The sequence below is a fragment of the Phaenicophaeus curvirostris genome, chromosome 18 (assembly GCF_032191515.1).
Source record: "Phaenicophaeus curvirostris isolate KB17595 chromosome 18, BPBGC_Pcur_1.0, whole genome shotgun sequence".
Lineage (NCBI taxonomy): Eukaryota > Metazoa > Chordata > Aves > Cuculiformes > Cuculidae > Phaenicophaeus > Phaenicophaeus curvirostris.
In genome coordinates this window covers 8,901,509-9,009,429 of record NC_091409.1, presented here as the reverse complement: position 1 = coordinate 9,009,429, position 107,921 = coordinate 8,901,509, and the positions used below count along the sequence as shown (strand labels likewise).

The window sequence follows — 107,921 nt, the reverse complement described above, 5'->3', positions numbered from 1 at the left end:
GCCCTCCTGCGCTCGCTGGGCCGAGCCCCGCACTTCCCGAGCAGCGGCTCCAACTGGGACAAGAAGCAACTGAGAACATTTTCCCCCTCCTCTTTCCTGCCAAAGTTAATGGCTGTCATCACAAAACAGCGCGCGGCTCCAGTGAGCCCAGCCTTGCCTAATTTAGAGAGATTTGCATGCTGCCAGCATTCGTGTTTTATCTCCCAGAAAAACACATTGTCAGGGAAGCTTCAAGGCTTCCTTCAACCCTGACTGCGCGGGCCCTGCTGGCCGGGTGTGATCGGACGCCGTTGTTTGGGGATCAGCATGGGAGTCATGGTTTTGGCAGCCACAAAAAGCTGCAGAAAAGCATCTTTGGTGCCGAACTTGTTTGAATCCCTCATTTCTTTCTTCTGTTTTCAACCCACTGCCTTAAAGGTGTTCTTTTGCCTTGATCTTTAGGATAAATGGTCAGACTCAATGATCTGGTGGGTCTCTTCCAACCTGGTGCTTCTATGATTTTGTGTGTTTGGTTTTTTGCTTTCCTTGAGCCTGGGAATCGTTCGCTGTCCGTGGCACAGGCGGCAGGGCTGCAGGCAGAGCTGGGCCCTGGTTTTCCTGCTGGAGGATGAGCTGTTGTTCGCTCTCTGACAGCCCTGGGGTGGGTTTGGGGCAGGGTGTGGGGCTCATGCTCCCGGTGCTGGGCTGGGCTGCGGCACAGAGGAGAGATACTGATCCTCGTGCCTCTCATTGTGTCGTGTTTTCTTGTCTCTGATTGTAAACAGATTTGACTAAGGAGGTAAATTAGAAGTTAATTAGAGGGAACATGATTGATGAGGTGCCCTGCTGCTGGGGAGGGAGGAAACTTGCATCCAGGCAGAGGAGAGGGGAGTGTGTTCTGCAGCAGGAGCGTCGCCCTTCGCCCCCACACCCACCTTCTCCTCGCAGCAGCACCCAAGGACACGGTGGACACGGTGTCTGGGGCTCTGATCCCCAGGACAGCCTCACAGTTTGGCCAGCGGGGAGCAGTGGGTGTGAGCCCATCACCCAGGCATCTGGGCTGACTCCAGAGCCACATGCTGGTCCTGAGGGGATCCCTTTGCCAGGGCACCGGATTGGTAGCAGGTGCATGAGGCTGCAGAGCCCTTGGCTTCCTCCGTGCCCAAGCGGGTGTGAGGTTTGGCCAGGGATCATAGAATCATAGAATCACCAGGTTGGAAAAGACCCACTGGATCATCGAGTCCAACCATTCCTATCAAACACTAAACCATGTCCCTCAGCGCCTCGTCCACCCGTCCCTTAAACCCCTCCAGGGTGTTTAACTGATGTTCCACCGGCCCCACAGCAGGTGCTGGGCTGGGACCTGGTGCCGGTGGCCGATGGATCCCAGCTGTGGAAGCACTGGGTTCCTCTCGCCGGAGCAGCAGGAGCCGATGCACTTCCCAACGGCCACAGGGGACCAACACTGTCCCCGCCACGAGGCTGAATCCATCGGCAGCTCTGCTCTAAATGGGGAGAAATGAGTGCAAATCAGGGCTGAGGAATCTCTCTCGACATCCCAGGAGAGAGACCTGGGCTGCACTAAATACGAGGAGACACCCTCTCTTGAAAAACAAATAGGGAAAACAAACCTTTGGTGGCACAGAGGAGTCACTGGAACTACTCATTCTTTTTCTTAATTTTTTTTTTCTTTTAAGCTGGGTTTCTGGGATGGTGTTTCTCGTGGCAGTCGATAACCTGGGGTGGGGAGAGAGGGCTGTTGTGGGGCTTTGCTTCTGGTTTTATTTGATATCTTTCATCCTTAAACTGATGGTTCAGGAAGAGGGAGCTGCAGCCCCAGTGACCGACAGCCACGACAGCGCTGGGAACCTGATGGTGGGGCCTGGGAGGAGGTAGAAATTATGCACTGGGAGAGGCTGGAATTGTTCTCTGAGTAAAGAATCCTATTTGAGTCCTGGCATGGAGCAGGGGGGTTCTTGAGCTGGGCAGGAGGACAGAGCTGATGCTTTTCCCTGCCCCAGGGATGCTGTCCCTGTCCCCGGGGTGCTGGTGCCACCAGGGAGGGTCAAGCACTAGTGGCACGCGGAGCCCGTGGTGGTGCTGGGTGTGCATCCAGCCGCTGGTGTGTCTCCCCGGAGCCCCGTCCTGGCCTCCCTGCTCGGTTTAGGGCTCCGTATCCTTTGTTGTGTTGGTGCAGCGGGGTCATGTCCACTCACCCCAGCTCTGTCTCTGCTGTTTCACCTCAGTGTGATCACCTCACCTGTTGCCACGGCTCCTCACGCTGATTTGTGGAGGAGAAGGATGCGCCGCTGGATGCCAGCAGCGCCGTTTTCCTGCAGCGCACGCAGACCTTTGCAAATAATCTAATAACACAGGAATGTCAGACTTCAGCTGCGGAAGGAAATCCTTTTATACAGGGATTGTCAAGTCTCTAAACAAGTATCAGGAATGAGCCCGGATCACTGTGGAGGGTGTTTATTCTGCCCGTCAGGGAGATGAACAACCCAATCCGCTCTCCCCGGCGTCTGCGGATCCGAGCGTTGGCTCGTGGGCCTGGGGAGCAGCTCAGGGGAGTGGCGAGGGGCACTGAGCCCAGGGGTGCTGAGCCCGGGCCCCCGCACCACCCCTTGAAAAGGTGAATTTCAGAATAAAGCAGGAGGCATTGCTCAGTGCTTCGGTACCCGGGGGTGTTTTGTTTGATTTTTCTCCCCTGCCTCCAGCTGCAGGTGCAGCCGCTGCGCAGCTCTGCGATCAAAGCAAACACGGGGCTCAGGCTGAGTCTGAACTGATTGGAACTCAGTTGCCCTGTGGGGAGGACGGACCCCGTCTCAGTGTGGCTCTGGGTGTCCTAGGGAGTGCCGGGACGGGGCTGTATCCCAGGGCTGCTCCCTGCGCCCTGGCCACGGTGAGTGGATCCTCCCAGGGCCCCAGTCTGGGTGATCCCCCAGGAGGATCTGCTGATGGAGCTGCATCCTCCCCACCCTTCTAACCTCTCATCCCACTCTTCAGAGCAGCCTCCAGCTCCACAGGCTCCCCTTTGCTGCCCAGTGGCCACGCGGCCCAGGGAAAATGCACACCTGAGCCTCCCAGGAGCTCGAGCTGTGACCAGGGTGGACACGGTGCCACCGAGATCTTTGCGGTGTCTCCACATGGAAGTGGCCACTGGATCCCCCCATCTTAGAATCACAGAATCACCAGGTTGGAAAAGACCCACTGGATCATCGAGTCCAACCATTCCTATCAAACCCTAAACCATGTCCCTCAGCGCCTCATCCACCCGTCCCTTAAACACCTCCAGGGAAAGAAGCCCACCCTGAGCAGAACTGACGGCACATGCAAAATTAAACAGGAGGCAGAAAACCTGGCACTGACGGAGATAAGAAGCGTTTCATCCTCGAGAGCGAGTCCCTGGGCACGCTCGGCTGGAACAGGAGCCCCGCCAGGGAGGCGCAGCTATTGCAGAGCAGCAGCGAGCGTGCAGATAAGGGACCTCGTTATGCAGCGAGCGCCGGCGTCGTCTCTGCTCCAGGTGCCGCTGGCTCTGCTCGCGCTTCCGCGTGCGGGTGACCTTCCCTCCTATCCCTGTCAGGCACACGGGGGTTCATCAGGCCTGCAACCACAGAGAGCATCTGCTCCGGGCCTTTTCACTGATTAATTGAAATTGAGGAGGAAAATGAGCCCTTCCAAACCTGCCTGGCTCGTCCCCATCTGCTGGGCCCTGCACAGCCCCCATCCGTCCTACTGCTGTGGTGGAGGGAAATCAGCTGGAAATGGGGCTCGATTGAGGCTCTGCTTCTGGAGGCGCTCCCAGCTCCAGGGGGGATTGGTGCTCCCCGTGCTCCCCCTGTGTGATTTCAGTCCCTCTGATCCGAGGGGGCACCGTGTGCCGATGCAGTGGGACCATGGGCTCATTCCAGCCCCATCGCCGGGCGGTGGCAGAGGAGGGTCTCGCTCATGCTTGGCCTTGGCTGCCTTGGCTTTGCCGCCCTGTACACTGGGGTGTGTGCTTTGCCTCCACACGTGGCTCGTGCTTTCTCTCGCTTTGCTCAGATCCAGCCCGGAGCTGCTTCCCAGCTCCCAGGCTGCGCTCCACCATCCCAGGTGGGTTTCCTTGCCCAAGGATGGGGTCTCTGCTTTGAGCTCGGAGCCTGTCCCTGGGCCCAGGTGGCCGTTGACTCCCGAGCTGCTCCAGCATCCTCCTCCATCCCCTTCTCCCAGGGCCCTTTGCCGCTGCTGCCCCAATGTGGGACCCTCTGCACCCAAGCTGCGGGCACCCAGCTCATCCCTCCTTCCCCAGCTTTTGGCTCCAGAGGGAAAAACGGACTAGGGTCAAGCCCAATGCTTGCAGCTCTGCTCCCGTGGGAGGTTTGTTCCAACATGCAGGGACACCGCAGCAGGCGGGACAGTTTTGGGACTCCGAGTTGGTAACCAGGGCTGAGGCAGGTGGCTGCGGGCTCTCAGCCTCGCCGGGGGCCCGGAAAACGCTCCTGCTCTTTCTGCTGGAGGAGCCCTGCTGAGGGAAAGGCGAGGAAATGCCGATTATGTTTTCAAGTCCAACGTAAAAGGATCTTTTTGTAGCGAGCATCTGTCATCTCATGGCACAAACCACCTGAAATGGTCTGATTTTTACAGTGTACCTCGAGAGCAAATTCATCCTCCAGGTCGCGCACAGATGCTGGTGGGTGAGCGAAATCTGTCTGCGCCCTCTTTCTGGTGACACGGACCGGGGTCTGGGTGGCGACGTGCCTCCCTGGGGCCCTCTCTGCGTGCTCAGGTGAGGAAACGGTGCCTGATGCCGCCCCCCGCACCGCACCTGAGCCAGCACCGCACCTGAGCCGGTGGGGCTTGGGGGTACTTCCCGGGTAGGGGTGTCAAATGGGAGTCTCTGCAATGAGGGGTCCCTGCAGGGTGCGGGATGTGGGATCCCTGCGGTGCGAGATGCAGGGTCCCTGCAGGATGCGGGGTCCCTGTGGTGTGGGATGTGGGGTCTCTGTGGGATGTGGGGTCCCTGAGGGGTCCCTGCGGGATGTGGGATCCCTGTGGGATGCAGGATCCCTGTGGTGCAGGATGCGGGGTGCGAGATGCGGGGTCCCTGTGGGATGTGGGTTCTCTGTGGGATGTGGGGTCCCTGCAGGGTCCCTGCAGGATGCGGGATCCCTGTGGTGCAGGATGCGGGCTCCCTGCGGGATGCGGGGTGTGAGATGCGGGGTCCCTGTGGGATGCGGGGTCCCTGTGGGATGCGGGGTCCCTGCGGGGTGCGGGGTGCAGGGTGCAGGATGTGGGGTGGCTGTGGTGAGAGGTGCGGGGTCCCTGCGGGGTGCAGGATGCGGGGTCCCTGAGGTGTGGGATGTGGGGTGCATGGCGCGGGGTGCAGGATGCAGGGTCGGTGCGGGATGCAGGGTGCCTGCGGAGTGCGAGGTGCGGTGTCCCTGAGGTGCGGGATGCGGGGTGCACGGGGCGGGGTGCAGGATGCAGGGTCGTTGCGGGATGCGGGGTCTCTGTGCTGCGGGATGCAGGGTTGGTGCGGGATGCGGGGTCGGTGCGGGATGCGGGTTCTCTGCGGTGCGAGGTACGGGGTCCCTGTGGGGTGCGGGGTGCGGGGTCCCTGCGGTGCAGGATGCAGGGTCGGTGCGGGATGTGGGGTGCGAGATGCGGGGTCCCTGTGGGATGCGGGGTCCCTGCGGGGTGCGGGATGCGGGGTCCCTGCGGTGCGAGATGCGGGGTCCCTGTGGGATGCGGGTCCCTTGCGGGGTGCGGGGCGGCTGGGGGTCGTCGCGCGCCCCCCCCCCCCCCGCGGGTCCCGGTGGGAGCGTCGCGCGCGGCCCCGCCCCGCGCACTTTAAGAATGAACCGTGGGAAAAAACTTTGCGGGCGCGCGCGCGGGGCCGGGATCCCTCCGCCGGGCGGGGGAGGCTCCGGGCGAGCCGCGGCACCGCCTCGGCGGCGCGGCGCCCTCCGCGCGAGGGAAGAGCTCCGCAGCGCGGCGGCGCCGGGACCGCGGCGCAGCCCGGGGACAAGGGCTCGGCCCCGCGGCGCCGCCGGCCCCGGGACGGGCGCGCCCTCGCCACCATGGGCGCCCTGGCCCTGGCGCTGGGCGTCCTGCGGTACCTGGGGCTGTACCTGCAGCTCGGCGCCGCCTCCCGGCACCCCCCGTGGGACGCCCCGGCGGCGGGCAGCGGTGAGCGGGGCAAGGGCGGAGGGTACCGGGGGGGAGGGGGGTGGGGGGCTCGGCCGGGCGGGGCGGACCGCGCCCGGGCGGCGGGACGGGACCGGGGGGGCCGCTCGGGCAGCACCGGGGAGCGGGAGGCGAACCGGGGGGGGCGGCCTCTGCCTTCCCCGCGGGGCTGCGAGCTCGGTGGCTTCGCGCGGGGCGTCGCTGTGCACATCCCCGTGCAAGCGGGCGTCCCGGTGTGCATCCCGGTGTGCATCCCTGTGCAAGCATCCATCCCGGTGTGCATCCCGGTGTGCATCCCTGTGCAAGCATCCATCCCGGTGTGCATCCCCGTGCAAGCGTGCATCCCGGTGTGCATCCCGGTGTGCATCCCCATGCAAGCATCCATCCCGGTGTGCATCCCGGTGTGCATCCCCGTACAAGCATCCATCCCTCTGTCCATCCCGGTGTGCATCCCCGTACAAGCATCCATCCCGGTGTGCATCCCGGTGTGCATCCCCGTACAAGCATCCATCCCTCTGTCCATCCCGGTGCAAGCATCCATCCCGGTGTGCATCCCCATGCAAGCATCCATCCCGGTGTGCATCCCTGTGCAAGCATCCATCCCGGTGTGCATCCCGGTGTGCTTCCCCGTGCAAGCATCCATCCCTCTGTCCATCCCTGTGTGGGTCCCCGTGCAAGCGTGCATCTTCCTGCACATCCCCATGCCCCCCCGTGCACACTGCCATCCACGCTGCCATGCAAGTGTGCGTCCCTGTGAGCACCGTCGTGCTTCCCCGTGTACGCGTGCATCACTGCGTGCATCCCCATGCAAGTGTGCATCCCTATGCACGCTGCCGTGCATCTTTGTGCGCTGCCACGCGCCTCTCCCAGCTGGAGCGACTCTCCCAGCGAGGGCAGTGAGGTTCACCTCCCATCTGCCGTTCCCGGTGTGTGCCGGGGCGGTGGTTGTTGGTGCTGCCAAGCCTTGTTGGGGTCCAGCCGGGGCTGGGAAGGGGGACCCTCTTTCCACACCCCTTGCGGGAGAGCGCCGAGCCTGCCGTGCTCTCTGCGGGGTGACACAGGTGGGTTTCAATGTGAGCGCGAGGAGTGACCAGGAGGTTCCTGTGCCGGGTGCCCGGATCGCAGCCGTCCCCCTCGCGTGGCTCCGGAGCTCCCAGCACGCGGTGCCTCCTGCACCCTGCCCGGAGGAGCCTGCAGGCATGGGCAGCGTCGCGGGGCATCGTGGGGCGTGAGCCGGGGTTACCTCTACCTGCCGGAGCGGGTGAGCTACCTTGGAGTTTCTGGATGTGCTAGAAGGAGCCGTGGGCGAGGAGCCTCCATTAGCCGCTGCTCCCCTCGGAAACTTGGCAATAGGCAAATAAATAGTGAAATGGTCGCTGCGAGAGAGAAGAAATATTCGGGGAGGGCGAGCGCACTTGGGAGCCACATTACGGCTCACGACTCCGAGCAGTTCTGCAGCAACTCACTTAATCACAACAGAAACCTTTATTAACGGTACTGAAAAGCAGTGAGTAAGTGGGTCATGTATAATAAGCCGTTTGTGTTCCGTAGGTGAATACCAATTTGATAAAAGCTGTGTGCGCTGAAATCCGGTATGAATTGCTGTTTAGCACATCGGAGATTGATCATTTCATTACTCGCTGGCACAGCGTTCCCTTCGCTCTGCGAGAGCCTGGTGGGTCAGGGGCACGGAGCGGGGCCATGCGACGGCTTCGGCCGTGGCCGACGGGGTGAGCAGCTCCTGCCAGGCTCGGCACACGGCGCCCGGAGCTCTCTGCCATCTCGGCACGGTGCAGGCGGCCTGCGGGAGCCTCTGCTGCTCCCTGAGGCTCTGGCTCAGCCCCGGAGAACATTCCCTGTTTCCATTAAATTGTCCTCAGGGATGCAGCGAGGGAGCTGAACGGGAGCAGGGCTGTGAACCCCTTTCGGGCGAGGGGGCTCCCCAGCTGGTGGCCGGCAGGAAGGCGCCTCCATGCACATGGCAGCCAGGACCATGGGGACAGAAGGGTCTCCATTGAAGTTCTTCCCCTGCCCCCACAGCAAAGGCTCTGCCGGGAGCGAGGATGGAGTGAGGATCAGCTCCATCTGCCCTGCTGCCCCAGGAGAGCGCCCGAGCCGCAGAATCCCTCCCCGCCATCCCTCCTCCTCTCTTCTCGGGCTGGCGCCTTCAATTATTCATGCCCCCCATTGCAGACAGCGTGTGCTCGCTGGGCTGGGGCCATCAGCCTTTCAAACCCGTGCTGGCTGGGCAGCTCCAGCCGCCTTCCCAGCCTGGGCAGGGCAGGGAGAGCCGTTCAGAGAGCTGCTTGTGTTCCCGAGGAGGAGAAGCCCAAGCCCAGCTCCTTCCCCACATGGTTCACAGGCGATGGTTCTCACTGCCAGAGCTGCCGGGGGCGGAGGGAGCGATGCCCCAGCTCCCCAGGGTGCTGCCCTGCTCCTGCCTCGCACACCCCGCTGATTATTCTATCAATTACTTTCATAAACACTTTGCATTCCACCGGATTTTTTCACGCTTCCTGATGGGAATTCTCCACCCGATGTGTTTTTCCTGCTGCTGTTCGTGCAGTCATTCAACGCAATTACTTCTGACACCTCTCCTCATCAAATGTCTGCGCTCGCTTTTCCCTTGAAGAAGCTGACAGACGATGGGCCAGATACCGGGAATTATTACGTTAGGACAGTGACAGCTAATTTTAATCATAACGTTCCCTGTGAATGAGGCAGCAAATCAAAGGAGCAGCCGGTGCGGCTGCGCGTGGCCCGGGAGCCTTGGGCAGCGCGGTGGTGCCGGGGAGCAGGGACCCAGAGGGGGTCGGAGGTGCCGATCCGGTGGGTGCCTGCCCTGTCCTGGGTGCTCTGGGATTTTGGTTTGTGGTACAAGAAGGACTCGTGCACCTTGGGACAGCCAGCCCTTGCCAGCCCCGTCCGCCACCGGCTCTGGCGGTGCCTGGGCTCCTCGTCTCCATCACCGTTTTCCTTGGCTGGGGGGTTTCCTCCCGCCTGGCTCCAGCTCCGGCTGCGGTGGGTGTGGGGTTGGGCACCAGGGCCCTGAGCTGGGTGCGTTGATGTCTTGCACCAGCATGGAGCTGGTCTGGGATGAACCCACTGGCTGTGGCACGGGAAGAGCCGTGCAGGATGGTACCATGTCCGTGCACACCGGGCGCTGCTGGCTCTGCAGGGTGGGTACCGCGTGGCGTGGGCAGCTCTCCCCGCAGCAGCTGCCAGCGCCCGCGCCTTGTGTCCTGGGCGTGAGACCGGGAGGGCTGATCTCCAGCGGAGCAGAGCTGCTGTCTGCCCCATCCTGGCTCCTGCCCACTGCCAGCTTCTCCTCTGCCCACTGGGGAATCGTCCCCTGGCAGGCACCAGCCTGAAGCGAGTGGCAGCTGAAGGACAGCTGCGCGGCACTGCCACGATCCCACTGGGAGCCGTCGCGACTGGACATTGTGGGGGTTCTCTGCTTATACTCTCAAATAACAGCTGCTCCTCATTCCCCTTTGCGAGGGAATCATCCAAGGAAGCCGGCTGGCAGCAGCCAGTCCCCTTGCCTGCAGAAGCTCCTTGCAGCCGGGGCAGGGGAGGATTCTCACCGCTGGTGTCTCCTCTGCCGCGGTGGAAAATCGCGGGCAGCGGGATTGCTGCTGGGGAGGTAGGAGCTGAGGCAGCCTGGCCACAATGGTTCACTCTTAGAAACACTTGAAGGGTTCAAGGTTAATTCTTGCTCCCTGGCAAGGTGAGCTTCAGTCTGACCACGATTGCCGAATTAGCTAGGGTTTTTTTTGTTTTTAATTTGTGCTGCAAATTCGAGCTAATTCTGCTGCTAATGTGACAGTAAATAGGAACAGAGAAATGGCTCCTGTCCCCAGCGTGCGGCAGGAGCCCGCCTGTCCCTGCCAGCATCTGCGGCGCTCCAGCCTGGGGCTTCCCTTGGAAAGGGCAATGGCAGGATTCCCGGTGGAGAGCCGAGCTCCCAGGTCTAGGCTGCGAGTGGCTCGGCGTCACCGGGGCAGCTCAGCCAGGAGCTGCCTGAGTGGGTCTGTGGGATCTGTCCTGGGCTGCAGCCCTGGCCCCTCTCCCTGGCTCCCATCCCATCCCATCCCATCCCATCCCATCCCATCCCATCCCATCCCATCCCATCCCATCCCATCCCATCCCATCCCATCCCAGTGGCTGGATCCATCCTGGGCTCCATCCTAGCCCCCATCCCATCCTTGCAGCCGATCCATTCCTGTCCCCCATCCCTGTTCCCCCTCCTGTCCCTGTGGCTGCTTGCTGTGAAGCCGCTTTCCCTGGCGCAGCCGCTGGAGCCAGAGCTGCTGTGCTGCTTTCACCGGTGACACCGGCCATCGCACCGTGGTGTTCATGCACCAGTTTGTAGCCGCGATGTGTTTTTGGTGACCTGGGGTCGGCATCCCCGCTCGCAGCCTTGTCAGGAGGAGTCACTCACGGGTGTTAACGGGTGGGTAGGAAGAGGAGGGCGGCTTTAGCCTGGGCAGCCCAGCACGTGCCAGCGCCCTGTGGCCCTGCTGTGGTTCAGCCTGGGAGCCATCCGCGGGCTCCTGCTCCCAGCGGAGCCTCCAGCCTTGCCAAGGTGACTCCTCAGCCCACGCAGAGGGGTCGGGGGTCGCGTGGCACCGAGGTTCCACTGCTCCCAGTGCAAGTGCCAGGATGCCACCTGCGCTGCCGGCTGGAGATGGGTGCAGCCGAGCCTGTCCCTCTCCATTAGTGGCGGGTGCGGAAGGTGCCTTGGGCTGCAGTTGCTGTCAGGCGCGTTGGCTTTTCCTGCAGTGGTGCAGCACAGACCCAGCTGGTTGAGGAGCCAGCCCCGTGCCGGGGTTTGCGTGGCCTCGCTGGCAGGCAGGACCAGGATCAGGCCTCAGGGAGGGCTGGGTGCTGCCTGCAGCCCCGGTGCGGAGCTGGGGGACGAGGGACACGGCTGTCTGGGCAGCTCTGCAGGGTGCTCTGTGGGGCATCTCCACGCAGACGCATGGTGGCCAGCAAAGAGGGAGCGGCTCCTCTCTCTGGGCAGTGCCAGCTGCTTTCTCCTGCCTCTCCCTTTGCCCAGTGGTGGTGGGGGGACCCTGGTGACAGGGAGCCGGGGTGGGAGCGGAGCACACCTGGGGCAGGTGGCTGCGACTCTGGGTAGGATCGTCTCGCTGGGATGCAGCTGGGGGGATGAGGTGCTGGCAGGTTGTGCTGCTAACATTGTTTGGGACCAGGGTCTGTCAGAGGGGCTAAGGACACGCTCTCAGCTGGGGCTGAGGGTGCCAGGGTCCGAGGGACGCAGTGGCCACGTCCAAAGCTGGTCCCCTTCCCCCTGTGTCTGCAGGCACAGTCTTGCTGCAGGGTGTGGGGAGGGGGCGGCGGGGGGAGCAGCTGACTGGAGCGTCAGGCTGAGCTGGCAATTAGTCCTCCGAGTGTCTTGACGCACCCAACCATAATAAACCATTAATTATGACTGGGAGCTTCGCGAAGGGAGGGATAAGCCACACTTGATCGCAGCCTGTGGTGTAACAGCAGCAGAGGCTGCTCTGGTGGTGCCATCCTGCCTGGTGCTGGGGGCTTCCCTGACTCCCCAGCCCCTGTCCCTGCCTGGTGCAGGATGGAGCCAGCGGCTTCTGCTCGATTAAGCTGAGAAAGAGGCGTCGGATTGACCGGTGCTGGGATGGGTCAGTGGGGTACATAACTCACAGAGCCAGCATGAGCACTGACCGGGTGATGGACGCATCCAGCACACATTTAATCACCTCCAATACCGGTGCACACAAACACCATCCCGAGTGCGTGTGCCCACGTCGCTGTTCAAGCAGCCGGCGCTTGGTGCCTTCTGTGGGGCATTGAGGGGGGACTGCAGGGACCCTAGAGCTGCGAGCAGGGTGCCAGGGGCTGCGTGGTTGTGTGTGCTCCACGGGGCAGGGATCCGTGGGGATGCACAACCCAGCCTCGGTGCTGGCGTGGCGTGTGCCCCCCATTCCCCACCAGCTGCCGCAGCCCTGGTGCCCGTGCCGAGCGGGTGATGAATCCTGCCCGCCGCGGGGAGGGACGCGGCAGCCTGTATATCTCCGGTTTATGAGAGCACCAAGCTGTCCCAGCAGGCGTTTTCAATTCCGTTTATCTGTGTTTCCCCATTGAGTTCATTTTATTTCCCCTGATTTTTGTTTCCTGGAAGATTTATTGATCCTGATTTTCTCAGTTTATGACAGGTAGCAGGCCATAAAGCACGCGGAGCAGCCAGCCCGTCACCCACCCCCTCCCTCGCGCTGTGAGGACGAGGCACCAGCGTCAGCAGTGGGGAGTGACAGTGATGGGTGCTGGAAGGGTCTGGGGTGGCTCTGGGAGCTCTGCTGTCCCCTGTCCCCGCCGGCGGTGTCGGTGTGAGCAGAATCTTGGCTCAGTTGTACTGGTGCAGGATCTGTGCCCCGGCGTGGGGCTGCTCGAGGCTGGGGGTGGCACAGGGGTCCTGGATCTCCTCTGCCCTGACCCTGGTGCTGGGGTCCTGGACCCCCTCCCTGCACTGAGACGTGCGGTGGGAAGCTAGGATGGAGGGTTGGGATGTGTGGGGAGGGCTATGGGGGGATGCAGTGGGTCTGTGGGATGAGGGGGCTCCCAGGGCAGGGGCTGGCGCAGGCTGGTGGGTCCCCAGCAGGGACCTGCCTTCGTTTGGATGCACTTTGAGGCGGCTGAGCCCTGGGGTTAATTAATACATGCGCTTCCCAATTAAAATCTGAAAGAAAGAAGGCTCCTGATTCAATCAGGCCCTTTCTCCGCTCATCTGCCAAATTCCCCGCCTGTGGGAGTGGATTTTAATTGTGTTTGGAGTCATTTTGACACGGCTGGAGCATTCAGGCCATCGCCTGCGCCTCTGCTCCGTGTGTCCGGCCAGGACAGTGTCCCGGGGGCTCTGCGGGACCCTCTGGCTCCGACCATCCCTCCCGCAGTCAGGAATCCTGTGGAGCACACGCCTGATCCTGGGAGCACGGCGCTGTGGGTGTTGGATAAGGCTGGATGCAGTGTCAGGAGCGCGGATGCTCCCTTTGCCACCCGCCGAGGAGCAGCCAGGGCTGGGCAGTGCGGGACCCTCCTGCTCCTCCTGCAGCCCTCGATCACGGCTCCCGGGCTCTGGGTTCCTCTCCAGCATGGAGCCCACGCGGTGCCAGCGCCCAAACGTGGGTGCGGGAGCCCCGCGGGGACCCCCGGGCTCGATAAACCCCATACGCTGGGTGTTTCCCTCAGTTCTGTTAAGATGGATTAGAGGAAAGAGATAAGTATTTGGGATTTCCGTGCATCCGGAGGGACAGGGACACATTAAAGGTATTAACTTTTCCGTCTGGGCTGGTAATCGTTCCTTTTTCAGAGGGGATCAAGGCTTGGCGAGGAGCTCCAGGGAGCCGATGTGCATCCCAGGGGCTCTGGCAGCACCAGAAGGACCCGCGTGGTGGCTGTGAGGTGGCAGTGTGGGTGTCACAAGGTGCCCAGCAAAGACGAGAGGGCACAGGGACAGCGGACCCTGACCCAGCCTCCATCACCAGCCTGGGCGCTGCAGCTCGTGGCAGGATAGGGACAGGGGGGGACCAGGTTCACCCCGGTGCTGTCACTGGCCCCGAAGCGATGCTCTCAGGTGGTGGGGACAAGGCTGGTGGCCCCACAGCCCCCACCCTCAGCCCCTGCCCCTGTCGCTGCCCTCCTGGGTGGCTGGGATGGTGGCAGAGCAGAGGGGGGAGGCCAACGGTCCCCATCCCATTGTGGGGCTCAGCCCCCCGTCCCCGTGCCGTGCCGGGGAGAAGCTGCTGCAGATTGTGACAATAACATTTGCTGGTGACCTGCACGCTGGGGCCGTCTTTACAGAGGAACAATCATCTCTCCAGAGGAGATGAAAAGAATTCTAATTACATCTCCGAACAATATTTGTTTTGAGCGAGGAAAGCAAACCATATGGCATGTGGGAGACTGTTTGGGGGCCGCATTAAACAAGGATTTGTTTTTTCATTTCTGCGCTGGTATAAGCGGAGATGCGATCATGCTTTATGTATTTAGTACATCTCAGAGGCACAGGGTCCTGTGCCCGCGCTGGGGCTGGGGTCCCGAGGGCAGCGCCGGAGAGGGGGAGCCCAGAGGCTCCTACTCCCTCCCTTTCCTCCCGCTGCTCTTTGCAAAGTGAGGTGCTGGGTGGCTCTGGAGTGGAGCGGGGGGCAGGCAGTGACGGGAGGGTCCACCGGTGGGGCAGGAGCCTGTCCCCTCCACCGAGGGTGCCAGGGAAGGGGCTGGGCACTCCTGGTGCCCCTGCTTGGGTGGCTGATGGCACCATCCCTGCGTGCCTGCAACCCTGGCTCTGTCTCCCACAGCCCTCTTCACCGAGACGCCCCATGACATGACGGCACAGGCGGGCGAGGACGTGGAGATGGCGTGCTCCTTCCGAGGCAGCGGCTCCCCCTCCTACTCCCTCGAGATCCAGTGGTGGTACGTCCGCAACCACAAGGACTGGACGGACAAACAGACGTGGGCTTCCAACCAGGTAATGCCCCTTGTCCTCCTGCTCTGGCAGCAGCATCAGGAGGCAGAGCCCTTCCCCGCGCTCGCCTTTGGGGTTCGCTTGCAGCAGCTTTTGGGGCTCAGGTGGACCCCGTCCTGCCTCAGCATCCCCCATGCTGGCCCAGCCCGCAGAACAGGGTCTCGCCCTGCGACGAGGAGCCTGGAGGTCCCACAGCACAGGACCCTGGGGCGCACGGAATTGGGCTGTGCCAAGGATGCTTGGGGATGTAGCGAGGGATGTTGTGTCGTCCTGTCCATCCTTCTCCATTAGCCCATCCTCTGGGACTGAGCCCAGGCAGGGGCTTTGTCTTTGTGCTCATGCCTTCTCCCACCTCATCACAAACTCGTCCCCTTCCATCCATCCCTGCATCCTCCAACCCCTCTGCCCTCCCTTGTTTTCCCCATTTCCGTGTGTATCGGTCTCTCGGCAAACAGCTGTCTCTTTATTTCTCTTTCTGTTCACACAGAGATAAGGGCCAAATAATGGGCAGGCAGCTTTAGGTATTTTAATGAGCCTTTATTATTCTGTCTTTGGCAGAGCTGCTCCGGCATTACCATAAATTGAGAAGGGCACTGGGAAAGCGGGTGCTGGGGGGTCGGGGCCACCGGTGAGGGGCAGCGGGATACCCAGGGTGGGGAGGGGGCTTGGGAGGGTCTGGGTGTCCCAGTGGGGACCCCAGATGCCTGCGCTACTGCTGGAGGGGATGCAGGGGGCTGGCTGCGAGGGGATGGGGGTCACTGCTGCAGAGATGATGCTGTGGTGAGCACTGTCTCCAGCCCCAGGTCACAGGGAACACCCATGGGCGAGCCCCGTGGTCCCAGGCTGCTGCAGAGCTGCTGCTCCTTTCCCCTTCCCGGCTGCCCAGGGCTGCAGCTCCCGTCTGCTCGGGGGGCCCAGGTTTGCTGGGGCTAAGCAACCCCCCTCCTCCTTGTTTGGAGCTGCCATCCCACCCCTGAGCCATCCCACGTCAGCCCCAGCTGCTCCCAGGGGTGGGCAGGGGCTGGGGGGGTCCTGCCTCCCCCCAAGCCGAGCTGATGATTTCTCATCCCTCTCTGTCTCCCTCCCCATCCCGCTTTTCCCCACAGCTGAAAGCTTCGCTGCAGGAGGAGCCTGGGAAGGATGCGACAAAAATAAGCGTGAGTTTGGTTCATGGTTCTCACGGGCTCTGGGCGAGGGCTTGGCTGGAGCATTTCCCAGCGATGCCGGAGCTGGGGTAGGAGGGGAGGAGGCTTCCCTGGGTTTGTGCTCCTGCTCAAGGCCGCGTGCCCTGGCCGAGGCATCCCGGGAGGTGCTGGGTGTGGGTCGCGCTGGTGCTGCTGCGCTGCGACACCAGGGTGAGTGGGCTGGATCCACCCCAGCCTCGGCACTGGGAGCAGCCAGGGTGAGGGGCGGCTTCCCAGTTCCCCCCCTCAGCACTGAGGGTCCCAGTGTGGCCCTTGAGCCCCGTCCGGCTCCTGTCAGCATCCGAGGGACACGTTTGCACTGAGAAAATAATCTAATTTACTCACCGGATTAGCATCCCAAAGCCATTTAGGCTCACGTGAACAGAATGAGGAGACACTAATCAGTTTAATGAAATAACTGCGCTCAGCCACCCGCTGTCAGGCACATTCCCTCCCCCCTTGCCCTCCCGCCCTTCCCATCTCGGGGGGCTCCACCTTCAGGGGTGCCACGCGAACACAGCAATATTGGGAAGCACTTCCCACCATTGCCTCTGCCCTGGCAGCCTCTTCTGGCTCCTTTGTTTTTTCCTCCCTGAGTGAACGAGGTGGGCTGGGGCTCATGCCCCAAGGGTCCCCCAGAATCCATCCCTGTGCCCAGTGCTCATCCCTGAAAATGAGAGGGACGTGTGGCAGGGAGTGCCAGAAGGCTTCCTGACAGAGGGCATCACTGCTTGTCTGCTGTCCGTGTGCATTCTCTTGCTGTTAGTTTATCCATGTATCCTTTTGATCTGTTTGCATCGTGGTTCCCAAGGTTTCAGCCCCATTTTTCACCGCTCCGTGGTGAACACCCCGATGCGCCCATGTCCAGAGCCCAGAAGGTGCCTTTAGAATCCGTCCCTTGCTGGATGCTGCGCTCAGCATCCCATGATCAACATCCCATGATCAGCCAAGCACTGGGGCTGCAGCCGGAATGGCCAGAGCCCGGCACTGCCAGCCTGAGGAGCCTCCTGCCTCCTCCAGAAGCTGGCAGGAAGCTTTGGAAAACACTGCTTGTGTGGCTCAGGATTGCTGCTGCTCTTTGGCCTGAGTACCCCAGCCCTGCTCCCAGGGCTCTGGTCCCCTCGGTGAGGATGCTGGGATCCCAGTGCTGACTGGGAGCTCTGGGCGCTCTGCAGCTGATGCTGGGGACCGAATCCTGCACCGGGCAGGACCATGTGGCTGGGAGCTGGTGCTGGGAGGGGAGGCAAATGGTCCAGCAGCACCAGCACAGCCGCACGGAGCCTGGCTGGGGCGGCAGGAGGGGCTGAGGCGGGTGCTGGGGCTGCGCAGCCATCCTGGGGCTGCCCTTCAGCTCGGCCGTTGCGTTTTGCAGCATAATTAGGCAGTTAATTGCACACCGGAATGTAATCGATGCGCGATGTGTAACCAGGATTCATTTTGAGGTGCTCGTTGTGCGAAGCTCCTGCCACCTCCTCCAGACCCAGCCAGCAGGGAGAGGCTTCAGCTTCAACTCCTGTTTTTTGTTGTTTTAAATGTCCTTGATTATTAAGTGTTTACACCCGGAGGAGATGAATGAGCGCGGGCAGACACCCCCACGAGCGGTGCTGGTACAGCGTGCGCTCCAGCCACGGCAGCAATTGCCTGGGAACAAACGGCGGCATCAAACAATGCGAGACGATGTAAATCACACACTGAAACCACCGCCTCAGCCACCTCCTTGGCTGTTTTTTATCTGCCCTAACACACTCAGTGCTGGAGGTGCCGTCTCTGCCTGCAGCCCCTGCGCTCGGCATGGATGTGGAGAGGGAAACCGTGGGCACCCGTTGCCGTGCGGTAGCCAAGCCGAAAGGGCTGCGTTTATTTTTGTTCCCTCATTTCACAAACCCCAGTGTTTGGCTGCTGGGCAGGCGCATCGCTGGGCTGGGCACCGCCGTGGCCGTCTGTCCGTCCTGGCCCAGGCAGGGGTCTCACCCCAATCCTGTGGGGCCATGATAGCTCAGAGTGTTGTGAGCGGTTAGAAAATTATCTCTCCCACTCCTAACGGAGCTGCGGGCTGAGGCTCGTGACCTGCCGGGCAGCGGCTCCATGGCCACCGGCGGCAGCAGAAAATTGAAGGTTTCTTTTATTAGTTCTAAATTTCCCAGCCATTAATTCCGGTAAGTGCTCCTTGCTCTTCGACACAAAGGGGGGTTTTGAAGCTCCTTTCCCATGATGGGCTGAGTCCCCAGGTGCCCTCACACCTCTTGTCCCACCTTGGGGGCAGCTTGGACCTGCCCTTAGAGAATGAGCCCAGCTGCAGGACCAGCCCCCCTGGACCCCACTGTGGCGCTGCAGGATCGGTGCTGATGGCTGCACGTGGGCTCTGAGCTGCTCTTTGGGGTGGCCTTGGCCACGATTTGCAGCAGGGGGTGTGCAGGGCAGCTGGATGCAGCTACTCACATGTGCTGGTGCTGGTCGCCCCGGGGCTCAGCCGGCAGAGGGGCTGGCAAGGGTTCCCGTTCCCGTGCCGCCACCTGCATTTCGGTGCTGCCAACTTTGCTGTTTGGGTCGGGAGTTTGCAGCTCCTCGGTTGCGGCTCCCAGACCCATTTCTAAACACCATAAAATCCTCAGCTAACAAATGCAGTGGCAAGTAGAAAAATGGCCTTTGCCATCCAGTGTGATTATAGGGAACAGAGCCAGGGGCCTCGGGGCGGGTGATAAATCTGATTTATTGACCCAGCCCAACAGCAGCCGCAGCTCTGGCTAGTGAGTAAGTCTTAAATTTCATTGGGTGATAAATACTGAGAGCGAATCAATTTGGTAGAAAAGCTAATTAGCCAGCGTGGCTCTGCATTGATCTCAGCCCCGCGTGGCTGGGTGTGCACCGGCGACTCCATCGTCCCGTGGTCCAGGGCTGGGGTCCGACTGCCTGGATTCACCCACCTTCGCCGTGTCCCCAGCACGTGGCCAGGTCGTAGTGTGCGGCATGTGGCCAGGGGTGACCCTGACCCTGGAGTGTGGGGTCCCAGGGGCTGCCTGACCCCCTTCTGCTCTGCTGCAGGTGGTCAAGGTGGTCGGCAGCAACATTTCCCACAAGCTGCGGCTGTCGAGGGTGAAGCCATCAGATGAGGGGACGTACGAGTGCCGGGTGATCGACTCCAGCGACGGCAAAGCGCGGCATCACAAGGTGAAGGCGTACCTGCGGGTGGAGGCGGCGGGGGGCGCGGGGCACCCCCAGGACACCCAGCTGCGGGGCGCCCCGCTGCCGGACCCCGCCGTGCCAGCGCACGCACAGCACCACCACCACCACCACAAAGCCGGGAAGGAGCTGAAGAAGCGCTCGGCAGACGATTCCTGCGTGCTGTAGGTGCTGGGGGGACGCCGGAGGAGCCCCCCGCCGCCCCGGACTCAGCGGAGCGGACCAGAGACTGGCCCCATCGCCCCATCTCACCGCCAGCCCCACCACCCCTGCGCCCGCCAGCCACCGCCAGCTCGGTTCGGTCCCCAGCCCTGCGACGTGGCAGTGTTGGGGCTCGGTGCGGGAGCAGGACGGCATCTGTGCCAGGGAGCATTGCTGGGAGCGTGCCCGGGGCCCGGGGCGTTCGGAGTCCCTGCCACCCCCTGCTTGCTGCCACCTGCGGTGCCACGGGCCGTGTTGCACCCCAGCCTTGGGTGCCCAGCAGAGGCTCTTCTGCCCGTGGGACCCTCCCTGCCCTCCTTTGTGCTTTGCAGAACCAACGCCTGCTCCCGTAGGAGGCCCCATTTAGTTGCTCTGTTCCAGCCCCGCAGCGCATATCTAAGTTCCAGCACCCATCCCAGAGCACGTTTCGCCTCCTCCTGCCCCTGCCTGCCCAAACGCCGCCCCAGCACATCCAGACAGGAGGAAGGACGGCATGGCAAGCTCCCGGCACACTCCTGGCACGCTCCTGGCACGCTCCCAGCACGCTCACCAGCACAGCCGTGGTGCTTTGGGTTGTGCCGGGCAGCCTGCCCAGGTCCCTGTGTGCCAGGGGAGCGGTGCCATCGGAGCTGGCTCTCTCCCACCCATTGCTTCTCCCGGCCTTTTGCATTTCACGGAGGAAGAGTGGCTCGGCTCTCAGCCCCGGCTGCCCTCGCTCCATCCCTGCTGCCCGTGCTGGTGTGGCTCTGGCCCCCTGCTCCCAGCCGAGCCCCCTTTCCTCTGGTGCCGCAGCATCGCCCCACACAGGGTCCGGCTCCCGGGCTCCCTCAGCACGGCACGAGTGGCAGAGCCCAGCCTGGGAGCCCCTGTAGGCAACACCGCCGTGGGGACAGAGAGGGGGTCCCAAGTCTCCCCGTCCAGGTGCCGGGCACTGCTCCCCTGCAACCGCTCCCCCACACCACCACGCCTGCCACCACCAGACCTGCTGCAGCTAATAAAGCTCTTTAAACGAAGGTCTGCGGGTCTGCGGTCTTTATCCCTGCAAGGGGACATGGCTTTGGGACTGTCTTGGCTAAAAATGGACCCAGCTGGGTCTGCCCGGGGGGCTGCTGGGCTGCAGCCGGTGGGGACGGGCATCATCACCCACAGCTGAGCGCTTGGAGCATTTAAAAGCTGCAGCTGGGGAGCTCCCACCCTGCCTGGGAGCAGGGGCGATGCTGATGGTGGGTGCAGGATATAGCTGGGTCCCAGGTGAGCAGGGGCTGCTCGGCACCATGGGGCGCTGGGTGGGCTGCGGGGGATCCTGACCCTCTCAATGCAGCCAGGTGCCAGCCCTGACCCCTACCTGGGCTCCTGGACCAAAAGCCTCGTCTCTGGCCAGGTGGGAGGTCAGGGTCCCCACAGCAGGGTGCTGGCTGCCCCCACACTGGGCTGTGCCTCACCGGCGGTGCCAGGCTCGGCCCCAGCTGCCAGGAGACCCGGCTGTTTGCAGCTTATTAATCCCTGGAGCTCTGTAGCACTCACCTCTCGCTTTGCTGATATGAAGCGATTTGTCATCTGTTAGAAAAACAAAACCAAAAGCTGCTGGCCTGGTGTCAGCCAGCGCCGGCGGCAGAGAAGGGCACAGCACGGCTGGTGACCACTCGATGTGGTGAGAGCCACGCTCCCCTCTGCTCCCGCTGGGGGTTTCACCTGCAGAGCCCTGGTTGCTGGGGAGCAAATGGCACAGAAGCCGTGAACATGCAGGGTGCTTTGTCGGGAGGAGAACAAGGAGCAGCTGCAGGATGAGGGGCTGATGTTGGGAGCGCCGCTTTGCCATGCACCTCGAATCCTGTGTTCAGTTCTGGGCCCCTCACCACAAGAAGGATGTTGAGGCTCTGGAGTGAGTCCAGAGAAGAGCAAGAAAGCTGGTGAGGGGCTGGAGAACAGGCCTTATGAGGAGCGGCTGAGAGAGCTGGGGGTGTTTAGCCTGGAGAAGAGGAGGCTGAGGGGAGACCTCATTGCTCTCTCCAACTACCTGAAAGGAGGTTGTGGAGAGGAGGGAGCTGGGTTCTTCTCCCCAGTGACAGGGGACAGGACGAGAGGGAATGGCCTCAAGCTCTGCCAGGGGAGGTTCAGGCTGGACATTAGGAAAAAATTCTTCATGGAAAGGGTCATTGGGCACTGGCAGAGGCTGCCCAGGGAGGGGGTTGAGTCACCTTCCCTGGAGGGGTTTAAGGGATGTGTGGACGAGGTGCTGAGGGACATGGTTTAGTGTTTGATGGGAATGGTTGGACTCGATGATCCGGTGGGTCTTTTCCAACCTGGTGATTCTATGACAAACGGTTGTATCTCTCCTTGGCGTAGCCTGTGCTGCGCTTCCTGTGGAACCATATCACTGGGGGCATCAGGCACCAGTGCCATAAAAACCAGTCTAAGAGGAGGAAAACACAGAGCAGGAGCTGCTTTGCAGAGGGCGATGGCTGCAAATCACCTCCAATGGCGAGTAAACAAATTGCTGTGCAGGGTGGTGATTTGCAAAACCTAGAGGCGAGCTTTAAAAACAACCGGTTTTATTAGAAGAGATTAATTTTACTCAGTTGATATGAAATCTCAGGAGTGGGAGGTGGAGGAGAGGACCCTGTGGGGGCTGTGTGTGGGATCCAGCAGCACTCGGTCACGGGGTGCACGTGGGGCTCAGCCCCCAGCCTGGTGTGAGGTCCCACATTCCTGGTGGGGAGGAGGCATCTGGTGAGGGTTTCTGTGCTCCCTGGGCAGGTGGCAGCCCCCTCACTAGGCTGAAGGTGCCCCATGGGTGGGAGCTGCACCCTTCTCACCCTGGGGTGCTGCCTGTGCCCCCACAGGTCGGGGGTCTGCGCGGGGAGCTGGATGCGGGCAGGGTGGTGGAGAAGCCCCTGCTCTCCCTTGTGAACTGAGCTTAACATGCAAGTCACTGCTGGGGAGGAACCCGCCTCATGAAAATGCCATTTCCACGCTGTCACTCTTCTGGCCATTATCCTGCCTCAGACAAAAGCAATTTACTCTGCCTGTAATAAAGCTGGGGTGATAACGAAGCTGCAGAAAGCTGTGACAGGCGGCTGCGAGACGGAGGCAGGCCAGCCTCTCCGACCCGCCGCCTGGGCACAGCAGTGGGGACCAGCTCTGGGAAAGCCGGGGAGCACCGGGAGAAGGGGTGCTGGGACAGCATAGGTGCTTTGGCACTGCTGGTCGTGCCGGAGGCTGAGGGAATACGGAGGGTTCCTGGTCATCGAGGCACAAAGCAGCGCACTGTGCTTTGCACCAAACCTGTCCTGGGCAAGGCAAGAGGGCTCTGGGGAGCGGGTGCCAGCCCTGCCTGCTGGGATCATAGAATTGTAGAATCACCAGGTTGGAAAAGACCCACCGGATCATTGAGTCCAACCAAATGCAACACAGGACAGGGCTGTCACAGGCAGCACAGAGTACGGGTCTTGCACCGTGCCCTTGGCAGGTTGTGGTAGTGCTCGCCATGGGGCAATGTATGGCAGCAGCCTGAGACCCAGCAGCATCTCTGAGCGCGGCTTCTCACACAGCCGGTGCTGCCTGGCTCTGTGGTGAGGGCTCCGTTAGCTGCAAAGCCAGAGGGCTGCTGCCTTGTCGCAGCTGCGGGGAATCCAGCATGGCTGGGCAATTCCTGCTTCCCAGAGGTGACTGACTCCATGCAAACCCCTCTTCTGCCCGTGCGCAGCGGTGGCACCGGGCACAGGAGGGGTGTGGCATGCTGGGCTGGTTTGGGGGACAGGGCCAAGCTGCAGGAAGATGGCACAGGCTCCCCATGGCAATGTTCCACTTGTACCCCCTTGGCAAGAGGTGCATCCCGCGAGGAGCTAGCGACAGCCCCGTGCTGCAGGGAGAGGCAGGGGGTGCAGAGCAGAACAGATGGCTCGGGCAGGAGCACCAGCGCGGAGCTGCTTCGTCACGTGCGTGCTCCAGCCGGCGCTGAAGGCGAGGCAGAGATGGGCTGGAGGCAGCATGGGCACCTGATGGATGAGTTTTATCAAGTGCTACCGCAATCCAGAAAATTCCGCACCAGCCCCAAGAGTGCTCTGCAGACCAAAGGCAGCCTCTCACCTTTCTGCTCACCTGTCTCCCCTGCAGACCAGCTCTGAGGGCTCCTTTGTACAAAATCCAGACCAATGGTAAGCTCTGGATATGTATGAAAAAAAGCATGAAAAGGTAAAAGCTGAACTGCATCCTTGCTCTACCTGGTAAAGAAAACCTGACTCATTTTTTTTTCCTGGAGAAATGCTTGAACCAAACCACGGAGACAAGGGGAGGCAATGCCAGCTGGGGTGTGTGGGGATGAGCAGCAGCCCCCGTGGTCCCCAAGAGCTGAGGCACATTTTGGGCCCACAGTGATGCACAGAGCCTGTTCCATGTAACAACCACTTTATTGCTTTGGGTTTTGCACTTCTAAGCTTGCTTCCAAATGTACAGCTGAGATCCGTCCTTTCTCTTTACCAGCACAAAACTCTCTCAAGTGCCTGTTGGGAGGCAGCTGCCAGCAGTGGCTCTAGGTGAAGGTCACCAATCCTGAGACAGCATGGTCTGGAAGCAGCACCTGCAGTCACCAGGATGGAGCCTTGGGAGCTGGAGCACACAACAGCCCTTCCAGGTGAGTGGTGAGCCAGAGCCGGGCTCTGGAGGGGAAGCCCTGTGGCAGGGGCAGCAAGCAGACCCCAAAAACTACTTGTTCTGTCTGTTCTCCCTCCTCATTGCACCACACCTGCTAGAGCAAACCCTGGCACTGCTGGGGTCTCTGTGGCATGGGTAGATGCTCCATCCAGGTCTGCTTGGGGTGGGTGTTAAAAATCAGAGAGGTCTAAGAAACTGTGCGTGAGAATGGCGGATGATCTCGAACGAGGAGTCCTAAATCACTCCCAAGCTGTAAATCCAGGCTGGCTGTTTTTCTAAAGAACCTCTCTCACTCAGTGGTGAGAATGAGGGAGCAGAACGTGCTGGGTGGCCTCAGCAGGCAGTGTCAGTGCTGTGAGGAGCAGCTGGCGGTCTCCAAGAGGACAGGTTGCTCTCACCAGTAACAGAGGGATCTATTGAAAGTGCATTTTACCTTCTTCTGATATGAGCTGGTTTTAAAAAGAAAAGGTTTTTACACTCCAAACCAGATTCTCTCCCTGGGAAGGGTTAAGGCCAGAAAAGGTGTTTGTTTTGAGCTGTCAGTCCTTCTCCAGCTGAGAACAGGAGGGAATATCAGGGCTGTGGAGGTCAGAGGGTGTGCGGGTGCTGAAGGGGCACCACCCAAGGACCATGTATTGGGAGTAATTTCTGGAGAAAGACCCTGTGCCTACTGAAGAACTTGAAACACCTGCGCTGCGAACCTTGGAATTCTCTCCAGCACCATATGCAGATAAGTACAAGTCTGCAAGAATGGGGCAATGTGCCCACCTCATCCTCAAACGCCATTTAAACTTCTGCCCACAGGGAAGGTGTCTTGGCCAGTGCACCAGACCGGGCAGCCCTTCCCCTGCCCTGAGAATGATCCAGGGCCCAAATGATGGGCTTGCTCCAGGTGAGCACTCTCCTGCTGGTTCCTCTTTCCCTTCCCACCTGCTACGTAGCTCTGTCAAGGAGGAGATGCCTCTCTGGTACCGGCCCGAGGCGTCGCGCTCTCCCGCTGCTGCAGCCTCTCCAGCAGGAGCAGCACGTTGTCGGTGAACTCATTGCGCTGCCTCCCCATCCCGCTCAGCTTCACGGGCCGCAGGCTGGTGTGGGGGGGGTTGTACTGGTGTGGGCAGCAGACCTCGTTCAGGAGGAGCCAGGTGCTGTCAGGGTCCATGTGCATTAAGTGGAAGAAAACACTTTGGAAAACAGTGGGAAGAAAGGAAGGAAAAGTAAGGAGAAGGCCTTTTGATTGGCATCCAACAGGGTCATTAACAGAGAGCTGTGGAGAGCTTTGATGCTGTCTGCAGCCTCTGGCAGCTGAAGAGACTTGGACGCTCATTAGAGAGAGCCATTAAAATGGCTCCTGTGCCCAAGAAAAGACAGTTCAGTGGCTTCACTGCTCTGAGAAGGGGAGAAAAACAGTTATTATGCTGCACAGTAAGTTATTGACATCAGACAAGCCACTGGCGAGTAACTGACCTGGGCTTTGGTCCCTGCACCATGTGGTGCTGCTGCAGGAGCCTCTCAGCTGGTCCCCAGTGCTGGAGCAGGGCCTGGGGAGCACCGCACGTGCCTATGTCTGGGATGTGCAGGACAGCAGAGCTCCAAAAGGAAGTTGTGTATGTTCACCACCTGCTCTGGATTTTGGGGCATGAGGATTAGCTTCTCTGGACATCCAAATGCCATAGTGAGGGCTTCTTGCTTATGTGGGGTCTCATCTCATCCCAAGCCTCATCAGCTGCTCTAGATTTTCTTCCTTCTGCACAGCACCTTTCCCAAAGTAGGATCTGCTTTTTAAAAGAATCCCAAACCTCCATTTACAATGAAATAGAGAAGAGAGGAAGGGCAGCTGCCCCTAATGCTGCACTGCTGTGCTGATGCCTTCACAGTGAATCCCCCAGGTAAGACGGGGGATTCACTTGTGTACGTGCTCCACGTGATCCCAGCTGTGAGCTAGGACTCTGCAGACAGTCCTGCTGGAGAGCAGAAAGCAAGCAGCTGATTTGCAGGATCTACCCTTCCTCATTTCTCCCTGCCAGCCCTCGCTGTGGGTAACCTTTGGGCTTGGTCAGGTCTGTGCCAGGGTCTGATGTACTGGGCTGAACTAGTGTGAAGTCCTCTGGCTGCGCTGTGTACAGAATTAAACTAGAATTTGCAGGCTGCCCTGACAGCCCTGCAAAGCTCTTCTGCATGGCAACTGGGTACTCTGGGCTCTCATAGAGACTACGAACACCAAAGGTACTTGGCACTTGCCAGACTTGTGGGTCAGCTTTCCAAGACCTCAGTAAATACCCAGCAACACATTTTCAGGTCTTCTGATTTCTGCTGTGAGGAGAGTGACAGGTGAGGAAACGGAAGAGAAACCAGAAGGCGGGTCTGGCTCTGTTCCCCCAGGCAGCACAGGACAGAAGTCCCCTCTCTCAGAGCAAAGATGACCTGCTACAAAAGCCACAAAAAATCCAGAGCTGATTGCTGTCAAAACTTCTCCCTGAGGAACTTTCATCCCTAAAGTGAGCTTACTTCCTCTGTAGAGCAGGGAGCTACCCTTGGGAGGGGAATGTAGTGCACAGGTAAGCTGGAAAAGCACAAAAACGAGATGGAGGCACTGGAAAAGCCTCCTCATCTCTTCAATGATCTTGTGGTTGGGTGACTCGCTTCTCCAGGAGCAGACAAAGCTTTTGCCTGTCTGCCGTTACCCACTTGTATCTCCGTGCAGGTCTCTGAACAGCAGCGGGGGAAGATGTTGCCTCTGCAAGCTGTCGCAGCGTCCCCTTGGGAAGGTGCTCGCGGTGCCTATCTGTCTGCTCTGGAGCGATAGCCGTGCTTGGCAGTGACTGCACCACCAGAGCACACGGGACTCCTCTGCCTTTGTGACTGGGAACAGGAGGAGCGGCCGGACCTGTGTGCCAGCCTGAGTAAGTGCCGGTGTGGTCTCCAGCCTGTGCCTCGGATGCCCCCAGCCCTACAGCGGCTCCCCCAGGGCTCTCCTGGCACTCGCTTGGCTGCATCAGTGTGAGCAGTCCCAGTGGTTTCCCCCAGTTTATGGGGGGCTGCAGCTGCACAGAAATAATCCCAGCTCCTTATGGCTGGGGGTGGGTTGGACTAGGCAAGGAAGTAAATGCTGCCTTCTGCTTCTTCAGCACAGGCACAACTTTACCTCTCATGCTCACAGCAAAGATATCCTCCTCTCCAACCTCTTCCTGCTCAGCTGTGCTGGAGAGAGCGACCCTCAGGAGATTAGCAGGGCCCTGGAGAACTGCCCTGCCTCTCCGGCTGTGTGGCCTGAGGGATGCGATTATCTCCTGATAACCTGGAGCGCTGGGCAGCTTAAAGAGCAACTTGACTCTTACATTTTCAAACTAACTCTGGGGTAGTTTCTAAGCAACCCGTTTCCATGGCAAAGAAACCTGGGGTTAATCCAGGTCTGTTTTCTGTTGTTGCCTTTTTTTTTTTAACTTAAATATAGTTTTATTGAATCTTGCTTTGTGCAGGTGGCTGTTTCAGCGTATTTTAGCCCAGCTTGGAATGGCAGCTGTCAATAAGTATCCAATAAACCACACAAACCAGAAGGCATGCTGTGAAATCAACTTTGGTATCTAAAAAGGGCCAAAAATAGCTCATATTTGTTCCAGTTGTGCTAAACAACTTATTGCACCAGCTCAGAGCACAGTTTGGCTGTTCTGTTGCCTTGTGTTTTCCCAAGCTTTAAGCAAAGCCACGGCACAGTGAACAGGCTGGCAGAAGGACAAATCTTTCTGGCTCTGGCATCTCTGCATGTTTAACTCAATACAGTTCACCAGACTTCAGTAAGTTCTGGGGAAATTATTCCTGTATCCTAGGAAAACACTATTCCTATTCAAACTGGTGCCTGAAAGGTTGGATGCTAAACTGGACTGGCGTAACTGTGCGCTAGGAGTTGAGTGTGAGTTTCAAAGCAGTCCCTTCAAATCGAAGAAATGCAGGACTCTTTGTGAAGTGCTGGCATAACCTGATGACAATTTCTTAATTGTGTTTTTCTTCCCCAAAGTGAAAAGCTTGTCAGGGACGATGCAACTTTATAACCTGATGAGAGGTGCAGATTTTACACGCTGTGACTTTTGGTTTACAGCACCTTCCTCCAGCCCTGCTCCCAGTGCTCAGCCCCAGGCCATGCCTGGCCGCTCCAGTGTTCCTGTTCCCTCTGCCCACAGCTATGCTGGCTTTTCTTCAGTGAAAGCAAGGATGCATGCTGTGTTCCCCACCCTCGCCAAATGCCTCTTCGGTTTTTCTTTTCCCCTCCAAGCTTTGGATAATATTTCTCTTCTGGAATACTCCCAGCAGGCATCTTAGACTAAAGCCTATTGTCCCATTTTCTCCTCAGATATGCTGGAGTTCTTTTTTTCCAGCATCTATTTTGGCCCATTGAGCATAGAATGAAGCTGCAGTTACAAAATTCACTTACTCCCACTGGTTCCCCCAATAAAACTACAGGGTCCCATAAATGGGATTAAGCAGCCTCCCCGGGGCATAATAACATCCCTAGGAGATAGCTGAAACTCCCTTTTCTTTTTGTGTTTTTGTGGCTCTGGTGCCTTGGCCAAAAATTCCTGCTTAGCCCTTTGCATGCGTACAGCATCTTTGCTCAGTGTGGGGAGGTACTGGAGTTGCAGTGGCTTCTGTGAAACCTGACCTTGCTCTTGGCAGGTCACAACTCATGAGCTGAGTGAGGATTCAAGCAGCTGAGCAAAGGCCAGTCGGTATAAATCAATATGGCAAGCTGATTCCGAGCATCTTCTCACCTTGTACGATTTCTGCAGTGATAAAGCTGAGTTATGTGACGTATGCAGGCACTCATGCTGTGGCTGAGATCAGTTCTGCCCTGTCTGCTTTTAGAAGCATTTAAAATGCAGCATGTTTCATGTACCAGGCTGATAACATTGCCCTTGCTGAGATGCAACGCACCCTGGCTATGACAACCTGTGTCAGTTTGCAGGATTGTTTTCAGGTACCCAGAGAGCAAGGAAAAAGACTGGAACATGTGGGAATCTGGTGGTTAAGCAGCTGGAGAAGGAAACGGAAGCGTGGCTGAGAAGAGATTCTTATCCTGGCTCTAGAGCTGATTCTTATGGTGAATATTTTGACTTTTACAAGCTGAAACCTTCTATTGTGTCCTGCAGTTAAGTGATATGTTTAAGTTAAGTGATATGTTTAACTCTGACCCATCCAGGTTTCAAGATCAGGGATCAGACAGGACTAAACCAGCAGCCTTTCAGCACGGCTGTGTGCACAGGTAAGGTTGGGCCAGACACAATGTGTGCCTCAACATGCACGTGTCTAGCCAACAGAGCTGTATGAGAGAGCCATTCACAGACCTTGCTTCCTTCAGTGAAATGTGTAAAGTTTGGTGCATCAAATGCACGGAGGAAGCAGCGTAGTGTGGCATTTTTCCCTTAAAATAGAATAAAAATAATATGCAGAAGAAAACCGTCACCTGTCCTGAACTTTGCAACCCTTTTTCTCCAATAGCGGTGAGTTTGCTTCACAAAAAAGCTTCTAAAAACCCTATCGCATCATAGGGACAATTCAGTATTGCCCCCACCCCCCTGGTGGGGGGACACTGCACGGCTTTTCAGGCTGCTTTGTTAATGATTCAAAAGCTTAAGATTCCAAATATCTGGATAAATCCTGGTGTTCTGCTTTCCCTTCCAACATTGCTTACACAGACGAAGCTTTTGTTGTGATAAGGGTATGCAAGCCCACAGCGAAGAACCCCTCTGCGGAACAATCGCTGCCGAAGCCTGCTGCGGTGCAAGAAAAGCCATGAAGGTAAAAATAAATCCACTCTCGCCAGCGCAGGAACACAAACAAAGGCACGGCCACAGCTTGAGCGTGCTCTCCCTCTCAAGTGCTGCCCAGCGGCACAAAAGCCCTGTGCAGCGTGCACCCCCCGCGGCTTCTGCTCAGGTGAAAGGGAACCGCCAGCTCTTCCCTCTCCTACAGCCTGTCCTTGAAACACCAGACCTGCCCGCGGCCAGGGAGGGAAGGGAAGGGCTGCCCACACAGAAAGAGGGGGCTTCTACCCTGCTCCCCAGCAGAGGTGAGTGGTGTTCTTACGTCCCACGTTCTGTTCCTGGGCTCGTTTTGCCTGCCGCAATCCCTGGCCGTGTTTCCAGGTGACAACATATGACAACAACGATTTCTCATCCTGACAGCAGGAACGTGCTAAGCAGGATTCCGTACAGCGAGCACCAAAGTCTGTCTGTCAACATCTCATAGAGCTGATGTGTGTTCACCTCAACCGCTTGTGCTCTTTTAACCTTTCCCAGCCTTCTCAGAGCAAGGCTGGTGCCAAGACTGACAGCTTCCCAAACAAACTCCAGTCCACCTGGCAGAGCCTGGGCTGACACGATCACAGGAGCCCAGGGAAAAAGGAAGGATAATAGAAGTAAATCCCTCGGCTTGCAGAAGGTATTAAGTGATAAAACACCCAGGAACACCTGGCACATCCTCATGCATGCCTTCCCCTCTGCAGTTTTATGCCACCAGTGGGCCGAGAGCCTGAAGCATTCCAGCACAGGAGGTGGCTAGCGAAAAGCAAGGAGGACGTCTTCCCCCTCTGTCCCCAAGTGCTCTGAGAGGCAAAGTCAACTGTAACTTGTGAGCAAGCTGATCTCCCTTGGGCAGTAAGCAACACATCACCAGAGACAAGGACTGCCTTTTAGCAGACTCTGCTGTATGGAACCTGAACGTGCTGGAGCAAGGAATGGGAAAGGCGCAAACGGAAAGGGGTTACTGTGCTCCCTCTGTCCCACACTATTTGTACACCTGCTAGCCCTGCATTTAAGAGACATTACCTCTGGGCAGCTTCTTGCAGTTTCAGGGGTTGCTTGGCACTGAGGTACATCAGGCAGGCATCTGCCACTTTATCCAGGTCGCTCTCGCCTGCAGAAATGGAACAGAAAAGAAGCACAGGAGGTAACCTGAGCAGCTGCCACCTAGCAGGATCAACTCTAAATTGGCAGCAAGAGGCTTCTGAGCCTTTGAACTGTCTGACCCAGAGCTCTCCTGACCTCGCCTCTTAAGCTTCTTGCTGCAAAGCTAGGAAAGCAATCAAGGGCATTGAGAGAGGAAGAGAGGGATGAGCCAGCAAACTCGCTCCTCATCAAAGTCAGCTGCACAAATTTAACCCAGGAGAACTCCAGAGTTCCATTTAGCAGAAGAATGTGATGTGCTGCATTTGAAGGGTTACCCAGAGAGATGCCCCAACATGGAACCAGTTGAGTCAGCAAGAAGTCTTAGCTGGGCTCCACTTCTTGAGTTAATTAAGAACAAGGCACAGCCCAACAGGCACAACTGCAGCAACCCAGGCACTGTACTTCAAACCCACTACTCATGCACAAGCGAGATGAGCAGTCAGATTCTCCAAGTGGCTGATAATCTGCCCTCCCATTTTCTCTTGTGGGTAAAAAGTGACCAGCTCCTCTGTACAGCACCCTCAAAGAGGAGAGATTAAGGCCCCGCAGGACCTGAACGGGCTGAGGCTGGAGAAAATCAATCCCATGGAGCAGCAGAAGGGCGAGAAGCAATTGCAGGCCTGGGCAGCTGAGATGAAAGGAGAAGAGGTAAGGGATCCCGCACAACTTACACCTTCCCTGGTACTCACCCATGTCCAGCTTCTCACACAGAGAGCCCAGACCCTGCAACACGGCCAGCTGCAACTTGAAGGCCAGCGTGTGGTTGTACACGGGCCCGGCTCTGGCACTGGCTGGGGCCTGGCTGAGAAGGGAACTGGTCAGCTTGGGCAGGACATCCTTGGAGAATCTCTGCCTCAGAAAGTCCCCGCAGTTTTGGGCCAGGGTACACAACACCTAAAGAGAAACATGAGTTACTGAGGATACGTGCACGTACAGGTCTGGGAGGAGCCCAGCAGCATCACCAGATCTGGGATGAGGCACTCCTCCTCCCTTGGTCACTTTTTGCTGTTGAGAGCAAAGTGACCACAGCTGCCCTAGAAGGGGAACACTCGATGGAAAGGCTGAGGCCTCCACCCTGCTCTTCAGGTTCATGTGGCCCTGGGTCTGCCCAGCTCTCAGGAGCGCAGGAGAGGTAAGAGAAGCTTGTGAAGCCTTGGTCACAATTGCTGGAGGAGCTGTTGGTGGGAGGTGCCATCAAAATCCAAACCACCTTTGTGTTGGGAACAGTGTCTTCATAAGTGTGCCAGGAATAGAGAGGCCAATGGACCACAGGGCACCCGGAACTACTGGTGTATGCCCAGGATAAAACCACATGGGCATCGAATGGCCTTAAGTCCATGTCAGAATGAGGAGGGGGGAATCCCTGGGGCAGCCCACATGGCCAGAACACGGCACTCTCTTGAACTCCACTAGGCTCCTGGTCTTGCTGTACAAGGAGATGCTGGTTGTGTTGTGTTCGGCTGGCACAGATACTGTTGGCCCTCCCAAGATTCAGGAAGGAAGACATGCCTGCAGGATGCTAATTGTAACACTCCCTTGCACTTTCCAGAGTCAATTAGCTCTTGTGCAGCATTCCCTCCCCTCCTAGCGCAGGCACACGTGAGGTACAGCTCCTCTGAAATTCTAGTACATGGCTTCTGGAATCGGAACCCTCCTTTGTTCACAGTGAAGGATTCTAAAGTGAACCTCATTCTGCATGGCACCAGAAGCCCTGAGAGACCCTGGCAACCTCTGGAAACACACTTTACTGTCCAACATGAGACAGGATGAGAAGCGACTCAGACGGCCAGGAGCTCTTTAATAGCGTTTTATGAGGCTAAGCCTTTGCTTAACCTTTCCACTCCCCTGCCAATGCCTCCATTGCAAACAATTCCTTCTCTTCAAAAGCTTCCAAAGGGGGTGCCGAGACTGTGGCTCCAGCGAGGGCAAGCTGCACTGCACGGCGCCTCTGACAGCTGCTTAGGCTGTAAAAGAACCGCTTTCCTCCTCCCTGTGCTAACCACTACTGTTGCCATCTCCCCTCAGTGCAGGGTCAAAGCGTTATCTGAGGATGAGCTGTGGGGGCAGCATTACAAGCCCACCTACCTATAAGGTGCTGACCCTGTGTTCCAAACCACATTTTAGAACCGCTCCACAAGCTCTGTGCACAGAGATACCCAAGCTGCTTGCCTTCCAAGCACCAGCCTGCAGGCTGTTGGCAGAGATTCTTGCTGTACCTTGAAGGCTCTAAGCACTGCCAGGGGGTCATCGCTAATCAGCCGGGTGACGAGAGGCGGCCAGACACGGTGAGCCATGGGAAGCAGGTGGTTTCCATGAGGATGCAGCACGGTGACACAGAGCTCCAGCACATCCAGGACCTGGGAGGAGGGGCAGGTAAAGGATTTTCAAAGCGCTGCGGTGCCAGCAGCACCAGGCATTCAGGTGGGTCCCCAGCATCACACTGGGGAGCCAAGAGAAAGAGGGGGTTTAAGATGAAAAGATATGGTTTTACCGCAGCGTGAACTGGGATAACTGAAGAGGACACTGACAGCAAGCCTCTTTGGAGAGGGACAAGTAGCACAGTGACATAACTGGTGATGGAGTGGGGCTGGAACCAGGGCCTGATTCCCGGCCTCATCCTGCACGCTGAGCTGTGCACTAGGATCCTCCTGCTTCTGTGCAACGGCAGCAGGATCACCTGGTAGGGCTGGGGCCTCTGTGCTAAAAATCTGGGTTATGCCTCACTGCTGCGTTTTCTGTCTCGCTTTGCAGTTTGAAAGGAGGCCACCTTCAAAGGATTTTCATAATTAAGCACCCCAGGCTTTTAGCCCTGCTTATCATCACCCCAGCAACTTCAGAAATGTTCATCAGTCTGCACAGTGCAGTCTGAACAGGGGGGTGGAAGGCCTAGATGGCAGAGAGATGCTCCTGCTTCCCCCGCCAAAGGCCGAGGCATGAGACTGGACACCTGCATCAAGGGAAGGTGTGTGGTATGAAGCTGCCATTGAGATTCTCTTCACCCTGGCTGCCATTCCTAAACTAGATGACTCCCAGAAAGCTGTCTCCCTGACTCCTGCTGGCTGTGGAGTGTTAGTCCAGAAGGAACGTGGGGCAGCACTACCCTCCTTACAGCAGGAAGCCCAGCATGCTCTGCACACATTGATGCACTACCAGCCCCTCCAAGCTGGTGGTCACCAACCTTCAGCCGAACGCGGAGGTTCCCGTCGGACAGCAGGTGGATGCACCTCTCCATCACATCTTTGGCCAGCTGAGCATGGCTTGGCAGTGGAGTTTCTCCGTCTGGGTCAGAGCCATTTGGCTGCAGCTCGGCAAGGGGGGGATCCTCATCTGGAAGACAAAACCACTACTGAAGCTATGGAAATGACTAGGGAGTTCTGGGAGATCACAATCCCACCCACAACTACTCTGCAAATTTCCCAGGGGAGGCATTTAGATACAGTCTAACGTATTTAGATACAGTCAAGTCTGCATCTGAGTTCTGTGTGTTCAGTGCCAGATTCAGCCAAGGGGAGGTGACAGGGGAGGTTTGCTTTCTTTACTAGATGACATGGCTGTCTCGCATTTGCACTTTCCCCTTGCCATGGCCTTATTTCCCATTGATTTTTATTAAAAATTAAAAGCCTCGGTATTCAAAGAAGAAGTATTTAAAGGTTAGGATTGCAGCACAGCCCAGTAAAGACTCAGGAGTTCCCTATATGAATGTCTGCAAGACCTGCCAAGGCCAAGGGAGCAGAGCCAGGAGAAATGGCACACAGATTCACAAGGGAGGCTGAGGAAAATGCAGTAGGATCCTAGAAAGAGGGAACTTTGAGTCCTGAAACTAAATAGCTCATGATGAGATAAGGAAAAATGTAGTGTGGTTGTGTCTTAGAGCAGACCCAAGCCTGTTGGGAGCACACCAGGTTTTCAGCCAGACCCCACATTCCCCATTGAACCACAGGGAACCTCAGAGCCTGCTGTCTCCCAGCCGAGCATCCCCAGTCATGCACAGTACTGACCTGCCTCCTCATCTCCGGTGTCGGGAAGATTGCCCTCTGCAATCTGCTTCTGTTGGATGTAGTCGAGGAAGAATTGCTCCACTTCGTGCGCTGTCACCACCTGCTGCCCCTGGGACAAAGCCCTGCTCCGCCACTCGGCAGCTGGACTCTCCTGGTGCTCCTCCCCACGGGGCAAGCAGAACCACTGCACTGCAAGGAAGGAACTGATGTCAGGAAGCAATCCTGATCTCTCCTGGAGGTCAGCAAGGCACCTCAGATTCCATGAGAGACACACGGCTCTCAGGAGGCTGAACTACAGAGCTACCTCCCTGATGACATCAGAACATTAAACCCCGGCTACAGAATGGAACATATGCCATGTGCTTAACAGAACACTGACAAGAGCAGCAAATCCATCCCTTCTTGCTATGGGCTGCTTTCCTGCAAGTCTGCAGGACAGAGAACTGGGGAGAGAGGAATGTATTGGTGATCTTTGTGAGTGCTGGTGCAGAGAGAGAGGAAGGTACTGGCAATCTTTGTGAGCGCTGGCCCACCCAGCAAAGCCAAGCTGCCACTGCACTGCAGAGCCTCAGCTAGGTGAAAGCTCCCGTGGCAAGCGGAAAGGCCAAAGACAAGTGTCCTTAGTTACAGCAAGGCTGGATTATGCACAGTAAACCTCATTCAGGTACCTAAAGCTGTCATTACTGAGTGGAGGACCCTGAGGAAAGTGGAAGCCTGGTTACTGTAAGACTGATCTAGCGTAGACAGGACATCTTGGATAACATCTTCTACCAGGGGCAGCAAGCTGGCATCTGAATGCCTCAGCATAGTGTCCAGGACCTGGGAAGCATGTGCCTGATGTGCCAGCTGGCGCAAATTCAGGGAAATCCCATTCACCAGGTAGTCAGAATTCTCATTAATCAAATGCTGCACTGAGTCATAACCGCAGGCCTCACACATGTCGACCAGAGTCCCCAGTGCCGTCTCACTGATGAGCAGAGTGTCATCACCAGCCTTCTCCAACACAGGGTAGAGTGTCGAGAGCAGCAGCAACCGGAACTCCTTCCCAAGGATAGCAGTGAAGCAGCTGACACCTTCCAGCTGGATGCAGATCTGCCAGATGTTGCTGTTCATGGTGCGGGTTGTGAGCTGAGGCTCTGGTGATGGAAGGAGAACGCTGCTGCACACGCCTCCTGTGTGGGCAGCACGTCCTGGACGTTGCACGGTGTGCTCGTGGCTGATTTCCTCTGCATCAATGCTAGTAATCAAATACCAGTTCGACTGGTCCGTGTACTCATCCAGAATGGAAGTTATGGACCCTTTGAGATCATCCACATCCAGTGAAACCTCCCTTTTGCGAAGGACATCCACTCCCAGCCCAGCAGCTCCTGCCATCAGCTCATTGAGGACCATCGCTGCCTGCTTTCGGTACAGCCCTGACTCACCGTACAGCCCCAGGAAATGATCCACGAGCAGATAAAGGTTCCCATAGTAGCCAAGAACACGGCAAACCTGCTGAAGGAGCTGGAAAACTTTCTCCTCTGTGAAGAAGCGGAAGTATTTCTTCTGGTCCCTGCCCTTCGACTGGCCATGCTGCAAGGAGCCTGCCGGGCCACAGCGCCTGTCCTCCACGATCTTCACATCGGTCACGTCCAGCTCCAGCACCTGCATCAGCGCTTTAGACAGGCGGTGGAGGTGGGACGCAGAGTTCAGGACGATGTTAATCTTTGGGCCCAGCAGCTTCAGGTAACCGAGCAACAAGCTCAATGTGGAGACCTTGCCCGCATCATCCTGAGAGTTCATCAGGCGAGGAAGAGTTGTGGCAAGGGCATGGAGGTTCTCGGAGAGGATGTCAGCCAGAGCCCTGTTCTGCACGACAATCCTCTGCTCTGCAATGCCCCGCAGAACCTCGTTACACCTGCTCTGGACATCGCTGTTTTCATCGTTCACCAGCCCAACCAAGGCCGTTAGCAGATGGCTGAACGAGCCCACCAGGGACTGGCTGCAGCTCCTCAGCAAGTGCTGGACCAGCTCCACCAGCTCCAGTCGCACCTTCCAGTGTGGGTGAACCGAGGAAAACTCAACCACTTTCTGCAGGAGGATGGAAAGTTTCTCAGCAGTGCTTCTGCTCCAGTCAGGCCCTCGATGGACCATTAGCTCTCGTATTTGGCTTCGTTCCGCTGGTGGCTTTTCTTTATTCTTGGTGACTCTGGCTAGCTGTGCATCAGCCATTACTGAGCCAACCACCAGATAAAAAAGTCTGATGGCAGAAATGGTGGCTTTGTGGCCTTGTTTGATGTCTCCTGTAATAACCTGCGACAGTGTAATGGAGATCCCAGGCAGAAAAGAAGCAAACAAGTCCCCACATTGCTGCATCTCACCCTCGTCAAGGGGCCGATGCTCCTGGCAGTCGCACTGCAGAACCAGGACCTGCAAGCACTGCAAAGCTGAGATCTTGATATGCTTTGCCTTTTCTTGGTCTGCCAGGCCCAGAAGCAGAGATACTGCAAATCCTAAGAGAGGAAGGGTGGAAGGCTGGTACAGAGATAGGATGACATCTTCACAAGCCGAATGCATCAGCGCGTGGAGTGCCTGGATTACAGCCAGCTTTAGCTCCTCTGAGGCTGAGGCCTTTTTGCTTGAACCCGAGAGTGGGGAGAGGCACGTGCAGAGCTCGGAAAACAGCTCCTGCAGGAGCTCCTGCTTCTTGACGCGCGTTGTGGCGAGGACGGCGGTGATGCACTGCACCACGCTCTGCACCAGCCGCTCCTGCTTGGGCCCGGGCACCTTCAGGGCGAAGCGCAGCGGGAAGAGGACATACTCCTGCAGCTCCTGCAGGGCCGGGGCGCTGACTGCCGCCAGGCCGGCCTGCAGCCGCGCCACGTTCTCCAACGTCTGCGCCTTCGTCAGCTGCACGCAGACGGGGCGCAGCGCCGCGAAGGCCTCCTGCGGGGTGTCCAGCACGGCCATGCTCGGGGGCAGCCCCGGGGGACCGCAGCCTACTCGTCTCCCACCCGCAGCGGCCCCGAAGCCCCGCGCCCCGACCCGCTCCCGCAGCGCGGCGGCCACGTGCCGGAAGCGGCCGTGCCGGAAGTGGCCGTACCGGAAGCGGAGCTGTCAGCGCGACTAAAGGGTCCAGGGGGGAGCGGCGGCGTGAGAAAAGTAATGGACGCACGTAATGCGCATGCGCCCCGCGGCGGGCGGCGTGGCGCATGCGCCGTGCCTCTCCCTGCCCCCGGAAGCGTGGCCCCTCCGGCGCTCCGTAGGGCCGCGCGCGGTGAGGCCGCGCCGCCATCTTGGTCTGGCGGCCGCGGAGGGTGAGGCGGCGGCGGGGCCTCCCGCAGCCCCGCCATGTCCTCCTTCTCGGAGTCGGCGCTGGAGAAGAAGCTGTCGGAGCTGAGTAACTCGCAGCAGAGCGTGCAGACGCTGTCGCTGTGGCTCATCCACCACCGCAAGCACGCGGGGCCTATCGTGTCCGTCTGGCACCGCGAGCTCCGCAAAGGTGCGAGGGGGGCGGGGGCAGCGCCGGGCCCGGGGATCACGGAGACACGGAGCGGTTCGGGCCTGAAGGGACTGCAAAGCCCAGCCCGTTCCGCGGCGAGGAGCCTCGCACTGGATCTGGTTCTCCACACCCCATCCAACCTGGCCTTGAACACCTCCAGGGATGGGGCAGCCACCACTGCTCTGGGCAACAACCTGGGCCGGGGCCTCCCCACCCTCACTGAAAAGTTTCTGCCTAAGATGTCATCTCAGTGTCCCCTCTTTCAGCTGAAAACCGTTCCCCTCGTCGTGTGCCTGCACTCCCAGATCAAGAGTCTCTCCCCGGCCCCTTTCAGTACTGGAAGCTGCTCTGAGGTCTCCCCACAGCCTTTTTTATATCAGGCTTAATAACCCCACCACTCTCAGCCCGTCCTCTTACAGGAGGTGCTCCAGCCCATTCTATGCTCCTCTTTTGGACTCAGTCCATCTATGTTTTTCTTGCTTTGGGGATTCCAGTAGTGGACACAGGACTCCAGGTTGGGTCTTGGAGCAGAGCAAAGGAGCAGAATCCCTTCTCTGGCCCTACTGCTCTGGATGCAGCCCAGGATATGGTTGGTTTCTGGGCTGTGAGCACACATTGCTGGTTCATGTTGAGCTTCTCAACCCCCAGTGCTCCAAGTCTGTCTCCTCAGGGCAGCTCCAAATGCATTCTTCACCCAGCCTTTGTTGATACCAAGGTTTGTCCCAACCCTACCGTTAGCCTTGTTGAACCTCCTGAGATTCACACAGCCCCACTTCTCCAGCCTGTCCAGGTCCCTCTGGATGCCATCTTTTCCTTCTGGCATCACAACTGCACTACTCAGCTTGGTGTCATCTGCAAACTTGCTGAAGGTCTGTGCAAAATCACTGTCTGTATTATTAACGAAAATATAAACCAGTGCTGGTCCTAGTATGGAGGGGCTGGGGCCGGAGGCCTTCAGAGGCCTTTTGGAGACCTGGTGCCCAGCCCTTCCCACTGCGCTGCTCGGGCTTCAAATCTTGCTGGTCCGTCTGGGTTCGGTCCTGGGTTCACAGCACTTACTTGCTTTGGAGTTGCAGCAAGAGCCTTAGAGTGAAGCAAAGTAAACATAAACTGATGGTCCAAGATGGGAAGAGCAATGGTGTGTGGGAAATGCAGTGCTGCTTTGGCACAGCATTGTCTGGAAAAATAGTTGAGTCTCCACGTGCGCTTCCTCCTGCAGTTGCCCTCTGTTCTCAATTACATGGCTCTATACCAGTTTGTTTTCTGAAGTTAATTAATGAAAAATAAGGCTGTTGTGTTATTAATTTGCTGGTGCATTAGAACAGCTCGGTTTAATCACGTGGTTAAAGTTTTCTTATCCAGGTTTTCCTCAGATTTGAGGTGTCAATGAGCACAAACCCTTCAGCTCTGCTTTTTTTTTCTAACTGTTTTAGAAATCAGTTAGAAAAGCACCTGAGTAGGAGGGAGCCAAGAGCTGCTCCACCAGAAGGCACCAATTTGCCTGGGTAGCGAGGACATGTTTTGAACTTCCCATTTAGACTGAAAAGCTGGCAGCAGCCTTGACAGTGATGTTAATGATTCCAGGTGAAAGACATGAGAAATAAAAGCAAACTCTCTCTCTTTTTTTTCCTTTCCTTCTTATTTTTCCCTTTCCCAGCAAAATCGAGTCGGAAGCTGACTTTCCTATACTTAGCAAATGATGTCATCCAGAACAGTAAGAGGAAAGGTCCAGAGTTCACCAGGGAATTTGAATCCGTTCTTGTGGATGCTTTTTCTCATGTTGCCAGGTACGTTGTTCTGTTATGTATTCCTTCACCTTTTCTCTGTAGAGATTTGCATTCTTGTTATAGAACCTTTAATTCAATTGAGGTTTGGGGCTTTGGGGTTGGCTTTAAGTCTCGGGAATGCTTGTGCCCTTACTTCATTGGAGATTGAATTCTGGCTATGTTGCAGCCCAGAGCTGTTCAGCGTTAATATTTCACTTTGGGGAAGCCTGTTCATGTGCGCATCAGCCCTTGCAGCTTCACAGGTTTGTTCTCTGCATGCAACTCCTGTTACCTGAAGAGCTTGTGGATCTGTTCATGGGCTGTGAAACCAAACAGTTGCTGATGTGTGTTAAAGCCTTGTAACACATGGCTCTTCCCCGTTGTCAGGAGCCTTTCAGAGAGCTGATATTTTGGGTCCCTCTCATCTTCTGGTCTGAGCAGGGTTCCTGGCTGTGTTGCTGCTTGTGACAGTATCCGATTGTTCCTCTCCTTGCTAGAGGAATGAAGGATTCGATATGTAAAGGGAAACAGAGATGCAGCCGCCATCCCGTCAGAAATGGGCTAGCATTTCATTAAGATTTCCTCTCAATAGCCTGATAATTGCCATTATCTCAGCTAACTGACGGCTGGAAGGCTTTCAATGTGCTGTACGGAGTACATTCGAGTGCCTAATGATCCAAACAACCTGCTTTTTAATTGGGATGTTACTGACTGAAACAACCATTTGAAGTTAATGCTTGGGATTGTAAACATGCCAAATTGGGGGGATTTTATAACTTCTCTTACAAACTCTGAATGATAGCAAGGTTCTTCTTTCAACACTTGTGTTTTCACTTCAGGGTGGGAATGTGGAGCACTTTCAGGCAATCTCTGGTGCCAATAAAGGGGAAAATTGGCCACGAATGTGTTTCACACAGTTTGACTCAGCTGATATGGGAAAGATTCCTTCCAAACGTGCAAATATGCCATAAATTGCAGTAGCTGGTTTGGAAGATGCTCTCTTAAAACATAAGCTGTTTGTCAGCTGAATTGTAATAATTTTCCTGTCTTTGAACAGAGAAGCAGATGAGGGCTGCAAAAAGCCCTTGGAACGATTACTTAACATCTGGCAAGAAAGGAGTGTGTATGGCAGCGAGTTCATACAGCAGCTCAAACTCTCGATGGAGGACTCCAGTAGCCCCCAGTCAAAAGGTAAAGGTGCATCACTCTTGGTGGGTGCTTTGCTTTGGATTTTAGACTGGTACGTATTTCACTGAAAGAACTGTGAGGGGCTGAGCTTGGGGCTCCTGTGGCTGAGTTGTTGCCAGAGCCGAGGTTCTTCGGGATTGTCTTGGGAGCAGTCTGATTTTCATTCAGCTTGCAGCTCTGCTTTGGAACTGTGTTGCTTCATGGCTTGGGGCTGACAGAAGCTAAACGTGAGGTGCTTTCCGCATCTGCTCATTCACCAGGGCTGCGTTTTGATGTGAAGACAAGCAAGCAGGGTGGAGGGAGCTATTGTGTCCACCCTGAGAGTTAGAATTGTTCCACTCTACATCTCTCAGAGTGGGCAGCTAGGTTGTTACAACGCTTTATTCAGTATTGTTGGTGCTTTCATTCTCATGTTAGTTTTTTTATTTTGTGTAGTTACCATGTTTTATTATGACTTTTAATAATCGAAGGCTGGAAAATATGTCCAGGATCTTGTCTCTTTTTTTCTTGTACCAGCTGATGTCATTAGGGGAAAACATTAACTTAGTATCATTTGTTGCTAGAACATCACTGTTATAAACCTGTTGCGTGAGACAGATAGAGAAACTGATTATAAGCTTCTTGCATTCACTGTGCATGGCAATATAGCTGGTATAGCTGGTGTGTTCTTGTAATTTCTTTTTAAGAAGCAGCTGGGGGAAGTGCTGGAATGTTGCTCTGATGTAGGAGGGTTGCGCTGTAACACAGAACTGAACTGCTGCCCATTGCTGTGATCGTGATTGTGTTGCAAAGTCTGACACGGGAAGTCAGAACCCTGTCAGAATACAGCGAGCAGAGCAGGCTGGGACGCTGCCAAGGATAACAAAGAAAGGCACCTGGGGCTGCACTAGGTGTAATTTTGGAGCAGATCAGCTCCAGCTGTGCTTGACCTGTGAGGGGCTACTAGCCAGTGTATGTTGTAATGAGAATTAGAGTCATGAATGATTGGCCCTCAGAGAAACAAAGGGCTGGGAGCAGCTGGAGGGTGCACTGGACCATCAGGTTTCTCTTGTCCTTCAGTGTCTTCTGGTGTTCTATATTGGTTTTCTGTTTTCTTTAGGAGAGCTGTACATGTGGTGGTGTTGTTATATGCAATGTTTTGTGCTATATCAGTTTTTTATACCTTACTCCCTTCGTGTTTGTGTTCACGTCTGTATGCACTACAGTCATGCTTTCTACTGTTGATTATCTCATGTTTATCCTTTGTTGGCTAATTATGTCATGGTAAGTACACACAGGTGCTAATTATCGATGGCACATTGTACTGGACTGTGTAACTTTAACTGCTCTCCTTGGCCATTTGTTGTCAGCACTTTTCCTGTTCAGCTAAGTCAAGTCTGTCACAGAGCTCAGCGGGCAGCAGCCGTTTTTCTTGTTGTTGTGTTACCCCACTTGCCTGGAGTCACATTTCGAAGTGCTGTATTCCGTCTGTTGTCTATAAAGATGCAGAGTGTCCCTTTTTCTAGTTTGAGTAGCTTTTCTCTAGCATGCTTCAAAAATTCAGGGTGAGGATTTTCTTGTGCTTCCTTGCGTTCCATTGAGTAAATCTGTTCTCTGACAGAGTTGTGTTTGTGTCTGCCTCCTGAAGGTCATTCAGCTGTCTGCATACAATGTATGACACCTCTGACTTTGTCTTCAGTAAGATAGAGGTTTTCAGACAGATGTCCCAGCTGACAGGGCAGGCAAAACTGCATCGAAGGACAGACCTTTCTGTTTGCTTCTTCATTAGAGCTGAGCAGGTGTATTTCATTTTAAATCAAGAGTGGTCTTGGGTTTTCCTGTGAATCAAAGCATGTACAGGCTCTTTCCCTTGAACTCCATGGTTATCTCAGCAAAACCTGACTCCCCTGAAGAGAGGTTCTTGAGACTCTGTCCAGAGCTTACTTACAAATTACCTGGCCTCTTAGGAATTTTGATGGCATGTGTGAAGAATGATCTGCCTTCTTCTGAAGGCTCTGTAGCTGGATCAAAGGCTGCATTAGGACTTCTGGCTCATTAAATAAGTTCTCTCTTCTCTTTCAAGCTAAGGTACGCCACACTAAAGTTCATGTAGTCAATGCTGCCTTGCTTTATGAAGGATGAAGCTTTGAGCATCCTGATCCAGTGGGAGGTGTCACTGCCCATGGCAGAGAGGTTGGAACTGGGTGGGCTTTGAAGTCCTTTCCAACCCAAACCATTCCATGATTCTATGAAATCCTTATTGCTGAAGCATTATAAGTCACATGCTTGAAGATCAGTTTGTGCTCTGCCCGTGGCTGTTGTTGCTGTCATGTCATAGAGTTTTCATTTCACAGAGCTGTCCTAAGTCACTATTTTGCTGGAAGAGTGAAACATTGAACTACTAGCAGTTATTTAGATGATTGTGGGACCATAGTGAGCATATACTTGCTGCAAAATAGAGCTTGCAATCTTCTGTCCATATGTATCCTAACATCAGCATTTCATTCCTACTGGTAGAAACCCTTACCTGTATACGTGGTATTAAACAGAGAAGCTGAACAGGGCTGGAAACTGGCTGATTGTTGCCTAGCAGGGCATTACTTGCCGTTCCTTCTTCCAGTGTTGGACATGCAACATAACTGCTGATATGAAGACTGTGTCTGTGTGCTTGCATGCACAGAGATACTCCTGTGGGCAAAATGAGCATTTTGTTACCGTTTTGCATTTGAGTATTGGGAGTGTGCTGCCAACATCAGAGTCCAACCGTGTTTGTCCAGCTCTGTAGAGAGCTTCATCACCAGAGCATCTGGTGCATGTCTTTTGAAGCAGAGATAGTTGAGGTGGGCAGATCTGGCATCCAAATGAGCTGCTTGTGTGTCTTCAGTTGCAGAGGAGAAGAAGTCATTGAAGCGGACTTTTCAGCAAATACAAGAGGAGGAAGATGATGATTACCCTGGGAGCTACTCGCCCCAAGACCCAAGTGCTGGGCCACTGCTGGTAGGTGGGATGGGTGGTGAGCGGGAGAGGTCCCAAAGGCCACCTCCTGTGTGGTGCAGCCACGAGGTGGAGCTGCCACCAGCGAAATGCTCCTAATGGAGACATTCTGTTGGGGGTTGAGAAGTCCATGTGGAATAGAACAGTCCTTTTCCATCCCAGCACGCTGTGCTGCTCCTGAGTGATTCCAAGTGGTCTAAACCATGGGCTGAGAAGTATCATCAGGGCAGGATACCAAAGAACTGCCAGAAGAGCAGCCTGCGTTTTAAATTCTGTCTAAGGTCAGTGTGTGTCTCTCAAACCCAGAGGCGTAACACAGATAAAATGTAAGCTTTTGTAGGATGTCTCTCTCCATGTGTGTGTTCAAAAGCTTAACCTCTGGTAGATTTGTGTGGAGTTGGTTGTTAAAACCAGCTCTGAAGACTTTATTTTGGGGCTGACACGTTAGTGATGTGGAAATAGAAATGAAATAGAGGGTCAGTCTGACCATGTAAGGTTGCATAATGAACATATGTTAAGCCCTTGTCTATTTGAAAAGGATAAAGAAGCCCCGCCATCCATCTGGTAGAGTGTAAACATGAAAAATAAAGATAAATCACAGTTGTCAAGGAAATGAGTGAGATTTTTCTGTTGTTTCTTCCCCTAGATGCCTTACAGCTTGTGGGTTCTTTTGGTAATAAGCATTGAGTTTGTTACTGTTGGGAAATGCTGGCAAAGAAGCAGTAAATATTGGATAATGGACCTCTTTTTTTTTCAGGTTAAAATAATATTTATTTGAAATGTTTCAGTGTTTTTATTAGTTTTCAAACTATTGAAACATACTTTAATCCCCAGTGATGTTCACAGGGCTCGTGTCCAGTTTCAAAACCCGCCCATTAAAAGCTCAGTGTTACTTGAAACAAAGAAGCATCAATTTTATATATTTCTCTTTTGTTAATGGTTCTAAGCAGGGAGGCAGTGTGGTGTGTCAAGGCCTCTGTCCTCACCCACCACCTTCTTAAGCTGGTAGATGTTCTGAACGTGTTCATTTCAGTTGACCTGTTTGTCCTCGAGGCACTGAAAGCGGCTGAGATGAAGCTGAAGGGACACGATGAGGTCCTGCTTAACTGCAGATTGCAGTGTGCTTCCAGGGAGCTGGTTGAGCTGACCGAGGAGAGCAGTGACGCTGCTAAATCAGAGCAGTAGTTTGCTTGAGCAGGATTAGGAAATACCAGGATGGAAGGGATGTCGGGGTTCACCTGGTCTAGCCTTTCTTGGCAAAGGCACGCCCTAGACAAGCCGGTCCAGCCTCTTGTCCAGCTGAGTCTTGACTAAGTGTCCCATGATGGGAATGCACCCCTTGTAGTTTCTCGGTTGTTTGTGAGGAGTGGCCTTCATTGTCATCAAAATTCATGGTGGATAACCAGTTACGAAATTTTAATGCTTGTAAAGATGGAAATCTGGCATAGTTTTGTTTGGACAAGTACAAGTTTGGGTTAGTTTCGGTGGGTTTTTGCTGTGTCAGGATGTACCTTTGGACTAGAACAGAGGTGCATGTGCACTGGTCTAAGAGGAAATGTCAAGAGTGCTCAGCTGGAAGACAAGTCCCAGTTTGATGCAGTGCAAAGGGCTGAAGCCTAAATCAAGCTGGTATATGCATTTACTTCTCAGCTTTGACTTAAATCATTGCTCCTTTTAATTGGAATGAGTAGTTTTCCACTGCAGAGCCTTGAAAAAGAGGATCTTGCTGTAATTATGCCCAAGTTCCAAGGCATAACTGTATGCTCAGTGAATGCTTTCTGTGTCAGGAAGCAACAGTTTGAAAAGTACTTGAAGAAAGTATTCCGGAAGCGGTTGCTTTTTCAGACGTAGGTGACCTCAGGCAGCGGCCACAGACGCAAGAGATGTTACGGAAGTTACCATGAAAGGTTTAACATTGGCTAACTTGTCTTGTAGACCGAGGACTTGATCAAAGCCCTGCAAGACCTGGAAAATGCAGCATCAGGAGATGCCACAGTACGGCAAAAGATCGCCTCCCTGCCTCAGGAGGTGCAAGATGTTTCATTACTGGAGAAGATTACAGGTATGAGTCTGGGAGGTGAATGGATGTGTGTCCAAAGGGTAACTTAGAAATCAAAAGGGTTTTTCTTTAAATAATTACAGTGTATGATGGAGTGAATTCCTGCTTCCGTGCCCTCGTTATGTAGCTCTTGGGTAATTCACGGATGGCAGCCCTACCAAAGGTATTGGGAGTGAAACTTGCATTGTTTCTGCTGGTTTTCTTTTGGCTTGCACCGAGACTTTTGTACTTGGAGAGCATTAGCAGTGTTTTGCAAGAATGTGGAGTTAACAGGAGTTCTGAAGCAGGTGTGGGTGGTTGTGAACACCCAGACAGGGAAGTATTTCTTCATCTTGTTACTGTGCTGAGTACACACGCAGTCTGTGATTAATATGGAAACCAAAACTCGCTGCCCCCATCAGCCTGTTAGTCTTTTGCAGTTGTATTTAAAAAGTAATCATAATAGAAGCACGTAAAGGTGGAGCTGATGTGGCTTTTGTTCGTGTAAGTCATTTTGATTTAGGGCTTATTATCAACTGTCACTTATTCAGTCCTTTATAATGTACTCTCACAGTGTCCAACTGTGAAGGCTGGTGTGCAATTTACGTTTGCTTTTATTGATGCTTTAGGAGTTATTCAGAGAAAAGAGGAGTTAAAAAGCACCCACCGTGTTTACATGTGAAACCTGCCCGATTTGTTTTAATGAATTCTGAAAGCACAGCCTAAACTTCTAGTTTAATTAACCTGTTTGTGGAGGCTGAGTTCATAGCTGTATCCCACCCGCAGTCATGGACATCTCTGCCAGGGTGAAATGCAGGCACTCCTGCCATTGTCTAAACGCACCATTCCCGAGTTGTTAGTCCTTACCGTTCCTTTCAGCTCATATTTTCCTGTCAAGCCAGAAGTTATTTATGAATGAGGTGTTAACGTACACGTGTCTGATTAATTGCAGCTCTCCTGTCAAAGATGAAATTTATAAACTTTGTCCTCTAAATTACCCAACGCTTTTGTGTGCAGACAAAGAGGCAGCCGAGCGTCTTTCGAAGACGGTGGATGAAGCGTGCCTGCTACTGGCTGAGTACAACGGCCGGCTGGCAGCGGAGCTGGAGGACCGGCGCCAGCTGGCACGCATGCTGATTGAATACACCCAGAACCAGAAGGATGTCCTGATGGAGAAAGAGAAGAAGCTAGAAGTGAGTACTGATGAAGCTGGTGCTGGCAAGCTAGTTGTCTCCCTAAACACTCCCTCTTGACTCCTGACCTGTGTGTTTCTCTCATGGGAGGTGATTTGAGCCATTTTACATTTGGAGTGAAATGGGTAAGAAAGTGGTGTAAAAAGTCTGAAGAAGGCAGAATCGTTCTGATGTTTGGTCCTGTTTGTTCTAATATGGGTGGACATGAAGGGCCCAGCACTCAATACTTTTTAAAGGAAAACAGGCTCACTTAACAAAGTTTCTTCTGGTTTACTCTGTTTTGTATCAAATCCCCATTTCCTCCCTTTGCTGTAACTGTGTTATAGTTGCACATGGTGTAATTGCCACAGCTGGGGGTTTATTGGTTGTGTTCTATAGTTCCTTTCTGTAATGTTTGGGTACCCCTCCTGCCTTTCCCACCCATGCCTGATGAGGACATGTGGTTGAACTGAAATCTTCTGGTATCCATCCTTTAACAGCCTTTCTTACCTCTGGTGTCTGTGCTGGGGTGTAAACCTGGATGATACAGAAAGATGATTCCTTACGTGTGCTGCCATAGCTCCCTTGAACGTGGAGGGCAGGACACTGCGGAGTGTGACTGCGCTGCCTGGACTGAGCGCTGCCGCGTGTCCTGGAGCATGTGCTGGGGATGCGGCAGCCAGGTTCTTCCTCCACACCCTGGGGCTCGTGGAAGTCTAATTAACGGTGGTGGCTGTGTCACCGCCATCTGTTAAACTGCCCTGGGCAGCACGCAAAGGGCTTCCTCTGCGCCTACTCTGGTGATGGTGAACGGCTGCTGGGGGTGGGACCCCAGCTGCTGCAGAGGACAAAATCCTCAAGAAGGAAACTGTGTTGCAGCCATCACAGCCTTGTTTGCTTCCCTGACAGAGCTGATCTCACAGCTCGGCAGCATCTTTGTGAGGCAAATGTCCTGTTGAGTGTTTACTTTGCCGTGGATGTTTGTACCAGAGCTTCCAGTGTCTTGTGACTCCGAATGTGTTGTCTTTCCAGAACTTTGCTTGTTCTGTGTCAGCCAGACAAGTGCTGGTGCTGTGTTCAGGGTTAGGGTGGGTGGTTAATGATTCCATTAGCTTGTTTAGCTTGAATTTCTCCAAGCAGAGTGTCTGTCTGATGCCTGAGCCATTAAAAGGCACTTTCAGACATGGATCCCGAAGGTGTCACACAACTAAATCCTGTTCGGTGCCTGATGGATTTGCTGAATGCCAGTGGAAGTCTGCGCTTTTTTCCCTTGCTGAGAAGAGGGCACCAGCCTGTCGGGAACACATATGTATGTGTTTGTGTATGCATAAAAATAGCTACATGAGAGGTGTTTACTTCTTTACAAAAAGGCAAGAAATGGATAGCAAAATGCTGCACTGCAATGTTGAGCAAAGGCCAGAACATAAATTTGAGTCAGTTTGAGACTGAAATTAGGAAATTCACAATGACAACATTAGATTAAAATCTCTAATACACTAGCTGAAGTGTTGTGACAATTGTACTGGGTTTTGTTTTGTGAAATATCCTTTTGGGAAGAAATGTTACTTGAAAATTGTATCTCTGGCAGAGGCAGGGATGTAATCCTGAGAGTTAAGCTGTTCACTCGCTGAGCTGCTTTGTTAGTGGGAGTAATCCTGTTGATAGCAACGGGCAGGCTGTGCACCCGCTGTTCAGGGTAAATGCGCTCTTTAATATATTGGAAGCTAAACAGTGATCTTATTAAAGCTCTGTCTAGGTTGGTATCTTTGTCATTCTGCCAAAAGCAGGCGGCCTCGGTGCTGTCGAAGTCTGGAAGGAGTTGCCACTCGTCAACTGAACATGAAGGCGCAATTCGTGTTGCTGTTAAACCTCAGATCTGTGCTGAGGGAGAGGGCCTGATAAAAGCGTTCCATTGTTCGTGAGTCTTGGAGGGTTAATAAACAGTGGGAGATGTTGGTTACAGATATGGCAGCCCTTATCTGCTCATCAGTTCTGTTTGAGCCTTTGATGTGCTCACAGTAACATTATCGATGAGCCGGGGTTTTCTTTGTAGCGCTAATCAGCATTGTTCTAGAAGGAGCTGAAACCCTTGTAGCAATTAAGAATGTATTAAAACAAAACATTCACTCAAGCAAAGGCTGAAATAATAAAATAACTTAAACCAATCTGATTTTACATATCCTCTCATTGTGTGCTGTGCTCTCTCTAGGTATCTTTTCCAGATCTTTGCTGCTATTGACTGAGTTTTCTCTCCTGTACAATGAGTTTCCTGACTCGCAGATGAGGTGGCACTTTTAGATGGAGGATGGATTGTCTCCATTGCTGCCCTAACCTCACCAAGGCTGCTGGTTGGAGAAAAGGGCTTCTGGTAGTGATACAACTCAGGGCTTTAGTTTAAGACATGGAAGCATCTGATTTGGAAATCACTATTTCTTTTATCTTATTTACAGAGCACAGTCTTTACTGTGATAGCAGTGAAAGAGCTAATCTGCATCTTGAGAAGCAGCTTTTGCCATCTGAAGAGCTACAGTTGTTTACTAATCCTGTTAATACTAGTGAAACACAGCAAATCCACAAAACATGACAGAAACTCAGTGTATTTGCGTCTCGGGGACTGATGCTCAGGGAAGTTGGCAATGGCAGAACCCTGTGACACTGAGTTCTCGTCATCAGTTGCAGAAAAGCTGTGTAATTTGGGGCCCTTATGCTGAGAAAGGTGTCCTTGGGCAGTGCCTCAGGTTGCAGCGGGTCAGAACTGACATGGACTGGCTGCTCTTCCCGTTTGCTCTATAAATCCTCATTAATGCTTGACGACGTTTTTGAGTAGGTGCTATTGCTGTGATGACTTGCAGCATGTTCCTGCTTGACCCAGCACAGGAGTGAAAGTGTCCAGTGCCAATTCTGAGCTGAAATAAAACAAAGCCTGTGCTGTGTAGCTCACAAGGTGAGCTGAGCCGTGCAGCATCCTCCGGTGGATCTCCCGCCATGTCGGTTAGAGGCAGTTTTACGGTGTTCAGGCAAGGCTGCTTTTGAGCGAAACACTTCTGTCGGATTTTTTCAGTGGGGTTTAATTCTGACACTGCATTTGTTTCAAGGACTGAGTGTCTCATTCAGAGTCTAATTCACTTGGCCGCTGTGGTGCGTAATTCTGCAAACGGAAAGGGAATGTTGATCAGCGAAAGGATTTGTGTGGCACAGTGCCAGCCTTTTCTGTATCATCCTGAAACTCCTGCTTACAGGAAATACCTCATTATTTTGCCTCAAAAAACCAAATAGCATCCCAATACCATTAATCTTAATGAAAGACTGTATGCAACGAGGCAATTAGCTCAGCACACGGAGCACAAATGGAGACCTTGGGAAGCAGCAGTTTCTTTTAAGTGCTCTTCATATTTTTTAAGGTTTATAGAACGGAGGGTTCCTGCAAGATGCAGTTTCAAAGCATGCCGTGGGCTCTGTGGAAAACATGGTTTCCCATAAACCTGTGTCCAGATTCCCGTGCCGCAGAACATGGCCTTGGTGTGTGGGAAGAGAGGAGCTCCTGGGCCTGGAAGGGGGTCACACGCCTCTGCTTCCACATGTTCCTGAGTGGGGCTGAGGGGATTTCCTGAGCAGCACAACTGGCAAACACAACCCTGCCTTGTGCTTCATGTGAGGGATTGCGTCTCCCTGGAAGGTGCTGCTTCCGTGTTGCAGCAGGACTGCAGGACTCTCCACTTGCAGGAGTGGCTGCCCAGAAGTTGGGGGCTGCCTCTGGGCTCTGTGCTTGCTGCCCTGGCTTTGGATCCTTGCCTTGTTCTTGGTGTAGGGTGCGGTGAGCCTGCTGGGTGCTCTGGGCAGTCGTCAGCGCTCTCTGTCTCATCTTTGGCATCCCACCTCTCCAGCTCTTTATGGCTCTGTCACACATCAACACAGCATTGTGGTCCCAGAGCAGGTGGAAAGCATTTATCAGGCGGGAGTCTGTGGTGTGTGGTGAATCTGTCCAGCAAGTATTACTTTGTTCTAGGAAAGCTTTGTTCCTGGACTGTTCCCTTTCCATTCCTGAGTTCAGTGATGTTTTCTGAGCCAGAGTTTTTAATGGTTTGGGGGCTTTCGCTGCTTTATCCTTGCAAGGCTTATTTTTCTCTCTCTTGCTCCTTTTTTTTTTAATGTATGCGAACCGAAGCCTTTGGTTGTGATGTACATTAACTCACTGAGCCTCATAGAAGGATTTCAGTTTGAAACAGACTGTTAAAGGTAGTTCTTACTTGGTGCTGGCAGGAAATTTATGGAAATTTCTATAGCTGTTCCAGGCATGGGAGCATTCTGAGTGGTTGCAATCAGCTGCTGCTCTCACTATTCTTATTCAAAGTAATGAAACACAGAGAGTGTAAACTCATTGCTGGTAACCCTGCAGGAATGGCTCTGCTTTGATATTTGGAGAAGGTGAAGAGAATTTCCTTCATAGAGGGGGTTGGAAAGACTGGATTGAAGTTGTAAACTCTCCAGAAAGATGTTTTGATTAAATGTGTGCCTGGTTTTATTTGATCTTCAAAGATAAACTTCTGTTCCTTGGTAAACCGTTTTCTTTGCCAAGTAATTAAGAAATGAAAAGCGAGTATCACAGCTGCATACGTGGAATACTGTGCTGCGCTTGTTCTCTTAAGCTCATTCTTTCCTGCATTCTGGAGATGCCACAAAAAATATGCCTGGAATGGCTGGGTAGAGGCTGGTGTGTTCCAGAAGAAATGACGTGATGCTGTGATTTTGTTACTTGCACAGCCGTGACTGTTACATAAATGCTTGGGATCACAAAACTCTGAAAATCACATAAACATCGATTGTTGATAGTGCTGTTGGGTAACTTGGATGTGTGTTGTCTGTTCTTAAATGGCCTCCGAGCATGATTTAACAAGGCATGGTTCCTTCCGTCATTTTTAGGATCCGATCTTTGCCTCTGTCCCCTCACGTTGAAACACGAGGCACCGTTACCTCTGATACCATGGGGGTTTCTGAGGATGGACAGATATTTCTGACTGGAGTTTAATGCTCAGCCCAGAGCCATTTGTGGAGAAACTACCTGGAAGTTCCCTCCTCAGGGACTTTTTTTTTTTAAGTACTTTCTTTCTCCCTTTATAATAAAACCCTGAATATTTGAGTGTCCTTTTGCCTGGTTCCCAGCTGGAGGGGCTGTGTCTGTGTCTGGTGTACATTTAGTGACCGCACACATGTTTCTGTGCTTGCTGGCGTGCCAGCCCAGTGCTGCGGCCACTGTGGTTGTTCACACCTCATAGAGGGGACCCTGTTTCACAGCCAAAACTTGGGTGTGATTTCATGACTTGAAAGGGAAAATTGGATTATCTGAATATCCAAAATGGGTCAAGCTTGGGAAAAAGAGCATTTTAGCAGCATGGTAGTAGCTGTGATGTCCCTCAGGCGGCTGCCCTGTCAGCAGGGCTGTAGGAGGAGTGCTGGCAGTGTCCCTCCTCGGCCACACATGGCAGTCAGGAGCCTGGGAGAGTGCAAGAAGGGAGCAGCTATGTAACAGCGCTTTGCTCGAGTGCTCCACCAGGCCCCAGTGGGTACAGGTTTGGGGCTGTTTTGCAGAGCTCCTGTTCAAGTAGCACAGGGCAGGATTAGTGGTTAAAGGAAGCTGAAGCCTGTGGGCAGGCGGTGAGCTTGGGTGCAGGTGGCAGGATCTGCTGCCATGTCGGCAGTTGCTCGGAGCACCAGTCCCTTACTTGCCTTCCCTCAGGATCCTCACCTGGAAAATACTCCTGGCTTTACCAAAAGCACTATTCCTTAACCTGTGCTTAATCACCGTTCTCTTGTCTCTCTCCCTCAGGAATATAAACAGAAGCTTGCTCGGGTAACCCAGGTCCGCAAGGAGCTGAAATCCCACATCCAGAGCCTTCCAGACCTGTCACTGCTGCCCAATGTCACGGGAGGTCTGGCACCTCTACCGTCTGCTGGGGACCTGTTTTCCACAGACTAGAACCAGCGGGGTCCCCTGGTTCCATTAGTACCAGCAGGAGTAAGAAGACTCTGGTGTGACTGGAAACCCAGTCTTCTGAGATCTACAGTAGGAAGGAAGCGTGCAGACCCTGCTTTCGACTTCTTGGCTGCTCGTGCTCACCTTCTCCCTGTGTACTCTGACTCGTGCTGAGGGGAGGAAGAAGAGCAAGTGTTTGTGAGCTCTGAAGGGAGCTGGGATCGTCTGTATAAGCAAACTTCTCTCATATTTTTCCATACTCTTTAGTTGCTCTTCGCTCTTAGCACTTGCTACCCCACAACAGTCATGAATCATGTGCATACCTCCCTGCAGTGTCTTCAAAGGAAGGTTGACTATGGAACACTTTCCCCTCTGTAAAATATGTGTCATTTCTCAATGAGCTTTGGTCTTTGGTTGGGTTCCTGAGCCTCCTCTCTGAGAGCAGGGGAGCGACTGGTGGGCGGTGCAGGGCTGTGTGTGGGCATAATGATCCTGGACCACGTCAGCCTGCGAAGAAGGCGTCTGCTGAGCACTGGTACGGAGAAATACTTCTCTTAAGCCTGCAGTCCTTGCTCTGCTGCGGCACTGAGGCGAAAATGGCTCTTCTTTAGCGTGTGCATCAATTGGACTCGCCACAGGCAGTAAAAATAAGCGGCTTTGCTTTGTGAATTTGAGATCACTTCCTAATTCTTACTCTGGTGAGCAACGCAGGGCTGATTGTTACTGAAGGGAGGGTGGAAGTACGCTTTGTTTCAGCTACCTTGGATTTGTACTACATTTTTTCCTGTCCATTACACGAAATGAGGTGGTCACAGCAGCTTTGATTTAACAACCGAGGGGTTGGAATGGTGCGTTGCAGCTGGAGATACCCAGGGACAGGTCTGTCTGATCTGCTCTGAGGGTGGTTATGTTGAAGATACAATTCTGTGAATTCTCTTGTAGATTTAGTGAAGTTATTGATGACCGGAAGTTAAATGTGGTATAAATATTTATTTATATAGAAAACAGACCCATCTATATGCACAAGTCCTGTCTGCACACGTCCTGTGTCCACGCATGTAGATATTAGAAGGATGTGCTTGATTTTGTGTCACAGATTATTGTGAGTTGATTTTTATAATTGAGAAAAGGGGGAGAAAAAGGAAGAGAAGGCAAATTTAAGATACTCTTAACCCCATAATGTTGCTGGCTAAGGTTTTAGCTGCCACGGGTGTAATTACATGCAGCTTGTGTATTAGGTGTAACAAGCTGGACTCTGATTGCTGAAAACCATTCCGATTTGGATAACAATTCTGTTTAAATTTAGCACCTCTCCCTGTAAAATGTTTCTGATGATGCAGGTCTGCAGGAGAGGCTGAAATGAGTGCTGGGTTGCATTTGTGCCTCCCCATAGGCTTAAGCTGCTGGTATCAAAGACGTAAGAGAAAACCTACGGAATGCAAAGCTTGTTCTGCATCCTCATTTATTTATTTCCAGGGTATTCAGAGCCTGTTCAGTTAAAGCCAATACTATAGCATGTTTGGGTCATTAACTTGAGAGGCTCATATCCTTTTCTTACTGACTGTGCTGTCCTGTTGCAGAAGCTCCCTATGCCCGTCCTGCACAGCCAGGAGTCCTGGTTTTCTGTTTAGTCCACAGGGAATCCTGCGGGGGCAGAGCTGTTCTTCCTGTTATTGGCTGGGTCGCACAGCCTGTATGGTCCGGCTGTTCCTGAGATAACACACAGGACACGCTCTCTGTTTTTGCCAAAAATGAAACCCGGAGCCACCCTAGTGACCCTCGAGCACCCAGAACAGCGGGCCTGGTCCTGCCCTGTCCCACCTGATGGAGTTTCCCGTAGCCTGGAATTATCCTGACCACTGATTGATCCGTTACCGGACAAGAGCAGCTCTGCAGGTAGATGTGTGGCCACCTCATGCTGTTGGGGCGGGCCTGGGAGGGAGTTGTATGGCTTTGACTTCATTTTTAATTGAAATGTTTTGATTTTTTTTTTCCCCAAAATACATGTGTGTGGTTTATTTTGCTTAATTTAAACAAAGTCTTGTGGTTTGTAATTTTATTTGTTTTCCTTTTTTGGGCAAAGGGCGTCTGGTGAGTGGATGACGTTCTTTCCAGGTTAAACAGCTTTTCCCAAGTGTGTCTTTTTTATCAAAAGCTTCAACCTGTATATTAATTGATTTAGGAGTTAATTCAGATGCATAGGCTGCCATTTGCGGCTGCAGTATATTCTGAAATGTCTCATAGATCTCTATTTTTGAATAAAGAGGGTGTCATTGACTTACCAGTGGCTTCACTCCTTTCTGCAGTGCAGGAGTTGCTCTGGCATACAGGGGCTTGGGGGTTTTGCCCTGTGAAATCTGAGGCTGTGGCTGCTGGAAGGGGCTTATGCCAGGGTTTGTGGATGTGGCGTGTCCCGTTCACAGCCCTGTTTCCTGGATCAAACAAAAGTGGAACATGCTGACCTCTGCCTGGAGGGTCACTGAGTGCAGAAGACTAGCTCCTTCATCTTGAGCTCATTTAGGGTCTTGGAGGACATTTGAAGAATGACTCTAATTAGAGCGGAACAAACAAAAGCCAGACCTGGAAACCAAGAGACTGGCTTTGCTGTGAGCAGCAAGAGCTGCTGTTCCAGCAGGGTGTTCGATTCCATGTAACCGAAGCCTTTCTGCTTTAGAGGTGGGGAACCTTCCCCCTTTTTTTGGTGTTGATGCTTTTGGAGGTGTGGGGGGACTGAGGGTTCTTAGCCCCAGTTCACTGACCTGCAGCAGTCCCTGTGGGCAAACCTGCTCCTTGTTCCCTGCGCCTTGGGGAGTATCTCTGGAGCTGCTTATGGTTTTACACCAATTATTTGGTTCTGCTTCCATGAGGGGCTCGCAGCAGTGCAATACTCTGCTTCCCAGGCATAGAAGGGCATCTGACATGGTCCCTCCCAGTGTAGAGCTGCCTTTGTCATGTTGGTGGGGTCCAGAGTGAGGTTTCCAAATCTGTAAAAGTGTGGCTGAGTGGTCCTGAGTGTCCTTTCTTGCCTTTGAGAATCTCCTCCAGCGCGCCCTTATGTGCTCCTTTCCCCTGCCTGCATGAAGGATCAGTGCTGCCAAACGCCTCTGGGGAAAGCGAGGACTTGCTCCCACTGATGAGCACTGAAGTCTGTGAGAGGACAGGTTGTAGTGGTGATAAGAAAGCAAGGCTGGGGTTGCTGCAGCTCCTGAAAAAAGGAGGCTGTGGTGAGTTGGGTGGTGGGCTTTTCTCCCAAGTAATAAGTGATAGGGTGAATGGAAATGGCCTTAGGTGGTGCTAGAGGAGGATTAGACTGGGCATTTGGAACAATTTCTTTGCAGAAAGGGTTCTGAGGCACTGGCAGATGCTGCCCAGGGCAGTGGTGGAGCCCCCATCCCTGAAGGGGTTTAAAAGATGGGCAGATGAGGTGCTCAGGGATGGTTTAGTAGTGGACAGGGATGGCTGGACTCGATCTCAAAGGTGTTTTCCAACCAAACGATTCTAGGATTCACTGGGTTCAGGTGTCAATGTGTTCCTGGCCAGTTTGAAACTTCATGTATGTTTCTCTTTAAGCTTAGAAAAGGTATGAAACACACCTCGTGCCATCTAAACAAAAATGACCTTGGGAAACATGAAGGCAACTTCGCCATAGATGTCTCAGGGGTCTGTCAGTGGAGTGGGGCTGGGACACGGGTTTACCAGGGTTTTTGCTTGTGTTCAGAGATGTGCCACAAACATCTGCTGCCTTTTCCCTGTTTGAGCTCTGCTATGGGTTGTGAGGTTGTATTTTGGAGATATTTAGATAAACAAACAAGGAAAATGGGCCAGAAGAGCTGGGAACCTTTGAAAGCCTTGGAGGCTTAGTACTGCTGCCATACAAAAAGGTTTTGCCATTAGCACTGAAATAATCATTTTTGTACCATCTTAAAAAGTGAATTCTCTCCATAGCCAAGTAAAATGAGAGAGCAGTTTGAGTCAGTAGTTTATAGAGCAGAAGGATAAAATGTTCCTGTTAAAATATGCGAAGCAGGGTCTGGGGCTGAAAGGAGGAAATACCAGGGGTGGTTTCGCAGGGCAGGAGGTGTTTGGGGACAGTGGGGAGGGCTGGGGGTGGAGGGAGGTGGTGTGGTTGAGCAGCACTTGATTGGAGAGGAAGAGTTGATGTCTTAGGTTTCACATACCTGCAAGCTTGGGGTTTGTGGCTTCCTGCTTGAAGGGAGAGGATGCAGGAATGCAGGGATGGCTCCATGCCAGCAGTGTGTGAAGTCCTGAAGTCCTCGAGAGGTCCCACTAGGGGCTTCTCCAGCGAGGCCAAGGAGCATATAAGCTTCCTTAAGAGGTTATGATCCAACGGGTCTTTTCCAACCTGGTGATTCTATGATTCTATATTGTGAAGAGCAAGGTCTTGCAGAAAGAGGATTGAAAGGAGATGGGTGTGAATTGCAACGTAAATTCCTTCATGTCTTCTCAAGAGCTGCTGCGGCCTTTCCCTTCTCCTCCCTTCTCCTTTCCCACTTGCAAAGCCTGCTGGAAAGCACTGGCAGGTGGAAAATTGTTTCTTTATTTGTATTTTCAGTAAGGGCTTCCCATGGCGCTGTTTGGCAGGAAATTCAGTAAAGGCTCATGCCCTGCCGAGCCTCCACATATGCTGGAGCAGAGGGAGCTCGATGGCTCCGCTGGTCCGGAATGCAGGCGGCTTTAATGCAGGAGCACCCGAGGCCCATGCTCGGGCTGTAAAACGCCCTGCGAGGGGTGGGAGAGAGACCTGGAGGCAGCGCTGGAAAAATCCCCCGAATCCCGTGCTTGGCATCCCCTTGTCCTTGTCATTAAACTGCTCGGCTTCTGGAGCGTCAGTTGATGGTGCAGCCGTTCCAGGGAGATGATGGGACATCTGCCACTCATCACCACAGCAGATGATGCTCATCCGCTCTGCAGCAGGTCCGGGCTTGGAGAGATTCCGTGTGTCGTTTAGGGAGCGGAGGCTAAAATGTGTACTAATGGAGGGCACCCACTGTGTTCTCCGTGCATCTGTCTCGTGTGTTCTCTGGCACTGAGGTAACTGTGAAGCATTTCTCTTTGCCCAAACCAGTTTAAGATTCTTCTCATAATGTTTCTGATGCTCTGGGGGGAGGGAATCTTCATGTTTGTATTGGGAGATTGGGTAGTTTTGGACAGATCTTCTGGTTTGTTCCTAGAGCCAGTAAGAGCCAGTGGGAGTGGGCAGCGTCTCTTCCCGATGTCTCCTGCACCCTCTGTGGTCTTGGAGAAGGGGGATGGCTTCCCATGTCTCTTCGTGGTGTCTCCTGCACCCTCTGTGGTCTTGGAGAAGGGGGATGGCTTCCCATGTCTCTTCGTGGTGTCTCCTGCACCCTCTGTGGTCTTGGAGAAGGGGCATGACTTCCCACAGGAGCTCTGCCCATCTGGGGTTTGTTGGGTGTCTTTCTCTCTCTGCTTGCCCGTGCCCCAGGTGTCCCATGGATTGAGGGAACATAAAAACACATCCAAGTTTGCAGAGAGGAGTCAGAGCTGGGGGGAGGCGTCGGGATTTGAAGATCCCACAGAATTGTGCTGTGTGTGCTCTGATTTATGATATTTTTTTCTCATCTCGATTCATCAATGAAGGTAAGTTAAAGGTCCTCAAGTCTAAAATGAGTTTGCAGTCCCTTCTTGGCAAGTCAGCACCGCTGGCGAGCTGAGGTGCATTAATAACCTCTCTGCACATAAACAGCCTTGTGTTGCTTTGGCGCTTTGGCTAATGCTGAATTGCAGATTCCTCCACACGATGGATGGTGTAAATATTTAACTTGGAATTTATTCCTTGCGTGGCAGGAGTCTGATAGGTACGGCACAGGGGTGTGTGCAGGGAAGCTGTCCCCAAGCTACGGCAGCCCAGGGAAAGGCACTGAGGTGGCTGTGGGACAGGTCACGCTGTTCTCATGGTCCTCAAAGGACGAGGAAGGAGGTGTGCAGGGCAAACACCTGTGGGCTCAGCAGCCGTGCCGTAAGTAATGTGTGAGGCTCTGCAGTCTGGGAGTGGGGGCATGCTGGATAAAGGGGTTGAAACAATCCCCATCCTGGGCCAAACCGTAAATGCAGCATTTGGAGTCTCTTATGAGCTCATTTCTCGTCAAAGCAGCCTTGCTCTGTCGAGCCTCAGATGGATGGGAGTGACCTTCAGAAATAGCTATGCTAATGTTTATTTTATCAGGACCCAGCTTCGAACCAGTGGAGCTGCCGGTTATTTTTAAACCAGGCATTGAACAGCTTGAAGCTTGGCTCAGCAAAGCTGTGTGTAACAAATGCTCTTTAAAGTCAGGCTGTGCATCATTGCTGGCTCTGAGGAATGTTCCTGACAAGGGAAGGCAGCGCCGGGCTCGTGTTGTTAACTCCTTCGGCCGCCGCTGCTCCTCTTGGGCTCTCGGTGCTCTCAGGACCTGTGTCCTGGGGTTGATGCTGCCAGAGCTGGGGGCTGATGTGGTCCTTGCTGCTCACCTTCCTGGCTGCAGGAGGACAGAATCCCCATCCCCACATCTGCAGGAGCTCCTGTCCTGGTCCCAGGCCCCAGGATGGGCACTGTCCCTCAGGAGCAGAGCTCCTGGCAGCTCCTCAGCCCTGCAGGGCTGGATCTTTCCTCCCTGCCTGCCCAGTGAGCAGCCCCTCGCCCCAGCCCAGCTGTGTTTTCTGGTCACATTCAAGAAATGAGAGATGGAGGGATGTCGTGGTTAAACTTCCACAGGGTAAGGGGTGAAGGATCGTGGGGCCATCCTGCAGGGTTGTCTGGAAAGGTTTTAGCAGCCAAGTAACCCACACACGAAGCTTGTGCCCAGCAGAACCCACCCAGCCCGTGCAGCTCCTGCCCCTCTTCCCTGGGGCGCGCAGAGCCGGGGTGCTGAGCCGCTGGCCGTGAGCCCCCGCCAGCCCTGGGAGAGGCGAGTGGCTCTGTCTGGAATGCTGCACATGGGGATTTTATCTCATCCTAAAGATAAACAGAAAGTGAAGCTGGAGCACACGTTGTCCTGGGCAGGAGGTGCTCCTGGCTCCCCAGCCATCCCAGATCATGGCTGAGATGGGAGACCTGGAGAGCCGCCGGCGGTGTTGGGATGGCTGGGAGCAGCCGGGTGCGGGATCACCGAGCAGGGTCCCTCACACTATGGACACTCCCCTGGTTTGGTGGTTGGCACCAGGCTGGGTAAAGCTCGTGCCAGCGTGGCCGCGGCCCCTCTGCCGGGGCTGCTGCGGGGGTGGGAGAACGCAGCCGCAGGCATCCAGTTCTGTCTGGGTCATCCTGGTGTTTGCTTAACCCCCATGATGTCTGTGGAGAGAAAGCTCTGGGGTTGCGTTCTGGCGTGGGAAGTACTTGTCTTCGGCAGCACCCTGACCTCTGTTCCAGGCCTGAGACTAATCCCCAGCTCCTCCCGCATCCCTGTGCTCAGTCACCCCTTTTCCATCGCTCTCGGACACACACCAGGAGTTCAGGGCATCTGCATCGGAGGCTGGGGTAGGTCTACCCTGTGCTGTGGGTGCTGCCCAGTGATGCTGTGGGAGCACAGCTCCTGGTGGGTACAACCCCTGAGCTGCAGAGCACCCCAGGAACGCTGGGCTGTGCCGGCTCTGCAGCTCGGGGTGGAGGGAGGTGGCTGGAGCGGAGCTAGCAGTGTGGCTTTAGTGTGGCAAACACCATCCCCTGAAATGAAGCCCAGCAGCGCTCAGCGGGGCGTGAACTGGCCCCCCACCTGCTCAGGTGCTGGCAGGGAGCTGCTGGGTGCCTCGGTTTGGAAGGGACGCTCAAGAAGAGCCAGCATGGCTTTAGAAGTGAAAAATAGAGTTTTTATTCAGTGCTTGCATAGTTAATTCATGTGAAGGGAATATCCCACCCTCACTGCACAGTGTTTGCAGTGGCAGAAGAGGTGTTGAAGCGAAGCCCTGCTTTGCTGTAGGGCTGTAGGCAGTGTGGAGTTATCTAGCCATAAATAGATTTGTTCTATACGTATATAGCCTATAAACAGCTCTGTGCTCATAGTATACAATCTTTCCTCTACCAAATTGCATTCAGAGAAGTGTTGGAGCAGCAGGAGCAGGGCTGAGGTGCAGTCAGTGCTGGGGAAGGTTGTTCTCTTTGGTTTGAGCTCTTTGCGGTGGCAGGGGCTGCCAGCGCTGCAGAGCCCTGCTGGGTCAGGGTCCCCTTTCCACCCTGCAGGGTGAGGGGAAGGTGCTGAAGCAAGCAGCTGCCACAGGGAGCCCCAGACACCCCCAGTCCCTCTCTGCTGTCCCTGGTCCCATTGCTTCTCTCCCCACTGCACTGAGTGCTGCTGGATAGGAATGTGGCAGCTGCGTTGGGTTGGGTTTCAGCCATCGTCCTTCCGTGCCCACTAGGATCGGCTTGGGCTAAAGCGAGCTGGGGTCTGGCGAGCCCCGGAGCAGGAGGGGAGGCAGGGTCTCTGCAGCAGAGGGGCCGCGGCGGCCACTCACTTGGGCTGGGGTGCGATGATGACGTTGCGGTAGCCCTTCACCCCCCTCAGCTTGTCGCTCTCGAAATCCACCACCAGCTTGCGCAGCCCCGACAGGCGCGGCACGAAATCCAGCCGGACCTTGGCCTCTGCCTGCGGCTCCACGGGCTCCTCGCTGGAGAGGACAGGGGGTCAGTGGGGCGGCCCCGCTCCTTCCTACCCCCCCGTCCCCCTCCCCGTGCCCACCGGGACCTGGGAAGCAGGGACTTCCCGTGGTGTGGCCGTGATGCTCCGAGCCCCTGCGCCCACTGTGCCCGCAGCAGGGCCAGGCCATGGGGGGCTCTGGGCATGAAAATCCACCCCTGCCCCGTTCCCAACAACCTGGCGGAGTGAAGGGAGGAAAAGCTCTTACAGCTCCTTGATCTGCTGCCCATCGGTGAGGCCGGCGCCCTCCACTACGAAGACGCAGTTGAGCAGGGGCGCTGCGAGGGGGTTCACCAGGCTGATCTCCGCCACCAGCTTCCGCTGCTGCATTGGTTCCCCTAAAATCTGCAAGCAGGAGGGGGTCAGACCCCCAGCACCGCCCTGCTTGGGGGCCTCAGGGCTCCCCCTGCCCCAGCCTGGTGGGGCTGAGGCAGGTCCCTGGGGATGCAGACCTTCTGCCCAAGCCTGGTTGTAGTGGGATTGCCCCAGGGCTGCTCCCAGTGACCCAAACCCATCCGGATGATGGTAGTAACCCCCTATGAATGGGAATTGTCCCCCCCCACGCCCCAACCAGGAGAAAGTGCTGAGCCCTTACCCTGATCTTGATCTCTGGATTCTGGATGTAGACATCCCTCATGGCCACGATGACATCGTCGGTTTCGTGCTCAGTAAGGAGAGCCATGACCTTGATGATGTTGTCCTGGGTCAGGTTCTCCCCATAGTTCTCATACAGGATACGCAGGGGCTCACTTTTCTCTGGAAGAGGAAACAGAGCATGGTCAGAGTGCTCCCTCCCCAACCCAGCGCCCACGGGGCCCCGTGCTGCCCCCCATCTGCTCTGGGCTCCCCAGGAGCTTCTCCAGGCACCTTGCAAGGATGGGGAATTCTTGGGGGAGCTGGGCTGTCTTGTGCCTGCAGGGTGAAGGAGGCTGAAGGCAACCAGCTGTGGTAGAGAAGGGCCACAGAGAGGCCATGACTGCTAGGAGAGAAGCCCAGCATTCCTGGGGCAGGACAAAAAGGGCTGGAGCAACAGCTGAGGCTGTGGGGAGAAGAATGCGCCTGGCACTGCTCTGGCTGGGCTCCCTGCGCCGGCACGGAGAGCTGGGGCTCCTCAAGGCTGTGGTCTGGGGAGTCCCGGGGTCTGTATTCACAGGCAGGAGCCGAGAGAAGCTGCAGGAGCTCATAATTATAAGTCTCTGAGAGAATGATGTTGGATTAACTTGTGGATGGGAATGTTGAAGACCCTAAAGGCCAGTGGGGCTCCTCCACCACGCAGCCCCCGCTGCCCTATCCAGCCCTGCAGAAGGGTCCTGAGCAGCTCTCCAGGAGCTCGTGGATGCTGGTAGGTGCCAGGGCTGGAAGGGTTGCAGTTGTGAGCAAAGGCAGCTCCCTCTTCCCTTCCACAACCTGAGCCCCCTGATCCAGTGGGAGGTGTCCCTGCCCACGGCAGGGGATAGAACTGGATAGGCCTTAAGGTCCCTTCCAGGCCAAAGCATCCTGTGACCCGAGGACAGCAAATAGCAGAGCCACGTGCTGCGTTTGCAGATCTTGGCTTAGATTAAAAATCAGGCTGTTCCAGAGCAGCAGATGTGTTGCATTTCCAAGCAATGTGGAAAAACTGACATAAATCAAATCTCTTGTTTAATTACCAGGCAGCGATGCTAATTTGTGACAAAGGCAAAGGAAGGTCCAGCAAGCTACACCAGGACAGCTCCTTGGCAGAACACTGAGCGAGGTTGTGCTCGCCCACGGAGGAGACACGGAGAGCTTCGGCGCTGCTGTGACCAGCCTGGTTCACACCCCCCAGCACGGGCTGCTTCCCCGCAGCCTGGGACCGAGCTATCGGAGCTGCCCTGGGGTCAGTTCTGCTCTCCTTGCCTGTGGGAAAATCCCACCAGAGAGCAGCTAAGTGCAGCTCTGCTTGCGGAACGGAGGCACAGGGAAGAGCAAGGGAGAGGAGCGCAGCCAAGTGCCCTGGGACAGAGCCCTGTGCCGCGCACAGCCTGCTCCCTCCGTGCGATGGATGTGCCAGCAGGAACTTTTGTCCTCTCTAACTGCATTTCCAGCCCCTTGCCTGAGCAGCATTCCTCATCCTTTCAGCAAGATTAAAAATCCACAGCGGCAGACAAATAAGGACAAGGCCCTGGAGGAGGCATCGCTCGCTGTTGCTGGTGAATGGCACTGATGTGGCACAAGGCCAGGGGATGGACAAAGGCCCTGGCACCAGCTCTGGGTGCTGGCTTCCCTGCTGCCCCCGTTTTCACACTGCTGTTATCCCACAGGACTGAACAGAACTCTCTGACTGCTGCCCCACATCAGCCCGGTGCGTGCCGACCTGATGATCAGCGGTACAACCAGAGAGGGTACATGCAGAGGGGATACAATCACCCCTGCAGTGCTGGTGGTTCTCCTGCCAGGCTGGAGCAGCAAGGAGAGGAAGGATGACAGTGAATCCCAGCCCTTGGCTCACACCTTGCTTTCGGGGAGGTTGGTGCTGAACCCCGGCTCTGAGCAGGGCTGCGGGGCTCCATGCACTGAGCCCAGATGAGACGTGCCCAGCTCTTATTGCTGCTCAGCCACTGCGTGTGCAGAGCTGGTGGCCGTGACCATGGCTGCATCTCTTGGAAAGGAGTCAGTGCAGGCTCTGCAGTCATGACTCCCTCCCACCGGCTGCAAGGGCTGGCCCTGCTGGCTCATGGTTGGGCACACAGCGCTCTCCTGGGGGACCCATCCCCACCCCACGGCCTCACTGTGGACCCCAGAGCTGCAGCTGAACCCAGGGCAATCACTGCCCTGACCCCAGCCCTCACCAAAGCATCCTCAAGCATCCTCGCCACCAGCAGCTGTCTCTTACCCGCCCAGGGCTCGAGGGTGACGTTCAGCAGGTCCTTCATGCCACACTGGGGCCCGATGGTGCCGTTGTAGCTGGCGGTTCGAGCACACAGCCTGAGCCTGCAGGCTCGCTCTGTGTCTGTGTTGTTGTTGATGACGGCAAAGACATCGAAGTCGCAGCCGTTGTTTGCACCCTCCGACAGCTTGATCTTGAGGTGCAGCCCCTCGTCCTCCTCCCGGAGAGAGCTCTTCTCATGCTCTGCCTTCTCAAACACTTCTCTCTCCTTTTCGGACCCTGCGGTGCATGGGAAACCATGGTTCCCAGGGGAATACAGGAAGGACACGGTCTGGGCTGCTTTGCCCTCATCCCTGGAGCTCTCCTGCTGCAGTTATTGTGTTACCAGATCGTTTCCCCCCTCTGTTTCCCACCAGCCACCCACCCCAGCGTCACTGCCCCAGCTGCCGCCCCGTACCCTCTGGATACTTGTAGGTGTGGGTAATGTCCTCCCTCTTGTCCCTGCCCACGCTCTTGGTGCTGATCTTCTTCCCCACCACCGAGGAGTGGATGCTCTTCTTCTCCGACCCGTCGGGCCGCACCACCCAGTAGACGACGTCGGCGTTCACCTCCGCGAAGATGAAGGGGATGTCGTACTTCAGCTGCAGGTCGCCCTCCTTGACGGCTTGGACGGGGGCTGGCCCGCAGCAGAAAACCCCTGCCAGGAGGGAGCTGCCGTCACTGCGGGGGGTTCGGCCACCACAGGCGCCAGACACAGCGGGGGAGATGCTGCCACGCCAGGGGCGCAGGACGGAGCATCCATGTGCTGCTCGCCGTACCTTCGCTCTTCTCCTGGGGTGTCGGGTCCAGCACCTGCCACCCATCGTAGCCAGGGTCCAGGTCTGGACGCGCCATCCAGGACTCCACCCAGCAGTGGAAGTTCCTGCAAGGGGAGCCAGGATGTAGGTACCTCAGCCTCCCCCAGCACCTGCTGGGCTCCGGGAAGAACTGAGGAAGGGGGAAACACTGCCCCGGGGGCGGGTGGGCTGGGGTCCTGCTTTGCTGCTCACCAGATCATGTCCTTGGAGCGCTGTTCCACCTCCCCTGCCTCACTGAGGTAGCGGTCGATGACCAGGTTGCCATTGGTGTCGTGGGCTGAGTTGTAGTTGGTCACCACCCGGCTGGGGACCCCCAGGCATCGCATGACTGTGGGGAGGCAGCGCAGGGTGAGATGGGGTCCCAGCACCCGGGGGGGCAGCTTTGTACAGCTCCCATCCCACAGCACCCCGGGTTGGCACAGCTCCCATCTCACAGAACCCCAGGTTGGCACAGCTCCTGTCCCACAGAACCCCAGGTTGGCACAGCTCCTGTCCCACAGAACCCCAGGTTGGCACAGCTCCCATCCCACAGAACTCCAGGTTTGCACAGCTCCCATCCCACAGAACCCCAGGTTTGCACAGCTCCCATCCCACAGAACCCCAGGTTGGCACAGCTCCTGTCCCACAGAACCCCAGGTTTGCACAGCTCCTGTCCCACAGAGTCCCACGTTTGCACAGCTCCAATCTCATGGAGCCCCAGGTTTGCACGGCTCCTGCCCTTCCCTTCCCCACAAAGGGGTGCCCAGGGACAGATCCCCAGGTCAAGCTGGATCCTGCTGTTGCCATCGTGCCACGGGCGAGATGGTGGTGTGCAGCACTGACAGCCAGTCAGGTTTTGATTTTGCAGCAGACAAAAGGCACAAAAGAGGCTGCGAGTGCTTTGGAGGGAGTGCACAGGCAGCAGCACGCTGCAACCGCTTATTTAATCTCCCAGCTGCCTTTTACTGCGAGAGGGGCTCCCTGGGGAACAGCGAGGTAGTTATAATGCTTCAAAGGAAGGCCATAAACTTCTGCAAGTCATGGAAAATCCACTTTAGTTTTCTGCTATTTCTCTCCTCTAAAAAGGCTCTCATATATCTGTGGCACAGAAACACACGGGTGCTCACAGAGCGAGCCAGGCAGTTTCCTCAGGGGGGTGGGGGTGTGTCTGTGTCTCTGTCTGTGTCTCTGTCTGTGTGTGCTCAGCAGAAGCGAACCTGGAATATTTCTTCTCTTTTGCCCCAGCTCGGCTGCCCTGGTGGCACCGAAATAATTTTGCTCTCAGTGGATTCATTACTTCATTGCAAACTTGACCTTAAAGCCACTTTCCTTCTCCTGTGAGTCCAGCCCCTCCTGCTCTGCCCGGCTGCAGAGGCAGCACTAATTGAAAAGCCAAAGCCCTTTTCTATCCTTATTTTCCTCTGTTTTCTGATAAATTAAAATAACGGCAAGCTTAATTGCTAAGCAATCATTGTGGGCTGATTGTAATCAGTTCCCTCCTGCTGCAGCACAGGGAGTGGGCGGAGGGCAGGGGTGGGAGATGGGGTGGGGGGACACGAGTGACCCTGCCCTGCGGTGGAGGGGCGATGGGAGATGTCTCACCAGTACACGCCACGGCAGCGAAGACCCAGCACTGCCCATACTTGACTGGCTGGCATCCTAAGTTCTTCCACCTCTTGAGAATGTCCACGCTCCCGATCCAGGCCATTGGGCTCATCCCATCTTCGTATTGGTTGTCCCACCGCCCTGCCAGCACCCCACGGTCCTCATCGTTACAATTTACCTGCAGCACGACAAGAGGGGCTGTGATGGGAGAGCCTTGGTTGGAAAGAGGATGTGAAACACCCCAGGGAAGGAAACTGGTATAACTTGGGGTGGGGAGGAAGAAGGACAAATGCCACCTCTCTGCCACAGTTGAGAAGAATTTTCAACCCAGTTGGACTTGAGCTGATGGAAAATTATCAGTTGTACTTGAAAGCTGTTTAGCTGGGGGACACAAGATGCTTGGGATACTGTGCTGGGTGCACTGGTGGCCAGAGAGCCACGAGACTCACCATGGCGCTCACCACCCTGCCGATGTACACGGGGTCGTTGCGGCGGGAGCAATCCTGGTCCTGATCCCTCAGGAATTTGGGGTTTGTGTCCAGCAATTGGAGGCAGATGGACAGGATGTTGTCCTCAAACTGGTGCAAAGCGGGGAGGAAAGGTCTGTGAGGTCCCTGCAGCGCACAGGGCTCTCGCACCTCTCTGCTCGCTCCTGGATCACCAGGATGCCCGGCATCGGAGGCTGCCGTGCACATGGGGGTCACGTAGAACCGGGGTTCCCTCCCTGAGCCAGCACTCGCTCGGCAACAACCCTCGGTTGTGCCACCACACGGAGGCTCAGCCAGAGAAGCCCATGCATGAGCTCCAACCCTTGCACCGCATCCTGCTTCCTGCGGGGTCAGGCACGGAGCTGACCTCTGGCAAAATCCACCCATTTCCCATCGCTGAGTGAGTCACAGCCCGTCCCTGAACTGAGGCTTGGATCCTGCTGGGGTATCAGGCGCCCCAGCTCCCGCGGCCCTCCTGGGGCTCGGGGAGGGTGGCTGGGCTCCCCCAGCACCGCGTGGCCGTGGCTGCACCTCATGGTGCAGACGCTGCGTTATCGGCGCTGCCGGCGTGGTGCCGGGAGCGTTATCGGGCACTGGCTCCTGGCGCAGCGTGGCCGCTCCGATTAGGCGGCCCCTGGGGAGCCGTGCAAGAATGTTCCCCTCGCTCTGCTGCGCTTGGAAGTCAGCGTGTTCCCGGCTCAGAAACCAGATCTTGCTTTAGAACCATAGAATCATCAGGTTGGAAAAGACCCATCAGATCATCGAGTCCAACCATTCCCATCAATCACTAATCCATGTCCCTCAGCGCCTCGTCCACCCATCCCTTAAACCCCTTCAGGCAAGGCGACTCAACCCCCTCCCTGGGCAGCCTTTGTTCGCGCCAAGGCTGCGTGGCGGGGCCGGATCCTTCCCAAGGTGCTGGCTGCCTTTGGGGTGCACGTTCGAGGGACACGCGTGGCACCAGCGCCCATGCCCTGCAGCACTGGTGCTTGTCCAGGGGTCCCAGAGGTCTCAGGTGTCCCATGGGCCACTCCTGCTCACCTGGCCGAAGTTCCAGGGTGTGGAGGTGATGTAGTCGCAGGAGCCCTGGTAGATGAGCCCCTCCTGGGACAGCACGTACTCGCAGCGCTCGTCCTCATCTCTGAGGAAAACCGCGTCCTCTGCAGGGAAAGCAAGGATTAGGATGGGGATGGAGGCTCTGCCCTGCACTCCAAGCCCTGCTCGGGGTCCCCCTTCCTGCTGGGAAGAACCTGGTGGGAAATGAGGCAGCAGGGCTGGAGCTGCTCCCATCTGAAAAAGCTGCTGGAGAATTTTCAACCCAGTTGGTCTTGAACTGATGAGAAATTATCAGCAGGCTTGTGGTTTGCTTTTCCATTGTTTCTCATTTTGCACTCTTTCCTCCCTTTTGTTTTAAGGAGTCAAGCCTTTTCCCAGGAGGGGAAGCTGCCCTGGAGGGAGAAGCGAGCGGTGGGAACCAGAAGCGCTGGCTGAGATAGCGCTGAAGCGGTTTTGATCACACGGCAGCTCCTGCTGGAAAACTCCCTGCTTACTGGAAATGTTTGCAGAGAAAACCCAGCCCGTACAGCCCTAGCATGAAGGCTCAGGAACAGCCCTGAGCGAGCAAAGCTTCCTGAAGCCCCTGATCTTGGCAGAGCCAGGGCCGAGTGTTTGGGATTCAGGAAACCGGCCACTTCAGCCCAGGTCAGGCCAGAGGGAGCAGGGCAGCTCGGGGCAGCGAAGGACGGGGACAGATGGAAATCCTGGCTGTTGTTTGCCCAACATCACCCAACCCTGCAGCGTTGATTGTCACCAGGCACTGACACCCCCAGAGCAGCCGAGGGCGGGTGGGGGTAGGCAGGGCTGGGCCAGGTGGGGGCAATTAATTAGAGGCAATTAATTAGGGGCAATGAGGGTCTTTCCCTTTGCCTGGCTGGGAGCTGCTGCTCAGGGTTTCACACTGGCTCAGCAGAGGTGAGCTCCCGTGGGGTGCTGTGCGGTGGGGGCTGTCCTGAGGGGGCAGGGGGTGTTTGGGGCACTGGCAAAGGGGTTGTATGTGTCTAGGGTGAGGCCCTGGTGAGACCGCTCCTCAAATCCTGTGTTCAGTTCTGGGCCCCTCACCACAAGAAGGATGTTGAGGCTCTGGAGCGAGTCCAGAGAAGAGCAACAAAGCTGGTGAGGGGCTGGAGAACAGGCCTTATGAGGAACGGCTGAGGGAGCTGGGGGTGTTTAGCCTGGAGAAGAGGAGGCTGAGGGGAGACCTCATTGCTCTCTCCAACTACCTGAAAGGAGGTTGTGGAGAGGAGGGAGCTGGGCTCTTCTCCCAAGTGACAGGGGACAGGACGTGAGGGAATGGCCTCAAGCTCCGCCAGGGGAGGTTCAGGCTGGACATTAGGAAAAAAATTTTCATGGAAAGGGTCATTGGGCACTGGCAGAGGCTGCCCAGGGAGGGGGTTGATTCACCTTCCCTGGAGGTGTTTAAGGGATGGGTGGACGAGGTGCTGAGGGACATGGTTTAGTGTTTGATGGGAATGGTTGGACTCGACGATCTGATGGGTCTTTTCCAACCAGCTGATTCTATGACAGTGCTTGTGGCTCCAGCCTACTGTGGGGAGCATGTGAAGGTGGAAGCCAAGTGGTGACTTCTGCTTAGGCCTGAGCTCAGGACAGGGCTTGGGGCACCTGGGGTCTGCAGTGGCATGAGACCCATGGGCATGCACCACCCTAGCAGAGCTGGGGGGCAGCTTGTGCTCCCCATACCTGGGAAACCCCGCTCTTGGGAAGCGAAAGCCTCACCTGGGTGCCAGGCATTAAAGAGAAGAATGAAGTGTCCAATGTGGTAGCTGCTGCCCTCGTAGCCGGTGGAGGTCTCCAGCGTCAGGCTGTAGCGGCCGACACAGGCGCTGGTGGGGGAGCAGAGCGAGATGCTGAGGGAGTTCCCGTCCTGCTGCTGGACCACAGCGCTCCAGCCCGATTCCTCCGGGAAGTCCGTCACGGCAAAGTGGAACCTGGTTCCCGATGCCTCGATGGGGCAGGGTCCTGCCAAGAAGGAGGATGTTGGCTCTCCTGGTGCTCCGGGGGCGCGAGGGCTGCACCAGGGGGTGCTGCCCCCCAAGAGCCCCATGGAGCTTCCATCCTTTCTGGCCTGCGTGCCTGCTTGGACACTGGCTCTTGCAACCCAGGGCTGTTTGCTGTTTGGTTTGTCGGGTACCAGGGGTGCGAGGCAGCCGAGCCATGGGAAGCTCGGCCGCGTCCCTGGCCCTTTCGGAAGAGGCAGGATGGAGGGACTCATCCCACAGGCATCCCAGGGCCAGGAAAGCGGAGGGGATGCTCAGCCTGGTGCCCACCCCAGGGCCATGGATCCTGCCCTCAGCTGCAGCCACTCCCGCTCCTTTCAGAGCAGAGCAACCAAGTCCCTGTGCCTATGCAGCGTGATCTTGCCATAGCGTGGGGGCTCCGGCAGAGCTCAGATGCCAACAGCGGAGCCCCCATCACTGGGTGCTGGCAGCAGGAGCCCCATTACATCTGTGTGGCCACAGGCGTTGCTGCAAACATCCCACAATTAGCGATTACATCAGTGGCTACAGCGCTGGAGCCGAGGACAGTGTGATCCCGGATGCCCCTCCAAGCACACAGCTGTATCCAAGCCACCTGCCCCGAGTTGGCTCCAAACACGGCTCCTCTGGGGTGCGGTGCTGCCCAGCCCCGGCTCAGTGTGGTGATGCCCACGCGGCGCTGACCGCAGCCGGTGCAGCGGTGATGCTGTGGGCCACTCGCCAGCCCTCACCCGCAGCGTGGGCAGGGCGCCAGGCGAGTCACCAAAAATACCCATGAACTCATGAGAGTGACACAGTTTCTCCTCTGTGTCCTTTCGGGGAGGCCAGGCTGAGCTAATAGTGTCCTTTTTGCAAGTGGCAGCCTGCTGCTGCCGTGGGGATGGGCAGCCACAAGAGCCTGCTGCTGCCTCCTCCTCCTCCTCCTCTTCTTCCTCCTCCTTGCCTGCAAAGCCTCCAGCATCCCCCCCCCCGAGACCCAAGCAGGGCTCTTCAACCATAGCTGCCTTAAAAATATGGGCTGTATTTTAGCATGGAGCCGTTCCAATCTTTCCTGTGGGAGGTGGCCCATGGCCTCGGTGGCTTTGCTCTCCCAGGGGAGCCTCTGCCCAGATGGGGCTGTGAGTCTGGTCCTGGTGAGGAATGTGCCAGGGCCACCTCGGTGAGGTGGTGCAACTGTGAGCTTTTGCAAGAGCCAAAGCACCTCTGCCCCTTTTCCATAAGTGGTTGAGCCACCTTCCCTGGAGGTGTTTAAGGGACAGATGGATGAGGCACTGAGATACATGGTTTAGTATTTGATAGGAATGGTTGGACTCGATGATCCAGTGGGTCTTTTCCAACCTGGTAATTCTATGATTCCAAGTGCCAGCCCAATGGCTGCTGCTGCCAGCCTGTGCCTTTGCCCTGAGAGGCTGCGCCGTGGGGCTTCTTTGCTTGGAAAACCAGCCTGGGATTGCCTGGGATGCAGTGCGACCTCATCAAGCCTGGTGGGCATGGGCGGTGGGCAGGCAGACCCCCTGCCACAGCTACCTTGGGAGAGGGGGTGATGGGGGAGCCGCTGGCTTAGCGTGAAGGCAGGGGATGCTTGGTTCGTGTTTGTCAGCCCATGGTGGGATTGGAGCTTTTCAGGGGAAAGAAAAAGAGCGTTTTACACTGTGAGGAATCCGGGTGCAGTTTTACTTTAAATTCTGGACTGGCTGACTCAGCAGGATGTTACACCCCCAAAATAACTCTTGCCTAGGGAAGAGTTTCCTCTCCCTTTGCACAGAGCTGGCGGAGGCTGAGTCCCTGCTTGGCGGCTGCACTCAACTCTAGCCACGGGAGCAATGTCCCAATCCCTGCTGCTCTCAGCAGGCTCTCTCCAGGGCTACAGCAGCAGGAGAAGCCACGGGGCTGGATACTGTGCCTGGCTCCTGTGTACCAGCACCTCTCGAGGAGGCTGCAGTGGGGCTATGTGATGGGGAGGTACAGGGACACTTCCTTCCTCCAGGGTTTGTCTTTCCTGAGCAAACAGCGCTCCGGGGATGTTTGAGCGATGGGGCACGGGTAGCTGGGTAAAGAGACCAGCAGCCGAAGCGGTGTGAAACCCTCTGACCAGAATGACTCGCTTTTGCTGCTGTTTGTCAGAAGGGCAGGAGACTTGGGTGGGTTCCCTGGTTGCAGCCAAGGCGCTTCCCGGTGAGCTGGCAGCTTTGGTGTGGCTGCGTCTGGCTCAGCCACGGAAGCAGGAGGAGGAGGCAGTGGCTTTCTGTTTTATTTCTTTATCGCTTCCCTTCATGTCTCCTTACGGAACTGGGTTTCTACCTTTCTTCTTTAGCTTGGTATGAAAGCTGTGCACAGCACCAGCTTCTGCTGGGGGGAAACGGAGGCTGTGTGGGATGGGGCAGGCGGCTCGGCTCAGCAACCCCGCGAGACCTCGGGCAGAGGGCAGGCAGCTCACTCGTGACACTCACCTGTCTCAACGTTGAAGGCGAGTTTGTCCACCCCCTCCTCGTAGCCCCTGCCGGAGAAGTGCAGGGTGATGGTGAAGGGCTGCCCCCGCCGCACCACCAGCTGCTGACAGCCCATGTCTGCCGTTCGGTGCTCCTGGCCGTTGCGCTCGCACTGTAGGTCCCATGTCTCCAGCACCAGATCTACAAAGGCAGCAGCACGTACAGCATTCCTTGGCACAGCCGTGCCCCGCGCACGCAGCCCCCGCCGTGGGGCAGCAGAGCTGCTATCACCCCACCCTGAGCCCTGGGTATCGGACCTTGGTGCTGGCGTTTGGCCTCCTCCCCTGGTGTGCCTGGCACAGTCCTGGGCGCCGTGGCCGTGCCAGGCGCTGAGCATCCCTCCTTGAGGGCTCTGCAGGCTGAGCTGGCATCGCGAGCTCCCAGCAAAGCGCTGCCCTCCTGACCGAGCCCTGCACCTTATTTCTTGTGCTGCTCATCACGGTCCCACTGTGGAGGAGGGGCACCGTGTGCTTCCAGAGCCGTGCCAGGTCTGTGGCTCATGGCATCCAGCGCTGGAGCAAAGCCCAGCACACATCTCTGCGCTCTGGGAGGCGTGGGGCCATCGGCTGGGGTTTGCTGTCTGTGTGTCCCCACCCCAAACTAGCACTGCTGAGCCCAGAGAACGCGAGTGGTGGTTCTGTGCCTCAGCCAGGCTGAGAGCAGCTCTCTGGGCAGCTTTACTGCTCTGGGACTGCTGATATATTGGAGAGACCGATTGTGAATTCGGTGACACAGAGGGTGTCTCGTTCCCTGGCCTTGGGGCTCCGCTGATGCAGGCTGGGCTGCACGCTCGAGCAGCCGGTGTCCACATCCTCGCCGCCCCAGGCATCGCACTGGAGCAATGTGATGTCGTTCATCATCGCTCAAGGCCAGTGACCCTTGAACACTCCACTAGCAGAGGCACAGGCTGCCAGAATAAGCAAAGGCACTTGGTGCAGGAGAGGATGCAGAGAGCTCAGCGCCAGCCAGGGAGTGGGGCGGCTCGTGAGGGGCGATGCTCGGCTTGCTGCCCGTGTGCCGCAGCTCTCCTCCTGGTGCTTGCAGCCAGCAGCAGCCGTCAGCGAGCCCTTTTGGGCCAGGGCCAGATGGAAACAGCTGACCCCGAGTTCACCATTCCCTGGAAACCCTGCTTCTGGCTCTCCAGGCATGGGGACCCTGCAGTGTGCATCTGGGGAGGGCAGTCGGGCTCATCAGCTGTCCCCACTGCACGGCGAGAGCTGCTGGGACTGTCCATAACTAAGGACATGGTCCCTCCAGCTGGTCCATTGGGACCCTGGAGCAGGGACAGAGCACAGAAAGTTCCTTCCCCTCACCACCTCTCCCTCTGTAGCTAGAAGCATGGCTCCATACTACAGCACCAGATTTGAGTGCGAACCTCTCTGACCAAGCCAAATTGTGGCAAGTAAGCGTGTTAAGAGAGGAGGGCTGGAGCTCTTTCTTGTCTCAGTCTCCCTGGGCTTATCATCCTCAGTGGGTTTAGCAAAACATGGATTTTTGAAAGCACATGCCAAGAGAGGAGAGGGGGCTGCGGTGCCGCTAGGGTGTGCAGATGGCAGCGGGGACCCAGGCATGGCCACACAGGAGAAAGGGCTGCCTGCGTGCAGCTCGGCTCTGTGCCAGGAGCTGGTGGTGCCTGGTCAGTGCTCAACCTGAGGGACCCGCGGTGGTGTCCGCACGGGGAGCCTGGGGAGCCGGGCCAGCCCGTGGCACCGCTGGGCTGGTACCGGGGTGATGCTGTCCCGCCAAGGGCCACGTGCCCATCGGCATCGCACAGTCCTGTTCCCTGGGGTTTGGAGATGGCTCTTTGGGAGGCAGGGGGTTGTCTCTGGAGGGATTTCTGCAAGCCCGAAGCGCTGCTCCTGATGGAGCCTCTGGAAATCCTCCTTAAACCAGGGTGGGACAGTGGCACATGTTCCTAGCTGTCAACACTCGAATAGCACCAAAAGCTTTAAATAGCACCAAACTTTATCCTGCAAACACTGGCGTCGCTCAGGCCAGCGGCGAGCACTGTAGCTGGGAGGGAGGGATGGAGCAGAACGTGCGTGAAACCACACATCTCTTGTCGCTACCGTCTGCGGGTTTGGTCTTTCCCATTCCCTCTCACCCTTTAGCTGTTGAGCGCAGGGACCCAACTCCAGCGCCAGCTCACAGGGAAGCAAGAGAGCGAGCATCGCTGAGCCCCGGCTGCGGGAACGCTTCACCCATGGGTGCCCGGAGCAGCTGCTGGGATGGAGCGGGGGGGATCCTGGATGGAAGGGGGGGGTCATCCTGCAGCCTTACCTTCGGCCATGGGGTTCTGCGGTGCTTGGGATGGTGCTGGTCCTGCTCCAGGTGCTTCTCTCCGTCCCGATCCTGGTCCAGGTGCTTGTCCTGGTGCTCGTGCCGGTCCCTGCCTCAGTGCCGGTCCCGGTCCTTGTCCCGGTCCCCCCGCCCCCTCGCCGCTCCCCCTTTATGGGCGCTGCCCCCTCCTCCCCCCGCGCCGGGGATGGCGGAGGGAAAGAGGGAAAACAAAGTTTCCTGGAAACGGAGTGGCTTCGGTCCCACCTAGTTAAAACAACAACTCCGAGGGAATAACCCCCCTCCCCGGGCTGGGCTGCCGCCGCCGGGGCAGGACGGGGCTGCGCTGCCCGCCGCGAGGTGCCAGCAGCTTGGGGAATGTTTTCTCCTTATAAAGTTTTCTTCCCCCCTTCTCCCGGTGCCTTATCTCCATACCAGCCTTTTTCTGGCACGGCCCCAGCCGCTCAGGATTGCAGCCGCCCCCTTCCCGTAAATGCATCCCTGAGACATGGGGCGGCCGGAGTGAAACGGAGCTGGAAGCTTTGCTGTTGGAGCGGAAAACGCGCTGGAAAATTTGTTCTTTGCTCCGGGGCATGGTGCCACGGGCTGCAGAGCAGGAGCTGGGACCGGAGATTTCCCGCAACCCCTCGCCCTGCCGGCTGTCCCTGTCCTGGAGACCCCACAGCATCACGGGGTCTTGGGTCTAGGAGCGCCCTCGGTACCTGGGAGCCGTGTGGCTTGTGATGGATAAGGTCTGGTGAACCTCGTGAAGGTCGACAAAGCCAAGGGCAGAGTCCTGCACCTGAGTCAGGGCAATCTCAGACATAGGCTGGGTGGAGAATGCAGTGGGAGCCGCCCTGAGGCAAAGGACTTGGGGTGCTGGGGGTTGAGAAGCTCAATGTGAGCTGGAAAAGGCACTTGCAGCCCAGAAACCAACCATGTCCTGGGCTGCATCCAAAGCTGTGGGGCCAGCAGGGCGAGGGAGGGCATTTTGCCCCTCTGCTCTGCTCTGGTGACACCCACCTGGAGCCCTGTGTCCAGTTCTGGAGTCCTCAGCACTCCAGAACCCAGGAGGTTTGGTGCTTGGTGTGTTGCTGCTGCAGGTGACAAGGACCTTCTTGTGGGTGGCAGAGCCCTGACAGCGGTTGGGGTCCATTCCTCGGGGTCAGTTGGTCACTCAGGTTGGTGTGTACTCAGGGTTGCTGTGCAGGGGTCATGCATGGGCTGTGCCCAAGCAAAGCCCCCGCTGTCCTGGGCTCTCCTCGTGTCCTCGCGTGCCCTGTCCCAGTGGTGTGACTGGATCTTCTCCCCCAGCGCTCGGGGCAGTCCTGGTGAGGGGCCCTGGCTGCAGGCGATGTGTTCTGCTCAGGCGAGCCACGGCACCGCACTGAGAGGGCTTGTAGCAAGACATGCAACCTCTTCGTGCCCCACAAAGGACCTTTTGATACTGAGGGTGTCAAAGCAAGGGGCTGCACACCAAGAACAGATACCCCAGAGAATTCCCATGAGCTGGGGCTATGGGTGGTTGTGCTGCAGTGCTGCCCCAGCTCCCCACACAGAAGAGGGGCCTGGGGAGGCAGAGCCTCCAGGGAAGGAGCTGAGCCATGGCTGGGAGAGCCTCTTCTTTCATCGCCATCTGCGAGGGAGGTCGAGAGGGAGATTAAAGAGAGCTCAGCAAATCCTTGCTGAGAGAAAGCTCAGGGCAGCTGGTTTTAATGAAACTGTGCATGCAGAGGCTGGGGTGCAGGTGGTGGGGGTGCCCTTGTCAGGCATGCTGATGCTGTCGGTGCTGCCCCTTGTGCTCCTGCAGCCACTGTCCCTGGAGCAGGGACAAACCGTGCAGGTGCAGCTGCCCCATTGGTGCAGCCCTGTCGTTAACCCCCTGGGGTCCTGCTCATACTTGGGAGGAACCTCTGAAAACATCACCCTCTTCCCAGAGCCTTTGGTGCTGGCAGAGTGGGGTTCCATCCCTATGGATGCAGGGAGGGATTGCTAGGGGTAGGGGGCTAGAAGGCTGCATCCAGGGTGCAGGAATCCCCTCCCTCACCAAGGTGCTGTGCGGCTGAGGGGGGCTGGTGGCAGCAGGGGCTCACAACCCTGCTGGCAGCTGGTTTCACCTGCCCTGAGCTGGCCCCACTCTCAAGAAAGACTGCTTGAGAGCCATCACCATGGGTGGGGACACGTACGTGTGTTTGGACACACAGGGGTGCGTGCAGGGTCCATCTCTGCCTGTACGAGCCAGCTCTTCCTCTCTTACTGTAGGTGAACTTTGGATGCACTCCGCAGCCTGAGGTCCTGCACTTGGGATGTGTTTAATTTCCTCTGGGTAATGCGTGACAAGGGGCCCGTGATGGTGCGATTGGCTGCAGAGCAGTCAGAAACCACTCTGCTACCTCCACGCAGGGGCACAGTCCTTGCTGCGAGGGCTGTTGTATTTGGGGTAAGCTGGAGCTCTCAGCGTTGCTCTGGGACCACCACAATTGCTGATTAGTTTTGTGGCCAAGCACAGCACAGGGAAGCCTGACAGTGTCTGTCCCTGCTTGGGCACCTCAGGCAGAAGCTGAGTGCCTGTCTGTCCCTTAGGAATGTCCGGGGAGCTCCAGGCTCCATCCCAGCATCTCAGCAAGAGGAAACCTCCCTTGTTTCCACCCTCAGTGCCCACTTCACTCCCCACCACACATCGCAGAAGCATCTGCCTGCCCAGGCACTGGAAAATGCTGCACATGGATAGCCCAGGCACACTGATGGTGTTGTCTTACTAAGGAGAGTAAAAATAAGGTTGCATTAAGAGGTTGTTTGCACTGCTGGATGCCCAAAATAACTCCTTATTTTCTCAAGGTGTTCAGCAGAAGACTGCGACTTCCTTCGCACCCACCCTGGTCCTGGAGCTGCTTCAAAGCCCACTGGGTTCTTCCCTGCGCAGCCCCGCGCAGGCAGAGCCTCTGTTTGCTCTCCTGGGTGTGTGCGGGGAGGCTGGCAGCCCCCGGCTGCACCCACACGTCCTGACTCAGGCTCTTGTGTAGGCAGATAAACAAGGCTTGAAAAGGGACAGTGTCTTCCTCTGAGTCGCCCTGTGAAGTTGTCAACTGACTCTAACCGACCTGCCTGTCTGTGCGCGTTGCCTCCCCCCACGGGGTGTTCCCCGAAACACGGTGCTTGGCATAGCCGGGGAGCTGCTGCTCCCACCACCCCCAAAGCCAGGGGGACCTGCCTGCTCCCCACCTTCTGTAGGGACCCCAGCAGCCAGAGCCTCGCGGCGGGGAGCCCGTAGAATCACCAGGTTGGAAAACACCCATTGGATCATCGAGTCCGACCAACCCAGCACGGTGCTGTCTCTGCCCCAGCTCCGCACTGGGGTGGTGGGTCTGGAAATGGGGTGGCAGGGCTGGGCTGGGACTTCAGGAAAAGACTAAAGGGTGATAAAGTGTTTTATGCTCGTGATGATGGGGCTGGAGGGGGGTGGTCGTGGCTGACTGTAGGGGTTCTGACAGGTAGGACGCAGCAGTTCTCACTCACTCACCGGAGCTGGAGAGCAGCTGTGAGCATGGAAAAATAGTTCAAAAGTGAGGGGAAAAGCCAAGTAGCTGCTCTGTGCATGGTAGGGACTGAGCGAGGGCTGGGCAGGGGTGGCAGACAAGGTCCTCGAGGGGCTGGCAAAGGGAGAAACTGGGATCGGGCATCCCTCCTGTTTCAGGGCTTTGAGTCACCATGGGCAGCTCTGGTGCTGGGCCAGTGGTTGAGCAAGATGGACTCGGTGCAGTGGCAGGGCTTTGGGAGCTGGCACAAAGGGCCCTTGGTCCTGGCCATGGGCAGTGCCGGAGAGGCAGGAGGGGGCAGCTGCCCGCCAGCAGCGCAGGAAACAGGCAACCTTGCCTTTGGGAGGATAAATGGCTTTTCTGAGGAAAAGCAGAGTGTTTTTTCGTCTGAGGTCCAGGGAACGCAGTGTTGCAACCAAAAGGCGTGCTGTTGTGTGCAGCCCCGTGGGGTTAAAGCATCCTCTGCTCTCAAGGCAGGAGGAGGGATGTGTTGGCAGCACCAGCTGCAGTTCTGGGTACTGGCTCACAGCTCTCGGTACACCCTGTGCCAGAGGCTGTTACTGAGAAGCGCAGAGCACTGGACCAGCATCGCCTGAGGAGAGGCAGCAGCTGATAACCAGCTTCTCTGGAAATCCGGGGCAGGGGGGGAGCTCTCCCACCCACTTATGAAGAGGGATTGAGGAGGAATTTGTTATGTCACTGTCTTTGTTGTCAGGCCGAGTCCATGGTTTTATTTAAAAAAAAAGAAACCCAAGTCTCTTGCATGTCTCTTAATAGAGCTCACTGAGGGGGACAGGAGGGCTGGGGCAGGGTTTCCCTGCTGTGCTCAGCGGGAGGGGGCTTTTCTGGCAGCTCTTCCCTGGGCAATGGGACCTTTGAGTGGGTGGCAGCCTCGTGTGCAGGGGAGATGGTTTCCCAGCCTGCTCAAGCCTTTCCGTGCTGGTGGCCTCGGGATGGATACAGGTCTGAGTCCTTTGGCTCAGGATGCTGGGCTGTGGTGCTGTGCGGGATAGACTCTTGTCTGCTGCCGTTGGAGCCATTACTGGGTGCATGATGTTTTGCAATGTGAACTGGTTGAACCTGGTGGTAGCTGAATTCCAATCTCCCAGTGTCTCGCTGGACATCCCCCCAGCCCTCCTTCCGCATGGTGCATGTTTCTCAGGAATAATTCTTCACCACCCTTGCTGATGGCATTTATGGAAGGAACAGAAGAGGGATCTCCACTCCCTGCCATGGCTTTGGTGTGTAGCTCACTCGTGTCTAGATTTAAATGCCTGAAGCTGTGTGACTCCCTAGGACTTGCACACGAGTGAGGCGCTTTCCCCGTGCTGGGGGATGCTGGCGCGTGCCTGTTCCCTCGCAGCTTCCCGGGGTGGGTGTCCGTCAAGCCCCTGTGTGAGCACTGGCACGCTGGTATTTTCCAGCAGCCTCTCAGGACAGGGGTTCTGAGAAGCACCAACAGGCTGGCCTTGACCTGCTCAGCTCAGACCAGACTGGAGTCAGGTTCAGCTCTTGGAGTTCAACTCTTTGCTGTTACCCTTCACCCTCTGACTTTCCTTGCTCCTTTGGTTTTTTTTGGGTTTTGTGGCCATCCTTTGGCTCTCCAGGACTGCTGGCCGCCTCTGCTTGATGATGGATGAGGTTTGAGTTTGCTCCATTGGAGCAGGAATTTGGAGATAATGAAGCTGCATTGGGATGTCTCTGCTCACAACCATTCCCAAAACCCTTATGAAGCTGAGGATGGAGCTACATGGCTCAGCTCCCACTGTGTTTACCTGCTGGAACCAGACTTTGGGGCCTTGGCTGCTCCTCAGGAGAACAAATCCAAGCATGACCATGTTTCCGCTGTGGTGCGTGCCAAGTCCCCATCCTGTGCTCTGAAATGCCTGTGGCAATTTGCACCCGAGCCCAAACGCCGGGGGCTGCTGCAACGGGAACAGGTCTGCAGCAGCTCTGCTGGCACCAGGACTGCTGGGGTTCCCTCCCGGGGGGTTCGTGCTGGCCCGCTTGCGGTTGTCCCCATGCCTTTGCCTTGCCACCCTTCGTCCATGCTTTCCTCCTGGGCTGGGATGAGGGCACGGCGATGGTTCCAGCTGGGAGCTTCGCAGCCCTGGTGCCTCTTGTCCTGCCTCTTTCTTCCTTCTTCTTCCCTCCGTCTCGCTGTGGTTGATAACTCAGCGTCCCTCCTGCCCCCACAGTCTGCAGGGCAGGGCTCGATGGGAACCTGACAGTGAGGAGGAGGAAGAGTGCACTTGGTGACCTCAGCCGGAGCTCCGTGCTCGGTGCCAACGCGGGTACCAGCTGCTCCGCTGGAGCGAGGGGCTACGGGGGGATGAGGGGGACAGTGTCCCCTGGGGCTGGCATCCTGGCCTGTCCCACGGCCCGTCTCTGTCTCCAGGCTGCTTTTGTCATCTTTGATATCTAACATTTATTAGCTTGCATCCTTCGGAATGAAGTATTTCTGTGGGAAGGTCCCCTCTGCGGCCGGGCTGTGGTGCCCCGGTCGCCCACCAGACCCTGACAAATGATTTTGCCATTTCCTGGGTGGGAAAGAGACGGTGATTAACTCCTGCACTTGGCTTTCTGGAAAGGTTATAGCTTAATTGGTCAGACCTGGAGCCATAAATCACGGGCTGAAGGATCAGCAGATATAAGATAATTTTTGCAGTGTGTTGCACAAACTCTTTATGGTGGGAGGCATCCAGCTGTGCGCACCCAGCTGTGGGGCAGCCAGGAGAACAGGGCTGCTCTGAGTAAACCATTCCCCTTCCAGCGAGGGGCCAGGCATTCTCCTCTGTTACTGGTTAATCACAGGATTTGCACAATGTCCTTTTTTCTCCCTTTTCCCTTTGGAAAAAGAAAAACAACAGGAAAGCCATAGTTTACTTTATTCAGAACAATCTGAATTCCATTTTCTTTGGAAGTGGATTCTGGTTCTCTTCCCTAAAAACTAAAAAGTCCCAGCTTTTCCCCAGCCGGGGAAGGCAGCGGAGGAGGGAGGGGAGGGCTCTTTCCAGCAGGGCAGAGGAGCGGATTGAGGGCAGCACCTTCCCAGCCCGAAGCTGCCAGCTGGTTTGGGCATCCCACCACCATCCCAACACCTCCTCGGATGCTCCTGCAGGGCACAGGATTGAGCGAAGGCAAACACTGGCCAGCACTTGCCCAGCTCAAAGTCTCTGCTTCCCTGGGATCCCCCACCCCAGGTTGCCCTAGCCAAGTGTTCAGTGTGTCACAGAGGTGAAGCCTCCAGGTGTTTGCTTTGCTTGGGTTTATTTCTTAAACCCCACAATCAGGTCCTCCCGGATTCCCCTCTGGCTCCTCACAGCCCTTGGGGCAGCCCATCCCCTCTCAGCCTGGGCTGGTGCTGAGACCCTGCTGTGCTCAGGGCAAGGTGTGAATCCACAGAAGGCACGGGATGGGGTGAGGGGCTGCTCCCCTGTGCAGCCTGGGTCCTGGTGCCCAGATCCAGGTGAGGTCAGGAAATGCCAAAACTCAGAAACTGGCTTTACTCCGAGTGTAACAGTGCAGCAGCACCAGTCTGAGAGCCTCTCAAAGGGCTCCCAGGAAACTGGCTATGAAACACAGGTAAGGTAAGTGACAAATGGTGAGCACCTCATCCCTGGAGGTGTTAAAGACCAGGTTGGATAGGGCTCTGAGCACTCTGATCCAGTGGGAGGTGTCCCTGCCCATGGCAGGGGGCAGAACTGGATGGGCTTAGAGGTCCCTTCAACCCCAAACTGTTCCATGATTCTCTGATTCTATTATTTTGATCTGGAAGCCAAAATAGACATTGCTAGTCCCAGCTAAGTAAAACAGCAATTTCTCAACGTGGGGCTGTCAAGCCCTGGGCTCAGTCCCTGCTGCTCCTGCCCTTCACGGGTCTGGATGGTTTCAGCCCTTGATTTCACATCACCACTGGAGATGGTGTGGGAGAACGGCAAGGCGTGAAACACCCCGGGGGCTTTGCAGCCGTTATTCCATCGACAGGCAAAACACTGTAGAATCAATAAGAAGTTTTACTCGTGGCTGCTAGAGAGATTTCATCTCCTGAATTATATGATGGGATAAACGAGATCCCAATCCAGCTGCCGCCCCAGTTCTCTGCTCGCAGCCAGGCTGAACAGCTCCCAGAATTAATGAGAATAACCACTCCAAATATGACAAAATATTGATTTGCGGTTGTGTTTCTTCCAAGCCTGGCAGTGCTGCAGCTCTATGGTGGATGGGAGATGCTTATCCAGTGGTACCCTGTGATGGCGAGGGGTCTATATGGAATGACAGCATCACCCAAACACTTCCACGTGGTAAGATTTCAGTAGAATCATAGAATCACCAGGTTGGAAAAGACCCACCGGATCATCGAGTCCAACCATTCCTATCAAACACTAAACCATGTCCCTCAGCACCTCGTCCACCCGTCCCTTAAACCCCTCCAGGGAAGGTGACTCAACCCCCTCCCTGGGCAGCCTCTACCAGTGCCCAGTGACCCTTTCCGGGAAAATTTTTTTCCTAATGTCCAGCTTAAACCTCCCCTGGCAGAGCTTGAGGCCATTCCCTCTCGTCCTGTCCCCTGCCACTTGGGAGAAGAGCCCAGCTCCCTCCTCTCCACAACCTCCTTTCAGGTAGTTGGAGAGAGCAATGAGGTCTCCCCTCAGCCTCCTCTTCTCCAGGCTAAACACCCCCAGCTCTCTCAGCTGTTCCTCCTAAGACTTGTTCTCCGGCCCCCTCCCCAGCTTTGTTGCTCTTCTCTGGACTCGCTCCAGAGCCTCAACATCCTTCTTGTGGTGAGGAAGGCTACCAGAATGACATCTCCAGGTGGTGGCCAAAGTGAATACTAGAACATCAAAATGAATATTTAAATATCGGACAGAGGTAAATTATCATAGTATTATGGAATGGTTTTAGTAGGAAGGAACCTCAAAGAGTGGATGTGCAGGACAGGGTGAAGGGGAATGTTTTTCATCTGAAAGAGGGGAGACCGAGATGGGAAATTAGGGAGAAATGTTTTGCTGTGAGGGCGGGGAGGCCCTGGCCCAGGGTGCCCAGAGCAGTGGTGGCTGCTCCATCCCTGGAGGGTTTCAAGGCCAGGCTGGATGGGGCTTGGAGCTCCTGATCCAGTGTGAAGCGTCCCTGCCCATGGCAGGGGGTGAAACAGGATGGGCTTTGAGGTCCCTTCCAGCCCAAACCATTCCGTGATTCTATGATTCTAACTCAGCTCAGGACCAGGCAGTTGGGCACAGGTAAATATTGTTATATGAAGGGGAAGGAAAAGTGTCCTGGCTGGGGTGACCCCACAGACCTGCAAGGACCTGTCATTGAGTGGGCAAAGGAGCAGAGCTGGCTGGGTTTACCCGGGATGGATTGTGCAGACCTCCCTTGTGCCTCTCTACAATAATTAGTTTTAAGCCAGAAGGACTGGGATAGACTCAGCTATGGGGATTTCAGTGAAGCAGTGGTAGCGATAGCAGGGAAATCAGGGTTTGAGCTGGAGATATGTGGCCTCCAGAGAGGGGCTCGGCTTGGGGATTTGGCAAAAACAAGGCAGGGGCTGGTGCTCCCAAGCACTGGGCTGGGCAATTGCCCTTTGCCGAGGGACAGCATCGCGTGGGGCCATGAGCCATGACCATGGCTGGGAGGAGGGAGAGTGTTTTTCTGGAACGGCTCCTAGGTGAGATATTGCTTTCTCTACGATGTCTCTTGATTAGCTCATGGTGTGGCTGCCTGGACAGCGTGTCCCCAGCCAGGCATCGCCCTCTCCCGGGTGGCTAAAGAGGCGATGCGGCTCGTCAGGACGCACCCGTGGGGATAGGGTCCCTTGGGACCCCGGGCCGCTTCAGATGGTGATCAGTGAGCTCACACCCAGCTTAGCTGGATCCCCAGGGCTTTGAGACAGTGCAGTCCTACAAGTGGGGATGCTGGGCAGGATGCTCCCACCCATAGACTCTATGGGATGGAGATGAGAATTGGAAACAGAGGCACTCCTTTCAACCCTGAAAAAAGGGAGAGGGACTTGCTCTGCAAATGGAAGCGAGGTAGGGCACACTGGGGATAAGCCAACAGCGGCTTGAGCCAGGACCATTGTACTGGCAGCAAATGCTGGTAGTGGGCAGGAGAACCAGGCTGTGGGCACAGCCTGTAAGGGAGGCACCACCAGCCCCTGTCCTCGGGCAACAGCAGGGATGCCAGAGCCTGGCCCTGGGCAGGAAAAACTTTTTGCTCTGCTCCACAAGGACCATGCTGGGTGCTTCTCTTCAGGTTTATTAATGTAAAAAATGTTAGTCCCCCATTACTGAGTGCACATGAACAAAATCCTGTTGTCATCGCTCGGCCAGGGCTGCAGCAGCAGCAGCAGGGGATGGTCCCAGCATTGGGAGTGCAGCAGGACCGATGGGCAGAAACCCCTTGGCACAGGTTTGTGCTCCTGTGGGATGCTCTGAGCATGGCTGCTGGCTGCAGGAACACTCACCTCTGTCCTGAGGTAAACCTGGGGCTTCGAGGGATAAGAGCACTGTACGCAGGGGTTGCTACACACCTAGTGGAAGATTAACGAAGCTGGTGGAGCTGGCGCCCATCCACGGGAGGGTGAGTGCTAAGTATGGGACCCAAAGGACTCTGTAATCAGGGGTTGGGCAATGGGTCCCTGCTCCCCACCTCTGAGCGTGGGACGCCCCAGCCAGTCCGTGGTCGAGACTTCTACAACTGGGCAGCTGGGAGGGACTGGTTTTACTTGGCATTTGCTTTAGCCAGGCTCTCAGTGTGGTGGTTCTCCAGGTAAACAATCTGGAGGGGCTTTTCAGAGGGGCATGATGGTCTAGGGCCCTGGAGGTCCTGCGGCAAAGCCAGGCTTGCTGCCAGGGCTTCTTCAGTGGAGTTGTGCGAGTCTGAGTCTTCAGAGGAGAAACTGGTCTGGCTGGAAACCTGGAAGTACTGGGTGGTTTCTGCCTGCTTTTCTGAGACAGTACCATGGGGCACAGCGGTGGGACACAATGGATCAGCTCCGGGAATGCGTGCCCGGGGAGGCAGGGTGAAGGCGCGCCTCGGAGGGGGCTGGCTGTGCTCCTGGGCAAGGGGTCCTGCAGGTCCCAGGCAGGCTCCGCTCTTGGGTCTGTGGGTGGAGGTGTCAGCGGGGATGTGGTGGTGAAAGGCACGATCGCTCTCTGGCCCCTGTGGGCAGCGAGGCTGTGTGGAGCTCGGCTCTGCAGCCAGCACAGGGCTGGGAATGCTGCCAGTCTGGGGCTTTCTTGGTCCCTGGATGCTGGGCTCCAGCTTCTCCTCCACCCCCTGGCCCTCCAACACTGCTCTCTTGGGGCTGGCAGCTGCTCTGCAGACTGGGGGTTCCTTGCGAGGGGCTGCAGACCCCGAGTTAGGGGAGCTGAAGGTGTCTCCTTGCCCTCCGGCTTCTGCTCCCCAGGCCTCCTGCAGCTCTGCCAGCATCTCCTCCAGGATCCGACGGGTCTCCTCGTACCTGTGCCGTGCCTCGGTCCAGGCTGTCGGCCCTTGGCTGCTCCGCATCCTGCACACCTGAGCCTTCATTTCCTGCAGCTTCTCCAGGGCAAACTCCACTGACAGCTTTTGGAAGGAGCTCTGCAGGCACTGCAGCACTTGGCCCTCCTCGTGCTTCACCCGCGCTGAGCACTGCCTGCAGTCCAGCTTCAGCTCCATGATCTAGAAAAGAAGGCACGAGCGGCTGCTTTCACAGGTGCCCGGCGGCACCAGGTCCTGCTGGAGGAGAACCCTCACACCCACCTTGCTGGAGAACAGTCCGAGCTCCCGCAGCAGCTCCTGCTCAGCCTCCCGCCGCTCCACCTGCCTATGGAAGCTCATCAGCTTCGTTCGGAAAAGGGCAGCAGCCGCCTGGAAGGGATTTGCCTCGGGGAAAGCCGCCTCGCTGACCTCAGCCGCCTCCTGACACAGCGCCAGGCCACGCTGGTACTGAGCCTGCAGGGACGGCAGGAAGGGACAAGCTCCACACTGACCCACTGCGCTGGGCGAGGCTCTCTGCGGGGTCAGCACTTGGCATCCCTATCAGAGCTACACGGGAAACGGTTCTGCGCAAGCGGGAAGAAACAAAGAGAATGGGAGTTCTCTTTGCTCTGTCCTGGTTCAGCTCCAAGTACACAAAATGCATCATCCTGTCCTGAGCGCAGCCACCTCGCCTCATCCTCCTTGCAGCACACGTAGCTAAAGGGCCCCCACGGGTATGGGCTGTGACACCTCCCGGAGTTGTGGGAGGAACACGTCCTTGTCACCACGTTATTTGATGTCTGATGGGCGTCCAGACTCTGCAGCCCAGCCCTGCAGAGGGAAGGAGGCTGCAAAGGATGGAGCACAGGAGGGGATGAGAACAGCAGCCCCAGCCCAAAGCGCACCAAGGAGCAGGACAACCACTGCCCTCACCGGAGCAAGGCTGCCCAAAGCCCTGGTGAAGCTGGGCTTGGAAACTGCAGTCTGACCCAGCCGTGAGGGGACACCCAGCTCTCATTTCCAACCTGGGGAATTTGGGCCAATTGCATCACACTTTGTAATGAAGTTCAAATGATTCTAGTTCATCATTTTCCATTTCTGGCTGAGCACCAGGGAGGGGCTGGAGCCACCCAATAGCGCTGCTGGCAGCAATACCCTTGGGACGTTCAGAAAAGCCCCCTCCAAACATACGGTTGCCTGGATGAAGAACTCGTTAGACTGCTCAGCGGGGCCCTGGAAGCTGTTGGGTCTCCACTCCTTGATGCCCATCTCCTGCAGCCGTGCTGCAGCCTCCCCATCCAGCCAGCACCCCAGCTGCAAGAGAGAGCGGGGCCGAGAGTCAGGCAGGACTGGCTGCGGCTGCAGCGCTTCCCAGCACCTCCCTTTCCTTCCCTGACCGGGACATCCCAGCCCAGGCGTGGGTATGCACGGTCACCTCATAATGAAAATTAAAGCTGGAATCCTGTTATTCTCCAGGCTTCCTTCATCATCATAAAACAAGGAAATGTGCCCACGACACTTAGCCATGGGAACATTGCGGAGGACAACTTCAACTTGCCACACGCATAGCGACACCCAGCTCACCTTGCTGAACTCGGTCTCGAGCTCCTGGGCCTTTTGGAGGAATTCCAGGCGCTCCAGGCAGCTGTTGGACTGGGACACCAGTTCATGAAGGTCTTCCTCCAGCTGGCTGTACAGCCCCTCGGCCGACTCCATGCTTGTCCTGGTGGTTGGGGAGGAGAGAGACCATCAGTGCCAGGTGCCACCATGCAAGCTCCTCCTGAAGACACCAGCTGAGGCAGCTCTCCAGCCAGCAGGAGCCTTTGGATGGGGCAGCTCCCTGGAATTGGCCATGAGGGCAGCCAAGGGAGTGAACGGGCAATGACCCAGCATGTGTGGCTGGTGAGAACCTGGCAGGTGCCGGCGCCAGGAGCTGACCAAGAGACCTCCACAACCACCTTGTGCACCCTCATAGCCCACATGGGACATGAGGGCACTCTCCAGTGCCCTGCGTGCCAGATGGGCTGCAGCAGAGCACCCCGGCCCTACAGTTGCCCCGACACCTCCCCATCTCATGGAGCAACATGGATGTCAGGGAACAAGGAGGGGAAAGTAGTGGCTGTCGGTACAGCCTATCCCAGCCGAGAGAAGGGAGCAGAAGGGAGCAGTGGGATTAGTGCTGCCGGCACGCATGGACCGCTGGATGATTGCAGCATCCCCAGACCAGCGTGGCACCACGCGACACATGCAGCATCACTGGATGAGTGTGGCACTGCCAGATGATTGTGGCACTGCCAGACGACTGCAGCATTGCCAGGTGAGTGCAGCACTGCTGGACGTGTGCAGCATCGTTGGACAAGTGCGGCACCACAGGACATGTGCAGCATTGCTGGACGCGTGCAGCAGCGCCGGGGCTTGGCCCCATCTAGTGGCTTTGCCCATGACCAACCCAGATGGCTCACTGCAGGCCCTGCTGAGCAGCCCCAGACCGTGTTCCTGGGGCAGGAGACCTTCCTAGCAATCCGTGCACCTTCTCTAGCTGGGATGATGGGAAATCCTGCCAAGGGCCATCCAAGACATGAGCTCCAGGCTCGGAGGGAGTTTGTAGCAGTGCCAGGGCATGCTGGAAAGAATCCTGTCCTCATGGGGACCAAGCCGTCCCTGGGAATGTGTCTCTGCTAGGCAGTGGAGTCTGGGGGCCCTGGAATCCCTCTCCCAGGGAAGCTCCCCCTCCTACCTGACGTTGGCTGAGGCGCTGAGCCGGGCAGCCTCCCTGCGCAGCCTGGCCAGCGCGGCTCCCCCTTCGCGCTGCACGTGCACCAGCTGTGGGTCGCTCAGCACCCGCTGCATCAGCTCCTGGTGCCGCTTGATGCACGCGGCCACATCCTGCGGAGGGAGGGTTGGACACGCATCTCGCTTGGAGCCCCACCTGGCAGGTGCCAGGCCAGCACAGGATGAGCACCTGGGGCTTGAGGGATGAACAGAGTGGACAGGGGACAGCTCTGCAGTCAGGAGTCACTGGACTGGGATGTTTGCGCTGAGGCTTTGGGCGACCAGGGTGACATGTTGTTGTGTGCTGGCCTGCAGACGGGCTCTTTGGAAATGCCTACGACCCGCAATGCTGCAGCCCATGTTACCTGTGTCCCCGCTGGCGTGTCAGCGCTGCGCAGCTCCTGGATGCAGCTCTGCAGCAGCTCCAGCGCCTGTCTGAGGCCGGCCACGAAGGGATGCAGCTTCTGCAGGTGGGACACGGTGCATCAGTGGGGCTGGGGCAGCGGGGCAGGAGGGCTCCCTGCCCATGAGGAGGAACGGTGCCTGGCCAGAGCAGCAAATACTGCAGGGCACCCAGTTAAAGGTAAGGAGGAAGGGAGCGTGGAGGTGGACATGCAGTTGTGGGCAGGAGCTGTTAGAAGCAGGCAGGAGGGGGTTGCCCTCCTGTGCTCCCAGCTCTTCTTTCCCTTCCCCTCTCCTAGGCTTTCCTGTTGCTTTTCCAGGGATGCTTGTGAGACAGAGAAGCCGCGGTGGGGACGGAGGGGCACCGTGCGGGGGTGAGGCGATGGGTCACAGCGTGATAACAGACACCTGGTAGAATTGAACCCACTCGCCGTGGCAGTAGGGAAAGGTGCCATCCAGCTCCTGTGTCAGCTGGGAGCTGTCGACGTAGCGGCCCAGAGCCTTCAGCGACGCCAGGGTCTCCACCTGTGGGGCACGAGGCTCATGAGCTCTATGGGGTTGTGCCAGTCTGCCCCAGAAAGGATCCCAGTGACAGCCTGGAGCAGGGGGCACGTCCCCCTCCTCCCATGAGCACCCTGTCCTGTTAATCCACACGGTGCAGGAGAGCTGAGTGTGCCATGTGGCAGCTCTGCGTGGACCATCTCCCTGCAGCTACGTGGTGTATGAATGCACGGAAGGTCACTGGGACTGCAATAACCTGCCGTGACAGCCAAGCTTGGTGATCAAGCTCGTTAATATTTCACATTATACTAATTGAACTGAGCAGCACTAGAAGAACAATAAACCCCTTCAAGTTTAGATTCATTTTCCCCATGCCTGCCCACTGGAGGTCACTGGGAAATGCCCGGGGGCAGCTTTCGCCTGCCCAGCAAGCCCAAGAGCCTCACCCCGCAGGGGATACCTGCCCCAGTGAGTGTCCACTATGCCCAGGCAGGAGAACTGGGGTCTCCAAGCAAGGGGATGGAGGGTCTCCAAGGTGGGAGGGCTTCTTTCACTCTGACTCTGCTCTTGCCACAGGAGACAACGCATGGACGTGAGGAGGGGACAGGAACAGGCTCACCTGCACCCCGGGCAGCCTCTCGCGGTGGGCGAGTAGCTCCTTCTCGGCCAGCAGCAGCACGGTGTGGATGCAGCCTGCTGAGACACTCTGTGGGAGGCAGGGAAGAGTCAAACACCATGGTGCAGCCCCCAGTACCCACAGTGATGCCAGGGCTTGGTTGACCGAGTCAGCTGAGGCCAGTGAGCTCATCACAAAGGAAAGGGTTCCTGAGATTGCTGGTGTGGGAAATGGAAATGTACTTGGCACTGGTGAGACCGCTCCCTGAATCCTGTGTTCAGTTCTAGGCCCCTCACCACAAGAAGGATGTTGAGGCTCTGGAGCGAGTCCAGAGAAGAGCAACGAAGCTGGGGAGGGGGCTGGAGAACAGGCCTTATGAGGAGCGGCTGAGAGAGCTGGGGGTGTTTAGCCTGGAGAAGAGGAGGCTGAGGGGAGACCTCATTGCTCTCTCCAACTACCTGAAAGGAGGTTGTGGAGAGGAGGGAGCTGGGCTCTTCTCCCAAGTGACAGGGGACAGGATGAGAGGGAATGGCCTCAAGCTCCACCAGGGGAGGTTTAAGCTGGACATTAGGAAAAAAATTTTCCCGGAAAGAGTCATTGGGCACTGGCAGAGGCTGCCCAGGGAGGGGGTTGAGTCACCTTCCCTGGAGGTGTTTAAGGGACGGGTGGACGAGGTGCTGAGGGACATGGTTTAGTATTTGATAGGAATGGTTGGACTTGATGATCCGGTGGGTCTTTTCCAACCTGGTGATTCTATGATTCCAAGTGCCGTGTGCGAACTCAGTTGGGGGTGTTGGGGCAAACAGGGTCTCTATGCCCTGTTGGGGGAAGCTCTGTGTTGCTGCAGGCATGCTTAGAAACTAGAGCTTGATCAGCAGCTCGGGGAACAAAGCAGCAGTTGTTTAAGTGCTGCAAGACCTACAGGGAGCCAGGAGCCAGAGGAGGAAGCAGCAAGAGAGCCGTGGGTTCTCTGCCGTGGGTTCTCTAGATCAGTGCATCATGATGCAGCCACAGGCAGCCGAGAGCTGTCTTGGTAAATCCACACCACAATGCTTACAGCTAAAATCTGTGAGTGAGATAAAAACTGTGGCCTCAGGCAGTGCCAGGGCTGTTAGAGAAGCTGCTGCCAGGGGATCACAGCGGGCACAGAGGAGGGACCCTCGGAGGGCAGCAGTGCTGGCGCCCAGCAGGGACCTTGCAGCACGTCTGTGGCACATGGAGCCGGGTGTACCTGGGCAGAGCGGAGGGCCGAGAACAGGACAGGAGCGGGCGGCTGCTTCCTGGCATCCACCACCACAGTGAGCCCGTTGTCCTTCGTGTCTCCCCTGGCAGAGGAAACAAAGCAGGAGGCAGATCACACTGGTTAGAAGCAGCACATGAGGTGGGGTCCCTCCCCTCTGGCAGGACCTGCTGGAAGCCCCTCTGGTGGCTCCGCGCCCCTGGGCATCAGACTGAGGGCAGGCAGGACCGAGAACTGCAGGTGATGGGATGCTCCAGCCAAGGGAAGCACTGAGGGGCACAGGGTCCTCAGGGCTGGCTGCAGCGGGAGCGGCGGACACGGTGGGGACCACATGGGATGCACCCAAAGCAGCACGTGCTTGGCATGCATCCTACTTTGGCCTGGGGGCTGCCTGGGACCCTCGAGCTGGGAAGCAGGGGGGTGCTGGCAGATCCCCCTGGCCCTTACCTGGAGAGGGAGCAGAGGTAGAGGATGAGCTTCGCCAGCTCGGTGGCCGAGCACCACGCAGCTCCCCAGGCGCTGCTGCTGGTGCTCACCTGGAGCAGGGCCCTGCCCAGCCTGTCCGAGCTCCCTGTGGGGAAAGGGCGAGTGACCTTTCTGGCAGCCACTGCCGGCCGCAGAGCCCAGCCCTGAGCAACCACCGTGGGAGCCGGGGCTCCCAGTGGCCTCTGCTGCTGATCCCAGGGGATCAGGAGCCTCAGCTCGGGGGCCTCAGCCCAGGTTAGTGCCGTGCCCCCGCAGCCACCCTCGGCCCCTCCAGAGCGGCAGCACCAACCCACAAGGGCTCCCAGTGCAAATGCTGGCCCTGGAAATGCCAGGGCAGAGCTGCTGGGGCCACTTTTCCTGCTAAAAAGATGGGTTTGTCACTGTTTTTCAGTTCTTGGGAAAAGAAAGAAGCCAAATGTTTAGTGTTTGGCAGCGAGAAGCTGAACGGCTTCACTGGTGAGGAATGGTGTGGGAGGGCTCGGTGCAGCTGGAGCCAGGGCAGCTGCTCAGCGCAGGCTGCCCGGCTTTATGGTTTTATTTTTTTTTTTGCCAAGCTGAAAGGAAATCTGTGCCTGGGGGACTTTCTGTCCTTCAGCAAAGCCCAGAAATCTTCCTCCAGCAAACCCTCTCTAGCAGTGCGGCGCTGGCCTCTCCTGACGCCCCCAGAGATCTGGTGGTACCTGGCAGGCACACGATGCCCGAGTGCAGCAGCCTGGCGTGCAGGTCCTGCCAGCCCAGTGGCTCCCAGCCAGGGGTGCTGGGCACGGGGGGGCTGTTCTTGCAGACAGTGCTCTCCAAGGACCGGTCTTTTGCAGGGGCAGCGGCTGCCGCATCCATACCTGCTGGCAGGGACAGAGGAGATAGCAATGCAGCTGAACTGCCGAAGCCCCCAGGCAGGCACCACGGCTCTGCTCAGATCATACCTTTCCCAGCTGGCTTGGCTCTGCCCATCCTGGGTGAGTAGATGGCAGATACCTTCTTCCAGGTGCCTTCGTGTTGGCTGGTAGCTCTTTCATCCCCAGGGGCTGCCCCGAGCCGTGGCCCCTTCAGAAAGGAGAACTTGTGGCTGGGGGCTGGAGAGAGCCGGGGGCTGCCGTGCTGTGCCACCTCCTCTGCCTGCGCCCTGGGACTCATGCCATGGGGACAGCGAGCGAGGAGTGTGGGGCTGCTGGTCCCCCCCTTGCACTGAGCGGGGGTCTCACGGGGGGCGGTGGGGGGCAACTTGGAGCCGGGGGCATCCGGCTCCTCCAGGATGGCTGTCATCAGCCCAGGGCCAAAGCTCACCGGGTTCTGCAGTGCAGCCAGGTAGGAATCGCGGTGGCGACACCGTGGGCTGTGTGGCCCTGCCTCCTGGCTCAGCCTCCTCCCCAGACAGGGGGTGCAGGGACCCTCCTCCGAACCCGGAGTCCCCTGGCAGAGCCAGGTGCCTGTCCCCAGCCCCCCGTTCACCCAGGGAAGTGTCCCCTCGGCCCCAGTCCCCATTGCCCGTGCCGGGCGGGCAGGCGGCAGGGGCTTGGCCAGGAGCCCCAGCTGTTCCTGGGATTGCTCCACCAGGTCCACGTACTCCCCTGCCAGGTTCTGGCTGACGATCTCGCAGAGGCTGGGCACGGCCAGCAGCGTGGCTGGCTTTTTCTGCAATCCAGCCTGGTCCACCTTGATCAGCCCTGGGTACCGCCCCTGGCCTGACTTCCAAGAGGCTTCTCTGCAGCCCGGGATGGTGCCCGCGATGTTGCTGTATCGCCCTGGGGTATCCGCTGTGCCACGGGGTGTGGGCGTGCTGGGTGCCGCTGGCTCAGCTGCAGGTTCAGTGATTGTGCCATCATCTCCAGCCTTGGGCTTCTCAATGAACTCCGGCGTGGCAATCTTGCTCCACGGCAGCGGGGCGATGCCGTTCTCGGTGGCCACCAGGCAGGTGTGGAGGGGGGTCCTGGCGTGGTTGCCGTTGATCTCCTCCAGCCACTCGTTGGTGAAGAGCAGCGCGTAGGCGGCTTCAGGGACGGGCGTCTCCTCCACTGTGTGCAGGTCGTGGGAGAGGTGCTTGACGGTGATGCGAGCCGCGTGCTCCTCGCAGGGCTCTGCTTGCAGGTAGAAGTCTCCAGGACGCAGCAGGAGCGGGTTGAGCGGTGCGAGGTGGACGACCACTTTCTCATGAAGGCACAAGGGCCAGCCTTCATGGAGAAAGATGCAGTTAAAGTAGGGAGCCTGGGAGGGAGGAAGAACACAGCATGTGAGTGAGAGCCCCCGCTGACCCTGTAACCTCCCAGCTGGCCCCGTGCGCTTCCCGTGATGGGGACTGAAGAGCCCAGTGGCCTGGTGGGATGTCCCTGAGCTGAGCCAGCACAGCGCACTGCAAGCCCACCCCAAGCCCATGGCCAGTCCCAGGGTGCCATGTGCTCCCCCCAGGTAAGAGGAGAAGCCCCCACTGGAGTCTCTCCAGGGTGAGACAAGGTGACCCAGGAGAACCCCATCTTTGTTGCCATCCCCAGGAGCTGGGCACCCCATGCTCCCCACTGCGGGGATGGGGGCAGGGAGGGTTATGCATGGAGAGAGAACCAGCAGTGTGGGGCAGGGCATGGGCGTGCAGCATCATGGTTTAAGGCAAACCCGCCCCAGCTGGTAGCGGGACACAGGGCCCCATGGTGCGGGAGGCACATGGGCTTACGCAGGCTGCCTGCCGCACGTGCTCGAAGAGGCGCTTGGCCGGGATGAGGAACTGGAGCAGGCAGCAGAGCCCATCCCCGCGATAGCTGGTCTCCAGCAGCCGAAACACCTGGCCCAGCACTGTGGGGGCCGTGGCCTCGAAGGGAGGGTAGAGAGCCTGGAGAGCGCTCTGCACCGCCGCGTCCAGCGAGCCGGCGTCCTGCAAGAGGAAAGTGTCACTGGTGGGGATTGCAGCCCTGCAACGGGTGCTGCGCCCCCGCAGAGTGTGTGCCCCCCGCCCTGCACTGCACCTCTGCCACATCCCTAGGAGCCCCACGCTGGCAACGCCACTGAGCTCGGGGTCTCCAGAGCTTCCTGGTCTGGAAGGTGCAGAGAAACAGAGCACACCAAGCACTGCATGGCTGGGGCGCATGAGCATGGCTCAATCTGGTTCCCAGTGTTGGGCTGTGGTTTAAGGAGCCCAGGATGAGCCCCGTGTGCATCCTGCCGTCCCGCTTGGGAACGCCGGCTGTGCGGAGGCGGAGGAGCCGCAGCAGCCAAGGGGTTAAACCAAGTCAGACAGAGCGTGGAGCTCAGCAGCTCACTGTAGGAATGCACCGGAAGGGAGGAAGGACAAACATATGAGGATGGATAGAGTGTTTTGGGTCAGAGTCATCTCTGAATTTGATATTAATCCTCTGAGCCGTTTCTGGGAGTGCTCTGCCGGGTTACAGCCCTCTCCGCACACCGCTGCCAAACTGGTGTGAGGACACTGTTTTTTGTGTGTACACTGCAGTCCTGGGTTTGCTCTGCAGCTTTGCAGGAGATATCGGCTGCGTGTCTGGGAGGGAAGCCATCGGACGGCTCCCATCAAACCCCAGCTGCATCGCAGACAGCGCGGGGATGGTAGAGACACGGCTGCCAAAAAGAACCCAGGGCCGAGTGGGGAAGATGGAGACTTCCCGACTCTTTGGGGTGTTCCTGCAGGAGAAGCTCAGATAAACAAGCGGTGCTGCTGCAGGAGAGGTGCAGGGCCTGGCCCAGCCTGGCTGGCTGGGGATCAGCCGCTCCAGAGTGGGACATCTCCCCTCTTCTTCCTCTTCGTCCTGCAAAGTGCAGCGTGTGCCACCTCTGCCAGCTCACAGGCACCGAGGGGACCCTGGCTCTGTCACCGGCTGCAGCCCATGGCAAAACTGAGCCCATCACCTGGGGCTGGGCTCCAGATCAAATGGCAGAGGGACCCCAGGGGTGAGCATCGCATCCTCCCGGCAGCCAGGGCAGCAGTCAGACCCTGCGCCTCAGGCAGCTGCAGCTCACTGGTGTCCCCGTGCTCCTGCACGGGCACCTGGGAAGGCAGGTGGGATTCGCTGAAGGTGGGCATTAGTTCCAGCCAATTATTCTCTGGCCTGGGAGCCCATACAGAGTTAATTCAGCTTAATTAGCTTTGAAGTGCTTTAGCTAAAGTACTTTGCTGTCATGCTTTGGTTAATTCTTCACTCTTTCTTCCTGTCTGAACCCACAGATCTCCTGCCCCTGGGCTTGGCAGAAGCCCCAGGTCTGGGGCAGAGCAGGAGGAGAAAAACTCCTTGGTGCTCTGATCTGCAAGCTTGTTCCCCTGCCCAGCTTCCTGCACTCTGGCCATTGGACTGCTGGTCTCCTCACACTTGATCTTTGCACAATTCCTCAGAGAGACAGGAAAAAGCTCTGGAAAAGCCCCGTGCAAGGTAAAGCCCAGCTCCAGCAGGGCCCCGGAGCAACTGCCTGCTCCCCGGCACTGAATCCGGCCGGGTGCCCACCACATCCCTGTCTGGCACCACCGAGCTCAGCTCCTTCCCCACACCAGCCCGGAGGTGAGGAGCCTCCATCTGTAGGAGCAAACGGGGATCTGTCCGGCTCCTGCTGCTGCCACGAGATATGGGGCAGCGCTGCCTGCCCTGCCTGTGCCAGAGCCCCTGCCCAGAGTTACCCTCGCACAGCCCTGGCACATCCCAACACCAGCTCTTTGGAAACCCAGCTAAACTCTTACTCATGGGGTGCTGATAAAAAAGCAAAAGGAAACAGAAAGAGAGGCCAAGTCCCCCGAGATGAGGCTGCCAGGGCTCTGCTCTGGGCAGGCTGTGGCCACAGGGCAACGAGCAGCCCCAGATCTGTCACAGAATCATAGAATCACCAGGTTGGAAAACACCCATCGGATCACTGAGTCCAACCATTCCTATCAAACACTAAACCATGTCCCTCAGCACCTCATCCACTCATCCCTTAAAGACCTCCAGGGAAGGTGACTCAACCCCCTCCCTGGGCAGCCTGTTCCAGTGCCCAATGACCCTTTCCCTGAAAGGCTGGGGAGAAACACCCAGAGTTTGAGTAAACCAGCTGGGATAAACGGGGGGTATCTGGGGGAGGGGACAGCCCTGCTGGAGTAGGGGAAAGGAAAATCTTCCAGGCCACCACCAAAACCCCACGACCCGGGGACGCGCCAGAGGATGGATAGACTGAATAAACAAAGCTGCTCCCCTGTCAGTGGAATAAAACCGCCCAGGACTCTCTGTCCAACAGGACCGCGTGAGCCAGCATCGGGACAGAACCACTGACTGATGGCAGCACCAGACGCAACCTCATCCCCCAGCACCAGGGGATATTTTGGCCTGGAATGACTAAAGCCATTTTCATTGAGCGCCACAAAGCTTTTCATCGCTGGGAGAGGTGTTGGGGTAACCACGTTGCTGCATTAGTGGGAGGAGGCCAGGCCAGCCGGGGAGCTGATAGGAATCCAAAAGCAACCAATTAGCCCGTCCCTCTGCCAGCTGCGAGGGAGCGCAGAACCGAAACAAAAGGCATTAGGGAGCATAAGGAGATTTACATTTGCAAAGCTATTTCCATTTTAATAAGCCAAAGTGCTGTTAAATAGAGATTGATATTTCTCCCCAAATACCCGTATTTTTTAAAGTGGTTTACACCAACAAGACGAGCCAGGCGTTGGCGTTACGGTGCTGGAAAGTTGCTTAACTTGTACCCAAAGCCGCAGGGTGATTCAGTTCCGGCTCCTTTCTCCCTCTTTCTCAGGGAACATTGAGGTTGGAGTGCTGGGACCAGCCCTGAATATCAATTCCTCCCCCTTTCCTGCAGCCTCTGCTGTTAGCAGCTTTGGCAGGGTACGATGCAAACGCTAACCAAGAGCCCCAGCCCAGCGGGGTGGGAGGCCAGCGCTCCACACAGCTCTGCCCAGCAGCCCTGGGCAACAGCCTGTGCCGGCTGTGGTGACAAAAAAGATGGTCAACCTGGGGATGGATCCCACACCTGCACATCAGGTTGGTTCCCGCAGTAGCTTCCACTACTCCCGCTGCCAAACTTGGTGGGAAGTTTGAGCATCGCAGGCTGCAGCCCTGCAATCACCTGCCCAAACACCTGAGAGCCACCTCTGCCTTCACTCCCGACCTGCGCTTTCGCACCCAATTTGTGCTTTTGCACCCGATTTGTGCTTTCACACCCTCCATCGCTCCCAACCTGCACCTTTGCATCCAGCCTGCACCTCCGCACCCATCACACCCCATCTCTGCCTTCCCACCCTCCGCCTTCGCACCCAGCCCGCACCTTCGCACCTGAACTGCACTTTCACACCTGACCTTTGCATTCACACCCAACCTGAACCGTTGCATCCGACCTGCGACTTCACACACGACTTCCCCATTCACACCCACCCTTTGCTGTTGCCCCCAGCTCTTCGCCTTCGCCCCCCCACCCCCCATCCCACCCCATCGCTCGGACGCGCACCCCGTTCTGCAGCGAGGGGGGAAGCTGAGCCGAGAGAACGGGAGAGCAGGAGTTATTACCATGTCCCTCGTCTTTGCCGGGGGTCCCCGGTCCCGGGGGCTCAGCCCCGGCCCCGCTCCGGCCCCTCCGCCGCTGCTGGGAAAGGAGAGAAAGGGGGAAAAGGAAAGAAAAGGCGAAGAAAGAGCGAGAGCGACGGGGCGGGACGGCGGAGGGGGCGGAGGGGGAGCCTCGGGCTGCCGGGACGGGGGCTGGGAACGGGAACGGGACTGGGAACGGGACGGGAACTGGGAGCGGGAGTGCGGCTGGGCTCGGGGCCGCTGCCCGGCGGGGACGGGACGGCAGGTCCTCCCGGGAGCGACCCCCCCGCCCGGTGCCGGTTCCGTCCCCGCGGGAGGATGGGGGCGTGTTGGGGGGGGGGGGGGGGGCTGTGTGACTGTGTGTGTGCAGGACCCTCGGGGAAAGAGGGGGGCTTCCCCGGTGCCACGGAGCTGCTCCGGGTGTGGGGATGCATCACAGCACGTGTGTGTGAGTGTGTGTGTGTGTGTGTGTGTGTGTGTGAGCATCCCGCCTGCATGTGCATCTGTGTGTGTGTGAGCATCCCACACGTGTGTGCATCTGTGAATGTGTGTGAGCATCCCGCTTGCATCTGCATCTGTGTGTGTGTGAGCATCCTGCTTGCGTGTGCATCTGTGTGTGTGAGCATCCCGCCTGCGTGTGCATCTCTGTGTGTGTGTGTGAGCATCCCACCTGCGTGTGCATCTGTGTGTGAGTGTGTGTGAGCATCCTGCCTGCGTGTGCATCTCTGTGTGTGTGTGTGTGAGCATCCCACCTGTGTGTGCATCTGTGTGTGTGTGAGCATCCTGCCTGCATGTGCATCTATGTGTGAGCATCCCACCTGCGTGTGCATCTGTGTGTGTGTGTGTGTGAGCATCCCACCTGTGTGTGTGCATCTGTTTGTGTGTGTGTGAGCATCCTGCCTGCGTGTGCATCTATGTGTGAGCATCCCGCCTGTGTGTGCATCTGTGTGTGTGTGTGAGCATCCCGCCTGCGCGTGCATCTCTGTGTGTGAGCATCCTGCCTGCGTGTGCATCTCTGTGTGTGTGTGTGTGAGCATCCCACACACGTGTGCACCCCGCAGTGCCCCGTGCCCTCCTGCAGCCCTGAGACAGCCAGACTGGGAGATAAGGGTTGGGGTGCTGGGGACTGAGCCTGCAGAGCTCCCAGGGGCCTCTCGGGTGCCCTCACTGCGCTCAACCCCATGAACTCACCCTCGTCTTCTGCTCCCTCTCTCCATGTGCTGTTTGTCCCGAGCAGCTGCTGGGACAGACTGCCCATGGCCTCCTGCCCTGCCCCTCGGAGGCACAGAGCCACCATTCACATCCTCCAGGCTCTTGTCCGAGGTCACCATTCCTGCATTTTTATTTTTACTTCCCTGCAAAATCGGTCTGTCTCTTTGTCCCCGCTTGCCTCCCCTGAGCCCCCCAGCCCTGGCGTCACCACCCAGCGCTCTGCGGGGGCTGCTGGGCTCCCCGGGCCGGCGGCAGCCCCCGACGGGGAGGACACGGAGCTGGCGTCAGCAAGTGACCCCGTGCTGGCAGAGAGCCCTCCTGGCTCTGAGAATAGCCGAGCCTGCAGCTGGGAAAACAACAGCCCCGCGCGTCCCCGGCTGCGTTTTCAGATCATAGAATCATAGAATCATAGACTCACCAGGTTGGAAAAGACCCATCGGATCATCAAGTTCAATCATTCCTATCAAACACTAAACCATGCCCCTCAGCACCTCATCCACCCGTCCCTTAAACCCCTCCAGGGAAGGTGACTCAACCCCCTCCCTGGGCAGCCTCTGCCAGTGCCCAATGACCCTTTCCAGGAAAAATTTTTTCCTAATGTCCAGCCTGAACCTCCCCTGGTGGAGCTTGAGGCCATTCCCTCTTGTCCTGTCCCCCGTCACTTGGGAGAAGAGCCCAGCTCCCTCCTCTCCACAACCTCCTTTCAGGTAGTTGGAGAGAGCAATGAGGTCTCCCCTCAGCCTCCTCTTCTCCAGGCTAAACACCCCCAGCTCTCTCAGCCGTTCCTCATAAGGCCTGTTCTCCAGCCCCCTCACCAGCTTTGTTGCTCTTCTCTGGACTCGCTCCAGAGCCTCAACATCCTTCTTGTGGTGAGGGACCCAGAACTGAACACGGGATTCGAGGAGCGGTCTCACCAGGGCTGAGTACAGAGGGAGAAAAACCTCCCTGGACCTGCTGGCCACGCCGTTTCCGATCCAAGCCAAGATGCCCTTGGCCTTCTTGGCCACCTGGGCCACTGCTGGCTCATGTTCCGTTGCTATCAGCCAACACCCCCAGGTCTTTCTCCTCCCCAGATGCTGTGGGATTGAAGGCTGTCAGGGACCTGCGGGTGATGGTGGGCAGCGACCCATGCATGGGAGCTGTGGGTCCCTCGCATCTTGAGGGGATTAAAACATGGACTTCAATCTGATGGGTCAAAGACATTTTATTGAGTTAGCTGTTTCTTTATATACCATTTTTAGTTACATAACTGGGTGACCACAAGAGTATCTACAATGTATTGTTGGCTAAAGGTAACTGTCCATAAAGCTATTACTAACATATTATTGGCTATACTACCGTGCATGCTAAGAAACTAAGTTACACTAAAATTAACTATGTTGATATTTCTCTCCCTTTGTTTTTCTTTCAGCTGGTACTCGTTCCCACTGAACTAGCTCTTGTATTCCTTTCAGCTGGCCTTTGTTTTTCTTTCAATTCTCTATTTCAAGGTCTTGTTAGAATTGCTTGGTATCAATAAGTCCCACAGCATCAAGGCCTTCTTCTCTGTAGAATGTCTCCGCAGCATCTCGATGCCACCAGCATTTCTGGGGACATCCCTGGTGGCCACCAGTCCTGCTCAGAGCCCTGTCCTGTTGGTGGCCTGGAAATGGAGAGAGGGAGGTTTTATTTCTGCCTGAGGACTTCCCTTTCCTGGTTTACCCCCCAAACCAGCTGGGTCGCTCCCTAGCTTCTTACTGAGTCCCTGGGATTTCCCCCATCGGGGTTTGCGGCCCCAGCTCTGCCCGCAGACGCGGGTGAGAAGCCTCAGCGATGCTGCTGCCCCGGGGAATTCCCGGGGCGGTTGTGGCACTGCGGGAAACCCCTGCGGCTGGATTTCCTTGAAGGATGCAAAGGAGTCTGGGATGCCAGCCTGGCACACCAGCCCTCGCCGGGGACCCGTCTGGGAAGGGGCTCGATGCGGCAGTGGATCCGAGCTGGCGGCTGCTGCAATGGAGCTGGACTGAAAACTGGCCCCAGGTCCCCACAGGAGCCCCAGCAGGTGATTACAGGGATGTTCGGGTCATTGCATTCCCTGAGAGACACGGGAGGAGCTGTGGGCTGGAATGGGAACTGTTGGCACGTGTGCAAGGAGTGTGCGTGGCCAGAGGAAGCCCTGGCCTGGGGAGCCAGGGGTGATCTGGGGACAGCAGGGAGGTCATGGCCCTGGGTGGGAGACAGAGGCAGCACAGGAGATGGATCTCCAGCTGCTCCCTGCCCTCCTGGCCTCTTGGCTCCTGTCTGATGATGACCCCACCTGCAAATGCCAGCCCAGCTCCAGCAGCCTGGGTGGACCAGTCCTTCCCCAGCAGAACCACCTGCCAGGCAAAGTCTTCTCTCCTCCAAAGTGTCTGAGAGAGCAGGATTTCACGCTCGGTTCCCTGCTGTCATCCCTCGCACAAAGCACTACCGGGACCAGCCTGCAATGTTGGATTTTAGATGTGGTTTCAGCTGTTCCTTGCTGAACACGAGAATGTTCGGTCAGGGCTGGTGCCATTTGAGGGGTGTTTTGAGTTCAACTTCACTCAAACCACAAGGAAGATGTTCTGGTTTTGCTTCCTCTCTCGGCTGCTCCCCATAACAGTTCATTTCTCCTTGGGTAAGAAGTGCTGGTTTCTCAGTGCTTCTGAATTTCTTAATACTGTTTCGAAACAGCCCTGCTGTGACGTGGTGTCACGGATAGGAGGGCTTGGAGAGCAAAGCACTAGTGAATGGCAGCAACAAGGCCCTGTGGGGGCAGCCAGCAGGCATTCACCTTTTAACTTTCTCCTTTGCTTTTGCCACCTTGTCTCTAGGCAAACAGAGCTCTGCCCATGGGCTCCTGCCCCCAGGGATCATAGAATCATAGAATCACCAGGTTGGAAGAGACCCACCGGATCATTGAGTCCAACCATTCCTATCAAACACTAAACCATGGATGGATTTGGGCTGGCACTGCCAGGAGAATCACAGTCCATGGATGCTTTCTGGGTGCCCGTGGGACATGGGTCATCCCTAGGTTGTTTGTCCTGCTCCAGTGGGCACCACCAGCACCAGACCTGCAGGATTGCCTCATCCTTGTTTTCCTGCCCTGGATCTGAGAGTTAACCACGACTGTGGTGCAGTTTTCCAAAGCTGTAGCCACACGTGCAGCTCTGGTGGGCTTCTTCTTCTTCCCAGCAGCCTGTATGTGCCCCTGTCCGAAACTCGAAGGAAGAAAGGAAGAGTGGATCTGAGGGCCTCGATCTCTCCAACCCCGGGTGCTCCTTGTGCCGGGTTCCTCTAGCACAGACAGCCCACGCTCTGCTCTCCCCATCCCTCGGAGCCTCCTGGGTCTGCATGGCACAGGCTGTACTTGAGCAATCGCTGCATTTCACAAGCCTCCTGGTTCCTGGCAGGCAGGGCTTCCCTGGATCCAGCAAGAGATCTGCAGGCATCTGCTGCTGCAGGTTTCCTGTGCCCAGTCCTGCCGCTTCCCCAATGAAAGTGAAATGAAAGGGAAATGAAAGTAAACGGAATAACTTCTTCTTCCCTTCTTCCCTCTGCTCCATCCTGAGGCCACAGAGCAGAGCAGGACCCCCGTGGCACAGGGCTGGGGCAGCAGGGCTGGTCCCAGCTATGGCTCAGTGAAGGCAGAGCAGGGGGAGAGGACGTAACCCCATTAGATGCAGCTGGCAGAGCCAACCCTGTGCCCACAGCAGGTCTGCTTCACCAAGCCCCTGCTGCTGGAAACTGAGCTGATGTGTCCCGGTTGTCGCTATCCCTTCCCTGCCAGTGAGGAGAGGCGCTGGGTGTGCTGTGGGGTGCTGGGTGTGCTGGGTGTGCTGTGGGGTGCTGGGTGCGCTGGGTGTGCTGTGGGGTGCAGGTGTGCCATGCCATGGGCACGGGTGCCACTGGTGCAGAGCAGTGGGGCGGTGGCTGAGCAGGAAGCCCTGGGGCTCCGGGGACACCCCGTGTGGGCAGTGGTTCTGCACGCCGCCCTCGCCGGCGGTTCCTGTTTTGGCATGGATATAAAGGCAGCGTGGGCAGGGAGAGGCCGGCAGCGGCGTGGCACTGTGGGCAGCCAGGATGGGAGCACAGAGCCTGGTGGTGGCTTGTGGGGCACTGGCTTTGTGCCTGGCACTTGCCGGGGCCTCCAACCCCGGCTTTGTGGTCAGGATCACCCAGGCTGGCCTGGACTACGGTGGGTTTGGCTTCTGATTTCCCTTCTCTTGTGCTGCTGGCTGAGGAGAGCGTGGGGTCCTGGGGCAGGAGGGAGGATCCTTGGCTGCAGGTGCTGAATGCAGCACTGCCCGGGCTCAGGGCTGGCAGAGCAAGAGGCTTTCACTCCCATAGCACGCGCCTGGTCAGCCGAGCTGTGAGCCTCGCAGGAGTGAGCTGCGGAGGAGAGGAGGTGGGGAGCTGCAGGGGGGCACTGACGGAGATGGATGGGCCCTGTGCTGGTATTGGTGAGGCAGACAGAGCCCTGACTCCAGCAGAGCGCTGTTATGGATTGAAATACACTATGAGAGAAACAGCTCATTTACCCAGTAGCTCTGCCAGCCGCGCATGAGAGGAGGACGTGACTCCCTTTCCAAGACGGATGCAGAGATGCAGCGCCCACTCCTGCCTTGCTGCTCCCCGGGATGTTGGCTCCATCCAGCTTTGCCCACAAGTGCTGAGCATGGAGCAGTGCTGTTCCCAGGACCTTCTGCATACCTTGCACAGCACCCAGTCTAGAGACTGAGGACTGAGACTTCTTCCTCCTCTCTGTCCTGCGTGCCCACCACCTTCCCCTGGGGCTTGCAAGCAGGCAGCTTTGCCTCTGTGCTCACTCTGTGCATCGGGATTAGCTTTATGAGGTGGAAAGCAGCCAGGGCACAGCCTGAATGTTTCCTTTAACCCTTTTGCGGTGTTCCTGGTGAACGCTCCCCACTCCCATGGGAAGTGTGTGCTGTGATGCTCTCCATCTACCCCTGCAGCCCATCAGCAAGGGATTGCGATCCTGGAGAAGGAGCTGGCCCAGATGAGGCTGCCAGACATCTCAGGTGACAGTCGCATCCGGCACGTGGGGAAGGTGCACTATGAGATCTCCAGGTGAGCCCTGCCAGCACCCCAGAGCAGCTTGCTGTCCCCGAGCCCATGTGAGAAGCAGGAGGAGTAGGGGAGAGCAGGGAGTCCTGAAGCAGTGAGGACCATCTTGGACCCTCCACAGCTCCCAGGAAGGTTGGCCCTGTCCTTGGTGCAAACAGAGATGCTCCTGCTTTGCCATCCCTTAAAGGGGTACAAGGGAACTGAGGTGACGGCACACTGATTGCGCGTGGATTTTGTGCAATCGAAGCCCTGGTGGTGGAGGTGGTTGTGCCCAGGGGAGCAGGGTGCCCGTCCCACATGCGCAGCAGATCTCCTGCAGAGATCCCAACTTCTTGCTGCCCCGCTGCCCTCTCTGCTCCTACCGGGAGGGGTTTCCAGCTGCTGTCCAGATGGCTGCAAGGACCACGTTTCCAAGGGAGCAGCCTTGCTCTGCGTGTCCCTGTCAGGCATCACTTTGCTGCGGCAGGACGGGGATGCTGCTGGTGCAGTGGTCCCGCTCCCTACTTCTCTTCCCAGACGTGTGATCTGGGCTAAGGCAACTCCTCTGAAGTGCCCTTTCTCTTGTGATTTTTTTTTATTTACTTTTAGTTTGGACCTGCAGAGTTTCACCTTGCCATATTCGCGGATCTCCCTGGCCCCCAACGTGGGCCTGCAGGTCTCCATCTCCAACGCCTTTGCCGAGGTGGATGGGGACTGGAGGGTGAAGCTACTTTTCATGTGAGTGCCTGGCTCCCCCTCTCCCTGCTTGGGCACCTCACTCTGTGACTCCCTCTCTGGGCCTGGACAGGTTTATCCTTTCCCTTGTGTATGGGAAGCAGCTTTGCTCTCTCCAGCTGTGCTCACTTGTCTATCCCAGAGCTGGGCTGCAGCCGCTGTCTTCCCAGTACTTCTCCAGTCTGGGAGCCCTTCACCCTGGGGAAGCCCTGCCAGGTCTCCCTGCATGCCAGGAGCCCTCAGAGCTTGCCAAGCAGGGATTGTCTCACTTGCTGGGATAAACAGCTGGGGAGACCATGTCAAACCACTTCTCGTCTTGTGGCACCTGGGGGTGTAAGGGACAGTCCCTCCTGCTCGCTTCCCAGGTACCCACAGGGGCTGACCTGTGGGGCAGAGGTTGCTGCCACTCGTTACAGCCACAGACACGGATAATCCAGGATGGAGGCATGAATGCAGATGGTGGAGGAGCTGTGCATCAACTCTCCTGTCTCTCTCCCACCTCCTTCACTTGCCCTCGTCTGTCTTTATTTAAAGGTTACCTCTCCTAGCTTATGTTCCACTGGAATCTGGTTTTCCTGAGTTTAAAATATTCCCTGGTCCCCTCTGGATAGTCACTACAAGGGAATGCTTGAGGAAGATAGATCTGTCCAAAAGCTGATTTGGGTTGAGAAATGTCCCTTTCACCTCCTCCTCTCCCTGCAGCCGGGACCACGGATCATTCAACCTGAACGTGGAGAATGTCTATCTCAAAATCAACCTGAAGCTGGGCAGTGATGCCTCTGGGAAACCCACTGTTGACACCTCTTCCTGCAGCGTCCGTATCTCCAAAGTCCGGGTCCACTTTTCGGGCAAGTTTGGGTACGTAAGTGCAGTGTGCAGGCCTAGGAATGCAGATATGCAGCTGGAGGAACTTGACTCTGGTTTGAATCTGTCGTGCTGTGGCTGCACACTTAGGGAGATTTAAGACAGGCACTAGGCTGGCGTGCATGTGGTTTACAAACAGGGCTGTTTGCAAATGTAAACCCTGAGGCAAAGCTAGGTGCCAAATTAGTGTGGGAATGACGTTTCCCCATATCCCACATCTCTAGTGTCTCCCTTTCCTGGGCAGACACCTCTGCAGCAGCCTCTGAGCTAAGGGGGGGCCTCCCCTCTGGTTTTCTCTCCAGATGGCTTTACAACCTCTTCTACAATGTTGTTGAGTCCAGATTCCGGAATATCTTGGAGAGCAAGGTAAGTGGGCGAAGGAGGGCAGAGCCGATGTGCCACAAGGCTGGAGTGCCTGTAGGGGTTAACCAGCTCCAGGGTGTGCTCCCAGTCTGGTGAAAACTGGAGGAATGGGCATCACCAGCCTCAGTTTCTGTGCATTGTGTGGCTCAGGCTGAATTCAAAACCTGCAGCCTTTGCCAAAGCCCAGCGTAATTGGTGCCTAATTAACAAAGACTTTTTCTTTCCATGTGGTCAGTTAATTAGCTTTTATGCCTTGGCCAAACTCACTGCAGCAGAGGAGCCCTGGTTAGAGCTGTCTTTGAATAGCCGAGCTCCTGTCTGCTTTAGGGAGCAATGGGACAGAAATTCTCCTCCCCGGATTTCAGGCGCTTGCCTCTCGTTTTACTGGGGTGCGTCAGGGGTGGCCCCGGTTCCTCCTGCCCGGAGCAAAGCCCACATGCGGAGACCTGCAACGAGACATGGAAACAAGCTGTTAGCAATAATTACTACAAGGCTAACTGGCAGGAGTCACAGCCTCTCTGGATGT

The 107,921-nt window shown here is 56.5% G+C and overlaps 6 protein-coding genes across 7 annotated transcripts in view; 3 read left to right on the top strand and 3 right to left on the bottom strand.

Moving 5' to 3' along the window:
* The first annotated feature begins 5,869 nt into the window (after positions 1 to 5,869).
* VSTM2L (V-set and transmembrane domain containing 2 like) lies at positions 5,870 to 19,217 on the top strand. Its single transcript, XM_069871611.1, has 4 exons — positions 5,870 to 6,156; positions 14,493 to 14,662; positions 15,766 to 15,816; positions 18,886 to 19,217. Exons 1-4 carry the CDS (start codon positions 6,048 to 6,050, stop codon positions 19,189 to 19,191), a joined length of 636 nt encoding a protein of 211 aa, XP_069727712.1. The 5' UTR covers positions 5,870 to 6,047; the 3' UTR covers positions 19,192 to 19,217.
* Positions 19,218 to 23,620: 4,403 nt separating this feature from the next.
* Positions 23,621 to 37,777, bottom strand: TTI1 (TELO2 interacting protein 1). Of its 2 annotated transcripts, XM_069871504.1 has the most exons (7): positions 35,482 to 37,777; positions 34,814 to 35,002; positions 33,994 to 34,142; positions 33,032 to 33,172; positions 31,505 to 31,709; positions 30,696 to 30,783; positions 23,621 to 25,058 (listed from the first exon to the last, which is right to left on the bottom strand). In XM_069871504.1, the coding sequence occupies exons 1-7, from the start codon at positions 37,760 to 37,762 to the stop codon at positions 24,824 to 24,826; spliced, it is 3,288 nt and encodes a 1,095-aa protein (XP_069727605.1). In that variant the 5' UTR covers positions 37,763 to 37,777; the 3' UTR covers positions 23,621 to 24,823. The 2 variants fall into 2 exon arrangements, with proteins under 2 accessions (XP_069727605.1, XP_069727607.1); XM_069871506.1 differs by lacking the exon at positions 33,032 to 33,172.
* Positions 37,778 to 38,060: 283 nt separating this feature from the next.
* RPRD1B (regulation of nuclear pre-mRNA domain containing 1B) lies at positions 38,061 to 54,835 on the top strand. Its single transcript, XM_069871569.1, has 7 exons — positions 38,061 to 38,294; positions 39,952 to 40,081; positions 41,118 to 41,251; positions 44,112 to 44,224; positions 46,157 to 46,283; positions 47,277 to 47,452; positions 53,256 to 54,835. Exons 1-7 carry the CDS (start codon positions 38,144 to 38,146, stop codon positions 53,403 to 53,405), a joined length of 981 nt encoding a protein of 326 aa, XP_069727670.1. The 5' UTR covers positions 38,061 to 38,143; the 3' UTR covers positions 53,406 to 54,835.
* A 6,369-nt stretch (positions 54,836 to 61,204) lies between these two features.
* On the bottom strand, positions 61,205 to 75,804 carry TGM2 (transglutaminase 2). Its single transcript, XM_069872107.1, has 13 exons — positions 75,650 to 75,804; positions 73,331 to 73,510; positions 70,621 to 70,863; positions 68,869 to 68,987; positions 67,789 to 67,917; positions 67,337 to 67,517; positions 65,948 to 66,083; positions 65,717 to 65,820; positions 65,356 to 65,595; positions 64,905 to 65,177; positions 62,646 to 62,806; positions 62,259 to 62,395; positions 61,205 to 62,021 (listed from the first exon to the last, which is right to left on the bottom strand). Exons 1-13 carry the CDS (start codon positions 75,657 to 75,659, stop codon positions 61,865 to 61,867), a joined length of 2,070 nt encoding a protein of 689 aa, XP_069728208.1. The 5' UTR covers positions 75,660 to 75,804; the 3' UTR covers positions 61,205 to 61,864.
* Positions 75,805 to 85,234: 9,430 nt separating this feature from the next.
* Positions 85,235 to 95,625, bottom strand: KIAA1755 (KIAA1755 ortholog). The gene is made up of 13 exons (XM_069872118.1): positions 95,326 to 95,625; positions 93,587 to 94,865; positions 93,344 to 93,502; positions 92,625 to 92,748; positions 92,169 to 92,262; positions 90,941 to 91,027; positions 90,229 to 90,345; positions 89,784 to 89,882; positions 89,384 to 89,532; positions 88,231 to 88,369; positions 87,838 to 87,960; positions 86,929 to 87,120; positions 85,235 to 86,847 (listed from the first exon to the last, which is right to left on the bottom strand). Exons 1-13 carry the CDS (start codon positions 95,623 to 95,625, stop codon positions 85,906 to 85,908), a joined length of 3,804 nt encoding a protein of 1,267 aa, XP_069728219.1. The 3' UTR covers positions 85,235 to 85,905.
* Positions 95,626 to 104,402: 8,777 nt separating this feature from the next.
* LOC138728357 (bactericidal permeability-increasing protein-like) overlaps positions 104,403 to 107,921 on the top strand; it is a 7,849-nt gene continuing 4,330 nt past the window's right edge. Inside the window, exons 1-5 of the mRNA XM_069871653.1 lie at positions 104,403 to 104,564; positions 105,343 to 105,457; positions 106,043 to 106,171; positions 106,871 to 107,026; positions 107,335 to 107,398. Coding sequence (XP_069727754.1) covers positions 104,450 to 104,564; positions 105,343 to 105,457; positions 106,043 to 106,171; positions 106,871 to 107,026; positions 107,335 to 107,398 — 579 coding nt within the window. The 5' untranslated portion in view covers positions 104,403 to 104,449. The remainder of the gene's footprint in view (positions 104,565 to 105,342; positions 105,458 to 106,042; positions 106,172 to 106,870; positions 107,027 to 107,334; positions 107,399 to 107,921) is intronic.

What these genes read in the sequence shown, in the direction of transcription:
- TGM2 (XM_069872107.1), bottom strand. An exon ending in CACCCTGGAACTTCGGCCAG is followed by an intron (nt 67,918 to 68,868) that starts GTGAGCAGGAGT and finishes GCTTTGCACCAG; the next exon opens with TTTGAGGACAACATCCTGTC. An exon ending in ACCCCAGGAGAAGAGCGAAG is followed by an intron (nt 65,596 to 65,716) that starts GTACGGCGAGCA and finishes CCCTCCTGGCAG; the next exon opens with GGGTTTTCTGCTGCGGGCCA.
- VSTM2L (XM_069871611.1), top strand. Translation starts at nt 6,048, where the DNA reads ATGGGCGCCCTGGCCCTGGCGCTGGGCGTCCTGCGGTACCTGGGGCTG. An exon ending in CGCCCCGGCGGCGGGCAGCG is followed by an intron (nt 6,157 to 14,492) that starts GTGAGCGGGGCA and finishes TGTCTCCCACAG; the next exon opens with CCCTCTTCACCGAGACGCCC. An exon ending in AGGATGCGACAAAAATAAGC is followed by an intron (nt 15,817 to 18,885) that starts GTGAGTTTGGTT and finishes GCTCTGCTGCAG; the next exon opens with GTGGTCAAGGTGGTCGGCAG.
- RPRD1B (XM_069871569.1), top strand. Translation starts at nt 38,144, where the DNA reads ATGTCCTCCTTCTCGGAGTCGGCGCTGGAGAAGAAGCTGTCGGAGCTG. An exon ending in GCACCGCGAGCTCCGCAAAG is followed by an intron (nt 38,295 to 39,951) that starts GTGCGAGGGGGG and finishes TCCCTTTCCCAG; the next exon opens with CAAAATCGAGTCGGAAGCTG. An exon ending in CAGTAGCCCCCAGTCAAAAG is followed by an intron (nt 41,252 to 44,111) that starts GTAAAGGTGCAT and finishes GTGTGTCTTCAG; the next exon opens with TTGCAGAGGAGAAGAAGTCA.
- KIAA1755 (XM_069872118.1), bottom strand. Translation starts at nt 95,625, where the DNA reads ATGTGGCAGAGGTGCAGTGCAGGGCGGGGGGCACACACTCTGCGGGGG. An exon ending in ACGTGCGGCAGGCAGCCTGC is followed by an intron (nt 94,866 to 95,325) that starts GTAAGCCCATGT and finishes CCTCCCTCCCAG; the next exon opens with GCTCCCTACTTTAACTGCAT. An exon ending in TCGAGACCGAGTTCAGCAAG is followed by an intron (nt 87,961 to 88,230) that starts GTGAGCTGGGTG and finishes TCTCTCTTGCAG; the next exon opens with CTGGGGTGCTGGCTGGATGG.
- TTI1 (XM_069871504.1), bottom strand. Translation starts at nt 37,762, where the DNA reads ATGGCCGTGCTGGACACCCCGCAGGAGGCCTTCGCGGCGCTGCGCCCC. An exon ending in CACCGGAGATGAGGAGGCAG is followed by an intron (nt 34,143 to 34,813) that starts GTCAGTACTGTG and finishes TTTGTCTTCCAG; the next exon opens with ATGAGGATCCCCCCCTTGCC. An exon ending in GTGTGAGAAGCTGGACATGG is followed by an intron (nt 30,784 to 31,504) that starts GTGAGTACCAGG and finishes CCATTTCTGCAG; the next exon opens with GCGAGAGCGACCTGGATAAA.